The sequence below is a fragment of the Hippoglossus stenolepis genome, chromosome 21 (genome assembly GCF_022539355.2).
Source record: "Hippoglossus stenolepis isolate QCI-W04-F060 chromosome 21, HSTE1.2, whole genome shotgun sequence".
NCBI classification, from domain to species: Eukaryota; Metazoa; Chordata; class Actinopteri; order Pleuronectiformes; family Pleuronectidae; genus Hippoglossus; species Hippoglossus stenolepis.
The window spans coordinates 5673581-5777109 of NC_061503.1; the positions used below are offsets into that span (position 1 = coordinate 5673581).

Below are 103529 nucleotides of genomic sequence, written 5' to 3' on the forward strand. Positions count from 1 at the left end.
TCAGACTGATTCCCCCAAGTCGGCCCTGCCTGTCCCCGACTTACCTGCCTGGTCTGAATCCTGTAAACTGCCTCAGCCTTGTGTCCCCGACCCAAGATCTGTCTCAGATGTCCTGGTTTCTGTATTGTAACCAGGCCAGTCATTTTGTCCAGTGAAAGGCAGGGCTCACCAGTAGATGGGGGAGAACCGGTGGGCCAAGCCCCCATCAGATCCCCCCCCGCCGCAACTATCGACCTCTGAGTCCCACCAGGCTCCTGTTACCAGGCGGGTTTCATACTCTGTTTCATCACCTCTGGGGCCGACGTCAGCTTTATTGATGAGGAGCTCGCCACCCAGCTGGGGATAGATTGAGTTATAGTTAATAGTAGAACATAATATTATATATCATCTAATTTATAAATACTTTTGAGACGTTTTCCCTTGACATGTCTCGCTGTCCTTCTGTGAGAACCAGGTGCAGCAGGAGAGAGGGCACACTGTGCTGCAGCACTGAAAAGGACGGCTTGTGCTCCGGCACAGTGAAATCCTTCTGTAACAGAGTTTCTCCAGTGATTGATTCTCCGGCTCTGTGGGTGTATTTCAGTCTGAACAAATGAATGAATGATGGGAAGCAGCTTCCTCTGCAGAGTGTGGTGCCTCAGACTCTTCACGCCGCTGTTGTTACCGTTTAACTCCTGATTACTTCCTGTGGCTCAGTCGCTTCCAAACTCAGTCAACCTGATCATGCTGCCTCAACAGGAAGCCACTGACCAACCGATCATCGTTTACACAAAGTCAACATGCACTTGCAAATCCACAATGCAGACTCACAGACTAAATGTAGATTGACCCATTTTAGGCTGCAACTGCATCAATACATACAGGACATAATATGATTGCACACTTGCCGTTCCTGTGTGTGCACATGACACAACAGGATGTCACGGACTCCTAACGCACACTAGCTCTTCCGGTTTAGTGTTTAACCACGAGTGGGAGATTAACAGTGACCACTGATGAAATCCCTGCTGCGGGGGTGCAAGGTCTGATCTTGAGAGAGAGAACCTGGCGCACGGGCACAAAACCGTGGAGTTAAATCAACAACAGGAGGAAAACGGACACGTAGATTTGAAGATCTCAAATTTATGAGTTGAGGCCCGTGTGGCGGAAAAAATAACTGCTTTAGCAATGTCACTCAATGCCCAGAATAAAACACTACATTTTACATTTTGACCAGATGATGGCTGTAAGCTGAGGAAAATGTTCAAATAAATGTTTTTGAATGGAAGAGTTGTCAGCTATGTGATGTTATTTTTAGGGAAATTTGTAAACCTGCCAAAATAAGGCTAAAAATAATAGATACAAATGAAAAACATTCTGCTAGTCTACTTAATTTGAACATTTAAATTCAATTGCCGCCTTTTAAAACACTTGTTCCTGTGCTAGACCAGCCTGTTTGGAATGGGCTGTTCTCTTGGCCTGTGTTAATGCTCCAGAGAATCATTCCTTGTCATCAAACAGTTCTACAATCTACTATTTATTGTGTGTGTTGATTCTGTGTCGAGCGTAGGAAGACATTTAAAAAAACGTATCCAACATTGAAAAATGTTCACAACTTTTAAATTTGATTAAATTTCCACTGAACTGAACACACAAACATCTGGACTGAGCTGCAGAAAAGTGAATATAACTGCTCCACTGAGTGTCCTTCTAGTTTCATCTGTGTTTCTTTGTCTGTTTGTTGGCAGGATGACACAACAACTATTGAACCGATTTCCATGAACTTTTGCGGAGAAGTGGGACGTGACGTACCAAAGATCCCTTTCAATCTTGGCCTCGGGTGATTTGGTGCTATACAAATAAAATTGAATTGAAAATCATTTTTACTTTGCTTATTTAATTCGCAGCTAAGCTCTCAGAGTTGTGTTTTAGTTGCAGCTCGCTGGCAGTGAAGGATTTTATACTTCGTAGGAGGAGGAGGAGGAGGAGGAGGAGGAGGAGGAGGCCGGCTGTTCGCCATAGACCCAGGATGGTAGCATAGATTAGTTCTGTTTGGGGAAAGACGGGTCAAGATCATGAGCTAACAGTCGGTGACAGGACACAAACTCTGGTTCTCTTCATAACCCACCACTCTAAGGCCTGTGTTGTTAGTTTCTGCCTCTCTCCACACAAAGGGTTCACTACATTGGTACAACAGAGTGTACAGTGTGTTGTTATGTCACTATGTACCATTGATTTGATCTCGGCATGTCTGAGCCATGTCTGGGTCTGCTGTCTGCGGTGCTCTGCTCAAACACAAATACATAACAGATTAAGGTGGATCACTGCCAGAGACTCTGCTACTCATCATCCCCGTATCATTTTGTGTAAGAGGTGAGTCTTGTGTATGAACAATCCGTCCGCTCACTTCTGTGTTGTGTAATAATTCAGACGGAAAACAAAGGTCTGTCTTCCATCAAAAGCTGCAAATATATTATTATATAATAATGTCAAAAATGATTCCGTTTGTTCACAGACATTCTCATGTCAGCTTCGTCTGTACATAGAATGCTTTAGTTATTAAGTTGTTACATAAAATGGCTCGTAGCGCTGAGGGCTCAAAGGTCACGGAACCGACAAATTTAGCCCCGCGATACGCCGGTCCACCTGTCCAGGGAGTCCCCCCTCCCCTCGACCCCTCAAAAGAATAAGCGGCGTAGGAAATAGACGGGCTGACCAATGTGCGTTGTAGTTTTCCAGTTGACCTCGCTGTTATTAGAAGATTTAATTAGAATGATGAGGTTATAGATGAAGATCCCATCTCGGGTCGTTCCTGGAGAGGAGCAGTGTTCAAGTAATTTAGTGCTGAAATATATCCTCCCACTGCATTCCTAGAATGCTAAGGAGCAGCACACAACACAAAGCAAAAGTCAAATTTGACGGAGCGTATTTTTTAAAGGGTTTTATTCTCTATGAAATGATCTTCTGCGCCCAGATCTTTATCCAGTGCTGGAAAACATTTACTAGAATTGTCAATAAATTATAAACTGAACCATCATTTTTTAACAGCTGTTGTGATATGTCTTGAATTTCTCTCTTTTACTTGTTTGATCATTTCTGTGGATAACTGGTCAAATGTTGCTGCAGCGTCTCGTTTGTTTTTAAAATGTGTTATCTATTTTGCAAAGAAGCCTGTTTGAGGGAACAGCTAAACTGTGATGAATGTTTCAGTAGCTGCCCAACGTTTTGAAAGAGCTGCCCCTTTTCCCCTGTTATTCCTAAAAGTGAAGTCCATTCACCCTGGTGTGTGTCAAGGGTTCGGTTGAGGTTAGATGAAGGAAATGGATACAGCTCATATCAGTTGTTGACAATTACATTAGTAAAATACGCTTTATTTTACAGGGCTTCTCAGATTTACTGGCAAAGACTGAAATAATTCCGGTTTATAGTCATGATGTCAAGTCATTAAAAGTCCATCCATAGTACTCCGTACGCTGCAGAGTGCTGATTTGGTTGTATCAATAATCAATGTCCAACAGCAGATTGGAAATAGGAAAGAAATTAAAAGTTGCCAGAGGTGGAGAAATCAGAATTAGTTTTTGTTTCTCCAGAAACAGAGGAGTGGATGGATGAATGGATGGATGGATGGATGGATGAATGGATGGATGGATGGATGCCCATGCTCAATATAGGTTTGAATGGTTCATATGTTATATAAGTATTTAAATAAAGGTAGTAAATTTCTACAGTTAAATACTACATAACAACGAGAGGAGATTATCCCCATATATAAATAAACCCATGGCTGCTTAAAAATTATGAGACTTTTACATATATTTCCAACAATTATGAACGTTTAGCATCGTATTTAACTTTGGTGAATGTTGTGTGCAATATACGTTTAGCATTTGCGTATGTGTGAGCGAGCCCAAAGGAGGAGGTAGCCACGACGTAGACCGATACAAGAGGATTATTCACTTTATTCAGGTAAATTATGCAATAAAAAAACGAGGCCTGGCGTCAGCTGAGAAGATCTTCTTGACGTAACCTTCCTGATGTTCCCAAACCGTGCTTTAACACACTTAAAGTCAGTTAAGACATTGCCTTGCCTAAAAACAGGATCCCACTTATCTTCACTGTGTCATTAGTCACCAATGTATCAATTAGATGTGCTTTCTCTCACCATGTGTCTTCAGTGACACACATCAGGCTCATCACTGACATTTGATTAAAATGGCAAGTAGACTGGAGTGAATGAAAAGCTCTTGCCTTTACTGCGGCATTACATTTCTAGGAAGCGTAGGTCATCAAAGTCTGAGCGACAAAAAATACACGTGTCCTTTCATTTCCTGGGCAGATCACCCGTAATTGCAGATTTCTCTGCCGCCGTGTGTCTCCCAACAAGAATTGTCCCTGTGTTGGAAAAATAAGTTTCTGACTAGAAAAATGTACGTTAATGCCACTTCAGGTCAGAACAGCAACTCGGAAAGAAGCAATCTATAGCATTTACGGCACGGCCACATATATGTGAATGTGTTGCTCCCTTAAACAGACAACTTTATTAGGGAATTCAGTTGTTACAGCAGCAGGCAGGTCAGAATGAGGTATTATTTTTTTAAGTCAATTGAATCATAAATACAAAATCTAATAAAAATGCTGAGTATGTACATTATATACACCTTTCACTGTAGTGGTTTGTATAGAAATGTTATAAAGTGAAGGGCAGTGGTTCAGGATGATTGGACGAGCAATATAAAAACAGTTTGTACATAATAAGGACATTTTGTGATATGCAGATGTCAGAAATGTGCAAAAAGTTATTTTCTGTTAGAAATAGTGCAAACGGTATAAGCAGAGTGACGTGAGAAAAAAAACAGTGCAGTATTTTATTTTTCATTTCGGATGGTGTGCTAGAGTCTGACAGGAGTGGGAATGAAGGAGCTGTAGGAGTCTCTTCTCACACATTGGGTGCAGCAGTCTGCTGCTGAAGGAGCTGCTCAGGGCCCCACAGTGTCATGTTGGGGGTGAGAATGGTGAGAGGGGTCATCCATGATGGAATTCATCTTCACTAACATCCTCCTCTCACCCACTTCCTCGGTGGAATCCAGAGGACAGTCCGAGAACGAGCTGGCTCTCCTAACCAGTTTATTTAGTCTTTTTCTGAGTTAGCTAAGTTAGATAAAAACAAATGTGAAGCAGATATTGCAAGTCAAATTTCACTTCAGAGCTCTGTTTCCGCTATAGAAGAATGATAATGGCTGCAGCCAGACCAGCAGTGACACAGAGCTCTGGGGAAGTGAGAGAAAGGTCACTGCAACGTCCTAAAACACACGTTTGGCCTTGTGAACGCAATGTCACGCAGGAATCCCTCGAGGGAATCCTTACAAATATGGGAAAGACATTCACTTGGACTCAGAGTTCAACTGATTCGATTTTGGTGGTGAAAAGTCAAAGGTCGCCGTGACATTAACACTAAAATTCACAGGATAATTAGAACAAATTTGACGTTAATATTTAACAAAACACAATTATGAAATACAAATGAGCCAAAGGGTCAAAGGTCAGCTTCACTGGGACATCGGAATGTTCTGCCAAAAACTTTTCTGGACAATGTTCAACACCACCACTACTTTTGTGACCTTCTTTCCTGCAGCTCGACTACAGATACGTGCTGTAGCACCGACCAACAGTCTTATGTCTGCAGACTTCACAAAGAGTTTTTATGAAAATTTAAAGACCAAACTTTTCTCATTAAGGTCTTTTAGCTGTGAATAACTCCTGCAGGGCTTCGGGTTTGTTGACTCAGTGCTTGAGTTTTGTGAGCTTCATTTTGAATAAACCTAGTTTGCTTTTAACTGGATTACACCGAAACGACTGAACTCGATTCCACGAAACTTGGTGGAAGGAGGGGACATAGGTTAAGAAAGAATCCAATCAATTTGGGGCTGATCCGGACAAATTGGTAGATTTGCACTTTCTTTAACATTGACAGATTTCTTAGGTAATAATTCACGGATCTTGATGAAAAACATGGAGGACTCATGTTTATGAGTGTGTTAGTTAGTGCAGCTTGATTGAATTTAAAGCGGACTGTCTTGGCGTGTGTTTGTGCTCATTCTAGTTTCCACTGTGAACACACTTCTTTTCGAAAACCTGTAGAATGAGTTTACTGTATAAAACTTGGACGATAGAGGCGGCTGGACTATGCCTGGCCACTTAAACTGTAACTTCACGCCTAAGTTTTAGCTGAAGTGTCTCTCCCTAGGAATTCAGAAAAATGCCTTGAGAACGCAGTGCTGGGAGGCGGGGCTAAGACACTCCTACCCACCACCCCAAACATACACACATAAGACAATTAGCTTACTCAAGCTAAGTTATCGAGGTTGTCTCTAGCTGTGAGCAATGGCTCTAGAATCAGCACAGACACTTTGACAGGAATGTCACACGAAGTCGAGGCTTCTCACCTCCGCAGCTTCCAGACCGCCGACACCATGGTCGTCTCAAGCTGTTTGAACGGGCGGCTATCTCAGCCAGCTTTTCGAATGGTGTTTGTGTAAGAGACAGCCGAGGGACAGAAAAAGATGGGGGACGTCTCCGAATGTTGGACGAAATGGCATGGATTTGAAAACAAGCTCAGCTTTCCATTTTCCCACTCAGGAGCCGTCACTGGTGGCAGGGAGCCGCCCACCTTTGATTAGAGGGTGTTAACTTTTTCAACTATATATGAATGTCATGCTTTAAAGACGTCAAAAACTGTTTGCTCAGCATTCGTCCTGCAAGGTCCAAGACACTTTGAAACACTAGGTGGCGTTTTGAGCCATGTACTGCCCTCAAATGTAGATGGTTTTTACAAGCTTAGTAATAAATATGATTTCAAAAACCAGCTTCAATGTGTTTCATCAAAAAACAGTCGTATAATTTGATTTACAACAAAAAACACATATCGGTGTGCGGTATCTCTTCATTTAGATTCCTGTTAGCTACTTCTCTGAGTAACAGTGGTTACTTTTCCTGGGGTCCTGGTGAATGTAAAAATAAAGAGAGTTAGAAAAGTTAAAATATCTTCCACTGGACCCACTTACATAACAGTTTAAATTAAATTAAATTTAACAAGGAGTCAGTACTGATTCAATATGTGAAGTTATGTCTGACGCTCAGCCTCCTTGTGATGAAAACAATGGATTAAACCCAAACTGGGCTCGTGTCAGACAGTTCTCAGTGGATTTCTGCAGCTGAGGGTTTACATAAACTGTATGGATTGAACCACAGATAACAAGATAATAAGATATATTAGATGAGACATTCCAAAGAAGGACTCCTGCTCGAACCCACACTCACCCTTTCATTGTCACAGCCACTTCTTTGTTTGTCCCACTCTGTCCTTATTTACAATGGGACATCTCCTCCTGCAGACGCTTGCACTAATCGATGCAATGGTGAAAACCTTGCACGGAATCTCACTTTACATATGTTTTTGTCCCTCCGATTACAGATCAGCTCCTGAATTTCATTATAACAGAAAGGGGTGTTGCTCTTCAGCTAACACGGGCGGCAGTGCACATTATTAAAATCCATAGTTATGTATTTGAAATGCATGCAATCAGGACTTGAGCACATGGCGTGACTGACTGGTAGGAGGACAGTGTTACAGTACACGGTCAGAGCGTCCCTGAATAACTAAACAATCACTGCCTCACACACGCACTGCGGCATAGTGCGTTGTATTATCTCTCTGCCTGTGTGTGTGTGTATGATGTGACAGGATATAGTATACAATACAGGATTATTACTGATAGTGAGGGTCGGGCACACACACACACACACAGAGAGAGAGAAAGAACTGGACGCTGCGTTGGGTTTGTCTCGGCGGAAAAGCTCGAGAGCAGGTTTGAATAATGTGGAATTAAAACTGATGATGACTGTGGTGTCTGTTAGAGCCGCAGGGAGATATTATTCTGCCGTGTGCTGGTTTGTTGTGCAGCCTGTTATTAAAATGCATGAGTGGATGCAAGGGTGAAAGTGTTCGTTTTGGCGTTAAAGACTTGTAATCTGTCAATTCATGATTAAAAAAAAAACAGGCAGCAGGGGATGCAGAGGCTCATCACGTTGTTACTGCCACTCTGAGGGCTGTGTGTGTGTGTGCGTGTGTGTGTGTGTGGTGTGTGTGGGGACTGGTCTTCCATCATTGATTGGTTAAAATCCAACCATAAAAGAAACACATATAAATGAAAGGTTTTATAAGTGTACAGACGCAGTTGGGCGGGGGTTATAGACTTTCACGGTCTCTCTACCCGCCTGTCGAGGTGAATAAGATGAGGCATGTTAATAGTTTATACAAAAAGGAATGAATAAGTAGCAACTACAACCTGAATTAGGGAAAGTTTGCTTCTAACTCTTGTGGGGACCTAAGTCTGTTTACAGTTCTATGATGGGGACTTGTCTTCCTTATGATGACAAACTTAAGGTTAAAATGTGTTTTGAAGGTTGGGTTTAGGTTAGGATTAGGGCTTGGGTTAAGTAAGTATTACAATGGTGAAGGTTGAAGTCAGGAAATCAATGTAATGTTGTGTGTGTGTGTGTGTGTGTGTGTGTGTGTGTGTGTGTGTGTGTGTGTGTGTGTGTGGCCACCTCTTTTTTCACTGTGGTGTCGTTTCATACCTGGTTACACTAATTTCATTCCCTTTCCTCTTCTAACAAACACATCAAAGTCCTTTGTGACTTGAGGCCTGTTTCTCTTTGAGCCATTTCCTCTTTTTATTTAATTCTCTTTGGATCTGGCAGCCACAGACACGGCCGTATACTGAAGATGTCTGTCACTTATTTGTAATACTCGGAAAGCTTTTAAGGTCTTGCAAGACTGCAAAGCATCAGTGTTAGATGTTGTAATACAGATAGTTCTGAATTGAAAAGCCAGTGTGTGGTTCTTCTTCTGCTGTGGTGCACAGTGTGGTGCACATCAGAGGTTTGGACTTAGCACCAGTGTCTGTGACTTTCAGATGCTTGTGAAGTAACCAGCAGGTTTGTTTGTGTGTAACGGGGGAAACATTAGACACACAACTTAAGATGAAAGAAATGAGAAGCACTGCAACCTTCATTCAATTCGAAGTTTTTAATTGTATTTTCAGATTTTTGTCTTTGCAAAATAAATAGACATTCACATTAAAAAAAACAGTTCAGATCACAACAAAAAACATTCAAGTGTACTGAGCCATTATATAAAAGTATAAGATGTAAACAACATTATTTTTGCTCCCCTGCTATAATGCACCTTCTGAGCCGAAGTCTCTCTTTCTCGCTCTCTATAAAAGGCATGACGTCAACAAGACACACTTTTACGCACCGATGCGCGAGTCTCACAAGGTATGAAGCCACATTGGGTCTGACAGACAGAATAAGCAAACATTCTCATATGTCTCGAGGGCACGTGTTATGCGTATTTTTAAGTGGTTTGCAGCGGACAGGCAGGTCCGGTCAGTGTCTCTGCGCCGGAGCGCGGCGGCGGCGGCGGCGGAGGCGGCGTCTCCACACCTCCTGTGTCAGTTTGAGCGCAGCCGGGCGCACTGGTCGCTTCTCAAGCTGACGCACCGAGGGTCTTTCTTCTTTCAAAGATCTGTGTTGAGCTGTTTTCGTCGCACTCTGCTCTTAACTGATCACGCATCTCTCTTTGTCTTTGGCCTGGCCGCCTCCTATCGCCTTCTCTTTAATGTACATGAGGTCGCTGTGCACGCTGGGTCTCCGCGCGCACGGGGTGACCACGCCGTACGCCTCCCCGACGTCCTTCAGCTTCTTGTTCTTCAGGGACTTTCTGTGCAGCATGTCGCAGTACTGCACGGACACCTTCCGGTGCAGGTCGGGGCTCATCTCGTGAGGAAGCTTGGCCAAAGTAAACAGAGTCTGAAACATCTTATCCACGTTCTCGTTGCGCTTGGCGGAGATCTCGAAGTACGCGCACTTTTCGTCTCCGGCCACCAGCTGCTCGATCTCCTCCTGCTGCACCTCCCGGTAAAACTCTCGGTCGCCCTTGTTGCCGCAGATCACCAGAGGCACGTCGATGTTCTCCTTGATCTTGTTCTTCAGACACGACTTGGTCTCGTAGATCTGCCGCTTGAGCCGCTGCACCTCCTGGAAGGAGTCGCGGTTGTCCAGGCTGAAGACGAGGATGAACACGTCACCTGGAAAAACAGACAGAAGGAGGGTTAGATACATTTGCTTTACTTTTAAAGACGCACCACAAGTCTTACAGTATAATGAGTGCACAGGTTCACAGTGCGCGCTTGTATGCAGCATTTCTAAAAATCCCCTTTGCACCATCGCGGCTGCGTTCTAAAGCTGCGTAACTGTAAACCTGCACAAACACAACAAAACAGATGTGGATAAGTACCTGTGAGTATGGACAGTCTCCTCATGGCGGGGAAAGGGTGGTTCCCTGATGTATCCAGAATGTCCAGCTGGTACACGTCTCCCTTGATACTGTACAGTTTCCTGTGGAAGTCCTCGATGGTCGGTGTGTACTGCTCCTCGAACCTCCCGTTCAGGAACCGGGACACGATCGCCGTTTTCCCGACTTTGGTGGATCCCAAAATCACCATCCTGTAGCAGTTCTTCGCCGGGATGTCAAAGTCGCTCTCGGAGGGAGACATTTTCTTAATCATGGTTAATCTCGCGGACTGCTGTCTCTGCGAAGTGCGTGTGTGCGTAAAAGGCGCTGAAGCAGCTGTGTCAGTCAATGCAAGAGTTCTGGGTTGCTCTGCTGTGCGTTTCTATCTGGTGGAGGGCTGGAGACTCGTATTTAAGCGCACGGCGGACTCCTCCTCCCCCTGCGCGTCACAGCGCACAGCGCAGCCCCCCGGTGCTCCGCTGCGCGCCGGGATAACAGCGGACCCAACTCCCACTGGTGCGTCAGACTCATTTCCAACGAAGACGGGAGTGAGTTGGGAGACAGTGACAGACATGAAAACAAACAAAATCTAAATAAAAGGACATTTTATTTATGTATGGGATGAAACACGGCAGTTGACGCATGGCCAAACGAAAAATAATAACTTCGTGTGAACATAAACAAGTTAATGGTTGACTCTTCTTCCGGCGTTTAGCCCGGTTTGGAACATTGTGCTGAACACGAGGATGAACTTTAGACATTTTCCCAAAAATATCACAGCTGGACAGATATGCAAAGCTGGATCTGTCTGAATATAGAGACTACATATACAAGTACATATACACACACACACACACACACACACACACACTTCTGCCACTGTCTTTGTTTGTGCTTCTCTATCTTATACAACGGGTCACTCATTAATTTAGTCAGTGACTGCTGCAGCTTCTTCATGTCAGCAGCAGAAGGGGCTGAGGATGGAGATGCTGCAGTACGCAGGGTGACCACAAGAGGGCACTCGGGGTACAATTTTATTGTCAGGACGCCACTTCCAGAGGTGTCCGGAGAAAGGCCTCTGCACCTTGCTGTAGAGGGGCTTTGTGTGTGTGTGTGTGTGTGTGTGTGTGTGTGTGTGTGTGTGTGTGTGTGTGTGTGTGTGTGTGTGTGTGTGTGTGTGTGTGTGTGTGGGGATGTGGACGTTTTTTAAACAAATGCAAGAGGATATGGAAGTAAATGGTTGTTTATCTGTAATGAACATGAAGCAATCAGACACAGAGACATATTCACGGAAGGGATTGATGGCCGGGATCCTGGGGATGGGGTTTGTGAGGTCGCTTCTTGTTTCCAGATTTTTTTCTATCTATTCTTTTATTAAATTGTGAATTTTTTTGAGTATTGTTTGTATTTTTCGAATATTTCTTTGTGTTAACTGACATGAACACCAAGGGCCTGCCTCACAGAGCGAGGTCAGTGCGTTAGCCATCCATCCTTCGGCTCAACTCAGATTTTCCTGTGCCATTAAGTCGGCTCGCCATTAACCAGGGTAGATCACCATGGTAACCCACACGGCACAGCTGCAGAGGATCAGATCCAAACCTGTCAACATCCCGACCACTGACCAAGCAGTTCACACAAACATGAGTCATCTTTTCTGCAGGAACAAAAGTATGGAAGTAAATCAGTCTCATCAGATTTTGAAATTTGAAAGCCTTTGAATTTTGCATTTGCATTTGCCACTGAATTTCAGTCTTCAAATTTTAAAAGCATAATATTCAACTGCTAAAATTCAGTTGCAAGAATTCAGATGCAAGAATTCAGATACAAAAATTCTGATTAAACATCGGGGTTACCAGGAAAAGCAATCGATAGTCTCACATCGAACCAAACCTCATGCTGGTTTGACGCCATGGCTGGTCTAGGAGCGTAGCTGACAGTATGGCGCTTCTCGTTGTCGCAAGCATCACCTGACGTCACATGACCACTGACACATGAACTGATTGGTCGGACGTTTGGTTCGATGTGAGACAATCGATTGCTTTTCCTGCTATCCCGGATGTTTAATCTGAATTTTTGCATCTGAATTTATCATTATACTTTGAAAATTTGAATACTGAAATTCAGTGGCAAAAAATACAAATGCATAATTTCAACGCAAAAAGAAATAGAAATTCAAAGGCTATAAAATTTCAAAATCTGATGAGACTGATTTACTTCCGTACAAAAGCACTTGGTGAAACACGCTCATAAATCACTAAAACTGTTTTACATTGAAATGCTGATGGACATATAATAAACTTTCTTAGCAGTGAATATTGATGATTTTTGCACAAGTTTCTCTCCTTCCAGCGTCGACTCTCGACAATCCAGATGCGTTTATGCTGTGACTCAATCCCTGTAGCTCAAGATAACACAAAAACACTTTGTGAGCACAATGTGTATTTTCTAAAAATCCTTTCTGTTTCCTGTCAGTCAGAAAGACCTTGTCTTGCATCAATTGCTTCTCTCCAGCACAAACGCACGTGAGTCAAATGTTCCCCAAACAGCCAGTGATGCTGACTCATGAATGAAGCAGCTGATGTTGATGAGCCAGTGTGAGGGCAACTCCAGTGCTCCTTGGCCTGATCCGTCCGCAGACAGCGACAGCAGCCTCAGTGTGAGAGGTGCCACGTGATTCGCTTGGATTCTGAAATATTAAGCTGTGGAATGTAAATAAGTACATCTCCTCAGCCACAGTACTCAAGGACAATTTTGATGAACTTGCACTCAACAAGGAAAGACAGTGAGACAACAGGCTCCTGAGCACATTAGAGCGAGAGCCACCAGACGCCTGGTTGGTTATTGTGGTTATTTTTTTGTCTCATTGTGGTTATTTCTGTGTGTTTGAAGTTGTGTTTACTGTCTCCGTGCTTGTTTGTGTGTCTTTGCAGTTGTGTTGTGTCTCTTTGAAGTAATTTTGTTTCTTATTGTGGTTGTCAAATTGGTTTTTCAAATTAAATAAACAAAGAACCTGGTCAAGGACCTCTATCTCGTTGGCCTGTTCATTAATCCATCCATGGTACTTGACTAATACCATTTGATGTTCCCTCATAATCCATACTTGACTGGACGTCAGAATGGATTATGATACTTTGTGCTAAATGTATTGATCAGCTATATTTCCGAGTTACATTTCAGATTAAGATTTTGAAGATATGAACATGTAAACAACTTTTATTTCCAAAGAAAGCACACTGAGAAAGTGTGACTGTCCCCTGATCCTTACAACTCAGGGATAATAAGTAAGCGTATTGTCCGTGTTAATGTAAGATCGGGTTAAGCAACTGCACACTGTGCGTCACAGGGTCAGTGAACGCCAGCGCCCAGCCAGTTCAAAGCTTGTGTCAAATATAAATGTTTTTCCTGAGGCGTCTTCCTCTGGTAAACAGGATCTAAGCATTGAAAAACAAGAGTTACCCAGACTGTCAGTGTCCCATGACCTGAATGTTTACAAGTTAGGTCTTCCAAGTCTTTCAAATATGTGTGTGTAGGTCAGCGCACAGGAATAATGTGTAATAATGTGTTCTGTGTGAGTAATAAAAAAACCAATAAAAACATAAAATGCCTCCATACTGCTTGTGTGGGGTCATCCAAGTGTCAGCAAGTCCCGACATTCATATTCGACTCGAAACAAGATCATATACAGCTTCATGGAGTAGGGTGATGCTCGGCCGCATTTTTCTGTCTGACCCTGTCCGAGCCCAACAGCCATTCTGTTTTGAGTCCGTGATGTAGCTTGCTTACGTTGGTCACTAGAGGGCGCCACAGCCGATATGTGTTTGACCAAAAGTTTAATAAACAGCATAGGTGTGTTCGGAAAGTCCATTTCGCTAAGGAACCTTCCAAACTGAGTGAAATGACCCGGGAGTATTTCAGCTGCCGCCATAATAAGAATTCTCTAAATGATAAGGTAATGAGCTTCAATGCTTCCTTACTTATCTCCTTTAGCATAGGAATCGTCACATGATCATATGATTTCATCTCTCTCACTTCTGTCCAGTCAGGAGTCAAAGTGATCAACAAACATATTGAACTTATAGTTCAGAAAAACATCATCAGAACTAAATACAAATATATTCCACCGACTCTGGAACGTACACAATATCCACTCATATAAGATTCTCTCCACATATATTCCATATATTATTTCAACATTTGCCACCTGTTTCTGTTATGATGTTTCTTCCTGTGAATAAGAGTTGATTAAATGTTTTATCTGTATAAAATGAAAACATCTTTTCTCAGGACGTGTCTGTTTTGGACAGGGAACGTTATTCTTACTGTCAGTGCACAGCCTACAGCACAGAGTACCGTATATTTTGTGCGTTTCTTTTTTTAAATGCAGAGTGCAAGTGCAGTCTGATTTTCTCTACACCGTGGTTCTCCTTTCCTAACTCCTTACGGTTTCTCCTTCTCATCTTTCCTTGACCTCGCAACGTTTTCCATCAGGGTCAAGGAATAGTGGTTAGGAAAGGAGTTTATTTGGACTTTCAGAATGCACCCCAGGAGTCAGTGAACTTCATGAGTGTCTGAACTCCCCCTGAACCCGATGTAGTGAATGTAAGCTGCACTGTTTGTGTTAGCCTGTCCCTCACACACATGATTATAGGGAACAGAGCAGGAGACATCGTGGGAGAGCAGGACTGAACAGAAGCGTAGTGAGACAGACAAAGGGAATATAGGCTACACAAGGGAGTTAGGGATGATTGAACACAGGTGAAACACATGAGAACAGGTGCTGAAAATTACAAGGACGGAACACAGGACAAAGACAGGACGTAAAGAGAGACAGAGACACAAGCTGTGTCTCAATACGGAGGCTGCAATGAAAGACCGAATGAGTGGCAGCGGGGTGTCCCAATTTGAAGGTTCCTTCAAATGCTGCCGACAAATGTGTCCTTTCACCCACCGAGCCACAGAGGCTCCACCGGGTGGATCCTTCCAGGTTCAACATATCCCATGAATCATTATACTTCTGTTTGTCAAAGAAAAAAGCGAGGCATGAACGTCAAGCAAATAACCTTTTGAGTCCGTAGCTCTGTTGCAAGGCGACAGCTGTGAGGGCGAGACCAGACCATTTCATATCAAGGACATTTCAGGTCCTTGGTACAATTATTTATTCAACAAGAGTAAAATTTAGCAGCATAAAACACATTAGGGTTTATTCATGAAAAGTCCATAAGTATAATTTATACTGTAGTTTAAAAAGAGACGGCCATAGCTGCTCTTCATGCCCTGCTAAAGAGGAAAAAGTAAAAACTGGTATTAACACTATACAATAAAAACGGATCAAATTAATCAAACCGACTTTACGTGCTGATACCTTCAATTTAAATTCAAACACACCATGTGCTACCCTTCAGCTGCACATGCCGAACACACAGACATGACAAACCATCTCGGATCGTCTCACTTCAGCTGCTCGATGAAAAGCAACAACTTAATTGTTCTAAAAATTGTGGCCTGATTCCAACGAGTGCTCACTTTTAATGTGAAGGTTTTCCAGCTTTTTTTGTAACAGATGCAAGAAAGGGTAAAACTGCCGAGCATCCATGAGAGCAGTTGTTAAGAATAATACAGACTTTTAGGTGACAGAATAATTAAAATGAAGAGAACTCACGATGCTACTTGCAACACATTGAAGGGTCTGTGAGCAGGCAAGAAAATATAGAATGCATCATCACATTTTTAGACAGGTGACTCCTAATACAGTAAACGTTGGTGAATATTATGAACACAGATGAAACCAGGTTACAACGACGTATATTGGTGCTACTGGTTTACAGTAATGAGAGCTGTAAATGTTGTTCCCACCTATACTGCAAAGCTTCAATGCTTTCTACAGTATGTATGCCTCATATACATGATTGAAGCATGCATGCATACAAAGTATGATTTTATGTCGGTGATAGGAGTGCTTTTAGTGGAGCGGGTAGCCACACGACTTCTCAGTCGCTTGTGTAAATACTGTGGAGTGGTCTTCTAGTGCTACTCAGCCGTTTCTCTCTGAAATCAATCAGGTGGGACAAGTGTTTGAGGCTGTTTGCCTCGGTCACGTTGCTAATGCAAATTACTGCTCGCTGCAGGAGAGGGGGGTTTATGCTGTTGTTCTTCTTCTCTCGGGTTTCATTGTACACAAGGGGGAAGAAAACCCAGCCTGGTGCTTCAATATGGAGAATATGAACAAAGAGAGAAAAGTAGATGTTTAAAGTAACACTTAGCAGAGGAGAAACAAGGTTTTGTGTTACATGTATTATCTTTTGATTATTTGATACTTAATGATGAAATATAATGAAATACTGTAGTTGAGTGAGTAAGTTTTTTTGATTGTAAGTTTAACAGTTGGGTGAGGTTCAGTGGATTTTACCAAGCCCTTCTTTCATAAGGCATAAACTGTGTCACAAATCAGGAGCTTGGGCTGTCACATTTTCTACAAATCAAGTTTGAACATATTTAACATTACGTGCAGGTCATTTGAATATATATTTGAATTCTCTCCACACAAGTCGGATGAGGATGAACACTTAACGTTGCTCCACCTGTCTGTGGTGCATCCTCCGCTGCCTCACTTATGTGGAAAGATAACAGTCTCACCTGTGTTTGTTACTTAGCCATCTACGGAGCAGAAACCAGTACACTTCCACAAGCTGCTACTCAAACGCTCAGATGTCGTATTTGTCCGCTCAGGATGGCTTTGCCTTCATTTTCGTGACAAAGCACAGTAACACCACTGGCTCACATTACTGATAGGTCAAGAGGGCATGCTCAACTGTTTGAGATAAACAGTTCATTACATTTTGAAAATGAACTTTTCCCCCCTCATTCAAATGAACATTCAAATTTTAAATAAAACGTGTCAAAGGGTCCCTAAGAAGCTGTCTGCATGGGCCACTGGTCTACAGAGAATTTCGGTGATAGGCTTTACAAGCTTGTCCCACACATACCACTGTTGCTTAAGAACAGAGCTGCAGTTGTTCACAACAAGAACGTTTTTATTGCCGCTTGGTTTTTTACATGCGTACTGTTGGCCTGATACTAACATTCACGTGTATGCATTGGATGTTCTGGTCTCATCTCTTGCAGTCGCCATTATCTCTTTGAAAAACAGTTTGTCACCAAAGCACAACGAAACCTAGGATAGGTTGGCCCGAGAAGGATCCGCCCCTCGGGTCCTAGGACAGCCTTGTTGCAGCACTGTGACACCGTCTTCAAATGCAGCTTCTGAGGGAGCCCTTAACACCTGAATGGGAAACAGCGATACTCACTGACGGCTATAAAAATAGCCTGCACTCAACCCAGAAAAAGTGATGTCACAGACATTTCAGATGAGGGTAATACAAAAATACTGAGAGCAAACTTTATACAGTCTACCAGAGTGACCCTGCAGTTTGTAGTCTGAATTGTTTATTTGACAAGAGAGATGTCTTTCTCCAAGTGGTGTTCCGTCACTCTGTTTGGAGTAGCCCTTGGGGTTAATGTTCATAATGTGAGGTAATGAATGAATGGACCTTACAGTGAGATCTTTGATCATGCATATATATTGACAACAGTGTAAATGTTGGCCAATCGGAGTCAAGAAATGTTTAACAGCAATGCTGTTATAAAGTCCATCCACCAGATGGCACTGCCAAGTTTATGTCAACTATTAAGCGTTTAGCTAAAAGAAATAGCACCAGCTGTTATATTGTCATTGGATTTTTGAAATGTTCTAATATCAATCTTCAAAATCCTCTGTTATACAGTGAAACCTGGACTGAGCAAGCCGGAGACAACGCGGCAACAGGAAACACCTGCGTCAGTTGTGTTGCATAGGTTTTAGCTTAAGCTCATGGGAGAGGGATTGAATATTATAACGTGCAACTGAAGTTTAACCGAGTCTACTCTTACTTGTTACACTTTTCCATTTTCCTTTAGCCCCGGGTGCTAAAACAACACACACAAAAGAAATATATCCACTTTATGGTGGCAGTAGAGGGAAGTCAGTGGGTCATCAAAGTCTCTAGGACTCATCCTCTGAATATATCATTGTTGTTGGAGTCTGGACCAAAGCAGTCGACCAACTGAGTGAGCGACCAACATTGCCATTCGCACTGCTGCTAGCATGCTAGCGTGAATAATACAAACTATACCAGTGGATTAATAGCCAAAGAACAAATTCTCAGGCCTGTCTCTACCAGGACTTTCAGAGAGAATGGTGAAAAGAAAAACACACTGTCAGCAGGTTATAAGCCAGTCGGCTGTTCTTTCCTTTCACTCTATTGAATTGGCCACTAGTAATGGATCACGATTGTTCATTGATGTTAGCTGCACATTCTGGGGGATTAAAGCGACCCAAGATAATCATGGGGGTGACGACAACAAATCCCAAGATCCCATGCCGCTTCCTGTCATCAAATTAGGTCTTTTGTTTGTTTTGATTGAAAGACCCCTAGTGGTTGAAGTTACATGTTGTAAGTTTCATAAAACCCCCAGCAGTAAAACATAAAAAAAACATAAAATGTCCTAGGGATCTAAAATAAATGTGAATTTAAACTGCTTGCTGCTGAAACTTTTATTCCACAAAAACCATCCCATCAATATAAAGTACATCACCAGACAATGTGTCTTGTTGAGTTCAGAACGGTTTGCATAGGTACAAAGTATAAAGCCGTAACTGGTGTAGGTCTTCAGTCATTTGAAAGGATTCATGTCATATATCATGACATTATCAAGTCTATTCCATTTATATATCATTACATCTTAGGGGAAGTTACCCGTTTGTATAACAGTGACAAGGAACACATAGAAACCTCGAGCAGGACCAGGTTCAGGGTGAACGAACGATGAACAACATTGTGTAAAAATTAATATTGAACTACATTAAATCATGTAGTTACAACAAAAAAGTCATTAAGAACACATTTTGTATAATTAACACCAGTTAATCGTTTTAGAGTTGTTATCACTGAAAACTTTGTGATCCTCAACTCTTTATTTTTTTGTTCTGCTTCAAAAGTTTTTACTCAGAATGAAAGAATAATGGAGGTTCAAGCCTCATGCATGCTGCGCTAACAAGTTTGGGAAGCTCTACTGTAATCGATTGAAAACTTGTCACTTGTGGTGAACTAGTGAAAAAATCATTTTGGGAGCAATCCTAGCTGCTCCCCCCCGCAGTTTCAGTCTTTACTAATATCTTGAAATATTGTCAAAAATGTCAAAAATAACAACACCAATCAAAATGCTGTTTGTGTCCACATAGTAAAACATGTGGAAAGAAAACACACAACACTTGGAATAATAAGGAAAATGATCAAGACGCTGTTTACATCACTGGGTCACTCACATAATAGAACATCCTTTTTTTATTCCTTAAACTGGAAGAAGTAAGTGAAGATTCAAAAGTTACCGTAGAACATAACGTCGGTGACTGATGTATTTTCTATGATTCCACCTGTCAGCTACTGTGGTGGCAGTGGGTTGAAGGTCGAGTCCAACTGTGCCAGTGACTCTAAATATGAAAAGTATCGTCTCTGTTAAGGTGGATTGGTTCCAATATTCTGTCCCAGATCATTTTCAGAATTATTTAGGCTTTTGTGATGTTTTGAATTGCTGTGCACTGTAGAGGGAAGGACAGTTGAGAGATGAGAGTTTATGCTGAACTGGACGCAGCTGTGGTGGGAACCTTCTCTTTGTATCCACGTTGTGGGTGGACTGGTGAGCGAGGCTGCTGGGAAGTCTGTCGGACGCTCGGTCCGTCTGTCTGTTCAGGTGACAGGATGGGAATCCTGGACAGGAGGCGTCCGCGAGGCCATTATTCTTGCTTGCGGCGCTGACTCCTCTCCTGATAGATCTGCTCGGTGAATGGTCTGTAAATACAGAAGAACAAACATGTACTGGGACTGTAAATCAGAGACTGGATCGCCGTACCACTCTGTGCCAGGAGCGTGTGTGCGTGTTAGACCGGGAGGGAGCTTGTTGTATGCGTGCGTATATATGACAGGAAGATGCCATATGTTCCTCCACTCTGTAGCACTCGAGTGCACATACACTTTTGCACCACTGACTCCCGTATCAAACAACCAGCTTAGCCAGCAAACAGCAACTCTGCTCCTGAGGTGCAGTCAAGGAAATCTGGAAGATAACATCTCTGAGAGAAAAATGATTGATAGGAACCCAAGTAGACGGAGAGATCAGGGATTTATTTCATCTGCTGTTGGGGCCAGTGTGTCAGATACAAACTTTTCTATTAAAGCAAAAACTATACAGTGTCTTCCTACCAAATATTATAGGAAGACACTATTGCAGTTCTATCTATCTATCTATCTATCTATCTATCTATCTATCTATCTATCTATCTAGCCATGTTAAAGAAGGTGAAAAAAACGTAACCTCCTCATTGGTGGTGGAGGTAATAAAACTAAATGTGGTCAGGACATCCATATGTAAAAGTCATGTGCTGATATTTGCTCCATCTCTGTCTTCTTAAACAGCAGACACTGTCTCCAGGAGGTTTCAGAAGTCTTGATAATGTATGAAGGTTTTCTTATGTTCCATTTTATGTCTCAATATAATAAACACAGCATTGGAAGAATAATTGGGACTCATTAACAGATTATGCTTTGGCCATGGCAGGACACACATGAACTACAAGGGCGTTCTGAGAGTGCATACCACCTTAAAGGCTAATGCCATGTCAAAGCCAATAATTATTGACTCTGTGGCGGCCCACCGAATTCTAATTAGTCCTTGACACAGTTTTATAATGAACCAAAATAAATGTTTACACTTTTCATAAGAACATAAGAGATCTCTAGCTCTCTGCTTGGCTCTGCTGCTGCATTGTATAGCTGTGTGCACTGCTATTTGCTGTGTGCTATTGTCTATACAGTTTTTAACATCCATGCAGAGAGTCAGATCTCATATCTGTATCTGCAAGTGGCATGCAATGCATTTCCTTCCCTCACGGAAGAACTTCTCTTTTCACTCTTTAGTCGGTGCACCTGTCTCTTGGAATCTAGTGTGAGTTCGAGCTACCTGATTGTGTGTGCCGAGATTGAGGACAGTGAAAAATGTTTTTTACAGGATCCACTCCTTTATTTGGAGCCACTCCAAGTTTGTATAGGTTCTTCCTTTGGCCATATCCTATCCTTCCACATAGTTTCATGGAAATTGGTCGAGTAGTTTTTGCGTAAACATGCTAATGCAGACGAAGACTCCTTGCTGGAGGTAATAATGAAGCCTTTCAGATTATAGGATGTAAGAGTAGATGGGAAGGGTATCAAAATCAGTATTTGGTGTAAGCTTTCACCACCAAATGTCACTTTAAGAACCAAAGAAAAGCTGGGAGGCATTGTTGGAAATCACTCAACATCTATTTCCGTTCACTGCTCGGCTCCTGTTTCCATCCCTCCGGGGACTTTACCCATCCCAGTCACCGTGTGAGGTGATATCCGACTGCACACCTCGCTATCCTCGCACAGTTTAACTAAATGAGATCATTCAGAAACTTTGCCAGAGGCACAGACAAAAATAGCCAATGAATATTTACCCATCAGTCACAGTGTGCGGTAAAATATGGCACCTGCCGTTCCTTCAATTCACAGGTTCGGGCTAAATGACACAATTGTGGATCGGCGCTGCAGGAGATCTCCCCAGTGACACATACACCTGTGCGCTCATTCACAGTGTGTGTGTTAATATGTGACATTTTCAGAAGAGCATGCTTATGACACCACCGAGGCCAACCTAATGCCTTTTTTACTTCAATTCACTCATTTGGTTTTTGTGCTGAAAGACTCGACTACACAAAGGTGACTGAACCTTCACCCTTCTGGGCTATTTATGTAGCAGCAGAAATATTGGTGAGAAGATGTGAATAAAATAACCTTCAGGGTCCACACGAGGAAGAATAGAAAGGGGCTTGTCAGGAGTCATTTGCGGACTGGCCCTCAGATCGCTAAACACTAATTCTCCCTGTGACAGCATGTGTCCATTCACTGGTTATTATTCTGTAAATGTCAATCACCTTGTGACTTAATCAATTTGTCATTTTTTATCAGTTGACTTAAGGCTACTAGTCAAGATGGGTTCTTGTGAGGGAGTTCTCAACAATAATAGAGTAGTTGAGTATTAGTGTACAGACACGTGCATCTATAATTTGCACATTTTAGCTCATTTGCAGCCATGTGACAGTTTTCTCACACATGTACATGTACATGCACACATACACACACACACCTACACACACAAGATGAGTAAGTGCCCAGCTGCTTCTATGCCAGACTCTATCTCATTTGTGACTGGCTTATGCGCTAGCATGTGTATTTGTCTGTGTGTATGTGGTTGTGTGTACTTCTGTGCGCATGTGTCTGTTCAGACAGATGTCCAGAAGTAGGTCGACTTCTTTTTTTTTGTTTCGTTTTTGTGATCTTATACCAATGGAATTTTTCTTTTTTATGGACCATTGAGGCTTTTAATATATGATATAAAGGAAAAAGAGCAAACAAGACAGACCAACTCTTTTTACCCAAATTTTGCAGAACAAATGAATGTTGTCCTGAATAAATGGAGATGACATCGAGTAGAAAACACAAGAGGAGTAAGAATGGTGGTGGGGTGGGTGGTACGTCATTGTCCTACCCAGTTGGCCTTGTTACGTTGCACTTGAGTGACATGTCCCCATTCACCTGTGTAGATAGTTGACCTGCATACCGACTGTGCCTCCACCACAACAGAACTATGAATGGGTAAGCTCTCATTTTATTCTCATTCTCATTTTCTACAACAGAACGGCTATTTAATGTAGCGTCCGAATCACTTCATTCATTATTTTGCCGGAAGAAGCATGGAAGAAAAATGTCCTTCAGCGTGTGTCCCCTTCAGGCTGTGAGCCTGTCCAGGTCAGGGCCGAGGAAAACACACACGTAGCTCTTACATGTAACAGATTTAAAGAAAGACTTACCCCTCAAATCTTAAAGCCACCTTGTACACCACAGCTACTATGGCAGTCAGGACGAGTCCAACAGGACTGGCACCACTGGAGAGAAAAAAAAAAGAACAGAGGAAGGAACACACATTATACATTTTGTGTAGAGCACGTTATTTACTGACATGAAGTGTGTTGTGAACTATATGATGTGGGAGCAACAGAACATAGATGGCAGAGCTTGGATTCAAATTAAAAAACAGAATCTTTGTGTCTCTGTTTTTTTCTCCTTATGGACTAATTCCAATGATTAAATCTAGTTATTAGAAAAACCCGGGGGGAGTGGCAATAGAGGAAATTATTGTTTGATAATAGCCAGCAGAGTCAAATATACTAATTAATAAATGAATAGATCATTTTAAAATGACTATTTAAAATTTCAAAGATTTTAAACTGTGTTTAAATATTTTTTACCCTGTAGTTTAATCCATGTGTAGAAAAATAAACACACACAACATATTGACCTACATATACCTGACTAGAATGTGGCACAGTGACATGGATTGTATTAAAGGTTCGGTGTGTAAAGTGAAAGGGATCTTTTGGCAGAATATAAATCCTAGTGAATTGTACAAATTGTGGTTTTCTTTACCCTAGAATGGGCCCTATATATTTAAACATTTTATATTTGCCTCTCTACGGAGGCCGACATGTTTTTTTACAGCAGCCCAAACTGGACAAACTAAACACCTTTTGAGAGTTTATGACAATTGAAGGTTACCCCAGGTTCTCTTTCATGTTAGGAGGTGGAGGGAGAGGTGAGGGGTGTTCAGCTGCAACATGCAGACTCACTACTAGACATCACTAAATTCTACACAGTGAACTTTTAAGGGAAAAAACACACAAAAAAACACAATTTTATAATTAAGCATGCATTGAATTGCATGACGGACGTGTGGCAGTGAACATAATTAGGTAAAAAAACCTGTGAGTGCTGCTCTACAATCCCTCTTCAAGTAGCGCAGCGGTGTGAGTAACAGCTTTTAATTGTAATTACTGTGGGTAACAGGTTTAATTTCTGGCCCCACCACCTTTTAAAGCTTGCAGTCGTGATAGCAAAGTAATCAGAGCAACAGCACATTGTAGGGCATAGTAACAAGGCCGGCTGATGAGGCGTACAAAACTGTCGTCCCTGACCCAGTTCAGACGACTGTAATGGAGGCACCAGGATAAAGAGAGAAAACAAATTCTGGCCAAAGTCATTGCTTATCTATGATTTTCCATTAGAAAGAAGTGAAAGGCCACCACACAGGATATTGTAGCTGCTGGGTCACTCCGACTCTGAACTTCTTTATGGTTCAATGACATTTGAAGAACAACTTGTACTGTAAATGTATGTTTTATAGGTTGAATGTGCATTGCGTGTGGGTGTTCTGGAAAGAACCGGTACAGAAATCTATAGTTCCCCCGAGCATGACACACCAAGCATGACACACGCTCATTAAAGGTCCGGTCATCTGTGTCGGAGTCTGACTCCTCCTTACTCCTCCGCTGACCTGCGCTCACTTTACACTTTAATAATAATCACTGATCACATGTTATTAGGACATGTACAGGACTGACGTTTACTTTGTGCCTGTTTGATTCGCTCTAGAGTTTATGAGACACGTGTTTAAACCTGCGACACAACACGAGGTGTAACGTGACGCACAAAGTCAGGACATCGGTGTTAAAGTGAGCGGAAAGATCTGGAGTCAAGATCCGACATCATTGATTAATAACTAAATACATTTGATTATCGGTTTGTGTGTGAAGCGGGACATACACGAACAGACACACACACACACACACACTCACACACTCCTGCAGACAGAAGTTCCTCCTTCATTCATCATTAAGTGTGATAATTAGAAGACATCAGAGGAGCAGAGTCACTTGTTGACCTGCGGAGTAAAGCGCCTCAGTGTAGTGGCGCTGCTAAGGGGGGCCAGGTGGGGCCACCTTGATACAGTAAAGGCGATAATCAGAGTTTGTCCTTTTAAACCTTAGGTGCAGCACACAAGTCTAAACTGAATGAATGGGAAATCAGTGTGGAGAGCACTGACCACTGTCATTCACTTACTGTTGTCGTCTGATTTATGATTTGAAAACCGCTTTTTGTAAATTACCTGTAATTACCTGTCCCTGTAATAACAGTTACAGTCTATAATACTTGTTAAAGCTCAAAGTTCATATTTGCCTGCGCAGCTTGCCTTGCTTATCCTGAAATATAGCAATGTTAATTTGTACTACTGCTGACATTTTATTCAAAACCACTAATGGTGGCCCCTGTTCAAGAAAAAAAGTCCCAGTTCCGCCACTGAACGTCCCCACTACCTCTTTTGTTTGTTCGCCTGCAGTTGTTGCGTAGAATAAACCCGATCTGTGTCTCAAAGGTCCAGTGTGTAAGATTGAGGTGAAAGGGATCTATTGAGTGTGTTTCATCTAAATTATACAAATGTTTGTTTTATTTAGCCTAGAATGGGCCCTTTATATTTAAAAACCTTATATTTACACCGGGGGGGTGTCCTCTCTATGGAGGCCGCCATGTTTCTTGTAGTAGCCCAGACTGGACAAACTAAACACCCTTTGAGTTTTTATGAAAACTGAAGGTTACCACAGGTTCTCTCTCATGTTTGGAAGGGGAGGATGAGGTGAGGGGTGTTCAGCTGCATCACGCAACTTCACCACTTTATGTCACTAAATTCTACACACTGCAACTTTAAGACTCCACAGCCCAGTTCACAGTAAGAATTCTGCTTTGCTCTCCACACAACACATAAACCTGGTCACGAAACAACATGAAGTGATGAAAGGTTTTGGCACTACCCGTGGTTTCCAACAAAACGACTTCTTTTCAATTCGCTTAACTGCCTTTGACCTCTCTGGAGATCAATAGAGCCACACAACAAACAGGGCTGCAGCAAGGCCGCGGTTTTCTGCTCACAGATTTACAATTCGAGGTCAGTAGTCTTTCATTAAACATTTGGTCAATTTGTACAATTTGCCTTTACAAAGCGAAAGGTTCCACCACTTCGCATTCTTACGTGCTGGATGCTCCTCTAACGCATCTTCCTCTATAATATTTGATACTTTTATTCCCTACATAGAGGCTCCCATCCATTTCGGTACGCTGTGCACTGGATGTTGATGGCAGGAAGATGGGAGTCCAATTGTTGAGCCTTTGAGCAGCTTTTTTCTCGAGACTTAGGATTTCTGTGTCAGGTTCAGTAACAGCTGTGATTACAGTCAGTTCACAGCTTTCCTCGATCTGACTCGCAATGCTGGCTTCGGCGAGACCCGCTGATCGTGACACGTACGTGAATCTGACATGATGACGAGTCAGTAGATCTTGTGTGGTTATCTATATTTACCAGTGACCCACATTTACAAACTGTCATGATTATAAATAACAACACCAAAATTGGTCAGCGACTTGCGCGCATTAAACTGGAACATTATCCGCATCTATCAGAGAAACACAGCGCTACCGTGAACTAGAGCTGAAAACCAGTTTTTAATTCTCCTCCTGTTTCTGATTCTGTTTGTGCTTGACTCCAACAGGAAGAAGAGGAGTATTTCTTTCAAGAATTTCATGACACACATTTTTCTTTTGTATGTCAAATGACTGTTTTTTAAAAATTCAATGTCAAACCATTTGTTAAGATATGCTGATCCATCAAGTGGACATCTGTCAATGCTAATTTATGATTTATTCATTAGAATAGTGATATTATTTTCCATTTCGTGCATCTGTCCAGCTCACACGTTTCTCAGTCAGCATGCTGATATCGAATCTGTATCTGCAGTCTATGTCTATGCACATGAATATGTGTGTTTCCATGTGCGCTTATATATTGGCAGTGTGGAAAATTTAATGTTTGGACAAAGACGTGGGAAAAAAGATTGTATGTATTTGTTCAGTCAGTCAGTTTGAAGCTTTGAGCATGCTCTAATGGCCGCTTCGGAAAAAAGTGAGGGTCTCTTCCATTATAAAGTGCCCCTCCAAACGGAGCCACAAGGAAATGGGCTAGAAAATCTTCCGCTAGGAGGTAGGACACCACTCAGCAGCCAACCAACGTTATTACAGTGACAAACAATATCAACTAACGTTATTAACAACCAACATTATAATGGTGACACATCTGACAACCGCATGACAGACGGGACAGATTGATCTATTGATCAGTCAGCGCGTTTACATCAGTTATTTCACGTTTGTCCTGTGCATAGAAACTTCTGCCCCGCACTCAAAACTTAATAACATGAGCAGGGAAGTATTTTTCAAACTTCATATATGTGACAAAGGAGAAAGGAACTGTGGGCGTGGCTCAGAGAGCACCTCCACCTGTAGCAGGGGAGAGATCAGTGCGGCTAAGGGCCGTTAGCTGATTACTCCTCAGGTTTGAAAGGCAGCAGGAGAGCTGCCACAGAGGAGAGACCCATGAGACGAACACGGGGAGACATGAGTAAGCCACATGGCAGAGAGACAGAGCTGAGCTGCGAAGCCGAGACGCCAGCAGAAATTCCTTGCCCAGTTATGTTCCGTTTGAATTTATGTTGTTGTTAGGGGACCCCGGTGGCCACACGGACGTTAATCGTTATTCTCACTCAGACTTTTTACATGCTTGTTTTTACAGCATGAATAGCAATTTTCCCTAAAACGATTGTCACAGCGATTCAGTTACATTTTCATATTCTGCTGGATTTAAATAAAAAAGATTCATGGTTATTTTGCAAGTTATCACACTTTTGAGCATTTTACCCGCAGCTAGGGGTCCTGAATACACTACGATGGGCCAGATGGCCGCTACCCCGAGATCACATCGAGAAATGGGACAACACCACCTCTTGGGACAACACCTAACCCTAACCCTAACCTCTCCAAATGGTAGGGCTAAGGGGTGAATTGGGACAGGGCATTAATTCCCCCACTGAATAGGAAGAAGTGGAAGTTTGCAAACCATGATAACAAACCGGAAATATAATTATATTCTTCACCTGATGAAGACTTGAAAAGGTTTAGCAGTCATATGTTGTCCCCATGTTAATGTGAGTTACATATTTGTACATGGCACCACTTTGGAAAGTTGACCACTTTTCCATGTGCGTCATGCTTATTCTTACATGATTTGCAGGGATATGTGTGTCATATGCTTTTCTCTTGGTCTATTGATAGGTAGTGTTCAACCGTTGAGAAGCACTTATCGAGTTCATACCTACTGATCCAGAAACTCAATTGAAGGGAAGATACTCTCCATTCTTCCAACCATCAGACTGTTATACACACTCACTTGTCGAGCACTTTACAAAACAAACACTTGTTTGTTCTGATATTTATATGTAGAGATTCAGATATATATATATATATATATATATATCTGACTAAATAACGGGAAAACTGTGTGTTTTCCCTTCATCATACTTCATTAGCACTGAAAGTTAAAGCAGACGAGCAAAACCACAGGTAAAGCGGATATGACGCAAATAAAAGTCGACCAAAGTGAAACGTCCTGTTACTTTGAGTAAAATTTCATGTGACCCTCTTGCTGCAGAGAACAAAAGGGTCTCAGCGTCGACTACCAGTGGTTAAAGCAACATTGTTAAAGAATAACAACCGTTGCTAAAACTAATGGTCGATAACAGTTCCACCTAGTCATATGCTCAAGCAAAGAAATCCCTGCTCTCCTTCGATTCACTATTATTTTCTGAAACTACAAACCAACTGCATTGAAGAAAATCTGCTTCCTGTTTACACAAGCTATAATGGTATCGGTAATCCTTTAACATCAACACCATCTGAGCAGGTATTCTCCACCGTGGGTGTCACAGTGAACAGACTGCACACCAGACTGACCCCTCAACAAGTGAACATGTGGCTCTTCCTGAATAGAAATCTGCAGAAAAAGCTTTTTGCAGAGCACGGAGTAGGTCGTGCCTTTTATTGAGGGTTGATTATTGTGATTGGCCACTGAACATGAGCACATTTCGCTATCGAGCACATTGAGTGACTGCACACTCGTCACGGCTGCAGGAAGCTGCACAGCGTGAGCAGAAAGTTCTGATGCCTGCCTGACCAAGACACTAAAAACCTAAAGGATGTTTTGACGGCCGACTGGATGTCTGGATTTCTCCTGACTGTGACAGACAGGTCTGTGTGTGTTTTTGTGTGTTCGAGTGAGTAAAGGTGCGTGATGATGAGTGAATCCCCATTTTCTGCTGTCTATACTGCTGTTTTCACACACAAAACATTGCATTGGTATTTAATATGGTATTCAACATTTGATTCTTGTTGGTTAATGGTTAATAATCAGTTAAAGAGTGTCGGTAATCAGTGAGGATTTTCTTTTTCTAAATCTCTAGTTAATATGTATGGTGATTATTTCTGATATGGAGTTGAAGAACTAATCTGAAAGGAGATCATTTTCATTTTGACAAAGTGTTTTGGTGTGGACGAAGTAAGTAGTGACTCCTCCCACGCGATGCGGGTAAAGCCTAAGCCAGGGGGAAATGCTGCTTCATGGCTAAACTGGAGAAAAAGGGTAAAAATAAAAATAAAAATAACTAAAGCACAACTACATGTAGGAGGTAAAACACACGACTGAACTGCAAACAAATAAATAAAAACAAAACAAACAATGACAAACTAGAGGAAGAACTCTCTCGATGGAGATGCCAAGACAAATGTAATACTAGTTAACGACCCACAGGGGTTCACACGTATGTTTGATCAATGAAGGAAACCACAGTGTAAAAGACACTGCTTAAAGAGTATGTGCCATGTGTAGCACGATATTTCAACTCTTTTGTAAGGGTAATTGAAAAAACCTTTGAAGAAGTGAGGCTCGTGAGGAGCAGAACGATCTCTGTGGTCAAACATGAGGGCGGGCACATGACGCCAACTTCCACTTTGGAATGAAACACTCACATACTGTGGGTTTATGAATTGATATCTCGCCTACATTAGACAAAGAACTCAGGGCAGGTAGCAATCAGCTAATTCAGTCTCAATGACAGAGAAACCCATAGAAATCTTTCCATTCAATCAACAACCACTTACAGTCCTGCAATTATCTCACCCATGGCAGAGAATAAATGTCGGGGGAGCCATGCATTTCGTTGAAAGGTCAGTAGGAAAACCTGTACTTGTATGTAATAATATAATAATATATATACAGGCATTCTCATTAAGATTATCTCTTTTTTTAGTGAGAAAGAAATTAGTTTGACAGTTTTAATAATTAGAAAAACAACACAAATTGCAAATACGTTTAAATCTGATTTAACAAGTAGGATGTAGCATACATCTCTGAAGTTGAATGCCTGTTTCCTGTTTCCCATTAGTTTCATCACAAACCAAAAAACATTATTTTTATACTTTAAAAACACAAAAGATCTCAGACCTGGTGATTTGCCCCGTTGCTGCATTGTATAGCTGTGTGCAGCCACATGCTCGCTCTATCGTCCATAAAGTTTTTACCGTCCTTGCAGAAAGTAAGACCTCGTAGTTTCAGCTGCAGTTGTGCGCATACCCACTAGTGGTATGCAATGCAGTTCTCTCTCTCCCACTCGAGAACTTGTCTTTCACTCTTAAGTCTAAGTGCCATTCACTCGGGATCACCAAAATGTAATCTTACACCAGATTTTGCGGTAAAAACAAATGCAGGCAGCGGCGGTACATTTAGTAGAGCACGTCCCAATGACAAAGCCAAACTATTCTAAGTAGGTCATCCATTTCTATACTTTTTTTCCTGAGATCTAAAAAATCTTTCCATGTTACATAAAATGATAAAAACAAATCCTGGATTTGCCCTGTTGACTGTAGATTTAACTGATCAGATGTGAAGGAAAATAGAAATGTTCACAGTCCCAAATTGCGGCCTTATTATCGGAGCACATCAGATGCAGTATTCTAGCATCAGTGTCAACAACTTTGGCTCTGACTGTTGTGAGGCGTCCGATAACATGCCCTTTGAGAACACATTGTCAAAATAAACTCTTAATCTCAACAAAAGTTGAAGTGGAAATATGCTGGTGTTACAGTATATGATTATATAGTTCTTTATTCAGTGACGCAAAACAAAAACACAAAAGGCAACAGCTGCTCCACTGGTGTAGCAAATATACCCATGAATATATGCTTTGTATGTGAAGCTTCCTTGAGATGTATTTCACAGTTTTAGTCCCTCTGGGGTTGTGCTGTCCACATATACGCAATATAGTATCAGCAGCAGCACGTACTGCAGAGCTGGGAATGGGGCTATGAGATTGTTTCGCCCACAGCAGAGAGTGACCTTTTCAAAGTCAGAGCGTCATTGTTCTCTCTCGCTCAAAGATACGGCTCCATCCCACAAGCTCAACACATGATAATGGATATAACTGAAGGGCATCATTCAACACATAGTTGCTGATAAGAAAACTGAAGTGACTGAACTGGATGGGGGGGGGGGGGGGTCTTCCCCAAGTTTGAGAAAAGAGCAAACAGACAGGGACACATATTTGAAATAGCTAAATTGCTGTTTGAAGTTAATCCTTAAGATTGCACATGCAAAACACAAACACGTATTAGTACTACAATATAAAGTACTGAAAAAGTGTCAGGAACCTCATGAGTTCCAAAATTAATGTATCCCAATATTTTACTAGAATTGAAATAATGCAATTTTTTTTGCCTTTAGTTCATACATGACCACCAAAGATAGACCCTGACTGAGTTGGCCAATACAAATCAGCTGAGCCTTTCACAGATTGATGTATATCTGTGTTTGTTTGCCGACCTAAACACTTTAAAAATAGATAGTGTCTCGTTTCTTTTCCTGTCTGGAACCTCTGAAGAGACATCAGAATTTATTATTTGATTTCTGACGAACTTTGATTTATTTTTTAAATGGGACTTGTTGTTGACTTGCTGTCTAAGCTTTTTATTTTGGATTTATATTGCCGTTTGCTGTAGGGCTGGACCCACATGCAGACACAGCAAGGGCACAAGACAAGGCAGGCTGTGCAGAGAAGAGTACAGTGGAAACCGGTTACAGTGATCACATTTGTCCAGGCCAAATTGAAGCAGTTGATTACTATGACCGAATTGTGAAGCTTCTGTATGATAGTCCCAGAACTTGAGGGATAGATAACGGTATTTTAGATATGCTTTAAGATAGGATCACATTGCTTGCGTATGCACATTGCTTGCGTATGCACACACACACACACACACACACACACACACACACACACACACACACACACACACACACACACACACACACACACACACACACACACACACACACACACACACACACACACACTTTCATCTCTCGCAGTGAACAGACCAAGAGAAAAGCAGGGATAATGGAACACAGGTGAAACACATGTGAACAGGGTCACAAGGGCAGGAAGGGGGACTAAGAGAGGAAGTAAGGATTTTAAGGCCACAAATTTTCAATTGCTACACAGAAGCACTCAAGGCCCAATCGAAAAAACATTTGGTGTGTGCACAGACTGAAAAAACCCTGATGGCCTGAGTTTATAACCCCAGACCTTGTCAACTCCTGCAAACGTATCTGCAGTGACCTGCTGCGTTTATTGAATTTTTTTTACAATCACATTTTTGCATTCTTCTTTCATAACCTGCTTAATTAACTAAACCATATGTAAGTCTACTGGTGCATGGAAGGTTTTTTGCAGTGAGTCATGTTTTTCTTTAAATGTGATATTCACTCTACTAAATCCGGTATAGCAACAGTCAGGAAATGTACTTTAGGTCTACTCCCACTGCCCTTTCTTTTTTGGGGCAGTGCTCCATACAAAAATACATGATAAATAACCACAAAAAGGAATGGCATCAAGCAGCAATTTCAGCTCCCATCCTATTTATTTAGCAGCACGAGTGTGGCTCGTGTTCATGTAAGTGCATCTGCTAATGTGTGTCAGCTAATCTCGCGCTCAGGCCACAGAGAGAGGCGAGTAAGTGGCCTAATGTGTGGGAGAGATTGTCTGGCACAGAAAGGAGCTTGGAGGAGCGTGGCGGGTGTATGCTCTCGTTCTCCAGCTTTGAATTGTGAGGCGAATATGTTCTTTGTGTGTGGCTGAGGATGTGAACAAAGGGCTCTGAGTCCAAGTAAAGAATGAGCTCGAGAGTTTTAAGCCTTTTACATTACCAGTTGGCGAGTAGTGCACCGATTCTGACCCAGAATGAGAAGCAACGGCACCAAAACCTAAAATCTCTAATCGTCTATGTGAGTGAAGTTAGAAAACTTGTTACTTGTGGTCCCCCTACCTGGTTTATGTGCAATGAGGATTTTATAGTCAATGTTTTTCATAAAATGAAACTGAATTTGCTTCATTACTTTTCAAGTGTGTGGTTTATAAATGAGTTTATATGATTTACTAAACTTGTGTAATATATTTCATACATTGCAGGTCGGCTATTTCAGGCCCGTTAAGTACAATCTTCAGACACAACTATTCAAAGTAAAAGATCTGTTCAACAAAATGAACATTGTGCTTTTGCTGCGAAGACAACTTTCCAAAGAGAAAGTTATTCTGTAAATGTTGCTGCCATGATGGAGATCAGCACCGTCTGTGAATGTCTGTGTCAGTCTGTTGTAAAATTATCCCAATGAACTTACAGGGCAGATATGTTTAGGCACAGGCTGCTGGTTGTCGACCGCTTCTGTTGCTTAGCCGAGGAAGAAAATATGTTTGGTCTGCGGACCGACTGCTATCACACTGCCCTGCCCCCACGGACTGCTCCAGAGTGACGATCACATGTTTATACAACATTTATTAATATTGAATATATCACGTGTCCAAATCACCCATAACTCAGCAATGCACTCCCTCGGGCAATGTACAATACTGTAAATGCTATGTGTGAAGTCCATTAGATGAACGATGCGCACGATACACATTTCACATGCAGACAGACAGATAGAAAGATGGGTGTTTATGGAATAAGTAGGCAGATAACTTGCCCCCCCCACTGTTAACGAATAAATCAATCAATCTTAATTTGCAGAGCACTTTTCATGTAATGTAAAGTGCTCTGCAAAAAGTGTTGCTAAACAACAAAGTGCTTTGTTGAGTAACAGCAATAAAGACAATACATCCCACCTCCACCCACCCCCATCCACACAGTGCAGAGCAATACCAACTGGAACTGAGGACATAAGTAATGTATTATTGGTGTCCTGGGTGAGGATAATAACACACAAAAAAAAAGGATCAACTCCAAGTCATCTGTTATCAGAGCAAACAGTTAAAAATTATCAAAGTTCAGACTGTTTAATTACACATTATCGTGCAGAGAGTGGCTGTTTTACAATGGATTGTCCAGTAATTTTTCTGAGAAAAATATTTTGTGGGTTTTCGATCGACTGCTGAAGGAGATAACTGGCTCTTTAATTATCCCACTGATGTACCTGTCTGCTGTTTGGTGCTGGGCAGGCTGGGTTCAGTGGGTTTATCAGGACTGTGATTACTCAAAAGAGCTCCTTGTGGTTGAAAAAAGAAGATGAGCGGTGAAACTGAACCAGAACAGTAAAAGTTGTGGGCTGGAAAATAAAGTAGGAGTAGAAAGATGCTCAAACTCTTTATAGAGCTGAGTGAAACTGCAGACTCGATAATTCTCTGAGGATTCGTCACTCACTTCACAAAAGAAGTCGAGAAGTCCAGGATCCAAAGATAATATGAAAAATATTGCTTGTGACTGCCAACTAATGAGAAGTCCTAAAGAGAACTCCATGACATCCGAGCAAACACTTATTCAGTTGAGTCAAGAGCTCACAGAACGTGTAAGTAAGAGCAATTTGAGAATCAAAAATTCAAGCGAGGGTTTCATGAATGTGGAGCCACAGGTGGACTAATGCATCAATTGTGGCACTGTCCTGCAGTAAAACGTGTCTGTGTTGATGGACGTGACAAAGGGTGCTTTCTCCACCTTTTTCACTAAGTCCTGTCTCCCTATATTAAAACATTTGGTCATTTGATTTTTATTTGAATTTTGATTATATTAGATTATGTAGATAATCTGGTTTTGAGTTGTGTGTTGTATTTTTTTTTACAGCAGGTATGTGTTGACAGTGTATTTTGTTATGTCTGTGATGTTGCTCTGTCTGTTGTTTTTCCAGACATGTGCGTGTGGTCAGAGAGTGACAACAGGTTTGCATTATCAGGTCTCTGAGAAGGGAGGGGCTGGGCAGTCTCAAGGTGACAGAGAATGGGTGGAAGTGAGCTGCATTAGATTACATTTTAGTCGACCTATTGCATTGATCTGCTGTATTTGTGCAGACAGATTGAATTGTGAGGTCAGCAGCAGCCCAGAGTCCAAACTTGGTCTTGTCTTGAGTGTGGTTTCTCTTTGTCTTTCTGTTTAGCTCTCCTTATACTTACCAGCACAGGTGGTAGGTTCCAAGCAGGTGAGGTTATAAAGCAAAATGCCAGTCAGTAGTGAGGGGGGGAGAGGAGTTGGCAGCTTGTGGTGAGGCTGCAGATTTTTCTAGTTTTGTGCTCTTTTTCTTTCTCTAGTAGGATTTAGTTGTTTTTTTTTTCATTTCCCTGGGATCATTTTGTCTTTCTGTTGTAGAGTCTTTTTGTTAATAAAATGGAAATTGTTTTCACCCACTCCTGCTTCTTCAGTACTCCTACTCCTCCACCCCTATCTTGGGGTTAAATATCCCAATGTGCCACATAGTGTCTACTGGGCAGTAACGCAGTGGGTATTCATTTCTTAACAATACAACAGCTGATTGAACTAAAACGTCTCTCTGTGAAAAAGACAATACTTATTAATTGAAAGGTACGAGGACACCCAGCTGCTTTAGTCTGGAGAATGGCTTGAGGAAAACCTGGACTTGGCTTCAATGGAGCAACCTTCCAAATGCTGGACAATGGACTTGAAGGCGCTTGAACTTTAATAAGATAATTGCTGGACCCATTCCATCTCATTTAGTCCCACATTCTGGAGATTGTTTCATTCAGCCCTGCTCATTTTAGCTAAGTTCAAACCGAGTGACTCAGCTCTGAGTTTTTTGCCGGTCAATTGAACCCCCGCCACAGGTGGCTGGTGCAGAGACAGCCGGGATTAAACCATGTCTGAGGAGCATGGTGGTCTTTTTTTTTGAATCGCCAGCACAGGTGTCTGTCACTTGCAAGTGGTCGCAATAGTGCTGGACTTCAGGCCAGGGACCTTTCCCTAATCACACCCCCCACTTACTATAAAAGATCCCCCATTTCAGATTTTTATTTTGTCTTTTTTGTCTCTGTCATGTCTGGGGAAAAAAATGCTGGAAATTATTTTAAAATGACTTCAAGGCTATTTGAGTTAGACATACTGCATTAATTTTAAAGCAACACAATTTGGTTGAAATCTGCCTTGTCTCCCTCACACACACTCATCAGATAATCGGCCTCAGTTCACAGTGGTTACACCACGAGTTTGTTTTTAAGACGGGCAACAGAGAGGCACATGGGGATGAAGAAAGGAAAACAATGATGCTGAGGATCCTTCGATATCTCAAATGACTGATCAGCACAGAGGGAGACAAACATGGAGGAAACTGGAGGGACTCAGAAAAGAGAGAGATGCAGACGACCAGGGTTGACATACGGGAGATACACTGCTGAGAGTGAATTAAAGTCAACGCAGAAAGAAAATGGGTCAAAATTAGTCACAACAAGAAGGACTAGAGAAAGTATATTCAGGAAAGGAGTCTATGTAGCTCTTAGCGAGGAAGAATACAGGCTAATAGCTTTATTGGCGGCTGGGCTCGCCTACCCTGGAGTGTTCGCCTGGCAACAACGCACACTGGGCACAGTGAGGTGGTCATTGTTGTCATAGAGACGAGGCACATTTAAAAGTTTTAACCTCCCTACCTTTTTCAAGAGGGCAAAATGTTTTGCAACTTGGAAACGGCATTTTCCATCTGCAGTTTGCTGCTTATTATCTATGCCTTCACTTTATTATGAGCGCTGCTTTTAGGGCATCAGCACTTTACCAGCTAGGCAGCAGGTCATTTGTCATTCATTTTGTTTACCCTTTGTGTTAACCACTCCTCAAGAAGTGGTTAATGACGAACCTGGGAAAAGGACCCTGTTGTTATCATTTGTTAGAGCCAATCTCAGCAGCAGACTTCTGCAGAGACATCAAATTCATTGCACACACAGATACACAGATACACTTGTGACAGTGACCTCTTCTTCCCTCTGGACACACACAGACATGCACATGCGCACACACACACTTACACGAGTGCCAGGCCAAGGTAGTTGGCTGTGCTGCCCCAGTACATCGGGTTTTCTATTACGTTAAAGGGAAATCCTGTCACCTTCTCTTCCATCAGGATGCCAAAATAATCACCTGAAAAATACAGAACATACACACGCATCACGTTAAGGCTGCTACATGTTCAGAGGAGAAAATTTGGGTTCAAAGCACACAGCGTCTCATAACTACAACCTGACAATTTTACTCTTGGTTTCCTCATTCTGACACCTTTTGCAGTGTCTCTGAAGATGAAATGGTAACAAGTCTGTCTCCAGGCTCCAGCTCTGAGGTGGACAGGGATTCAGTGCTGAACTCGATGGACTGTTTCACACAGTCACCATGGTTGCAACTTGTTTATCTGCTGTGATGTGTTGTTTTAAACTCAGACAGGACAGAGTTCTGTCTGCTTGTCATTCTCCAATCATTTTTGCCACATTGCTGACATGTAGCAGCAGACTGAGTGTGTGCTGCGAAGGGAACATGACTTTGGCAGCACACAGCCTTGTTAATTCTGCACGGCCGGGCTGCTCCACTGGCATTGGGCTGCTATTGATGTCAACAATATGACCGCATGGAGATAACCTCATGTGAGAGTTTGAATATTGCAGCAAGAAATGAGCAAGAAAATATTAATTTGATGAAGTATAGGTATAGACCTAGTGATATTATGTATATTTTCCAAGTCTTTAATAAGACAATATATTTGTTCACTCAGTGCCTAACGTTTAGGCTGCTGGATGGACGCTTCACGGCTGCAGTTGCTCAACATACTCAACGAGCAAGTGTTGCTCAGAGACCCACTGTCAACTTCTGTGGTGCCTTATCTGTCCGTGACAGCACTCGGTTGCGTTCTCCTGATGCCCTCATTGAATCATGCTTTTCCAGTTACAGCTTTAACTGGAAAAACAGTCCAGTTACAGCTCCTAATACAATGAGGGCAGAAGGAAAACACAACTAAGTGCCATCACTGAGCCTCACAAGCTGAACTGATAGAGATTTAAGCTAGATGTCCCTTCACAACATTTAATATTTGTGCTGACCTCCTGTTTAGTTTGTTCTTAACGTTAGCCAGCTGGCATCCAAATTGTGTGTGTGTGTGTGTGTGTGTGTGTGTGTGTGTGTGTGTGTGTGTGTGTGTGTGTGTGTGTGTTTACTTGTCCAGTGGGGCTCTTTAGCCCATAGCAATGTTGGAGGCAGTGGAACTAGGACACTGCTTCCTGTAACCTGAGCAGTTCCTATTGCTTGCTATGTAATAAGTTCCACAGGTATTGTCCTCACACACACAAATATACGCAATCTGACCCATTTTACTTGTCAGAGGACCTGAACATTCAAATGCTTTCTGTATGCCCCCGTCGTCCGCCCACACACACACATTTGCATGCACACACAGTTTTCCAGTGGGTAAAACCAACCTGCTGAATTACATGTGGTGCTCCAAGCTGTTATTGCCCAGGTTATATTCAAAATTTAATTATGTATGCTCATTTAAAAACACAGGTAGGATTGGATAAAAAGAGATTATATAAACAAATGTGTTTGGTTTTGAATAGAAGACCAGCTTTAACTACAGAACAATATGCTAACCTCTTTTTTAACCTCAAAGTGACTACCGGTTACCCATTCAGATTTGAGAGCCAAGCATAACAATTTTTTCTAAGTTCCTGCATCACTGTTGTTTCATTGTGGTTGTGAAACCTGGATTTGCTGCAGGGTGATGACTGCACTGTGTCTGTCCTAGAGGTTAGAGAAGCCAGTCTGTGATCGGGGTATGGATCAAATGGCCAGCTGGTCCGCACATTAAGACGATGGGTAATTTAATTTTGTTTGGACCTCGGTTTCTGCCCCCGTCCCATCATTTTGAATCATCAGGTCACAGTGACTCAAGGGGATTAATATAGAACAAATGAGACACATCAAATTACAACCCACACCCACAGGCTATATCCTCCAAGAAGTGAGGGTGTGTATTTTTGTGGGGGCTAATGGACACAAAGTTATTGTGGATTGTGTTGTGTTAATCCTTGTAAATAACATGCATGGGTGCACACAGCACCTAATCTCAAAGTTCATTCCTACATCATCGTATTGAAAATAGCCAATAAGAAATAAAAAGGTCATACAGTATCACTGGTAGGTAGCTGCAGTATGGCAGAGGAATAAGGTGAGGGATCTCTACCCACATTTACCATTTTCTTAAATCAATCACTGACCTTTTTGTTGAGATATCTCTACTGTTTTCACCCCTGTTGCACTGAGGAGTGTGATGGGTGAATTCTGTTTAAAAATATGTTCACATGCTTAATTTGTTTTCTGAAGAGATTCTAGATGTCTCTGATATATAACGTGGCAACAAATTTATTCAACCAGGACTATGCCATCAACAATGCCTTGAAAGTTCAGCCGAACTCGGATGAAATTGCAATAGCCACTGAGCTAGCATTTAGAAAAATCCATCTCCGTGATAGTTTATTCGTCGATGAAGATCATATGATATGGTTGAAACTTCTAGAAAAAGATAGGAAGTAGACATTAGATAGGAATAAAAAAAAAATAGTAGCTTAAAAATGTAAAGCTTGTCCTATCGATAAAGACAGAGCAGGGGTGGGTGACATCCGGCCTGGAGACATGTGTCTCAAACCACCAGGGTGAACACAACATGCACATAATGCTGTGTCTTGTATGCATGAAGCCACTGGCCACATTTGGTGAGGGGCTTTAGGAGAGATTATAGGGCATGAAACATAAACAAGAGGAACTGTTTGCTCCTTTGTTCATGTGGAACCAGCTGATGTGCCTGACAGCCTAAACCACGAAATCATGCTCCAAGCGCTACAAACTGTGCTGCTTTCATACATGCACCTAACCTCGGACATTCTCTTGAAATGATCCGATGGGGCTGCATGTGAGAATAAAAATGTCCGAGTCTTTTACCCTGCACATTCTCTGGAGTTTTTCCTGCCAGCCACCATTGTCCGGAGAATGTCCAGGTTAGCTTGTGTAAGAATACAGCAGGAAAATGTCCCAAGATTTCCCTGTGAGTGAGTGAGTGGGCGTGTTGATCATGTTTCTAACACGCGATGAATGCCAATATTGACAAATACATATTGCATGTGTTTGATGATTTAGTATGGTCCTTAAAGGAGGTTGCACAGGACCTTAGCTAACATAAAAATCTATAGAAGGTTTTAGGGCACGAATGAATGAGGCTGTCAAGATCTTGTTCGCAATCAATGGACTGCCAGCTTACCTGGTAGGAGACTTAAGGTTGCATCAATACTGCTAAAGTTACACTTTACATCTCACTCACAGACAAAGAGTGTTATCTGTAATGTGTTATTTTTCCCCCTCAAACTAAATTAAAACTTTTAATAATTATTAGATTTAGTTGCTTAACTAAAAAAACTGTATGCATTACTGTTGCAATTTATACAGCTTGTTCTCAAATCCTCACACCACCATTTACAGCATACTGTCTTGTTTCTGCCCCCCCATCTTTGTTCACATGTCCCAAGGAAACCTGCCTATTAGCTGAAACTGGCAGGGCCTGGTTTCTCGTGCTTCTCATTAGTCAAACTATCGTCCTTGACGAGGAACTTTGCTCACGTTTTATGCTCTATGGACTTTGGCGAATGAACCATGCCACCTGTCCCTTGTGGATGGTTAACCAGATCTGCATATAAAGTAGACTGTTGTTCATAGACGGACGCATCACCTCCTGCCAACTCCTGTCACCTTCTGCTGCTCCGGCTGCTTCCCTTCTGCCATCACATTTGGTGATTAGAGACAGAGATATGGACTGAGGACATTTCGGTCTAGTGATGAACAACGATGGTGCAGGAGCTGAGGGATTAAGTCTGGATCATGGAGATGACTCACTGATGTGATTTACCTAGAATTTAGATACCAGTGCTTGCCAATTTGTCAAAGTCGCGTCTCATTTGGATCAATGCCTTCAATAACAGAATAACAACAATAAAAGAAACATGTTTGTCTCAGAGGCAGATGCTAAGATATTTGCCAATGCAGTTTGTGAAGTGTTGAGCGAATAAAGCATGATTGTACAAATGGGAACAAATGTGTCTTTCCTTATCTAAGTGCCCCTATGTGTCCCTGTTAGGATACGACACGTGGGTGCATGTCTTGTCCTGTTTCCCAAGTCGAATATGATCCCAAAACTTGTTTCTACACTGGTGATTACAGGCTGCGACCTGTGGCTATCGTCTAGTACCATCTAGTAATGACTACCATGTACTCATGTAATGATGAAATAATGACCGCAGAGTAAAAACCACTCGAATGATCCCACACTGCTTTGACGAAATCAAGTTAGGTTTTCTGTTTCATGTTGTGAGTTTAGAGCCTGTTCTTAGATACCCACCTAGGAATGTTCCAGTGAATCCCAGAGCAAGGAAGCTGCTGACAACCAGTAAGGTGCCCAGCCCCATGAGAGCTCCCCCGGTGTAGAAGACCTCGGATCTGTCCATCACATCCCACCTGGCCTGGGACTTCATCGCTACAGTCATACTACAAAAAATAACAACAAAACAACAGAAAAAAAATGTATTTAACCAACATGTAACCTCAACACAGTCTTTGCTTTCGATTAAATCTGTAAGGGCAAGCACTAATCCTCCACACAACAGGGACTGAGAGGAAAAGAGAAACAATGGAAAAGGAATAAGGTTATTCAAGGCGAGAAAAAAGGTGACATCATAGAGTTCATGGTCACACTATTGCTACACTACAGATTAAGTCCTCATGAATTAAATCTGCTGAGTGTAAAGTTGTGAAATGGCAAAAAGTTGCAAACTGCAGAGGGCTTCTTGATTTGGGTATTTGAAAAACTCCACTCAAGAACAGTCCATTTGTTAGCGAGTATAATATATATGAGTGGAAAAAAAGAGAAATCTGTAGTTAGTATAAGTGTGCATGTCTAACAAGCATTGTCCAACCGAAAGAAATCTCTATTCAGTTGTTTAAGTACATATTTTTATATATTTTTTTTCTGCTCTTTGTTTTATATAAAGATGACTTTCAGTTACGACTGAATTTTGTTTTGCAGGTATGAATATAGTCTTTGTAAAATTGGAAACACTTTGATTACAGGAGTGGCATAAAATCACAAGTTGTTGCATGCTGTTGAAAGACAAAAACCCCTCTGTAGAGCTGGTTCTGGCCAGCTGTCAAATCCAACAAGTTCACCAAAGTAAACCACAAAGTATGTGGTTTTTCTAATGCCCTCTAAAACAACACCGGAGCAATTTCTGATCTTACGTGCCTATCAGCACGATGACATCATCGGTCTGTGTCTTCGAAGACCATTACAAATCACTGTTATGCCAATGAATCGCTTTCATTGTGTGATTCTTTTATGGTTAAGATTTGGGTACAAAATTGATTTGGTAAGATTTAGGGAAAGAACGTGGCTTGAGTCAAAATGAAGTAAAAGTCAGATGTTTTGTTAACCCAACCTCCTCCCCATGCCGAATTTGTTGCTCTGTAATATCTGATAACCTCCTCCACTCTCCTCATCGTCACTATAGTCAGAGAATGCTGTTCAGGGTTAGTTTGTAAAAATAAAAAAAGCTGCTACCTACTGCGGCAGAAGTAACCAACATTTTTTTAATTTCCAGGTGCAAAACCAAAGCAAAATTTGAGGAATGTGAAAAACACAATTTGTGATAACAGGACAAATGTTTGTAAGGAGGTTTGAGGGAGGATGTCTGACTTGCATGGCTGAAAGAATACAGTTTGGTGGCAGGTGATCCACTAATCGGGAAACCCCAGCTTCTCCAGTCCGAAAGTTGAAATGTTCTTGGTAAGATAGTGAACCCCAAATTACACCATTAGTGGGTGAGTGTATGTTTGTGTGTGTGATCAAGCACCTTCTGTACAGCACAAGTGTGACCTGTAGCGTAAAGAGTGTTTGATAAGACAAGAGAAGCGCTGTATGAATGCATAATGAAAGTTATTTCCCAGGTCAATCTGACCTCTGGATAGGAAGCACATACTCCCTTGGCTAGTTACAGTTTTTGTCTATTTCATCCATGGTGTTAAGTGGCGCAAGAACTGAACAGAGACTGTCTGGATCAGTTCTACATAGTTCATAGTGGAACACAGTGGCCTCAATATTTGAGTTGGCTGTTTGGCTAAACTGATTAACAGGGTGTGTCACGTCTTGAGAAGAGAACCTGCTTCAGAGAGTAGGTAACCTGAGACTGGGGCAATGATCCCTCGAAAGTTCCCTTCATATGATTACAAATGTGTGTTTGCTCACCACTTGGTTACACGCGAAGGCAAAGGGTATAAATCCTTTTTGGATTTTTGTTAGACACTTTTGATATTGGACATTTTTCTTGTGTTTGGAATTGGTTTGAGTCGGTTGGTCATTCTGAGATCTGTTTCCTGTTTTATTTTGAAGCTTTGCTCCTTGTGGGACTTCAGCTTTGTATCCTGTCTTTGTCCTGTTTCCCGCCTGTGTGATCGTCTGCACCTGTTCCTACTGTGTTTCACCTGTGTTCAATTATCTCTGCATCCCTTGAGTCTATAAGTCTCAGTGCTTCCCTTTGTTCTTGTCAGTTCATCTTGTTTCCCTGTTTCATCTTGTTCACCTTGTTTCACTAGTTGTGTATTTCAGCTCTTTTGGTTCTCCTAGTGTTTCTCTAAGTTTAGATTATTTGGATTTAGATTATTTTGACCTTTTGTTGAAGAGCCACGGCCTGAATAGAGAGTTTAGTTTTTTCACCTGAACCCGTCTCCTGCATTTAGGAACCTGCTCACCTCACTGGGACATGAAAACCACTAAAAGGCTGCAAGCGCGTAGCTTGTGACTACAGCACAGCAGATTGATTGTTACACTGCTCCTTTTATACATATTGTTGACAACAGGCAGCGCAGCCCCAAGGCCAACAACAAACTCATCCTTTCAAGAAAATACAGCTGCTCTTCTTCTTACATCACCGTAACACCACCACCCATAGGGGGCACAGGGGGCATTCTATGTCTCTGCAGGTTTTAAATTAATACATCCACTGGGTCTGGGATTCTTATGTGAGCAAACATTATATTGCTTTAGTGAGACAAAACCATTTCATATAAATACACATGATTGAAAAATGCTCAAAGGGATAGTTCACCGAAACATTATAGAAAATTCACTCATCTACTCACCACTATGCCGATGGAGGGGTGGGTGAAGTGTTTGAGTCCACAAAACAGTGTGTGAGGTTTTCTGGTGTGTGCGTGCGAACATGAGCATGGCTCAGGAGGATATCAGAAGACATTTAGACTAAAAATACGGTGTAAATGACACAGTACTTCAATTGCATCGGATTTGGCTGTAACACTGTCTCACACTGTCAATCCAAAAGTATCTTGTGGACTCAAACACTTCACCCACCCCTCAATCAGCATAGGGGTGATGAGATAATGAGTGAATTCCCTTTAATGTTTGTAAAAGCTTTCAAAGGTTCAAACTTTAAAACTATTTTATTATGGGTATATACAAGTACATTTTAGTATCCCATTAAAGGGGACATAGCATGCAAATTCCACTTTGTTAGTGCTTCTACAGGTTAATGTGGGTATCTGGCATGTCTACCAACCCAAAACTCTGGGGAAAAACACTGCGCGCTTTGTTATAGTTCCTCTAAGTCAGAAACGTCATGCTTGAGCGACTCGATTGCGCTTCCTGGGTATTGTTTCGTAACAAGGAACTGAAGTCTCCCACATGGTCTTGCCCCCGTCCCCCACACTCGTTACTTCGGGTTTACACGGAGGCAGCGCAGCGCCGTTCCCAAGCACGCAGCCGGGCTGTTCACACGGACGAGCATTTCTCCGCTGGTCAGCCCGCGATTCACTCACATGTGGCATTTGTCTGGATCGTTGGGACTGGGAGGCTGCAGCAGCTGCTCGGGAGCGACCGCCGCTCTCCCGTGCGTGAGCTGGAATTTGTGCCAGCGCCACACAGCCAGCAGTGTGGAGGACTTCCGCAGTGTTCAGCGCTACTGTAACCCCGAACCCCGACATTCAACGGGTACAACAACAAGCGGAGAAAGCAGAATCGCGGGCTGACCTTATATATAGGTCTATGGGGCTGACCAGCGGGAGAAATGCTCGCCCGTGTGAACAGCCAGGCGGCTGCGCGCTTGAGAACGGCGCTGCGCTGCCTGCAGCGGTCTTCCACACTGCCAGCTGTGTGGAAGACTTCCGCAGTGTTCAGCTCTACTGTACGCCGGGTTACAGTAGTGACGCCGGGTTACAGTAGTTACGCCGGGTTACAGTAGTTACGCCGGGGTACACCGGACGCGGAAGCGCAGCTGCGAGGCAGCGCAGCGCCGTTCTCCAGCACGCAGCCGCCTGGCTGTTCACACGGGACGAGCATTTCTCCGCTGGTCAGCCCCATAGACTGTATATATAAGGTCAGCCCGTGATTCTGCTTTCTCCGCTTGTTGTTGTACCAGTTGAATGTCGGGGTCGGGGTAAATGATGGTCTTCATAGCCCCCCACCCCTCTCTTCTCTCTCTGTCTGTCTGCTTGTGTGCTTGTAGTGGATGGGCAGAGGGGGACATTTAATTATGTGATTGGGAAAATTAAAACTCCAGGACAACAAGGGAATACAAAGTATGGGATGCATATTTGATAATTTATATCATATAAAATATGTAATTTATATCGTTTAAAATCATGGGGAGAGGGGGAGGGGGAGCTGGCTCATTAGCATTTAAAGGAACAGGCACTCAAAACAGGTCACTCTGTGGAGGGCTGTTTTATACAGGGTAAAAAGGGTGCTGTTTTATATGATCCTTGTGGTATTTTGACCAAAGTATGTTACAGACATTTCATTAAGACCCCAAGGAACCATATCAACTTATGGTAAAATGGACATGCTATGTCCCCTTTAAGAACTTCTGTCTTTATCCACTGGATTTGCATGTTACGGGTGCAGAATATGTGTTAATCCCATAAGGCACTTACATTTGAAGCAGTAGCTTGCCAAATTTAATCTTTGCAACGTTTGCTGATAATCATTTCTAACTTTCACATCCCTGAAATTAAAATAGGTTCTTTTGACATTGTGGCAAAGTCCCTATGCTACCCAGGGTCTCCCAACACAGCCAGACATCAGCCCCTCACTGCTAAACATCCTTTTATTTTTATAAATCAAAACTACAAACCTAAATACAATTCATTTCACATAAATTACCCAGCACAAAACCTTTTCAGGTGATAGCTCAGCTCTGTCTGTGTCTCTAAGTCCATGACAGTGACTCCTCTTTGTGTGTGTCAGTCTCCTTTGTGGCAGCTCTTTGCCACCTTTTAAACTAGGGAGTAATCAGCTAACATCTATATTGTACTATAGAATAACACTATTAATAATGGTCATTGCCTGTTTGGGTGCTTTACACTCCTTGTTTATCATTTAATGATTTAGTTTAAGTAAGGCTGTCATGCCCCACAACCTCAGAACATCTGCAGAGTTCAAAAGTTAAGTCTGGGTTGTGTTGAAAGGATTTCTAATGGTGCAAATTATAATGAAACACACACACACACAGGCGCTGGGGCAGATGTAACATTGTGTGTTTGTGTGTGGGCATTAACCCACTTGTGGGCTGACATCTGAATGCAGTGTACTTCCGGAAGAGGAAAATTGCTCCCAAATCAAAACCAGGTTTGGGGTTAATTAGAGAAAACTGGGTTACGAGGTCTGTGCTGCGAGTCCTATGCCGTTCTTCCTTTGTCAACGTGTGTTGTGTTGAAGTGGGTTGCTCCACCACGTCAGACACAAAGAGCAACACAAAGAGCGACCACTGAGCTGTTTGTTGGTTGTGGTTGGGCATACTGCTGGGATTTGGATTGGAAAAGAGATGGGGTCTTGTGCACGGAGTTATGGGCAGGTGGTCCGTGAATGAGCCACTGACCGCTGGATGTACCGTAACAACTGATGCTGAGTCACCTTTGATTTAGCATCTACAAATACAAGAAGTTTTTTCAGAAACTTGGTCAGATCCTATTCGTCAGTTTAAATCTACACCTAATTTACAAATGACAAGTTGTTTTTTCGTTCTATTGTGCTAGAAAAAAGATGTGTCATATCCGACTGAGGTGTCTTAGGTAAACGCAAGAGGGATGGCGGTATGAGATCGTTGAGGACCAACACCAATCAAAGCCATACATCGACTGTCTTTTAACCTTTTCAAATGTGACATGGAAATTCTAATGTTGGAGAGAGAGCTGGATGATGAGGAAGTAATTGAAGGTCAGGGACGCAAGGTGTAGCGTGGGAGTTGAACAAAGACACTTTACCAGTGAGTCGCTTTGCAGCCGACCTTAGCTGGAGCTAGGGTGACTTTTTCACATTATGGTCTTTCTGTGTCTTTATTACCACTCAAAGGGCTTTCCAGTAAAGTTTATTGCCATTCACCCATTCTCACACACATTCCTACAGTGTATCTATGGGCTACACTTTTTTATTAGGGGCAATTTGGGGTTCATTGTCTTGCCCTAGGACACTTTGGAATGCAGATGGGGAAGACTGGGATCGAACCGCTGACTTTACCAAAATGATGGCGTTTAATCTGCAGATCAGACCAAGAGATTAAAATCTAATGAGCACTAAGAGTAAATTATAAGATTTAAATTCTTGGTATACACTTGTTCAAGCCTATTATTCAATTTGACACATTTTTAGAAATTTTGACCGATAGATCAACAATGTTATAACTACATCACTTTACATATTTTATATGACTTTTTCACTTTTAAATTCCCTCATTCTGTCCCCACATGTCGTCAAAGTGGCTGGCATCTAACCAAATGCCTTCATGACATTAATTGTAAAACTTAAGAAACCCAACTGTTAATGCACTGGCTAATTATGACTAATTATAGGCTGTCATCCAATCTTCTATTCCTTAATTAGTAAAATAGTTGGAAAGACCAAATAAACTCATGTAATCAAGAAACGTATACCCTGGGGGAATTTCAGTCAGTCTTCATTACTGTAATATACTTTTTACTGTTCCCCTGTAACAGACTTCTGCTAATTTAAAACTATTATCATTTTATAGAAATTTTGGACAAATTAAGTTTAAATTAACACAACCAACTGTTAACTGAATGCAATTCAATAATGTTTTGAATAACCAAACCATTTTATACATGCTTGTTCTATTTTAGGCATCAAACCAATTAATTCAAGAACAAATACATTTCTCTGCTCTCTGACTCATCTGCCCTGAGTTCAGTGCTGTTTAAAATACTACACACACACACACACACACACACACACACACAAAGCATGGAGGGTATGGACTTCTAGAAATGCACACATATAGATTATTGAATTAATTTAAACTTTTTTATTAATTTCCCAAGAAAGCACAACTGTCCCTTCTGAACATTCGACATGACTTGATATGGCTGGGATCAGCTCTGGATTTAATTATGTGTGTATGACTTACATATATCCATGTGTGAGTGTGAGTCTTTCCAAACTTTTCTGATTAGGCATGACTAAATGTAGTTGCTCTAGTTGTGTTTAAGTCCGTAGGCCGTTGCACCATGTTAGCAGATGTTGTAATATCTCAACAGCTGTGTGATGGATTGGCATTTTGTATTCACTTTCCCCGAAGGATGACTCTTACAGATGTTGCTGATGTCTGGACCTTTCCACTAGCTCTACTAGCAGGTCAATGTTTTTTTACCTATAGCCACTAAATTTCAATATTTCACAGATGATGTATTCCTATGACTATGATCATGACCTGACTTCCTCTCAAGTGCTATCATGAGGTTGACACCACAACAGCATCACAAATTAAGAATGAAAACATTGGTGATCCTGTGACTTTTAATCTGGGGAAATCATCAGGGCAAATTTTATATTTATCTTACATTTTGGTCTTTGTCGTCACTGCAACACAAAAGACATTCTCATCAGCAGTGACTGCAGTTAATATGTGAATAAATGAGTTAATGCATTGTGTTGTTTTCAATAACTATTTCTAAATGACACACGACTGCAGTGTAGACTAAAAAAAGAATGAAGGAAATTACTAACAAACATTACTCATGTTTCTCAATATGGGTTTCGGTACAACAAATTCTTTATTTCAAGCTGTTAACATTCCCTGAGGATAAACAAAGAGAATGGATGCGTAACAATTTGGTATCTAATACTTCTTAATGTGTAAATCCCAATCCTCGCAACTCATTAAACTGGGTGCTAAAGCAAGGGCGCGATTAATTAGAAATGGACTTGGGGTTTAATATTAAACATAATCAGAAGACGTTATCACTACAGTGTGCTGAGCTGATAAAAATAGCAACTCTGTGTCTTCTGCATGTCTCTCACACAGCCTATAAATATATCGTGGAGCTATAAAAAGACAGGGCTGTCAGCTAATTGGCCCGGCAGGGAATCAGTCAGTGTACAAGTCAATTAGATAGCTGTACGGAAAGTGGTCTGCTGGTCAATGAGGTGGCTTGTCTGTCAGTTTATGTTATCTTTCCAGAGGAGTGTATTACTGAACTCTGTTGAGCAGAAAAGATATGACTTGTTGCTACGAACGAACGTGTATATACTTGATGAACAAAACAAGACAGAAGATAGTTGCTATTTATTTATTAATTATTTAAACGCCACAAAATGGAGCATAATTTGTCTGTTGCTTTATATTAGCTTTTTTTAAATGAATCTTAAACTCTGTGTTGTAGATGTATTTTATGCAAACGCACCTAATCCGTATTTTATAATAACTAACTTTATTTTTAAAGCAAAGTTTTCCTTTATACATAAAAGTTCTTTGAAACGATTCCACTCACACACCTGGAAGTTTCATGACCACTGGAGCCACAGAACTGCACCTGAATTAGTGTGATGGACAGAATTAATTCTTTTACTTTTATGTGTGGTAAAGGTGCATTCTAGCGCTGGTCACCTCTTTATTCAGGGATAATAAATATTGAACGTGTCATATCTCCAAATTGCACCAGATTCAACACAGCACTTCTTTGGGCCTTCAGAATACATATGCTACGTGTGACGCCGATGAGCTGAACGGTTTCTCGAGATATGCGAGCCACATACAGGCAGACCGAGATTTCTGGAAATAGTAGAGAGATGTTGCGAAGAGAACGGAAAATAACATGTGAGTGTAGCAGTGGATTTGAGTATTTCTCACAAAAATGTACTAAATGTGCTCTCATGAGGTCTAATATAACTAATAAACAATAAATGCTTTCCCTTCGTCATAAAACATCTTGAGTCTGACAACAACTCACAGTTTAATACCTCAGTGCATTGTTTGTTAACTTTTTCCACAGCAAAGAGAAAACTAAAATGTGTGCATCCTTGCCAAGGTTTACAAAAACCAATGCACACGCACCGGAGCACTTCTCCTGCCACTGACGTCTCTGTTTGCTGAGACAAACGCAGAAGAGGCTGTAAAAGATTCAAAAGTAGTTTCACTGACTTCAGTAACCTTCAGGGTCCGAGCTGTGCTGCTCTGTGTCGTGCCGCCCTTTGCTACCATCCCAATTGGTTTTGAAGGGAAACTTTACAGCCTGCCATGGTGTTATCCTGGATTACCCAGTGTACAGTGACGCAGCAGGGGAAAAAAAAGGTACTCCTGGATGCTAAATTTACACCAAATATATCAATAGCCCTTTTTCATGGCCGACATTTCGACATGTCAAAGTAAAAGGTTGGAAAAAGAGGTTGGAAAAAAAATCTAATGGATGACTGCTGAATACCATTTAGATGTTTCAGTGTCCAGGTGCTGTGCATACTGGCTCTTTTTCCTGCCGTCAGAGACACTTGAACTGAAGAGAGTCACACCTGTGCTTTCCCTTCTATGACATGTCAAAATATCGACTGTGAAAAAGGCCCATAGGAGCTTTTCGTCAGGCCCTCCTTACTGTCTTTCAAGGTCCTGATCCCCAGTTTGTTTCGGACCCTGACCAGTATATGTTTCCGAGCTGATGTTGTTTTCTGAGCTTGTCAAAAGGTTCCTTGAAACACACTACATTATACAATGGGATGTGCGATTTAGCCCACACAGTTTTGTGTAAAAATGCTGGAGCTCTACTTTGATAAAGGAAGTGAAGTATGTGTTCACAAAAGAAATACATTTTCCAAGCAGTTATTGGAATTTCATTACAGCACAATAATTCAACTAAAATCCTTTATAATACTATGTTATTACTTTTGTTTGCGTGAATTCAGTTTGACAGTAGAGCCATTATTCCCCCACTATTCTGTTCCTAACACATCTGAGTGAATGAATTGTTCTACTGCTATTTATAGTTCATCATGTTGCTCAGAATTTATTGCTAAACATTCTCCTCAGAAGCACAAGAAGAAAACTGGCAAGACAATTTATCATCTTGGAAATATCTTGCTCCAAAAGCATTGTTGCCCGGCAACAAGCATCACAGACATCCTTTGAGAGAGGAAGGAAGAAAAAAGTCTTCACATACTGGCATACTGTATGTGTGTGGTGTTTATAGTGGGGTGCTTTGTCACTATTTTGATCCACAGTGGAATGTTTGTACTTCCACGGGCTGCTGATGGCAGGCATGGGGGTGTCACAGACATGTACAGAACTGTCGGTACATAACCATCGCAGGGAGAGAGAAGAACCAAGGACGCCGACCCGAGGCGGAGGAAAGAAAACAGGAAGATGTATACAGAGGATGGCAACAGGACAAAAGGGCAAAAGAGTGCGTCGTGTACAGTAGAACCTTGAGATTAAAGGTCTTTATTGTCATACTCAGGTACAATGACTAGAGGTTTAACTAGGTTACTCAGCTGGGTTTGGCTCTTTCGTATCTACAAGAAACTGGAAAATAAGTTAGGTTTAAGTCTGGATAGTAGCTGCTGCCCTGCATTTTTACATTTTGAAGAGGTAGGTTGGGGTGGGGAGGAAATGTGCTGAATTGCTGTACAGCTCCAAACGGGGAGGATGCTGTTCTACCGAAGCAAACAAAACATTCACAATTTGTGAAATGAAACGAATGAATCTTATTAAGGTAGGAAAACACAAAAATTACAGACAGTACTGCAAGACAAGAGATACAGGAAGGAACAGTGTAGGTTGGAAATCTGCTGAGGTTTGTTCTAAACTTAGGATTGGCCCTTGTGACTTTTAAATAATAGTTGAATAAAACTTGAATAAAATCAAGCTGGTTTGTTTTGAAAGGCAGAAGAAAGAATAAGAAGAGAGATGTGTGCTTCACCTGTGGCTACGGTAGACGTTGAGCAAAATGATGACGAAGCCCAGGCAGTAACAGCCCAGGTGAGGGCTTCCAAAGAGCCTGGAGAGTCTCCGTGTACGATGTTCCCATCTCGCCACCTGCAGAATGACAGAAACAGAGGGCAGAAGACATGAGACAGTAGAGTTTTCCTAAAAATCCTATCAAGTACAGCAAAGGCAGGAAGTCAGTCTCTGCAATATGCCAAGGGGGGCGTGCAAATTACTTTTATTTCTGGTTGGGTTGTCTACCAACTTCTGAGGGAAACTTCTCGCTCTTTCCAGAAATCCCTCTCACCAACAACACTTTCCAGCTCCTCTTGGGACCCTGAGGCGTTCCCAGGCCAAATGGTTTTATGATTCTACCAGGGTCTACTCTCAGTTGGGCATGCCAAGAATACTTCCAATAGAAGTAGGAGGGCTCTTAGGTGGTTGCACATTATTCAAATGTTCTCACAATGGCTGTGTAGTATGTCATTTAAAGAATGTATTTCCATTTCTTTCTTACCATTTGAAATGTCAAACGATGTATTCCAACATTTCGTGACTCTGCAGTAATGGCTTTCACGTTATTAAAGCACTCTTTCTGCCTGTCACTGAAGAGTGTAATCACCACCACCGTCCTTCGCTTTAGCTGCTAGGGAAAAGTAAGTATTTCACATAATGGTCGTTATATTCATGTCTCAAGTGCATCACTGCCATTATCAGAGTAGGGGCAGAGAAACGGACAGAATGAGGTGCTTCCTCGCTGAAATACCTGATCCCAAAAGAGCAAGAGGCCATACAGCTCAGAATCCATTCACGAGTTAACTGATTGACAAGTGCATTGTTTTTCCACCTCCAAGTATTTCCACCTCCAATCATACAGAACAACAGAAAAAGCGCAACTGGAACAACAAGCTCAAACAGTTTCCTTTGCCTTCCATGATTTGAGCATGGAGTCTGACATTCTCTCAGAATGTTGGATTGAATGGTGTCTGTACTTTAGCTTGTTGATGTTAACATGTTTATTTTAACTGTCTTACTTAATAAATTTGCCCTAGTTAAGACTTGTTCTTGACTTTCTATACACAATTATTTGATTTGTATTCAAGTATTTTTAACATTGGCATCTACAGCATTTCCTTGTGTTAAATTGCTGTTTACTGCCATTTATGTTTACGTTTAGCTACTTAAACTTCCTATTCTAACAAAGTACCTCTTAATCAAATAATACAGCAAGATTATTACTTTTTAAATACCACGTAATTTGAATTTAAAATAAAGCCAAGGACAAAAAGTGGCAGTAATCGCTCAATGGATCAAACTGCATACTTTAAAAACAAAGGTTGTCTATATTGAGAGATGGTTCACATGAAAATATTGTTTTTTTTTTGTGAAAAAAGATACCAACAAAAAATATATATCTTAAAAGCTCTCTTGGCCATATTGTATGCACTTTTGAACTTAAAGGGACAGTTCACCGAAAAATGAAAATTCACTCATTATCTACTCACCGCTATGCTGATGGAGGGGTGGGTGAAGTGTTCACAACATACTTTCAGAGTCTCAGGGGTAAACAGTCTCAGGGGTAAACAGTCTCAGGGGTAAACAGTGTGCAGTGACCTGGATTACTTTTAATTCTGAAAAAACGTCCTGTAAGAAGCTGGAGATATTATGTCCAGATTTGAATGTAAAGGGAGTTTTTGGATTATTTATATATATATATATATATGAAGTTGTGGGAATTCATCAGTAATCAGTTGTTGTTGTTGTTGTTGTTGTCAAACCAATGTCATAAAAGTGCTGTAGTCGTAAACAACGTCACTTACATTTATGCGTCTCAGCCTCTGCTGCTACAGAGCGCTGGTTGTCTGTTTATTAATGATCAGTTCTTGTTTTTCTTAATTTGTTTACATCCCTCAGATAGCTGTTACATAAAAGCTGCATTCTCTTGGCGGAGCTTTTAATTGATGCTTTCAGCTCTCAACATTGCACCATGAATATTCCACAGGGAAGTTATGCAAGATTTAAAAAAACTGACTGACAAACTGATGGATTTACAGACAAACTCCAAATCGCTGACTGTATGTGGGCTGCAGAAGTGCGTAGATGACTGTGAAACACAGCAAAACATAAAGGATACAAATGTTGCCGTGGAAACAGCTTTTATATGTTCAGAGGAGGAAAAGTGTAATGTGGAGCAGGAAGATATATACAAGGTGAGAGGAAATAAACTTCATATGGGGACAAAAGAAAGACAGTGTTTAAATACATGTACCCCTGGTTTATGAACTCTACGGGAAAAAGATAAGTTCACTGCAGACTCAGACATTTAGTCACTGAGCAGCCTGTGGACAAAATACGGGGGTGAAGCTTCTTTCTCTTTGGACTTTTTAGAGAAAGAAGCTACATTCATATTCTACTCAAAACAAGGTCATTTACACCATGTTTAAAGCCTAAAAGTCCACAGGAAGTGGCTGAGCTAGCGGCCATAGCCACATGATGGTGTGTCCGAGGGGTCCGTGAATGCACCTCGTAGGAAGATGTCAGTGGACATTTAAGCTAAAAACACGGAGTAAATGAATTTTAATGTCGGGGCTTGCAGACATTTGGATGACCCCCCACACGAGCCGTATGGAGGCATGTTATGTTTTTTCTGTTTTTTTATTATGTCTAAAGAAGAACTCACTATAGACTTCAATTGTAATGGATTCTGCTGCAACTAAGTTTACCCCTGAGACACTTAATCCACCCCTCCATTGGCATAGTGGTGAGTATATGAGTGAAGTTTCATTTTTCGGTGAACTATACATTTAATGTCTCCCTCATCCCTTCTCTCTCTCTCTCTCTCTCTCTCTCTCTCTCTCTCTCTCTCTCTCCTAAGAGTAGAAGACTGCTGTGCAATAAAAGTCTCACAATTGAAGCTCCTTTGTGACTCAGACGTATGACAACATTCAAACAATGATTTCATTCCCTACCGCTCAGTGAAATAATGTCAGGAATTAGCCTCGCAAGTAACAGGTGGCTGCATTTTGATGTCAGTAAGTAGCACTTTGTGACACATATAAACACATACTGTATGTAGCATTCCATTTATCCATCCATCCATTCCCTAATCCGCTCATCATTCAGGGGGCTGGAGCCAATCCCAGCTGACATTGGGCAAGAGGAGGGGTACACCCTGGACAGGCTACCAATCCAGCACAGATATCAGCATTCTCTCTTAATTAATAACGCATGGTGGTCAGGGCTGTACAGTGCGACGTATACGATGCACAATCTATAAAGAAACTAACTTGAAATGGCGTCATTTGTACCATGTTTTTAGCCTAAAAGTCCACTACCTGAAGTAGCGAAGCTAGCGGACGTAGCCACACAAACACGCACCCTGCGTGTGCCCTCGAGCGAGAGTGTGTGCGATGTTTCGGTGTGCCTGTGCGTACATGAACGCGCCTTGGTAAAAGCTTTCTTCACAGATTAAATCATTCAGCCCCTCCTGAATCCTATTTCTCTCATTCACTAACTAATGCCGACATTATAAGCTGTGTCTCAATTCAGGGGCTGCGTCCTTTAGAGGCTGAATTTGGAGACCCATCTAGGCTGGGCTATTTCCAAGGTTCCTTCAACTTTTGCAGACAAATGTGTCCTTCCGTCCTTGAAAAACAAAGGCTCCAATTGATGAATCCTTCTTCAGGCAACCTACCCCAGGATTCATTGCACTTTGATGACAAACCGTGTTTCAAAGTGGTAATGGAGCGAGCAAGCGACGAGATGTCCAATGCTTAAGTATCATGCTTCAACTGGACTGAACAGTCCAAACCAAGTGGAATTAAAAATTGTATTGTCCTGTCTAACTTCAGCTCTGTTGCTAGGCAGCTGATTACAGAAACCTTTCGTAGACCAAACCGTCTCATTTCAGATCTATTATCGTGGGCTGGATAAACTGCATCCTCCAAAGGCTATGAGGTTCGTTATGAGAGATACATACAGACATAGGCAGGCCATTTTTGCTAGTACACTGCTACGCTCTATTCTGAGCCAGCGATGGGACCGCAAGCTCCTCCAAAATCCTTTAACACAATTTACAGACCCTCCATGAGGTGATTGAGTACACTAAAAATAATCAGGTGTTCTGCACACAGACTACTGATGTTGTAATCACATCATCAATCAAGACATAGAAATAAAGGAAGGCATTGGCGAGGGGAGCGCAGGGAGTGGCGCCGGCTTGGCAGAACGAGCAGCTCTCCATAACAAATACAATTAAGGCTTAGGCAACAGGCTCCTCCTGCATCCCCATCAGCCCACTTAAATGTGAGAGGCAGGCACCCGAATGGGTTTGAAGTCAGGACATTAGGACGATTTCTGAGGGGGGAGGAACTTCTGCCGCATTATGCCGCTTTATGGAAGAACAGTTAAGCAGCAGAAACCGTAGAATGAAGCTAAAGGCACCCTCCAACTAGTCCTTATCGACATAGAGGGAATATACACACTGACAATAGATCAAAATGTGCAAATTACCAACAATAACATTGTATTAAAGTACAGCTGTGTGCCACGGAGAACAGCATGCAAACAAACACAAATGCACACACACGCACCGACAAGCTGTATTAATGCGAGGATGTGTGTCCTACTGGAGTAACAACGAGAAAGGGAACAAGAACATCGGATCACATGCACACCAGGAACATCCTGATTAAGTCCTCACTCAATTCAGAAAACACTGATTGAATATTCAAATATCTGGGGATTTGTGGACATTTTGTCAACAGCAGTGCATAAACACTGAGAGCACACGCTCTTTCAATATAGCAAACTAAATTTAGAGAAAAATTAATTGAAATCTGGGGACAGGACGACAGAAAATGTAGCCATACTATAGCAGGGTGGCTCCAAGGAATGGAATGTTAATTAATTAGTCCACCAATGTATTGTCATCATAGTTGACATTGACAGAAATTGATCCACATCTTGTCTGCTGACATAACAAAAGGGGGTCATAGATATTTACGCATCACTCCTCATTATAATAATGTTATCACATCTTGGAAAGTGAAGTTGGAGCCTGGACGCCAAACTCAAACTATGTTCGCCTACTGCAATAATAATTTAAAATCTGAGCTGTCTGACTGAAATTAGATTATAAAATGTTATTGACAAAAAGGAGACACAAATCAGATGATTGTATACATACATACATATATATTGTTAGTACACACACACACACACACACACACACACACACACACACACACACACACACACACACACACACACACACACACACACACACACACACACATATATCATTGCCCACTGACCACCAATTAATTTGCCCCAAAATGTCCCTATCATGTAAGTGTAAAACCTAATGAGACTATGACTCCTGTTAAGGCTGCATCGTTCCACTTTCAGGCAAAGGCGGGAGGTCAAATCTATTATATGACCCTGATTATGTCACCAACAATGATTTAGCTGAAATGTTTACAGACTGCAAAGCTGCAAAATGAATATATTCAAATGTGAAGGCTATGGATCTAAATGTATCTCCTTATATCACTTTTACTCTGGGCATCAAAATTAACTGATTCAAATTAAAACACATTAAATCAGAACAGTGTTGGCTAATTCAAAGGTGAAAATGTACCCAAATACAGCCGCAAGTTGTGATGGCCTCAGACTGTGGCTTGTTTGTCGTGGACACAGTTACGTGAATACTTTCATTGCCCTCCAGGTACAGAAACATTTCATTCACACAGTGACCTTGGTTTCGTGACACTGATCATCTGCCTTGATGAAAAGGTCTGAACATAAAGAGTATTTATCAGTCGTGATACAGCAGACCGAAGCACAAGGTGGAAGGAAGAACAGGCATTTTTTTTCTTTTATTGTGTAAGTTATGAAAGCCTTGAAACTGAAACGACAACTGGGCACTTGCAGCTCATCCAGAGTTGAGCTTGTTGTGGACAGCCTGACTAAATTCTTATGCATAACTTTTACCATGACCAATTCATGCCTAACCTTGACCTTAACCTAAACACAATTCACATCTTATCTCCAACCTTAACCAGGACCTCAGAAATGAGGTTCTGCCTCATTAGGACTGAACTTTGGTCTCTATGAGGTCTACTGGTCCTGACAAAAGAGGTAACACAAATGAGTACACATGCATATCCACATGCTAACAAATCTCAGACTACCCTGTGTGGGTACATCTGAGGTCACATCACCCTACCAATCAGGGTAATTGAGTCCAGTGAATAAAAGCATTAAAAACAATGAACTAAAACATTAGTCGCTCACTGAATTCATGAATATCTATAACCTGGCTGAGAAAAGTACAATAGTTTGATTAATGACTCAGATCTGCTTTGTTATGTTCTGTTATCTTTAGTATCACAGTCATTTGAGGACAACCCGCATTAAGTGATTTTGTTTGCTTCAGCTAAACAAGACTCACATGATCGTGATTAATGATTTTTCTATAGCTCAAACAACATGGGGTTTTTTTAACGGCCAAAGCATAGATATTAAAAGAATATCTTAACACTCATTAATATGTATTCACGCTTATATTATGTTTGTTTTTTTGCATCAGATAAAACAGCAATTTAATAATAACAACAGATGATGAACAAAACAGTTGAAGTTATTGAAAATAAAATATTAAATTGTATTATTAATCAATTCTGTGAATTGTTTCTATTTTCTTAAGTAGATCCGCATTCTACTTTTTGAATTTACAATGATAAATAATCACAACTTATCACAGAACTAAACCCTGAAGAGATATTTTATTCATCACCCTTGTGAATTTGGACATTGGCTGAAGCCAATTGACTCAAAATACCAGATATTTTTCAGATGTCTATTATTGGATTTATCTTGCTCTCAGCAGTCTAAGAGACGACTTTAGCTGTGTGAGACAAAGGACCACTGCAGCAGATGACGCGAAAAGGAAGAGCTGAAGAGTAATTTTGTTTCCAAAGATGTAGGTCACTAGGCAGCACTGACCGGATGACACCCACTCCATATGCAGGGAAAGGATTAGATGATGTTTGCTCTATCGGCTTCATCGCCACATGCATGCAGGTTGATAATGCATGTACCGGGTGGCAGCTATTTGTTCAGGTGAGCCTGACCTCTGCTTGCGAGGGCAGAGTGGGTGGGGAGATATTACATTTGTGCAGCTACTGAGAAAAAGCAGTATACTTTGATTGCAGATGCACTGGGTCGCTATAGACCAAAATATCTGAAAAAAAAGCAGACAAGGCAAACTGTCAAGCTTTGGATTGCCCTACATGTTAAAGTGGTGTGCTTGGGTCTTTTATAAGCATAAGGAATTAACTGAATAGTCCATCTGCACAAATGTAAACTGAAAATGTAAGCAAGCCTGGCTAACTAGCCTACTAACAACGGATTAAATGAAGCCAAAATATCTCAGATATGAACGTTTCCATCTTGCAGATTTGAAACCAGAGTCTGCGCAGTAACATTTGGGGGATGGGCCACGGTAGCGAGGTCCTGCTGATACACGCCCTTGACCAAATTCAGTTTCACTTGTCATTCATGAGGTTTCACCGTTTTTATAGCATCAAAGAACTAATTAAAACCACAGTTAAAAATCACCATTTGATTATGTATCAGTGTGATGAGAGCTACCTAAATGACAGAAACCATCTTTGATGTGGAGGAGGTGCAATATGTGACCAATACTGCAGCCAGCCACCAGGTGGCGATCGATACACTCTGGCCTCACTTTTGGGGAGCAGTAGTCTTTACACACAGTGTTTGATTTTGACACAAGTCACCTACAAACATTACACAAGTCAAAACTGAGTTTTCAACTAAGTGGCAGTGTTTGTTTACCGCTGACAAAATCTGCCATGGAGCAGTCGTTTAGTCACAACAAACTTAAAGAGCCTTGGGCCGGAAATGAATGGCCTGCTTTCATTTACATCTTTGTGAAATCAAAGACACATTGTTAAAAAAAATGACTGGGGCTTTTGAGTGGTGACTCTTCAGCTGTCACTGTAAAGAGCCTACAGCCCTGAATAGGAACGTTCGACACCCAGTGATGAGCAGGGAGAATGTTCAATTATACAGGACTGGCGTAATGCTACTGCTGCACATTGGATTATTAAGAGGGGATATTCAAGTTAACTCACAATCACCTCACTGTATAATACCCCTGTGGACATTGAAGGAACAGAAGTCACTTCTGAACACTAAATTCAAGACTCTGAGAGCTCACAAAATGTCGTTACTGTAGAAATCTAAAAGTAAAACTGTTTCTTGAAAAGAATATAAGCACACACACACACACACACGCAGAGAAGCAGCATACAAACTCTGACACTTTAATGCACAGTCTTCAGCTGATGCCGCCTTGCTAATAATCATCCTAAATATAACTGCCATTGAGTCTGTGTTAAAAAAAAAAAAGGCTTGTTCCCATGTGTGCAACACTTGTGCGTCAGACCATAAAAATAATCTCTGCCAGGGGCTATCATGACAGCATTTAAAGTGAAGAGTCCTCGTGCAAAACACAAATAACTGTGCTTTGATACTCGATATCTAAGAGTAGGTGTCTTTTGCTCTATAATTAAGTTCTTCAACTCTAACTAAAAAGTAAATAAATAATAACTAAATAAAAAGAAATATGAGTTGTGACACTGAAAACCTTAGCCAAAAAAATTCCAATCTGGTCCCTTTGGCACATTCTAATCCCATCATATATACATATCTTAATTAGTTTAATTCATATTTTTACAAGTTAACCTGCCTAATTGTAAATTATTGTGTCGAAAAATCCGGCTTCTTGTGGGTTTTAGCCAACAAAGCTTTTATTATATAAATGTTTTATAGAGAAAACAGAAGATCAGTATCAGCTCACAGCTGTTTTTACAACATCTTGTGATCGGGTGGATGCTGTAAACCACACAAAAGATTTGTGAATAATGGTTTTCAATATTTTCTTCTCAAAACATGATTTGATATAACAAAGTACCCAGCTGTAGCTATGAAGTGATTTTTTTTCATGGACCGTTTCATGGTATACGGTGGTAAAATTACCAAAGGTTACTTGTTCCGTTTAATCTTTAATTACCGTAATTATCGTGATGATTTGGTTGATACTGTCCAGTATCAAGCAAAGTCAGCAAGTCTTCAAGATGCAGGCAAAGCAAGCGCAGCATTTGCTGTGTGTTGTTAAAACATGGTGGAAGTAGCAGCAGGCTGGTGGGGGCAGTAACAGCAGGAGAACTGTAATCTCTAGCCATAACAAATCCTAACATCTACTGTTGACAAAATACGTTCGTTTAACAAACACTGATATTTTGTCCCGACTCTGACGTTTGGGGTCGACGTCTGCACTTAAAGGTCCAGTGTGTTAGATTTAGGTGAGAGAGATCTATTGGCCAAAATTGAATATAAAATAAACCAAGTGATGTTTTCACTAGTGTGTTTCATCTAAATTGTACGAATTGTTGTTTTCTTTACCCTAAAATGGACCCTTTATATTTAAATACTTTGTATTTACACCAGGAGTGGGTCCTTTCTATGGAGGCCGCCATGTTTTTTACAGTAGCCCAGACTGGACAAACTAAACTCCTTTTGAGTTGTTATGACAACTGAAGGCTGCCACAGGTTCTCTTTCATGTTTGTAAGGGGAGGGAGATGTGAGGGGGATTCAGCTGCAACATGCATATTCACCACTAGATGTAACTTCTTACACACTGAACTTTTAACAGAACAATTTGTCTCATCTTCTATAAAAAATGAATTTTATCATCATTTTAATTGATGATCTATATTATGTCAATATAAAACTTGGTGAAATTACTGTGTACCTGTTGTAATGTTCTAACATTTACAGCACATTTGAATAATACTGCTAATGGTGATAACTATAATTGTCATACAAACTTTTCCCACCGTTTCATCTCTGCCCAGCTGAAACCTCTGCTCAGTCATTGGAGACACTTGGACTACCTGACTGAAGTCTGTGTTTCTCATCTGCACAGTTTGCTTGTATTTATTTAAAGTTAGTAATTAATCAGTGGTATGCTGCCGCCCACGCTGACATCACAGTGCACTTTCTCTTGGGTTTGTTTTAGTCCCTTTTGCTTTGGAGGGTTTTCAACTCCCCTAACCTCAGCTCCCTCAGCCCTCCTGAAGAAAGGAAACACCTATCCCTTTCCCTTTTCTCACTCCAACACGTCCCTCCTTTTGGCCGTCTAACTGCTGATGACTCATTCAAACATGATCTCTCTCAGGACCCAGGCACCAGATAAGGCCCCTAAGAGAAGCTGCACGACGTTTGGCCTCGGTCTCAGCTGTGATAAGGGCTCAAAAGCAGACAGAGAATGATTGAGTTACGATTAAATTGAGGTGCCAGGTCTTTGGGTGTCGGTTCAGATAACCTATGAAGACTTTAACACTCTGCAAAGCAAATGTAGCCACCATTTTATTGTCTCATGTATCCCCAAACCCACTTTATACATTTGAATTCTTTTTTAACTGCATGTAATTTCACCCATAACAAGCCATTGAATACATTTTCCGTGTCAGTGTTAATACTTGTCTCGGGGAGTTCTACTACAAGCAATTAGTTAACCAAGACTTCCATCTCTGGTTGAGGCTAGCACCTCGAGAATGTACTTACTGGATATTCACACAGATCTTTGATCAAACTGTCAACTGGCTGCATTTGGGCTAACCTGGCACCAGATTTGGATAAGTAATACCTCTTGTTCAACCAAATTAGGGTTAGGAATAGGCAGGTAAAAAGACTCACTTCACATTGCCAATAGTGGAGTTTGGCTTCCTGTCTGGGTGTTTTTTGTGCCCGGTGAGTCATGTTCGATGTCATGAAGGTGCCAGAAACTGGAAAGCTCTCACCTTGCTCTCTTGTCGGTGTTGCCTCTTGCCAGACATATTGCACATTGTTTCCAAGATGTAAAAAAACAATTAGCACACAAATGTCTGAGGCTATTTACGTGAAAATGCACGGAAGTTCAACGTCATAGCGTTGCAAAGAACAAGAGCAGCAGTGGCTTCTAGACTGCCAAAATAAGGAAGAAGAAATTAGCACATTCACCAGGGTGTCATGTTTCCATCACTGACGATCAGAGCTGGAGGCGACAAAAACCTGTGTCTACTGCAGAGTGAATATCCATTCCTGTTGCAGGCAAAAGTCCGGTGGTTGGGGGATATTTTGACTGGTGGATAAGGGACTTAAAGTTGCAGTGTGTAGAATTTAGTTAGATAAAGTGGTGAAGTGTCATGTTGCAGCTGAACACCCCTCACCTCATCCTCCCCTTCCAAATATGAAAAAGAACCTGTGGTAACATTCACGTGTGTTTAGTTTGTCCAGTCCGGGCTACTACAAGAAACATGACGGCCTCCATAGAGAGGACCCCCCCCGATGTAAATATAAAGTATTTCAATATAAAGGGCCAATTCTAGGGTAAATAAAACAACAATTTGTATAATTTAGTTGAAACACACACGTGAAAACATCACTAGGATTAATTTTATATTAAATTTCTGTCAATAGATCCCTTTCACCTAAATCTTACACACTGAACCTTTAAGAAGAAGGTGTGGAATAATACATTTTCACTTTTCCAATCTGTCCATTGTGAGTTTGGCATTGTTATCAGAGTGCAATCAGTGGAGTACTCTTCCATTGACCCATGGTGCCCTCTGGTTGGGAATCACTGCCTAAAAAGAAAGCAAAGCTCTGCATTTTGCAAGTCAATTCCTTTTCGCTGGCTTCAAAAGAGACTTTAAAATGCACTTTTACAACAGTACATTCAAGCCACAGCAGAATATGGTTTGCGCTGCAGTCTTCCAGCTGCAGTTATACAGATAGTTCCCACATACTGTTATCTAAAGCCTGGCACCATGTCCCATTGGTTTCAGCTGAGACGTCAGCCTGAGGCGAGAGATAAAACAAGAAGGAACAGGTTAACCACTTTTCTTGAGAGCCTTCATGTCAGCGTGACTTGTATCTACAGCAGCCTCCCACTGCATTAGACAGACAAATCTCACTTACGACCAGATCTGACTTTGACATATCTGCTGAGTCTGGGGCCGGGGCCACCTGTTGCTATCCAGAAAAGAAGAAGGTTGACAATGAATGAGGCATCAGATTCGCATGTGCATGAGGCACAGCTTTCATCTTCTGTGCCACATCTGTTAGTGTTGCCACCAATCACGGAAGACAGGAATACTGCTCCTGTTGCCCAGGTAACTGGTTCACAAGGGTTTAAATGATGAAAGATGCAAATGAAAAAAACCTTTTAAAATATCTGTGGCATTAACCTTTCCTCTTCGCTGACTGCGTTTAGTTGACGTAAGCAGACTGAGCTGACAATGGAAAATGAGATTCCACTTTGGCATGAAAATAATTTTGTCTTCATAATATATAAGTTTGTTCACGATTCTTTTCAGAAAAGAAAAACTTTACTCGGTAAGATGCTGAAACGCAGAACATCGATCGATCCATCCATCCATACTGCTTATCCCTTTGGGCTGGACCTAATAGCTGACGTTGAGCAGAAGTGTGTGTCAGGTCACCAGCTTATTGCAGGGTCGATGCACAGAGACCGAGGCAGACAACCATTCACATTCACACATACAGGCGATTTAGAAACCAGCAGCAAAACAAGTCCAGAAAATCGAATGATGTGCTTGGAAAAGTCCAAGGCTCAAAATCAAATCACTGTGTCTGTTTGTGTTTCACAACTGAGTTTATGAGTTCAAACGTGGCCGCGGTTTTCCTCCTTATCATGTTGAGTTTGGAATTATTCATTGTTTAATCCTATAATTGAATAAAGTGTGAATAAAAATAATAGAAATTAAAACGGTAAAAAAATAATGTTACTTAAAAAAATATAGAAAGAAATGCAAGCATTTTTGACTAATTCTGAGCATCATATCAAATGGAGCCTGTCTTTTCAAATAGGATTGCAAATTATAAAAATAAATAAATTAGAGGCCTACATCCTTTTGAAAGTTTTGTATCCTTTTACACTAGTTCACTTTCAGCAAATATGTCTGTAGTTTTAAATATGTCGACTTTGTTTTTAAGTCTTTTCAAACGTTTGGCAAAATAAGCGTAGACATGGTAATTTATCGCGAGTGTACTGTTGAACAATGTCCAAACAGATGCCTTACTCAACATCATTATACCATCCATTCTGTCTCAAAGCAGAAAAGCGAACAAGGCTGTGCTTTTCTAAAATACACTGAATTTCAGCAAGTACACACTGAGGGGCCCAGCTTCTCAACACGACCCCCTGCACACCAACAGAGGCTTATATAACTGGCTTATATTTTATGTTGATAGAGACGACTATAAACACATCTCTTATAAAAGCAACATTAAAATGCTGATTTATATATCACAATGCTCTCATGCAGAATAGACTCAAACTGGGAGTCTATAATTAAAGTGAGTCAGAAATAGATGTAAAAAAGAAATGTATTCATGACCCCAGAATGATGTAACTAAAAGTTACAGACCCAGATTAAAGGCCCAGTTTAAGGCTGCACGAGTTGAGGAAAATCTGCGATAAGGGATAACATTGTTCAATATTACGTTGATGACATCTTAAATAGACCAAATGAATAGACAAATATTAAAGTGTGCATATAGAGTTCAAATGTCTTCCTTATCCATTGTGCTCGCTAACCTCACAGTCACCACTAAATTAATCTGAGGGTGGCTGGCGGCAAACCGGGGCTTTATCTGGTTGAGCACATGATGTGAATAAACAGCCCATACATCCTGGGCTCCATGCCGAGGGTGTGAGGGTTTCTCCTAAGTGTCTGGAGGAATAAGAGGTAGCGCAGTGAGAGGTTCCTTATCAGGGTTCAGCCACATAATATTATCTCACTGTACCGCTCATTCAATTTCCATCCATCCTGGAACCTGTAGGGCCAATTAAAAATCATTTATCCAAGATGGGGTGGGTTTAATGACATGACTGACAGGGGAGCACCCAAAGGGAGCTCCACTGAAGCATTTTTGTTGGCAACCGCTATGGCTGACACAAATGTGGAGAGGTTTCATATTCTCAACAGTAAGGTACGTCTTCTGTCCATCTTCTGAATTAATTTTGTTCGTATTTGTGCACATCTTCTAAAGGCTTACAGATACGGATGAAACAAAGAGCAGCAGTACCATCAGAAATCTTGGGGGGGCAGTATAGCCAATAGTTCAAGCGTGACCATTTTAGGACACAAGGAACAAATTTCAACAATAGCGAAACCTTTTGATTGCAAGTTGGTAAACTCCGTGCTGCCCTCTAGTGGATGTATTGCATAACAAACATGCAAATGTTTCAACGTTTGGACAAATTTCTTTTCGTACATAAAGGCAGCATAAATAACCTTTGAAGTCACCATCCTGAAAGTAAAGGAACTAGATGGTGTATTTTCTCAAAAAGAAGATCAAACAAACTGCCGTTCATCATTGTGTCTTCATCATTTTTCTGTCGCTTTGCACTACCTCACATGTTTAATTGCTATGATTGGCTGTGCGCCTGCTCTGTGGCCCCAGGATATGAATCTGAGTGGGTGCAAAAAAGACTTAGGTATCAATGGGGAGTGGTAAGAGGGGAGATGAAGGGCTGGTCATAGAGAAAGAGAAAATTGCTTCTGTGTGATTCACTAACCCCTCACTGTGACACCGTTGGCGAGAGCAGCGGGACAGACTCAAAGGGGGAAACAGCAGGAGGCACAGAGGGGGAAATAGTGCAGAAGTAAGAAAGGAAACGAGGAAGCGGGGAAGAGGAGGTACACAGTGATTGAAACTGTGAAGAATACATATTGAAACATTTGCATGAGCAGATATTGAACCTAATGTCCACCCGGGTTATGTGTTATGTGATAGGGCAACATTTCCCACAGAATTGATTCAGTCTGTGGCAGTGGCACGGGTGCACCTGCAACTGAAGACACAACAACTCAAGGCTCTTTTTCATTCCCTATTGTTCATATTGTACTTCACTATTGTACTATCTTAGTTTACAACTTTATTGAAACATTGAACGCCTGGAGGAAAAGCAAAATGCAAAGTTATATGTATTATATATTAAAATTATACAAATAGCAAGTTTTTTATTGCGTTGCCACCTTTATAGTTTAATAAGCACAACACAAATATTTTGGAATTACAGCATGTTGTTTATGCTGAGCTTCTGCTTGCCCCCAAAATTATTCCATTGATTGTTTTTGTTTGTTCGGGTTTCACACGATGCAGCAAAATGCAAGCGTTTGCCACAATTCCCGTGGGCATTGGGGCTTGTGGAGGGAGCAATTTTCCACATCAGAAGAGCAGACACACTTTTCAATATCTTTTCCTTAGTCACTGTGCTCTCACAGTGTCAGGTTGATTTTTAGACTTAATTATAGTCTCTGTGGCTCAGCGTTCAATTGCCAAAATCCAGACAACCTAAATTGAAGAGAGCATTGATGTGGGCGCACATGACTGGGGCAGAGGGTGCTTTGCAGACATGTTTCACCTCAGTTTGTGAGCAGTCTGCCCTGTTGATAACAGCTGTTTGGGCCTGAGATGACACTATTCAGAGCTGAATATTTTTGCATGTTTTTCCGGAAAAAGTCATTTTATTCGATTTAGTTGCAGTGCTCCTAAGGTTTTGCTACAGTTCAATAAAAGGTAGGGCTGTCAGGCAAATGATATAAAGTATTTTAAAGAAAAAAAACATGAAAAGGAAGTAGGGTCCAATGTAAAATTGTTTACAGATAATTTCTTTACTATGAAAATACCTGACCTGTTTTGAGATCAAATCATAATGACAGACACATAGATACCACATCTATGCACTGCTTTACCTTATACTTTCCACCCGGAAAAAGTATGGCACTAAGTTGGTTTGTAAATGATCAAGGGTCATCGTGCAAGACAATCAATTGTTGTACGTATCTTGTGTAGTGTTCTCACAATGGAAGTCAACAGACATCGTTTCTGATACGCCTCTCAACCTTGGATGGGGTGACGTCATGCACCGCTTAACTGCATCGATTGCTATGCTTCCCACGTACCGGCCAATCAAGTCACATTCAAGCAAATAGTCAATCCCAGGTGCGAGCCAATCAAATAATTTCAATGCAAATGCATGTCCTGCTTGGTTAAAGGTATGAATATGAATACATGTGTTTAGATGAACACACAGATCGAAAAACAACCTTGTACTTCTATCTTAGTGAGAAAACTCATTGGCATATTGCATTCCCTAGCACCCTTAGCTGAACCTTAAGAGCCAAAATGTCCTCACTTTCCTAAAATATCCTCACTCCATAAAGTCTCGGCCCAAATGCTCCTCCCAAAGGTACCTGTACTAGTACACAAACATTCACAGAAGACACAAAATCAGTTTGCAGCATCAATACAACGTTATGTCCTCCTCAGTGGGAGGAAATAACCCAATCTGAACCCAATGCCACCTCGACAATCAGTCCAATCAGTATGCAGGTGTAACTGGTGTCTGAAAGTGTCTGGATGTGGGTCTTAAGAGAGTGCTTTGCTGCCGCGACTGACAAAGAGCAGCTGCACTTTGCAGACGTTTTCAGACACTGTAGATGAGTCACTGTGTGGGCGCGCGCGCACACACACACACACACACACAGTAAAGGTCATAAACCTTGCCTTCTCCATGTTAGTGGATGGGACATGGACCAAACTAAAAAGTGAGTCATTGTAGGTAGTGCTCATCACACTGTAAATTTGGTTTTAATTTGTTATTTGATGGAATAAGTATGTGGTGAAACTTCATGATTGACAGCTGAGATTGGCTTACGATTGGTTGAGCGTGTGCGTCAATGTGACTTTGATGCCACGGTTCCACTACTGTGCAGACTCTGGCACCTGCATGCATGTCATGCTCATGTCAGTTGTGAAAAAAAAGAAAAGGGTATGAAGAGGTAGCTGGAGGCTGGTAAATTCTGATCTGTGTTTACACACACACACACACGAGATTTCAAGGAACAGGCCTTGCTGTGTCTCTGTTCCACTGTAGACACTGATGTGTTCAGTACAAATGCAGGTGAGGAGTCTTTCCTCTGATACTTGAGGGTATAAGCACACACAGTGAGTCAGGTATTAAAATGGGAGAGACTTTCCCTTGACCCGGTCACTGACGTCTGAGCCTTTTTATGTTCAACTGGCAAAATAAAACCACAGTGACAACCACATTGTGCAGTCTTGGAGATTTGTTCAAAAGCTTTCTCAATGTTACCAGCTGAGATGTATCCTCCTATCTAGATTGTGTCTACCTATCTCTAGATGAGGTAGACACAATCTTTATCAAAAGCCAGTCTCCCCAGAAAACATTCAGACATTCACAGAGTTTCTTCGTACCTGCTGCCTTTTTGCTGACTCCTCATATCAGAAGGTCATCCTTGATGATGTGAGGTTGCCTGATATGCAAATGAGGCCACAAGAAAGTGACTAAAAACGGAGGTAGATCTTTTTCATCTTGCATCCCCCTATATTAATAGATAATTGGTGACCCTGAGAAGAACCACTTCTGGATAACGCAACCAATAGAAAACAGACATAAACTTGTTGAAGATGTGTTCTCCTAAAGTTTAATTTATTCTGCAGTGTTGAGTCCTATGGTCATCTCACTCAAACTAGTGGCTACAGTGCCCCCCCATGATTTCCGGTGGTACTGCTCCCTTTCATCTGTTTCGTCAATATTTGTACAATTTCAAATATGGAAAAAATGTACGTAGAGTACAGACTGAAGGCTCTGTTTCCATTTGCATATACAGTATGTATCCAATGTTGACGATAGACAGCTATCTCTGATATGTGTAGGGCCTGATACATGGAACCATCTTGAACCCTAATGTATCTACAGTTTTACGTCAATATTAACTTGATTAACCTCAAACTATTAGTCGGTTAATTTTGTACCAGCAGGTCAGCGTGCCCTCACTCTGCAACCTGCAACTTATCAAGAAAAAAAAGCTTCCCGTTTCACCCACCAGTCTTGGATGAGATCAGGGAAGGGAGGAGGGTGTAGGTGGAAAGCGATTTGGCAGTGATATTAATCAGTGATGTAGAAATGCAAGATGCGACCTCATCCGAAAAGCTATGGGCAGGCAGCCTGGAGGATGTGTGGATGAAAATGTTGAAATGAATGCAGTCTTTCATATCTTTCTTACTGACTGATACATAGTTTGGTCTAAACTAATAAAAAGATGAAGAAATACCCACAACACGTCCTCTGCTGAATTATTTATGCTGCACAAATGTAATTTTTTTGAACAACTACAATAAATCATGGTTATGTAAATAAGCAACTGTTGGAGTAAAGTTCACAGTTGATAATACATCAGTTTTGTGTTTGCAGCTTGTTTTTTTAACAGCTGCAAAATGACTCCAAAAAATATATATTTAATGCAAGTTTTCTTTAATCCTTCAATATGTAACCTCTGCCACTAGGGGTCACTCATCTAAATCACTAACAAAAAGACCTAGTTTGATGAAGCCGTGAGGCAGCGTGGATTCATCGGAAAATTGTCTTCACCAATAACTAGCTAACTGGCAAGCAGTGTGTTTTTCCTTCGACACACGTTGTCTATAGTTATAGCAGAGGTAGGCAAAGCCTATGTATAATATGACAATTTGCAGCTAAAGAGAGAAATCTGGTTTTTCAGCCGCTCATGAAGACCAAATAAAGACGAGAAGGGGAGTGAATATTACTTAGTGTGTATGCTAAACCTTCAGTGCTTTCAGGCGTACGGTCCTGGCACAACACATGCAGCACACTGATGCCCAGGAAACAAGGCAACAGCGTGACCTGCGTCGAATGATGTACTTTACCACTTCCTTTCATCTAAATGTCATCAGAGATGTTCCTCGGACCAGGCTTCTGGGAACAAAGTGACACGTTGGCACCCTAATTTGATATATTTCTTCGCAAAATCCCATTTGTTAGCCATCACATGTGACAGACATTTGACCAGAAACTTGAGTAATCGCTGGGATACAAGGCAGTTTCAACATCCTCTCTCATCCCTTACCCTTAAAGAGATGGAAGTCCATTAAAATCGAATGAATCATCATCCCTGATCATACTCGCAAGAATAAAGGCTGTGGCTCGAACAGACGAGATGAAAAGATCTCTTAAAGGATGTCTAAATTCCATCAGTCCTAATACCGTGTACCTCAACCCACATTAGTCACTTACAGCTTATTTTACAGCACAATACACAAAAAAGGTGATTTGGGATCACATGCAGGGCCAAGAGCACCTCAGCAAAATTAACTTCAACCCGATTGGCTTCTCCTCTGTGTGATGAGTGTCTGTCTGATGAACATGTGTCCAGCTGAGGTTCACAGTTGCTATTGTGGACTGCAAGGGTCACTGTCTTTACGAAAAGGATACGTCAGGACTCTTGTAGTCACCACAAATGGAACTAAACACTATAATGATCTATGACATGCAAGATTATGTGATGTGTGGCCAATATGATATCGACTGCAATCAGTCTTGAACCCCTGATGATGAAAGACATTTTTGCAGATTAAATCATGAAAATCACATTGTCATCTTGTCTGGGAAGCGTAACACTGATGTAGAGGGGCTCTTTCATCAGGCTCACAGACACTGTCGAGGCAGTTTGCCTTGATTTGACAAAGACAGAACAATAATCAGTGTCAGCCTATCTGTGCACAGATAACTGCAGCTGCCAACACTTAGGTTCCCAAAGGCTCCTTATCTGAGTTATTGGCCCGAGACTAAGTATCGTCAGGAGGATAAAGAAAATCGAGTCTTGTTTTTGTTCCACTTTGATCTAAACTATATTCACACAATAGAGTAAGAACTCAGGGTGAATAAAGCCGCTTTCAGACATGCACTGTACTCCTGCTGGAGTAGAGGAACTGTGTGTGAGATTGCAAATGTCTGAATCTGAGACTTTCTCCTGCAAGAAAAACCTGTGGAGAATGTCCGAGTGAGACCATGTGATAATATAGCAGGAGATTATCCAGAGGTTATTATCCACAAACGAGTGGCGGGTTGATCAAGTTTCTTAACACATGATGGATGCAAAACTGAAAAACACAAAACTAAAATCTCAGGATCTAAAAGAGGAGTCATACATGTAGAAGACACAGAGGAAGATGTCATCTTGGAGAGATGAAATTCAAGAGCTTTTGGTGATAAGTGCTAAAGCCAGTGTTAATGTGCTGTAAACAAAAACACATGATTTCCGCAGTGGAATTACTGTTACGTCCTGCCTCTTGCATGCTGCCCCCCCCCCCTCCCCTCACCTGTACACTCCAAGACGTCTCATGAAAAAATGTGAGCAGAGAATCTCCTGCTGCGTCTTTCATGTGTGAAAAGAAAAACTTAAGTGCAAGCCCTGACCCCATTGTCCAGACATTTTCCAGAATTCATGTCTGAAAGCAGCTTAATGAAATGTTTCAAGTGGAAATTCACAGTTTCCCCATGAACCTTCCCCCATTCACATGAAAGTGTCCAAGCTGGAAACAAATGAAATAAACTGCCTTTAAGCTTAAATTCATTTATGTTTGTAAGCAACTAAAGTCCAATTAGCTGTACTTTTTCTTAAATTCTTCAAACTTATATCTCCAGACAAAGTTACGGAAGATCAAGTATATGTGAGGCATTACATAATTGTTTTTGGAGCTATAATATCTACAATATTATCCACAGGGGTTCTTACCACATTCCAGAAGAGAGGGTTGAATATGATGGCAATTATGGCGATGCAGAAGCTGGAGTCCCGAAAGATAACATTCTTAAGGAGTTCTTCCATCAGCGTTAAGTCCATCTGAGAGAAAGGAGCATGAGGAAAGGTTGTGAGCAGAATGAAAATGACAAAAATCCCCCAAAAAGCATTGTTTCATTAAAAAGACAGATTATTACTTACTGTAAGTGTGGCCTGTAATACCATCTTCAATAATAAAGGTATCAAATATGCTCATTTAATCCCACACTGTAATTCAAGAGACCCAGTAAGAGCATCCGTAATTTTCTGGTTCTTTAGAATGCTTATACGGTTTTGGTCATAAATAATATTTGCTTCAATTTTATCAATGTGTTTTTGACATGGGGGGGACGTTTTGGGCAGTCAGTCAAAAAGCCAACTAATCAGTTATGTTTGATTCTAATAAAAAACATGTGCATGTACATTTCATGAGCTCTAACCTCAGCTTCTAATTAAAGTGAGCATGATGTGAGTAAAGGGCCTGTTTAGCTGTATCACATACTGCATAATGTAAATGTGTGCGCTCAGTGTAAATGTCCATACACCACACAGACGATTGTAGGTTCAGCCACAGAATTAATTCAATCTATGGAGGTAATGGGGCACACATGCATTGGCACCACGGTCACTCTCACATGCAACCGATTCAGAGTTACAGGTACACAGACTGAGGAGTTCAGGTCAGCACGGACTTATTACTATTTAATTTACTGTGTAATTTACTGCTGCATCACACCACCAGTAACAAGCTTTCATACAGTCATTTCATTGTATGAAGGGGAGAAGAGTGATGACAGGAATGACGCAAGAATATATTCTTGTAACAGATACATGCAGATTAACCAGTAGCATAAAAGCTGTGGCCGATTGTGGTCGTACTGACTTCCCTTATCTCTCTCTGTGTGTTTTTTTAGCTTATACCCACTGACGCCAGAGATGAAGAGCAACTAAGTGTCTCTTAAACAGGGGCCCTCAGTTTGCATTGGGTGTTATGTATGAAAGTGTTGGGGCCAGAGGGGAAGTACAGCTACAAGACTTTCAAGTAATTTTTCAGTCTGACTGGGCCAATTGCATAAAAAGCTGATGGCCCTATGTATATTTTTAGGGTTAGGGTTTAGGTTTCAGTTAACTCTGATAGAGAAACAAGTAGAAGCAGCAGAATATGGTGTTTTGTAAAAAGGGATGGTAGTTCCTTTAGTAGCTAATACTCTTTATTAAACGTGTTCGATCAAACAGACATTTTGACATTTGTGGGTATTGCTATAGGAAACTTAGAGATAATGATTTATCCTAAAAAGAGCATAAATGTGGCCAGAGAGTCTTTCATTTGAGTTTGGAAAACCAGGTAATTTCAAAGGGTTCACATACTCTTAGTCGAATTGACAAAACGTCAGACGTTATCATACAAAAGTCTTTAGCTCGCCCCCAAATTTCAATTGTTTAAACTATATACATGTCCTATAGTCTTATTTTTTCAAATTAATAAGTTTTAATTATAAAAGAGCTCTGACCAGGACTTCATTAGTTGAGAAATAAGCTTGTTTTACTGTGAAAAACATAGCTTTTTGCAGCAACACTGAAATACAACACTGAATTTTATTTTAATGAAGTGTGCATTTTCCTTTACAGACAAAAAACTAATTATATAACAGTTACAGGGCTAAAATGAATATGTAATGTTGCATTAACTCTTCACCTTAAAAAATTTGATTTTGTGTATTAATTTAGACAGCTCTTCCATTCACTTGTAGTAATTACCTTCTATTTAAAACTACTTACGGTGGTGATACACTATGGACGGTGATTAGCTTTATCGTACTGGTGGCAAAGAAAATGATTTCAGCATAACCAGTACCATGATTACTCCAGAGGAGGTTTTTACTGCTTCACTGCACAAAATGATGATAGTGTATCTCTAGAGATAGGGAGGTCCCCTGATGATTTAACCACAGTGAACTTTATGGCTCAAATCCTACATCCATCTGTGTCTTGATTGCAGGGGACGGTCAGTGTATACAGGTACTGTAAGTGGCTGGTAATACACAACATGTACAACAACTGAAAAGGCAAAAGGCAAATGATTTAATTGTGTTTGTCAGCTACAGGCCACTACCTGAACTGCCTCTGGTTGTTTTTGTGAGGGTATTTTTTTTTTCAGTGATACAGGCCACTTGAGTTTGAGGGCTCTCACCTTGAATAAGTAGCTTGACCTTTCCTGAGTTATGGCGTTAAATAATTGTAAGGGACATGTTTGTGTAGAACATTATGATGTCACAGTGAACCTGACCTGTGACCTTTTTTGGATACAAAATGCCCTCACTTCTTCATTTTATCCCATTAGATATTGGTGCCAAATTGTGTTGTAATTGAACTGACTTATGTCAAAACACATGTTTTGTGATATCACATTGACATTGACCTTTGACCTTCTCTTGAACTCTAATCAGTTCATCCTTGAATCCAGTGGACGTTTGTCCCAGATGTGACGAAATTCCCTCAAAGTGAGATATGGTGTTCATGAGAAGGGACCGATGGACAATGTCAAAACTGTTTCATGCCTCCTACATGGAAGATTAAAAACATTTACGGCACAATGTAAACTATCAGCTACAAATGCTAAGGGATATTCAATTTTTTGTTAGCTTATTAGTTTTGTTTTGTTGTCAATGACATGACATACATGGGTTTGCTTTAAGTTTCCTTTAAATAAATGAGTAAAACTCAAATACTTGCTATTCTTTGTCATATATGACAGTTAATTGATTACATTTGAATTCTAGACAATTGGTTGCACATCTGAATATGTCACATTGAGCTGTGTGAAAATATAACATCTCTCGCATGTTTTAAAGACATAAATGATTAACCAACAAATAGCTTTAGCCTTGTATATGCATTCAAAAGAATAAGTGCATAAATTAAATGGGTTTAAAAATGTGTAGTTCATTAGGCACATGTTTTATGTTGTTGTGTTGTCTGTTTAAAACATATCTCTGTGCAGGTTACATCAGAGGAGTCATTAGAAAATAAAGACAATATATTTAGTTGTATAAGAATAAGTTGTATGGTATAATTTTGGTATTCAAATAAAAAAATAAATATATATATATATATATATACAAAGTGTTGCTTTGTATCGTATCCTGGTATTTGCTTTGGATTATCAGAATTAGCTAATTGTGCTTTTATTTTAGAACATTTTATTCGATAATACATTGATCTTTTTCATTAAGACATTAAGAATGATTTAAATTAAAAAAAGTAACATCTGTACTGTACTTAAGTGAAGTTGCGTTGTATTGTATCCAAAAAAATATGATATATGTGTGTGCTTTGAATTAGCAGGATCAACAAATGGTGCTTTTATTGTGGAGAACATGGAGCCTCCACCGGCTGAGTTCCGGAAGAGGAGCTCGGTGGAGGTGGAGGAGGAGAGGAGCTGATCTCTTGGTCAGACCTGGACCTGCAGCCTCTGAGGACACTAACAGCCTCGTGTGGGACACTCTGCTGCCGGAGGGGCTCGGTGTTGTTTACCTTGGAGTAATCCACGTTGTCCAGTCCTCCGCAGCAGTCCAGCGGCGCAGGGCTACGGGCTCCGGCGGGTTCCTCCTTCTTCTGGCTCCGCAGGTCGCTCATCCACACCGACGGGACCACAGCGTCTATGTGTCTGCGGGGGAACGAGATTATTGCACAACAGCGAGGGCAAAGTTCTCCATTTCTAAAGTACACGTAGTGTCCGTGGAGAGACACACATGTCCACTGTAACCTCAACTCCGCTCAATGCATTCTGGGAAGTGTAGTTCACAGTTCACTCGCACTGGATCGAGCCCGTTTCCAGATATCTCATACTTCTTCTTATAATTCACTAATAACTTTAAAACTTTATTTTTTGGGGGGGGATCTTCATTTTCATACAACTTTGTTTTTCTTCCTGGTTTAGTTTTCTTCTCTGAAGTAAATTATCACTCACCCCCTGCAGTGAAACCTGCTGGCTGAAAACAGAACTGCATGACCCCTTCACACGAATGGCATTTGTACAATAAAATCTACACAGGTCAATATAATATAGACTATCATTAAACATGAAATCATTGCTTATTTATTGGTATGTATTATTGATGTGTGAAATGATTGGTATTTCTTGTATTTAAAAAAGATCTCACACTGTAATCATTAATAATCATTAAAGAAATAAAGAGAGAGAAAAATCTAACCTCTCCCTGTCCCAGGCTTTTCTACATCCAAGCTTGAAGTTTCTCTCCTTATCTTTTTTCCTTCCTTCCTCTGGCCTTCTTTCCTCTTCTCTTTTTTCTCCTTTCTGTCTCTTCTCTTCTCCCTCCTTTTTATATATTCTCTCACCCCAAATTGGCCTTCTTTTACTCAGCCTGTTTTTCTTCTTTTTCCTTCATTCTTTAACCACCTTCTGTTCCTCACTTCTTTTTCTACATCCTTCCTCCCCATCCCTCTTTTTCCTCCTTCCATTTTCATCTCCACAGTCCTCTCTGCTTCCTTCCTTCTTCTTTTTCTCTCCACCTCCTTGCATCTCTGTTCAGTTCCCCCCTTTTCCCTTCCCTCCTCCACTCTCTAATCTCCTTTTTGCTTCTCTTCCCTCGCTCTTCCTGTGTTGTTGTTTTTATTTCTCCTGCCTCATTTTGAATTCTACTGTATTTATTTTCACCTCTATCATTAATATTTTTTTGTTTTTCCTTTCTCCGTTCCACCTCTTACTGTCTCTCCTGTTTACCTCTTCATCTTAATAATTTCCTCTCACTCATACCCTATCATGTCCTCTTCCTCTAACCTCCTATATTATATTAAATTATGTATGTGTGTATATATATATATATATATAAAGAATTCTGTATTCTATATTGTATTTTAATTTCAGATCTTGTTTTTTCTCTTTTTCCTTCCTTCTTTTCCCTCTCCTCTCCTCCACCGCCCGCTGTTTGCTTAGAGTCGATCGGTTAAGTACAACACACCCCATGTGGAGGGAGAAATAGATGGGAGCGCTGAAAGCCTCACAGATCCCTGACCGAGCATACTGTCCGCTCATTAGCCCCCACGCTGTCAGAGCCGAGAACTTCATCATGTGAAATGAAAAACGAACATGACATCCAGCCAGCAGGAGAAGATTATGGCTGGAATTGGGACTCTCTCCTCTGTCTTCCCTCGCTTCTCACTGCTGCAGCTAAACACCTGTTATCCCAGCTGCAAGTACACATCCAGACAGAAAAAATATTGCAAACCCGACAAGTTGTTTTTGTTTTTTTAATTGAGACACAGCTATAGATGAAAGTATGAAAGGAGTCTAGAGGGCCTTAGACAACAACAGTTTGACAACAACACGTTGCTTTGTCTTTTTAAATAATTTTCTAAGGCCCTCTAGACTCCTTTAATACTGTCATCTATAGCTGTGTCTCAATTCAGAGGCTGCATTTGAAGACTGATTGCATCACAGAGGCTTAGCAGCTCAGGTTTGGTCTCCACCAACCCCCCAGGGGAAGATTGAATATATTTATTTTATCCTGCATGGATCTACTCTGTTGCCATATTATTCTGGTGCCACTAACATCATCTCCTCCCTATATCAGTGCCTCCCCGTTGTACAAAATATAACCTCTGTGTTACGGCAAAAGGTAGATGGCTTGGATGGAATTATGGGTCAGTCAGACTCTGCAAAGCAACGCCTGCAACAGAACTTTTATGTGGAGAGGTCGGCTCATCTTGAACTCCATCCTTCAAGATTCTTTACGCTTTATACGTGCTGGAGCCAGTTTCCCCTCCAACCCATCCTGCTTCCTCTGTTTCTACCAGCTTCTATACTTCTTCCAATGCCTGAGAGTAGTGAGTAGCCTAACCCTTAACCCTAACACCTATTTAGACAGGTGTATTGTCACACTTTTTACAAAACATGTTCAAAAGTCTTGATCGCCACCTAGTAACTGCTACAGTGTAGGTTTATAAATCCTGCCTCCTCCATGTTATTTGAAGGGACATGGACCAAACAAGTCAAAGTACAAGTCAAATACATTTTTTTCTCAGATATTTTCTCATTTTATGTAGTTCTTATCACATGAATGTTTGCTCAACTGCTAGTTTTTCTGGTATGTTTTAATTGATTATATAACTGGGTGAAAACATCATGATTGACAGCCGGTAGTGGCTCACGATTGGTCGAGCACAAGTATCGGCAGGGCCTTGCTACTGCGGCTCCATCCACCGATCACTACTGGACTCTGGGTCCAAATACGTCAGATGCCAGTATCCGAGATATTTTGGCTTCATTTCTGGAGCAAGTAGAGGCGCGTCGTCCCATCTTTTTGTACAGTCAGTGCTGTTCACAGGTTCTGTCCCCTGTTTTTTATACAGGTGAAGTCACTCCTGTATGTCTACATTTAATGATGCACAACACATTTGACAGGTGCTTGCATAAAGACACAGGCGCACATAATAGAAAGTCTCACAGGAGAGTAATTTATCTGCTCAGTCTGCTCCACACACAAACCTCCTCCACAGGTAATCATTCACACGGCTCAATGTGTTTGCTTTTCCGTGGATTCAACAGGAAGACCGTGTGTATTGTGTTTTCATTCACACACACACACACACACACACACACACACACACACACACACACACACACACACACACACACACACACAGAGACTATTATCAAACAACATAAATGAGCACACTTTTTCATAGACAAAACACGGATGAAAAAAGAAGAGGTAAATAAAAGACAGGACAGCAGAGGTAGACTGTATCCAATGAGAAATCTGTTTTGCACTCTTTTCTTTTCCATTAGATCGACATGTGATAATAGACTTTCATTGATTACACTCATGGGCTACTTTGGAAGTTTATCGTTGAAGCTGGATAGAAAGTGGCCAGCTGCTGTCAGAGGCTGTTACTGTGTTTAATCGATGGCTCCGCACTTCAGTGAGGAGTTTGCAAACAGTGGGTTCACTACGAGGGGGGGACGAATTCAGTCGTTTCTCCAGCAGGTTTATCATCAAACTGATTCGTCCTGGCAGCAGGAAGAGCAACACTCTGTTTCCATCCCAGACAGTGTAGTACCAGAGACTTTAACATAATACCTGAATGACCCATATGAGTGGGACGAGACTTGTTCATTGTCCTTTCACAATTAAGTGCAGATCGACAACATTGAAATGTACTTGAATGTCTGTGACACATTAAACAGAAACACCAATACAGCATTTTAAACAAGGGGTTCATGTTTTACAGTTATATATGCTATTTTACAAATAGCATTTGTGCACATTCTCCCATCAAGTTTGTTTTTTTATAGATTCCAACTTTTGCACAACAAGTAGTGTACTTAAATTCCAGAACCGGTTTTGTGCCTACGCAACTGTTGTAAATGAGGCCCCGGAGCTGCTGCTGCTCTGTTAACATTCTCTCCACCAGCAAGTATTCACTAATCCCAAGGCTTCCAGCACCAGCTATTTTTGATCCTCACTGTCGTACTATGTGGTTTGATTGAGCTTTTATCAAACCACATAGTACAGCAAATTATAAAACAATTCCTCCACCAAGGCTCCTCCTTGCTGCAAAAATTTGGCTTTTCTGACCTCAGTGCCCAACAAACATGTTGGTGAGAGGTAAACACAAATGTTCAGTGAACTTTGAGTGATTCTTCTCTAATATTTTCCATATTAAATTATTTTGTGGGTTCTAAACCGGACACAGTGAGCATAGCTGTGGTTTGTGACAAATGCAGAATGTGTGACCCAACTCTTTTTGTTCTGATTAGACCAGCAGGTCCTCAAGAGCGTAGTAAAACACAAATTACGTACATATTACGCATAAACACAGTCAGACAGCGCATGGTGCAGGTAAACACTGTCTATCAAAACAGCAGCTCGTCGACATCATTTCCTCCCGCTTCCTCTCTTGTTTGCCGTCAGACGCTATCAAAGAAGACGAGAGCAGGCAAGGGCACCAAAACAACAACCAGCGGAAGGCCCTACGTTTGCCTTCCCACGATCCCTCTGTCCCCGGTGAAAGCACTGAGTCATCGAAGACTAGTGATAAACATGCCTGATGTTATTCCTAAACAAACAGACTCTGTTCTCACAGAGACGGGTAGGTCAAACAAACGGTGAACACTTGACAGCCAATTACATCGTTTCTTATTTCAACAGAAAGCAGCCTAACTGGAACCCCATGTCAATGTTGTGTTTACAGCTTCTTCCACTGCCTCCGATCAAAGGTGTTGGGAGTAAGATGTCTCTGTTGCTGAATATGGTTTCTTGCCAGGAGCGGGCGGTGGTGACAAGAGACAATGGTACTTCTTCAGGGCAGACTGGACACTACACTGACTCAGTGTCTGAGAGTGAAGGGAACAGAGGTAAAACATGTTTTCCACCAGTGGAGACAGCTCTTGGTGAGTCAAAGAATAAGGTTTGATGCTGAATCTGCAACAATCCTGCCAAATTACGAACTAAAAAGCTATTAATGCTACTATTGGGCGTGCAGTAACAGCAAAAAGTTACAAATAGTCCCTTTTATAAATCAACTCACTGTGCTGAAGCTGACTTTGCTCAATGTACATAATATGTGGAGGAGAGACATAAACTCTTTTGGTCATAATATCATATTTTGAGTTCCTCTTCATTTTGGTTTTCATTCGATCAAATATACAAAATCAAAACTCTACCTCTTTGCTATGCCTGAAGTAACCATTATTACCCTGTGCGCCGGCAGACCTCCGACTGGCGATGACACTCGCACATGATACGCTCTCAAAAAACTATATATATCTATATATCTATATATAGATATATACACACGGGTATGATCATCCCTTCAATGCTTTTCATAAATTTCAAATTGGCTTGGAGACAAATGTCTTGCCTTCCATTCTTTTATTTTCGGTGCCATATTTAGCATCAGCCATCTTTTCCCCCGCAATCCACCCATTTACCCAGCTACTAACGATCCATCCACCTATCCATTCACCCTGCTCTGTGTTTATCCATCCATCCTTCCATCTGAAGCCTGTTATGAGCTGAGCACCATTATTTCCAGTTTCTATTGCTGAGGACATTATGAGCTTCATCCTGCCGAGCTGCTCCCGGCCAGCCAGTCCACTGCAGTGTCAGACCACCAGTGTAATTGATCTCTATAGTGATAATGCAGCACAGGAAGCTGATAAACACAGTAAATTTATCAAGGGAAACAATGGAGATGATCCTCATCACTGGTACTGCACGTCTCATCTACGCATCTGTTACAACCATGTGTAATCACTTTAATTGTTTCTTACACACAAGAGTTAATTTAAATCAATGGTTGGCAAAGAACACTTTGCTCCGTACTGACGCTTACAGTTACATCTGCCGACGTAATATTAGCCAGTAAGATGCGCTGATAAGTGTCCAGGGTTTCTTGTGATCCGGGAGGAAGGGCGTCATTGGGTTAAATATGTCAGGCTCATGATGTTTGTTGTTTTGGTACAGGAGGTAGTGGCACATGCCGCCCACTCTTCCTCTTTCCCATAAAGGCAAGCAAACTAAATATAGAAAGCTTTATTAGATTTAAGTTGTAACCTCCTGCTGCGGTGATGCAGTGGAGGCTGAATGTACTTCTTTATTATTCCAACAGCGTTTAATAAATCTTAAACACAAATCCTTTCTTTTACACGTGGGAGAAAATGGAAGCACTAAACACAGCAATAAAAACAACATGATTAATTTAATCGTCATATATTCAAACAGTGCAAACATTATTATCAGTAATGATGTTTTGGTTTGTCTAATAGCGAACTCAAGAAGAATGATTACTAAATTAAAGTCGGCAGTCATACATTACAGCAGCAATAATTTTAATATAGTAAAATAGTTATAGAACTTTAAACAGTAAACAGTTTCAAGAAATGCAGATAGTGATGAGTAATAAATGTGAACAGTTATTGTACATTTTTTAAATGGCCTTGTCTATATAATAATAATAATAATAATAAGCATACCAATAGCATAATGGAATATTAAAATTATGACTACATTAACACATTGATACAGTAAATATATCATGGTAGTCAAACATATTTTGCAGTGGCAATTATTATTTGTTTTTAAATATACATATCGGTATAGTTATATAACTATAGAAATTGTTATAAATGTAATAAAAATATGAGCAGTGATAAGAGAAAGTAAAAAGCAATGAGTAATAAAAAGTATGAGCAGCAGATACTTTACATTCTTTGCATACAAATACCATAATGGAAAGTTTGCGCAATAATACAGCAACAGTAAAATACAGCATATGAGACATTTAAAGACTGTAATTAAAAGGACAGAACCCAATGGTCCAGCTCCCCACATGCGTACAGCAGCCTACGCAGCCACTGTTCATTTATAAGCAGCAGGTAAATAAAGGTCAAACAGATTAATGAATGATTTTGATTGATCTTTCTGTTTTTTATCCAATTTCGTCATATAACCCCCTAATGTCTCTGCCCTTTTGTGCTTACATAAATCCTCATGACATGCATATTCTTCATAGTTACAGTGGCAAAAGAATGTACATCAAAGATTTGAAGGAAAGGTAATTTTAGTTATTTGTCTTTGTCACAGAGAAAATTGTAAATGCTACAGCGTATTTATCTTCCTTTAAAAATGTATGTATTTACTGCTAACAATGAATCTGATCATTCCCATTTCCTGCAGCTGTATCAGAAAGCTCTGAAACTAACTTGTGGAACAAGGGAAGTTAGCAGTTAAAGAGAAAGATGTCTCCCGCAGGATGCAAACCTTATCAGAACGGAGAGGAAGGTTAATATTGGACCAGGTGGCCAGAGAAACAACTCCAAATTAATGATCATATTCAGCATATCAACGTGTGATAATTTGATAATATGTTTGCTGCTTTTTCTCCCACCGCCCTCAACCTGGATTTGTACTTTAGCATTGAGGGGGTTAAATTGGCAGTTACATGCAAAGGCTTCAAGGTTGTGTCATAAGCGTAGCAGCCTGGCTGACGTGTGTCTCCTAAAAAGCAGAAAAAAAGAAATTGAAAGGCTTTATTAGTCTTGTCCTTTACAACAATGAGACATCAAACAAACCCATTACACTACAAACCTTCTGCTCCAGTGTGCTGCTGCTCTTATGAATGAATGACTCACAGTGATTGGACAACAGTGGACTCTTATTCAGTTGCAAGACAGTCAAACTGAACTTCATTCATGTCAAAGCAACACAATGTAGTTTTTTTTAAATAACTGCTGTACAATATTGATGCTGCATAAACCTATAACAGGGAGAATGGCATCACGGTCATTGCCGCAGCCCTCTGTGAACGCTCGGTATTGCGCTGTGTTACTCTGGGGTGCTGGAAGTGTGGATATTGGAAAGGATTTCACTAAATTGCGAGAGCTAGAAAAGAGAAAAGGATGCGGGATAGATCCTGATCTGGTTAATCAACTGGAGGGTATTTTTCAAATTAATGATGTTTCAAGCTGATCGGGCGGTGGGGACGACATGCGTAGCCTGAATCCTGCCTGCAGAGGTTGGTAAAATATTTATTTATTTTACAGGCCGGTGGCATTTGTCACAATGCTGCTGTTGGTCAGTGTGTTTGTGCAAGCGCGTTTTTAACAGCAGATGGGAATTTGTTATTCGGATTAGGCAAAAACTACTGAATGGTTTACCATGAAACTTAATGGAAGGATGTGGTGTGGATTTTTCCATTAACCTTTCAGGGAATAATTCATTTTGGGGAGTGGTACTTAGAAGTGAGTGAAATTTGGTGTGGGTCTGAATAAACTCAGTGAATTTGAATGTGGTGCTCCTGAGGTTGCTGGTACCACTGTGCAGGGGAAGGCTTAAATCATAACTTGGTTTTACAATGTGAGCAGAGAATTCATTGTGTCAATGAATTTTTCCCTGAAAAATCCGCGAAAATGTCATATTGGCTTTTTAAATCAACCCAAGAGATTAAAATAGGCCTGGATCCAGCCCCTGATTCAGATCGAATCCTAAATTTTGTGTAATCAGTTCAGATGTTTTTGTGTAATCTAGCTCACAATCGGTACTGATAAAATACCAGTTAATGCAGGTTTTAAAAGACGCCTCAACCTGTGGTTCCACAAGTATAGTGTGAGTTAAACACAAATTAAGTTGTACATATAGTTGTATTCCTTCATATACATAATTATAAGCTATGGCTACTTTTACTTTCCTTCCCCCCTAACTCCATCCCTCCTCGCACTCCTGTCACTACAGTGCAAATGAGGCGATCTGAAATGTGACTTTCAGAGTCGTCTGTGAGCGTGAGGCGATGCAGCTGTTGGCTGACGTCGGAATGGGCCGTATCCATCAAATGTGTACAGAAAATCAAAGTAGAAGTCTGCTGCATATTAAAAACTCTATTTATAGTTCATTCATGACTGAATTGTGAGTTATTATAGTGCAGTTATTATTGATGCAGTGCTGGTTGAATAGCACAGGAGTACGTGGTATACCCGGCCCACGAAGACTGAACAGAAATGAGACTGTCCGTGATCGGCATCACCAGCTCGTCCAACTCTCTTTGCTTTTGCCGAGCATCAGAGCTGAAGTTGGACACGGCCTTTAATGCCCCTTTTTTTTGTACAGTGTGTACTGTAATGGAAATTTTGCATTTTGTATGTGACGATTGCAGGAACAGACTTGTGTATCTAAAAGGGCAACTGTGGGTTAACTTAGGGTTTACCATTATTGCTCAGGGACTTCATGGTGTCGCTGAGCATATGGTTTTGGGATTTCACTCAAGGGGTCACTCCAGGGGTTTTGTTTGTAAAATAACCCAGGAAGTCCCCCACCCTAATAAGACATCAAAGAAGGTAATGGATACCTTATTTTCCCTTGTGGGAGGGGCCTATGCGTTATAAGAACACAACTCTCATGTCTGTTCTTCACTCATTGTACACGTCACACCAGGTGATGGGTATTTTGAGTCCATCTGCAGATGTAGAATTAAACTTACCGAAAGACAACTGTTTGACTTTGTGCTTGATTCACAGAAAATTGCCACTACAGTACCCTTTGGTTGAGTTTAAGCCTCAAACTCAAACATTGGACATCTGAATGCTTGCCTGCGCCATTACCTTTTAAAAACAGTTTTGTCACTGAAGTGCAATGAATCCGGGGATAGGGCCACGAAGGATCCACCCGTCGGAGCCTTTGCATCTCGGTTATGAAAGGAGGCATAGTGTCAGTGGATCATGACGATGGATTGTGGAAGACTGCTTGATATGCAAGCCTCCTCATATAATCTACCATTACTGACAACTCCTCAATTCATTTACTTTCCATTATGTTACAAATGTTTGTTACGGAAATACTCTTATTTTGCGGATGTTCTCAGTTACACGTGGCATCTTTTGCACTTTTGTCCGTCCTGGGAGAGGGATCCCTCACATGTGGCTCTCTCCGAGGTTTCAATGTTCTTTTTCGCCTGTTAAAAGTTTTTTTGGGTAGTTTTTCTCCTAGTTTTTGTTGAGGACAGACGACATCGCACCTTGTTAAGCCCTATGAGACAAACTGTGAATATGGGCTGTACAAATAAAATGTTATTGATTGATTTTGATACATTTCATTCTCCCATTAAGAAAATGTGAGAGGAGAAGAGTTTTCTTCTTCATAATCTTTTCCTACGCTGTCACCAAGACACGTGCGTCACCTCCCCGTGGGAGACTCGCTTGAGCCGACCCAGGATAGCAGATTAACACGGTTTTCTAATTCGAGCATAGTAATTTTATGAGTCTTTCAAGCATAGGCCTCTGTCGCAGTGACGGAGGCTGCTCGCAAAGTGCCTTTTAATTTTGGCTGCCAGTCTAAGAGAGAATGAGTCACATCGAGCACAGAGCAGCAGCAAACATGTTTTTACTTGAATTCCTCTCCCTTTCTCTCTCTCCCTCTGTAGGTGACACACAACAATACACACAAAGTACTGTATGTATTTCACTTCTGTAAAGTTTTAATTGTTTATTTAGTTTGTATTTCACTCACTCCTTTAGTCTCTCTGGCTTTACTTGCCGTTTCCTCTCTGACTTTTTCACTAACTCCCTCCGACTTTTACATTTACTCGCTCACTCATTCATTCACTTACTCTTATTTTTCACATTCTCTCTTATGAACTCACTCACTCGCCCACTCTTTGACTTTCTCAAACACACACAGAGACACACACTAGTATTCCATGTACTTGAGTGTACTTCAGTTTTCCCATATCCCATAGGTTCAGTCGGTGGAGACTGATGTGTCTACTCGAGACACAAAACCCTCATACAGACACTTTATTCACTTTGCCGCGATTATGCACACATTTTTTGGTACTTATCTATGTCAGCTGTGGTTTTGTGAGGATGTGTGTGTGTGTGTGTGTGTTTGGCAGAAGAATGGCCGACAGCCCTGTAATCACAGACCACATTTCTACAGGACAAAGGAGCCTTAAGGAGCTGCCACTCTGCTTTTACAAAGTAATCAGGAGCCACATATGAAGCTTAGCCACTGTGTGATCTACCAAATACAGTACATAATGTTTGCCATTGTATAACACCCAACACAGCTGTATTCCATCTCATTAAATCATGAAATGTGTTTGTATATTTGGCATAAATTGTATATAATAAGCCAGTGCATGAATTATGGTTATGTGGACACTATGCACCAAGCATATGTGTATTCCTGGGCTAACATAATAGGAACTGCTCATGGGCATCCCATCGACAAATGTTCTAACGGGTTAAATGACAGTCACACACTGATGTTCTATTCTCGGTTCGACATGTTACTGGTATTTAGCACAAGGACGAGTTGGGTAAGGTGTGAATCCTGTGTTAAATGGTGTGAATCCACAAAGCAGTTGTTGGCGCGTGTCTCCAACAACGTGGGAGCATGTAAATGACTATTTTCTACGTATCCACCTATTTAGTTTTGAGTGCTTAGAAGATAACAATTTAGTCCCATTTTATATATATATAAATCTCAGAAATAGGAAGTAGATTCAAAGTGGATTCCTGGGAATCCCACTTCCCAGGATTAAACTATAGTCTGCAACAGTCGCCTCATCTCACTTCTCAGTGTCTTCTATTGTTCCAGATTGACCAATAAGTATGTTAAGTGACGCTCCTGCAAAGCACCCACAAGCTCATCGAGTCTGACTGGAAGAACGAAACAGCAATTTGTCTAGAGAAAAATACAGAAGGAGACGAAATTCGAAGGCAAGAGGAGAGAAATGCCTTCACGTTACCCGACATGAAAGGTCATCCATCATGATTTCATTACAATGTCTGAAGCACAAAGTGTCACACTAAGGTGTAGAGGTGCACCCAAATACAGGAGACTCGTTCAGGTAACAAAACAAAAAGGTATTTTTAATTAAAACAAAGGCTCTTACAGAAAAGCAGGGTCAGAAAAAGAAGTCAAAAACAGAAATAACCTAAAACAAAACACTAGAGAATCAAAAGAGTAGAAACACAGAGCTGGTGTGACACAAGGTGAACAAGAAGAAGCTAAAAAACAGGATGTACCAGGAAAAGACGATGAACTGACCAAGACAAAGGGAGGCACAGAGACTTATATACACAAGGGAGGCAGGGTTGATTTAACACAGGTGATTTAGGAACAGGTGCAGACGGTCACAAGAGGGGGAAACAGGACAAAGACAGGAAATAAAGCTGGAGACACAAGGAGCATCATTTCAAAATTTAGCTCTGAGTCAAGCAAAACATTTGCGATAACCAAACCCTGTGAACTCATACCTCCTTTCCTTTGCGGCTGTGATCTCATTTTCACATATGCAACCACGGAGCTTGGACATTATCTTGCAGCTCAAAGACAACAGGGGAACAGTTAGCAGTTTCTACAAACTAGAAACCAGGCCAGTCGTGTGTGTGGTGTTTATCGTCCATGAAGACGGTGGTTTAGGATTTATGCTTGTGTCTCTTATCTTGAAGCCATGCTTTGGATCCGAGCCATCAATTACTGTCTCTTACCATCATCTACTGTTGCGTCAGCTCAGCATCTTTCCTGCTGTGAAGTCTGAGGACAGAGAGAAACAACAAGTGAATCAAACTGCTTTTCGTCCACAGAGGAAAAAAACAAAGCTCCAAATATAATTAAAACGTAACTACTACAACAACAGGGTCTTTTCACTGTGAATGTGACTGGAAACTCAAAGAAATCAACAAAAACACCTTTTATATTTTCTGACAAGAGTGACACTCCGTCCATCTTTCATTTTATTGGAAAACATTTTTTTGCGGTGAAATGATTTCGCAAATTATATTCACTGAAAGTGGGTTTCCCGCCAGGAACCTAAAATGTTCTATTCAATTCATGGTTTTCAAGAAACCTGTTATTTGAAAGTATCTTGAAGAATTGCCACGGCGATATTTCATTCATAGTATAACATAACATTATTCTTAGTGCCACAAAGTGTAAATGTTGGCATGGAGGTGGCTGGGAGTGCACCTCCACCTGTACCAGCGGATCAGTCAGCGCAGGTGAGAGCTGTTAGCTGAAGGTTTAAAAGGCTGCAGCAGAGAAGGAACAGAGACAGACACGAGACACACAGGAGACACATGGGAGGAACACGAGCAGAGACTCAAGAGAAGACCTGGCTGAGCTGAAAAGGAAGCAACCTGAAAGGGGTTATGCATTGGACACTTTAAGTTTGAGGTCTGAATTTATGTTTGCTCACGTGTGTGGTGTTAATAAAATGCTGAAAAGCAACAGTTCTGACTCTGAGCTCTGAGCTCCATTTAACTGAAGAGCTTCTGGATTTTTGACACTTTGATTATGGACATTTTTCTTGTGTTTGGGTTTGGTTTGTGTTCCGTTGTTTCTTTCAGAGCTCTGTTTCCCTGCATGATGAGTTTTGAACTTCGTTTTTTAGACATTTTTTTAAAGGACATTTTTTTTATTTTCACCTGAACCTGGCTCCTGCATTTGGGTCCCCTACCTCCATATTGTGACGACAAAATCCAATGTGCCTTTTGATTTATTAAATTTAGTTTTATTGTTACAGTTATACAAAATCTTTGTTCATAGTTATTACTTAGCATGTATAGGCCTGCAGTGTCAATGTGGGGCGTTTGGTGTCCTGTCCTGTCCCCCTACAACCACTTTTGAGGAGTCCCGTCGTTGCAAAGGTGTGTCTCCCACTCAGTTATGTACGATTATCATATTTGCATCATGTTGTGATGATTATGGACCCCTATGTCTGTTTGTACGCATCCCCTCTCCTGTGACGTCTTTTCAGTGATGATGAATGTGACCGTCGAGCTCAACAAAAGTCCTTCCTGTCTCATGTTTCCAAATTAGAGCCTTGAGCCTGGAAAAGGATCGTTTCTGTACTCTTGGAATCTTGACACAGCTTCGAAACGTTGGTATTGAGCATCCCACCCCTAATAATTTCCCTTTAAAATACGATAATTTCAGCGCTTTGCAGAACCACGAGACTTTCAATTTGGATAAAACAGCAAATTAAATCTATCCAAAGTATTATTAGGCAAGTAGATAAAACAGTTCCAAAGACATAAAAGCTAATATAAGAAATAACTAAATTCACAGCTAAAAAGCTTGTGATTAAATGATTGACCTATTAATCTGCATCATATAACCAGAAGTTCAGGTAATAGTCTCAAGTAAAGTCTTTTCCAAATAATTATAAGCACCTTTTCATTTTCCATATCACATCACTGCAGGAGTTTAATTACAGCTCCCATGCAGTGGTCTCCACTTTGATGTTTGCCTTCATTAACTGTATTAATCAGGGCAGAAGAATTAGCTTGTTAACTGTGTGGGTGTTTTTTTCCTGCACGTGAAATCACTTTTCATCAGTGAGACTGTGGGCGCTTGGTTTTCAGCACGTGCTCTCTCGGTTTGACGTCTTCATTCTGACATTTAATGTTGATGGAGACTTTATCGCCACCTACTCGTTTTTTTGAGTACACACAGCCAGAGACAAAGGTGTTGCTTTTCAGCATACTTTTTAATCGTCACCACACATGTAAACAAACATCAAACAAACATAAATTGTCCCAAGCAACCTTTTCAGGTTCCTCGGCTCAGCTTCCGCCTGCTTCAGCGCTGTGTGGCCGGCAGGATAAGGAGCGGGCCCCGACCCCGCCAGCAAACGCTTCTCCAGCGTTGTCCTCCTCTCTGCCTGCACCTGGAGAGCCTCCAGCTGTCATCTGTTCTCCACTGCCTGTTCCAGGTACATGGCCATGTACTCCTCCGCCACTCGTATCAGTGCCATCTCCTTCTGCAGGTCCACACTCTGGCTGCGTCGGGCCCCACGTTGGGTGCCACTCTGGCAATTGACGATGCCAACGGGGTCTCCCACACACAGCCAGAGACAAAGGAAATGTCTCTGAGCCACCTCCATGTCCACCGAGTGTTTTTTAAGTTTTTTGACATTTTTGTGTTCACATCTAGATGGAGATCTTTTGTTCAAAGAAGGTCGTGCGGATTGGTGATTTCTTATTTTTTTAAATATCTGTTCAACCAAGGAACAACACGTTTGTTCGGACATGGAAATATCTCACCAGCAGAGACAAAGTGAACTGCACGCGCACACACACACACACAGGCTAACACACGCGGGTGTAAGGCTGCGGCTCATAAGTGGTACCTGCTTGTGTTTCCATTAACACATGTTCATGCTCGGAGACGGAGCGTCGATCTGGATTGACTGAGCCGTGATATCGGAAACTATAGTGCGCAGAATGGAAAAGAGAAGCACAGGGTTCAAGTACCTGCGTGTGTGTGTGTGTGTGTGCGCGCACTCCCATCATTTCTCACCAGGCTTCCTCAAGCTACGATCGAGCAATGGAAAGAGTGAGGTGACCTGAGAAAGAGGTCAGTACAGATGCACACATTCAGTCAAAGCATGAATTGTGAAGTAGCTCGTGTTAAGTAGCTCATGTTAAGTAGCTCATGTTAAGTCTTCATCTTTAATGAGGTTGTAATAAAAGTGATATATACAGTATACACCATACACCTGTTGCCGTAGAAACAGTGGCCATAGCAATGGCTCTACTGGGGGACATGTGATGCCTGGTTTTAGGTAATAAGTCATGTTTGGTCAGAGACTGCTTCAGGCAGGTCGAGCTAATACAGACAGAATTCAGTGCTACAATCCAGTGATAGTTTGTGGTCATGAAATTCAAATTTCAATCAATTTGTCACATATTCAGTGTAATCTAATCTAAATAAAGAATCTTTAGACTCTCTAAAATGTAAAATTATATCTACTTGACATTAGATCACAGCTATTTAAATGTCTGTATAATGCTAAACACCATATGAGTTCTGATGATGATATTTGTATATTCTATTTTATTAGTATATTATCTCAAGGCACTTTACATAGGAGGTGCGATGGAAGTTTTCTGGAAGCTGGTGAAAGGAGAACTCAGGCGGCAGCTGATGTCTTACACAGAAGGGTTTATTGCAAGCTTGATGTGCATCAAAGACCCGGGATGAAACAATAGCAATGTTAACAGAGTAACATGAGTAACTGTCAACCCCCAAGTCTGGAGATGTCTCCCGGAGCATCCCAATTTATGTCCCTCACCTTGCGTCACCCATCCCAACGGCACATCCACTAAAGCATGCATACTTAACCTTTACGTCTAGCCACTGATGTCATACGCAAAAGAATTGGAGTTGGTGCCTCTCTGTCTGGGCATCTGAATTAGATATGAAAGTCCATGAGTGTATTACAATGTACTGCTAGTTGGCCCTTTATCTATAACCTGGCCTTAGGGTACTGCTTGGAGAGAAGGGAGAATCTGTGGAATGAGTCGAGCTGTGCTCTCTTCGTGGTGAAACAGATTTACTGTATGAGGACGGTCAAAACTTCTCTCACAGTAGGTATAGGCCTTAGAACTTGTTGAGAAACCCAACAGTTCCTACAACGAGCAGACGCTTAGGCGACTGCGGAGAGAAAAAAACTCCCTCACCAGATTCAATTTGGGCAGCCATCTGCCTCTACCGCTTGGGGCTAGCGGAGAAAAATGGTTAACGGAGGAGAGGTGGGTTGAAAACAGGGGAGAGAAGAGAGAGGAAGAGAGAGATGTATTTATGAAATATACTGTGTATGTATTTAGGTCTGATTATTATATTTATATTAATGTAGTTCTTATGATTATATTTGTGTTTGTATTTAGATCTGATTATTATATTGTGAACTATAAGTTCACTATGCTAATTGCTCTCTGTGACACAACTTATTGAAACAGTTGTGGCTCGTACACAACACTGGAGTTTGTGAAAATCTGCTCTTTTAAAGGCCTTCGTAAAAATGACTTAAAACACTGTTCTTTCTTGTCAATCTCTACACAGTCTATGAATGACATGAATACAAAACGCAAAACAAATGCATATATTACACTAAGAATAATTATAATAGAATGTATACTATAGGTCACTGAGGTCTAAAAAGGTTCAGTTTTGTTCAGACGTGCCCCGCAGGCTCTCCCGTCGGGTACAGGGAGCATATTCAAAAGTGCGGCAGGTGCAGACCGGCAGGAACGGATGGAGACAACGGATTTGCTGCCTGTTCGAGTGTTCTGTACCCACTGATCTTTCGAAATGAGACGCTGCCATGATGCAATGGCTAACCGCTGGAAACTACTACAACAAACATGTGCTTTATATTCAGTCGCGTTATGAATACATGAACCACTACAGTGTTGTCCCCTAGGTTAACAGGTTTACTGTGTTCCCACAGGGTAATCCCTCTGTGACTCAAGTTACTGGGAAGCACAGTGACGTACAAATTCTGTGTTTGTGTGAATGTGTTCTGTACAACATCATGCAAAATGTCAATCTTCTATTTTAGTATTACCCACTTAAATTGTCCTGAGGGACATATGAAGGATTTTGTTGTCCCCTTAGTTGTATTTCTAGGTGGCATTTTGCCAGAGACAAACTCACAGATGAATAATGAATATTGTACAATCTTAAGTAAAATATCAAGATTAAAGTAATTTGATCATGCCAGGCAGACACTGGACGCTTTTAAACTCACCTTTAAACATTGTCCTTTAATTGTGAGGGGAGTTTAAGGGGGTGTAGTCATGATTCCGAGGAGTCTACAGTCTGGTTGGTTGGATCGATCCTTGCGTTTGTGCAAATCTGACTGTGATGCAGATTAAGGGTAGTAAAGAAAAGACATCAGTAAATATATGCAGTGTTTATAAAAAAAATTAGAAACACCACAGACCCCTGACCGACAAAGGTTTAGTAAAAGATGTTGAATGTAAATTGTCATGACAATGCAAATGACAATTGCCTGCTGGAGCGAATTACATATCATCGCTGACCGAATGTGGGCACTGCAAGATGTGACGCACACGGAATCCAATGTGTGGTCTGTAGTCCGTTTCAAGTTGTGATTGTGGTAGACTGTTGGACGAGCTTTTTTTCTGACTGCCTCTCTATTGTGGGGCAGTTTATAATTTTTATGAGCAACATCATAAACTACCGTCTGGTTGGATACTGCTAATATCAAGGTTTCCTCCAGCCACACAAACGTTGTTGCTTTTGGGTGAGACTGTTCACCAAAGTTTAACCCCATGAGAAGCCACTCTCCGAATTTGCATCGCCACAGTGTGACCGAGGCAACCTTCCCCATTGACATGTAAAATGATACTGATCCTCCAGCTTCTTTTGACACGCTTACATGTCACTGCACAGTGGCAATGACACACCACACAGATGCAAATATTTGCACACTTTGTCTATTTTATTGTCTCCAAATCTTTCTGCTGTTGTTCTCTTCGCTGACGGGCCAATCTTGTCACATCCCCAAACTCCCCTTACTGTTCATGTGCGTTTTTGCATTTTTGTGGACGGGTAACATTCATTTCTTATTCTTTTTTGACCTGAATTTAAACACCATATAGAAGATTATGTAGATTATGTTTTCCCCTCTGTCGGTCGGTTGGTTGGCTGGTCAGCACGATTAGGCTAAAACTCTTGTTAATGTGGTATTCCTTGGATTTGGTGCAGATCCGGGTCGGGGGGATTTCTCTATAACAGTAGGAAATAGGGCATTTTTTGACATTTTCCCAGGGAATAATTCATGGATATTCATGGGAAAAAAATCTTGCACATGTAGGCGGATTATATCTATGAGTGTGTGAAATTATGTCCATCAGAATTTAACGGGACCGTTGGGCCTTGGCGGAGATATGTGCTTTACTGAGTGCCATTTCTTTATTTGGTTATTCAACCATTCGCCTACTATCTACTAGCCATCAGGTTCCTGCAAGACTTGAAATATCAGGAAGAGGAGCAGCAGAGAAAAGATAAGAGAGAGAGTATGAAGGTTAAGAAAGAGAAGATAAAGAGACGAGAGAAGGTACATAAAAATCGCATTGATTGAGGTGAGGGATACACACACATACACACACACACACAATGTTGGCCTCTATAATCACCATCTCCACTCATCTGATTGCCAGACTGACAGGCACGGACATTGCCAGCCACCTTTGTTGGTGTTGCTATGACAACTGTCTATATTTACACCCGTGGCTGGATTCATGCAGAAGTTTTTTGCGGAGGAAAGGCAGCTCTGCCTCAGAACCAGGTGTCTGGAGCCGCGCTGTATGTCTGAGGTGATTCACAACACAAACCAGACCTCTTCTCACCGCATGTGGTTTGAGCTCCACAAGTTCAGATCTGAACCCCCGAGGGGGGAATTCAGCGGCTGACTCCACCGCCTGTGACTGCTGCTGGAACATGCCGCCCGTTCTCAAGTTCAGCACCATTGCTTCACTCTCATACCGTACATACAGATACAGTAGTTCATTGTACATAGACAAATCTTCCCAAGAGAAAATGGATGATTAAAATGGATTCTTGACAAATTTCCAGTATTTTACAGTTCAAGGTGTTTTATTGTGCTACATAATTGGAATTTTATCTTTTATTTTATGACTTAGTTAAAACATGTTTTTGTATGTTTTACCACGAGAGATATGTTGGTAAATCATTCACACTGTTTAGTTTGTGGCTATTGTTTTCTAATCTAGCCAATTCTAATCTAACTCTGATAACCAGGGCAAATTTCCTTGACAAAATTCTTTGTCCCATTTTGGAAATACATTGGATTCATTTTACACAAAAGTTCAGAAAAGCCAACACTGTGGTGTTGTGGACCACTGCGTCCAGAGGCAATATTAGGATTGAACATTAGCCAATTTCAGAAATCCTAAGATTTTCACCCAATATTACGGAGTAAGATGAATTAAACCTATAAAGCCGTGAACTCTACCAAATTAAAACCTGAGCTAAAACATTTGGGCCACGGCCAATACTGATATTACAGAGTAAAAATTGTATAAAAAAAAAAATATATATAAAAATATGTCATCTCCTCTGCTCTGCTGTTCTCTGCTGTCCACTGTCCTGCTTGTGGAATGAAAACGTACATTTATTGGATTTCTCTGTGTCATTGTCCATGTACAAAGCGAGAATTAGAAATGCTCTGCTCTTCAAACATTTGATTTGCAATAAAAATGAGCTTGTTTAGATTGTGTTATACATACTGTATTTGCAGCAACTGTTGTGCGAAAAAAACTAAATGTTTGCTGGGATTGGCTCCAGCTCCCCCGGCAAAAGTGGTATAAAAGATGGATGGATGGATAATTCCTAGGCTCGAAGACAAATCCTTGAGAACTTCTTAACATTCCTGGTAACATTCAGGAAACAGAACTGGCAACAACTCACACAAATAAAAAGACTTTCGAACTTGTGCTGTTTGTATTACTGTTTGTATTAATGTGGGACAACATCCTGCATGCCTCTTTTGGGAATTCATCCAGAGTTAATTTTGTAGTAATAAAGGCCCCAGGGGACAGCCACCGAACCCAGACTGATGCATGTCGGCAAACTGCAACTTATTCCAGTCAGTGACTCATATTCTAACATTGTCCCAAGGCATGTGTCTTAATCTTAATCTAAATTTAGCAGCGTTGTGAGTGATGAATATGACTGACATGCCTGTGCATGGCTGCAAGGCTCAATACTGGATTCTTCAGATATTACTTTAGCTGTTGAGTCATGAGGCCTCTACTGTTATGTACAGGGGAACGCTCTGAAGGTAAATTATTTAAAGCAATGTTATTGGGTGTATTTTGTTTTCATCAAACCATAGACTGTATATAAAGATGAACGACACGTTTCCACCTCCACCTGCTGTGATTGAAATGACAAAGACAAAATATTTCAGATACTGGTGCTGCCATCTCCGTTTGAGAAATGAAATGTGAAGAATAAAAAACTGGCATATCTTCTGTTTCGCTTACATGGAGGAGGCAGGGTTTATGACTCGTACTGCTGCAGGGGGCGATACAGATGTTTTCGCTTCACTTTTCAGGGGTAGTTATCGTCGATCTGAATATACACTGTGCATCAAACCTACAATAAGTCTTTCAGTCAATTACAAGTATTGGAATAAGTTAGCATGAGCAGAAATATGGTGGTGTTAATGAAAGTAGTGTTAAGTTCTTGTTTGTATCTTATCACTTAGTCTCCCGCCATGCTAACAGCTCTGTGCCTGTACTTCTGCACAGCAGCCTTTTTACTGCTAACATTGCCCAAAGCCGTGAATATTGCCAGAGCTCACTTTCTTCTATTAATCTCTCATCTATTTATCTCCCATACATGGTTTGATCGGAGCTCAGATAAAAGAAGTTAAACTGGAGATATGTGTGTTCAAAAGCAACATAACACATTTTGAATAGTTTTTTTCTAATAAAAATGTGAAGGAAGTATGTCAAAATTATAGACAACTGCATGTTATGATATGTAGTATTTGTGTTGACATAGTCGGGTATGTGATTAATCTTATACTTCTAATTGAGAGGAATTGATTGTTTGTATCACCCTCTCTATTACATATTTGTTTATTCCTATTACCTCCAACAACTGTTTGACTGGTGTATTATTCACTGTGGTCTACCAGGGTTACACCAGAATACTAGCCGTCATGATTCTGAGCCCTGAACTCTGTAAGACTGTCGTGACTGCTTTGGATGTTTGGTTTTGTGGACATTTTTGATCATGGACACTGCCTTGTTTTTCTTGTTTGGATTGCTATTGTTATATTGTGTGTGTGCAGCTCAGAGTTCTCCATTTACTGTTTTATTTTTTTTTATGTAATTATGTGTGTGTCTCCAGATTTATTTCCTGCCTTTGTCCTGTTTCCCACCCTTGTGATGGTCTGGACCTGTTCCTAATGTTTTTCACCTGTGTTCGATAATCCCTGCCTTCCTTGTGTATATAGTCTGTGTTTCCCCTTCTCTTTGTCAGTTTGTCTTGTTCCACATCAGTTGATACTAGTATTTCCTCATGTTTTAGTCTTTTTAATTTACTTCCACAAACCAAGCTCCTGCATTTGGGTCCATTTTTATTCAGAGGAAGAACATGAATGTCTGTGTAAAATGTCATTGTTGTCCTTCAGGTAGTCGCAACAAACCTATGGTGGCACAAACGGATGCGTCAGGGGGTCACCAATGTCATGATGATTAATCTGAATGAATTCATGGCCATACATTCAATAGGTAGATGTATTATTATCGTCTGAACATCCAAGCAACCACAGCTAAAAGCTGTTTTTAGGAGTTTTATAAGCCAAAAGAGGAAAATTAAAAACGCATGCCAAGTAGAAAAAGTAAAGGCCTAAGAGAATTAAATAGGAACTGAAATATGGAAAAAATAAAAAAGGACAACATATGCTGACAGTATTCCCACGATAGAGCATAACCACATCTAATATTAATTCCTTTTATTCCTGTGGAAACTAACTAGCTAGTAACTAACTGAAAGAACTTAGTTTTTTCAGGAAATAACTGTTCTTATTCAGGGTTATCTTTTCTGAGTCATTTTTAGTCCAGCAGAATCCCCTGCAGGAATCACTCCTCCACCAGATTCCTGATCAGCCACAGACAAAGATGCATCGTGACTCCATTGTCATCAAGGGTCCAAATCCATCCTCACATGCAGTACATAGTGGGTACACTTTTTATCCAACAAAAGGCTAAAAATACTGACCTTGAAATCATACCCCACCGGCATGGCACAGAGAGAATACACTCTCCCCTCTGGAATAAGTGAGGCCCCAGAGGAGCACAATCAAAACAAAATGTTTCCTCTAAAGCCTGATATCCTAATTTTAAAGCAGCAGGGATTTGGAGCAAAGGCAAACATTGGATACAGTCAATAACAAAATAAAATTGGCCCAAGCACTGGCTGTTTGAACAGAAGCTCCTTTTTATTCATCCATATGGAATGGGATTACAGCTACATCCCGCAAGGTCTCAGACTAAGTTATTCTCCTGGCTCCTGTCATGGAGGTGACCACCAAAGACAGCTAATGTAGCAAAGTCATTTTATTGTTTAATAGCTTGGCTGTTCTTCCTGTACCCAGACTTGGAAAAGTTCTTTGCTTCTCATTTCCAGTCAAATTGACCTTTGCAGTGGACTTTTACGCAAACCTAGAAATACTGCCCATATCACCCCTGCTCTTAAATTCTCTACACTGGCTGCCAGTAAGCCACAAGACTTTAAAGTTGAATCGCTTATTTTTTTATCTCTTAATGGAGCTGCCCTAGAACCAGCTACCTGATGTTCTTTGTCCCCTCCACTTCAGCCTCTAAATCCAGACTCAAAGCTTTTATTCACAAGTGCCTTTAAACTAAACTCTTTTACAAAATCATACCATCTTTGCATTTTATTTTATTATTTTACACATTCCCATCCTTATTATCTGTATTGTGTTACTCCTTCAACTGATTTTAAACAGCACTACCTCACACTGCTACTGTGAGTTTGTGCTCAAAGATATTGTTCTTTAGGGTATGTGCTTCATGTCCGGCACCTCTAGCTAATAATGTCATCCAAAAATCATTAGACAATATGATAAGTGCGGGACCAGTGTGGTCATCTCTTCATGGTCTGCACGCCGCCGTTCTCATCAAGAGCAGCACGCAGCGCCATTTAAGAGAGAGATTGAACAATTAACAGGCATCTGCTGTGCTAATCAACTTTAATCATCCCCCTCTCTCTCTCTGGCAGCTGAACACCAACCTGTTCAACCCCACAGTCCTCAAATTAGGTAAAAACAATGGCTGAATGCTAATGTCCATTCCAAAGACTGTAAAGATGGGTGTCTGCAGTATAGGTCATAAATCCTCCTCCATGTTAGTGGATGGCAAATGGACCAAACTAAAAAGTCAAAGTACGTTCAAAATAAAATTTTCTGTCATTTTAGTTCTCATCACACTATATGTTCAAGTGTTAATTTTTCTGGTAAGGTTGCCTTTAATAAGTTATTCTAATTAGTTATCTGATCCTATAAAACCCGGGTGTTGACACGTCATGGTTGACAGCTGAGACTGACTTGCAAATGGTTGAGTGCGTGTGGTGGGACCTCGTGACCACAGCTCCATTCCCAGAATGCTACTGTTCAGACTAAGATGGCAGCATTTGTATCCAGGATGTTTCGGCTTCACATATTTACGCATGTCCTGTAGGAACACAAAGCTATGGAGGGGACTATCACGTATATCAATCGGCATTAACATTAGCCAATGCAGCTTAATGTGCGTGGCCATAGTCCTATAGTCGGAAAAATAAACTACTGGAAGCAAAGTTGCAGACAACCATGAATGCTTTTTTATTAGGTTTTTTTTTGTGTGTGGGGGGGCAATTTGCCTTTATTGACAGAACAGTTAATGGATAAAAGACATTAAAAAGGTCCATGGCAGACCCGCATATGCACCTGCGTTACCAGGTGAGCTGGCAGGCGCCCCAGCCGTATTTGCTTCTTGATTTAATCTAATCAGTCACCAAACAAATCGCATCAGCTTCAGCTTCAACTACAAGCAGTGAATACCGCCTAGTTGTTAGTCAAAGGAAAGAAATCCCTGGTCTTACTTTCTACTAGTGCTGGTTCTTGTTCTTTTATCCCCAACAAAGCATACTTCTGCAGAGTAGACAATCTGATTTATATTCATACCAGTAGGTACATGGCCACTGTACATGAGTTACGGAGTTTCAGGTGCATTGGAATGGACAGAGATGATTTCTCATGTGCAGCTAAAACTCTCATCCTGACGGAGATCTTTTTCCGTTTCAAAACCCTGAATTAAACCACACCTGTACTGTACAAATGACCCGTAATGAATAATTCTTCAAGATAATAAGAAGGCCCAGTTAAGTACCTTGTCCATATCATTTCACTGTAAGTATTTGTTGTGCCATATTCCCTTCCTCCACTTCGTTTGTGGTCTTATCTTATCAGGTAAATGTCAGAAAGGGTGGAATCATGGATGAAAACATACAAACAGTAGATGCACGTGGCCAGTCTTGACTGCTCCACAGAGTGAGTAAACAAACTGATCAGAACGTGTGTGTGTGTGTGTGTGTGTGTGTGTGTGTGTGTGTGTGTGTGTGTGTGTGTGTGTGTGTGTGTGTGTCAGCTGGAGGTTATGCCCATGGTTTGTTGACGTTCTTCAGCCGATTGGAGAGAAAGCTTATCTTAATGGGATTACATAGCTGGATGGCCGGTGGTCACCATAACAGAAACCTGGGCTCGCGCACATGCATGCGCGCAAACACAAATACGGAACCTAATGTCAATCTATCCACATGTGCAGATGACAACTAACTCATCCACATTAACGTCTGCCCAGTCAAACACCATTAACGATTTTAAGGAAGTGTTTATTTCCAGTATTGATAATGAATCTGTTTCAATGAGGTCATTAGGCTTCATTTACAAGAACTGCAGAAACATTTCCTGCGTCACCAACGGTAAAAATTACGTGAAGTGTCATAACAGAGGATCAAAAATGATTCCTGAACTGCCAGTCCGGTTTCGTCCAATCCAGTCAAACTTTGGTAAATCCAATCCAGTGTATTTAAATCCAGTTTCATGCTTTGTCAATTTATGCAATGCCTTTTTATTATTGTAACACTTATAAGATAGTAATTATGCTGCTGAGTTCACAGAGTGTTGTCACAACAAGCTCTGACTCAAAAGAAGACAGAGTGAAAGCCTTAAAACCCAGACGACAACAAAGTGACCCAGCGCCTCGTAACTCAGTACTCATCACTGTCTCACTTTAAAAATAACCCAGGGCTGAATATTGGGTGGTGTTAATGTTACAGCTCCACACTATTGCGCAAACTATGATCCAGAATCATTTAAATGTATATAGTGGGTAGAAAGACCTAAGGATTTCCAGTATGATGCTTTCCCAATAAGTCCTTTCCACACACACACACACACACACACACACACACACACACACACACACACACACACACACACACACACACACACACACACACACACACACACACACACACACACACACACACACAGATCACATGGCTTTGTTTGGGGTTCCTGATCATTTTAGCCCAGTAGAGTGGACTGCTTGGCAACTCACAATGGGTTAAGCAAATGTACACACACACACACACACACACACATTGACCACTACAGAAGAGCCACTGGGGTTATGGTGCGCTCAGGTAGGGCTAATGACACAGAGAGCAACCGGTGCAACAGATGGCCCTCGCTAAGTCATATGAGGGCCTCCGCTAGCAAGTGGTACGAGTATGACTGTGTACTATTTACTTATTCACACCATTGAACACATTTACGCACATTCATGCGGCATGGGCACTCCTGGAGCCGATCTGTGTACCCTGCTCCTGTGGATGGAAATAAAAATTGTGGAGCAAATTGTTTCCACAAGGAGCAAAGGAAAAAACCATTGGCCAGTGAACTTTGCAACATTAATGATATGTGTGAAATCGGTGGTAATTTACTCGTGACTTACTGTTGCTTAAGATTTTTCTTTTTATGTTCCTAATG

General features: G+C 41.1%; 2 protein-coding genes across 3 annotated transcripts; both read right to left on the minus strand.

Annotated features, from left to right (window-relative positions):
• Positions 1–9052: 9052 nt before the first annotated feature.
• Positions 9053–10705, minus strand: rasd1 (RAS, dexamethasone-induced 1). The gene is made up of 2 exons (XM_035145953.2): positions 10340–10705; positions 9053–10130 (listed from the first exon to the last, which is right to left on the minus strand). The coding sequence occupies exons 1-2, from the start codon at positions 10608–10610 to the stop codon at positions 9601–9603; spliced, it is 801 nt and encodes a 266-aa protein (XP_035001844.1). The 5' UTR covers positions 10611–10705; the 3' UTR covers positions 9053–9600.
• Positions 10706–18911: 8206 nt separating this feature from the next.
• pemt (phosphatidylethanolamine N-methyltransferase) lies at positions 18912–77401 on the minus strand. 2 transcript variants are annotated; one of them, XM_035146523.2, is made up of 7 exons: positions 77139–77401; positions 73560–73667; positions 52828–52943; positions 41966–42111; positions 37566–37677; positions 23316–23390; positions 18912–20220 (listed from the first exon to the last, which is right to left on the minus strand). In XM_035146523.2, exons 1-7 carry the CDS (start codon positions 77238–77240, stop codon positions 20166–20168), a joined length of 714 nt encoding a protein of 237 aa, XP_035002414.1. In that variant the 5' UTR covers positions 77241–77401; the 3' UTR covers positions 18912–20165. The 2 variants fall into 2 exon arrangements, with proteins under 2 accessions (XP_035002414.1, XP_035002415.1); XM_035146524.2 differs by lacking the exons at positions 73560–73667; positions 77139–77401 and adding an exon at positions 63625–63966.
• Between the last annotated feature and the right edge of the window lie 26128 nt (positions 77402–103529).

Excerpts from the sequence above, each read along its gene's own strand:
- rasd1 (XM_035145953.2), bottom strand. The coding sequence starts at position 10,610 with ATGATTAAGAAAATGTCTCCCTCCGAGAGCGACTTTGACATCCCGGCG. Across the intron at positions 10,131-10,339 it reads GAGACTGTCCATACTCACAG|GTGACGTGTTCATCCTCGTC; the intron begins GTACTTATCCAC and ends CTGTTTTTCCAG.
- pemt (XM_035146523.2), bottom strand. The coding sequence starts at position 77,240 with ATGAGCGACCTGCGGAGCCAGAAGAAGGAGGAACCCGCCGGAGCCCGT. Across the intron at positions 52,944-73,559 it reads ACCCTCTCTTCTGGAATGTG|GTGGCGAGATGGGAACATCG; the intron begins GTAAGAACCCCT and ends GTCATTCTGCAG. Across the intron at positions 42,112-52,827 it reads AACGTCTACCGTAGCCACAG|TATGACTGTAGCGATGAAGT; the intron begins GTGAAGCACACA and ends TATTTTTTGTAG.